Source organism: Chlorocebus sabaeus, chromosome 10, assembly GCF_047675955.1.
Source record: "Chlorocebus sabaeus isolate Y175 chromosome 10, mChlSab1.0.hap1, whole genome shotgun sequence".
In the NCBI taxonomy this organism is placed as follows: domain Eukaryota; kingdom Metazoa; phylum Chordata; class Mammalia; order Primates; family Cercopithecidae; genus Chlorocebus; species Chlorocebus sabaeus.
Window position 1 is genome coordinate 12,031,148 of NC_132913.1, and position 143,007 is coordinate 12,174,154.

Below are 143,007 nucleotides of genomic sequence, written 5' to 3' on the forward strand. Positions count from 1 at the left end.
TCTGATTTTGTTTTTATTGATACATAATATTTGTACATATTTATGGAGTATGGGTGACATTTTGTGACATACTTAGACCACGTAATGATCAAGTCAGGGTCTTTGGGGTGTCCATTACCTTGAGTATTTACCATTTCTGTGTGTTGGGAACATTTCAGTTTCTCTTTTATGGCTATTTTGGAATATACATGATTTTGAGACTCAGAAAACAATAGCCCAAAATGAAGGCCTCAGAAGCAAAAGTTTTTCTCTGACCTTCTCTTGCCCACCTATCTCTCAGTCCTGTTCTCTCCAAAGGCCAGCCACTGAAACTGGTCCTTTTCCCTAGCACAGATCATAGAAACCAGAACCCCTTTTCCCCAAAGCCAACCACAAAACCAAAAGATATTACTCTAACTTTTCCTCTGCCTTTCTGTATAAAAACTGGCCATAAAGAAATCATCTGACTTTGGCTGGGTGCGGTGGCTCACCTCTGTAATCCCAGCACTTTGGGAGGCCGAGGCGGATGGTTCACGAGGTCAGGAGATTGAGACCATCCTGGCCAACATGGTGAAACCCCGTCTCTACTAAAATACAGGAAAAATAAAATAAAAATAAAAAACTAGCTGGGCGTGATGGCAGGTGCCTGTAATCCCAGGTACGGGAGGCTGAGGCTGGGGAATTGCTTCAACCCGGGAGGTGGAGGTTGCAGTGAGCCGAGATCGTGCCGTTGCACTCCAGCCTGGTGACAGAGCAAGACTCCATCTAAAAAAAAAAAAAAGAAAAAAAAAAAAAGAAACCATCTGACCTCGTTTGACTGTAGGTCATAGGACCTCCATTCTGGAGAGGACTCTCTGCCCTGTACCCAGGAGGAAGGAATGCTGCTCCGAGAGGCCAAGAAGAATCTATGTAGATAGGCCTTGCTGGGCATTTCCACTCAGTCTGTTAACTTGAGTTCAGACCCTTTTTGTCCAATCATATTTCTACACAGCTGTCTATACTGAACCTGAGATAAAAGTGGACAATTTCCCTGGCAGCTTGGGTCTTCATTCTAAAGGTTCCTATGTATACTCATTAAATAAATTTGTATGCCTTTTCTCCAATTAATCTACTTTTTTGTGAGTTGATTTTTCAGTGATCCTTCTGAGGGTAAAGGGGAATTTTTCCCTTGGCCCCAACAGTCTGGCTCTGTGAGGAGAATCATCAAAGTTGCTTTGCTCTTCGGGAAGCCATAGTGAAGGGAATCCAGAACCTGATCAGCAGGTGTAAGGATCAGAATTTCTTACCCGTCTGGCTCCCAGCTTCTCTCTCTGTGCAATTAGGTCAAGCAGACAGTAAAAATCGTTGTTTCCTCTGCAAAATGTTTATTGAAGAGAGAAAAGTCTTTGTGTGACTAGTCTTGGTCTAGTGTACTTTTTGGTACTTTGTGGTATGAATATTCATATCATTTGATCCCTTTTCCCCACAAAGAGTCTTTGTTTTTGTCCTTCTGTGTTGTCATAAAGAGGACTACCAGATAAAGTCCCCTCTTATCTTGTTTATATCCTTGAAAGCTTGACTTGTGGCCACGTGGGAGCACTCTCTCCTGGTCTCTGCCATCCGGGGGGGCATGATTTTTGGGTCCTCTCAGGGGGCCAGCCTGAAAATGGCTGAGAACCTGAGACCTTTTTTTTTTTTTTTTTTTTTGAGGCGGAGTTGCCCAGGCTGGAGTGCAGTGGAGTGATCTCTGCTCACTGCAACCTCTGCCTCCCAGGTTCAAGCGATACTCCATCCTCAGCCTCCTGAATAGCTGGGATTACAGGTGTCCGCCACCATGCCTGGCTAACTTTTTTGTATTTTTAGTAGAGACGGAGTTTTGCCATATTGGCCAGGCTGGTCTCAAACTCCTGACCTCAGGTGATCTGCTTGCCTTGGCCTCCCAGAGTGCTGGGATTACAGGTGTGAGCCACCATGCCCAGCCGGACCTGAGACTTTTTGCTGTGAGTATGTCAAGCTCTTGGGAGAATTTGTCTTAAGTCCCACCCATAAGTGGCTTTTGTTGTCTCAACTAACCCTTACTGTGGGGAAAGTTCAGTCCCAGGAGGACCTACACAGTGTCACAGAGTCTTTGACTGGTGAACCCTCCACAAATTTGTGGGTTACTGGAGGCAAACACCATTCTTAACCATCTGTGGCAACAAGAGTTTTTTGCTATCTCAGCCTATTCATGGGAGTGAATTTTTTGGGGAGCAGGAGGATTGCTTCCTCTCTGAAAAGCATATTGGATTGACTTGCTCTTCGAATAAATACACCATTGAAAATTAATCAGTGCCCAAAAGATGGATCTTTTAAATTAGAAAGACTCTTAAGTTTAAAAAGAAATTTTAGAGATCTTTTATTCTAAACAATTGATAAGACCAAATCAAGGGAAAGACACAAAATGGGGTCATGGCTAGCCTTAAAAATTCTCTTTACTAAATGAGACAGCAAAAATCTGACCAAAAACAAAGTTAAAAATTCTTTGTATCCTCAAACTTCCTGCTTTGGATTCCCTATGTATCAACATTAAATGCCATTCCAGCTTGTGATCTAGTGACTAGGGATCTGCACTTTCACTGCTGCAGCCTGGGCTTAATTCCCAGCCAGAGCACCAGTCCCTGCAAATTTAAGTTCTTTAGCCCAGGAGAAGAAACATTTATAAAATTTGGTTTGGTATTTGTGTGATTCTTGGCTTTTGGGGTACTCATTCGTTATTGATCCTTTCCCTTTCCTTGGACAGCTTTTGATCTCCTGTCTTCTGTCTGTAGAGGAATACAGGGATTTGGGGCCTTGGTCTGTAGACACTCAGCTGAGACCCTAAAAAATATGGCCAGACAGAAATATGGGTTGTACTAACAAAATTTTCCTTTTTTTTTTTTTTTGAGCTGTCTTTAGGGTGGTTCTGGATCTTGTAAGGACTGCTTTGCACCTCTTTAGATACCCCTTGTGTATCATTGGTTAAGTCATAACCTTCATTAAGGTTTACTGGCTTTGGGAAGTCACTTAGGTAACTTTGTTTTTAAAAAAGTTCAAAAGCTATAAACATCAGCTGTGTGTCCCAGCTAAAATCTCATAATAAAATATTGAAAAGGATTTTTTAAAAGAGCTCAATAATAAAAAGTTTATGTAATTAAAACTGGTATTTAGGCTGCATATGTATACATACATATTGTTTAAAGGCTTCTGTTCTCTCTCTGTAGAAACTTCTTAGTTGACTGAATTCTTTTCTTCTTAAATCCCTGTTAACTCTAAGTACTGCCCATGTCTGTTTTTCTATTTACTTCTGTCTGTCCCTCCCTCTTGCCACCTTTGATGCCACATGACGGGACACAAAACAGTTTCTAATAGCTTGAGATTCCTGAAGGAAAACAGAAAAGGTGACACAGACTCCTCTTTTTGGAAGAAATCTCTGTTTTATCTCATGAAACTTCATATGTTATAAATGGGCAAATTTCTCTCAAGCCTAAAGCACTACTCTCTTTTACATTAAACTCCTTTATCACTTTGGTTTTAAAATACATACATGTGTGCATGTGTATGTTACATGTTGTGTCTACATACATGTATATGTCTATACATATGTTTGTTTATTATCTACACATGATACCAAATTAACTTAAAGATGAGTGAGCACTCATAAATTAAATAACTAGCACAAATACTTTTCAAGTTCATGTGACTTTAGTAACCTGTGGTAAATAGAGTTTTCAAATTTTTGGTAAAATAAAATTAAAATATCTTTACAATTTAATTTAGACATTCTTTGCCTGGGTTTATTGGTCAGACAGGTTTAGACTAGAAATGTGGAGGTCTCTGAGACTAGAGACCTTCAAATAGGAGATCATAAAACTGCTGCTTCTGTGATAATTTTGATACTTGCTTAATTTCTCGGTGAGCTTATTAAAGCATGAAAGTGTGGTTTTTGTTGAAGGGAAAGTAATTTTATCTATTTAGAGCACTTTAAAAGTTGTTTTCAATTGAAGGAAAAATGATAGATAAAACTATAGACTATAGTTTGTTCTAACCATTAACCTTTGTTTTTCTTTTGTTTCCATAGAAATTCCTGTGAGGTTTCATCCACATAACATGACCACTTTGCTAGTCAAGCCTCCTCTTCTCTCCCTCTTACATCCTGTCTTGCCACTATCATCTGATTTACCACCAAAACCTGGTTTTGGCCATGTTCTGAGTCCCCACTCTTTCTGTAACCTCAAGATGGTATATAAGCCTCTGTACTCTCTTGGGGAGTAGGCAATCACTCTGTGGTTCTCTGTAAATATGTTAATAAATTTTGCATGCCTTTCTGCAATTAACTTGTGCTTTGTGAGTTGATTGTTCAGTGAACTTTTAGAGGGCTCCTCAGGCCTTGGATTCCCTTAACTGTGGCTTCCAGAAGAGCAGAGCTTTGATCCTACCAGCTGTGCCTAACTGTAGGGGTCAAGGGAAATTTTCCCTTTTGCCCTTTGAAGGTAAACTTTTAAGTAAACTTTTGACTACTGGGCTGTTTTAAAAAATTCCTTTTAAATATTTTATTATCAGATTTTAGCTGGGATAGACAGCTGATATTTATGACTTTTGGACTTTTTTTTTTTTAAACAAAAGTTACCTTTTAAATGACTTACCAAAGCCAGTAAGCTGTAATGAAGGTTATGACTTAACCAAGGACACACAAGGTGAGACAGCTCAAAAAAAAAAAAGGAAAGTTTTGTTAGTACAACCCACATTTTTGTCTGGCCTTATTTTCTAGGGTCTCAGCTGAGTGTCTACAGACAAAGGTCCCAAATCCGTGTGTCCCCTTATAGACAGAAGACAGAAGATCAAAAGCAGCTCCTGGTAAACCCAGGGGATTGAAAAAAACATCTAGCAGAGATATGATAAACCTTCAGGAAAGTTTATAATAGAAACCCAGGCAAACATGTCTAAATTAATATCTGAAGGCATTTCTATTTTATTTTACCAACAGTATTGAAACTCTTTATTTGCTGAAGATTATTAAAGTCATGTGGACTTGAAAAGAATTTGAACTTATTTACTTAACTTATGAGTACTCATTTATTTATAAGTCAATTTGATACTCATGTAGACAGTCTATAGACAAACATATACACATACATGTAAAGATACAGATAGACACAAAATCTTTATAGTATTGATTTTATAATTTTGGCCACAAGACAAGTAAAATTCACCGGTTTAAAAGGATGGCTGGATTCAAACTATGCCTTTGTAAATGGAACAAGTTAAAGGTTATTTGTCCCACATGGTCCAAGCACTCACTGAATTTTAGAGAAAGCAAGGTAGCAATTTACATTCCAAACACACACACACACACACAAACACACACAGAGAGAATTTAAGCTTTTCAAGGAGTTTGGGTGTGTTAGAGGAAGGTTGAAAATGGATGTCAAAGTAATACAAAATCATAGGAATTTACCATAGAATTTTATAAAGAGATCAAGTTTATTTAGATAGGTAGTTTTTAACTTAGTATCTGTTTTCCAACTGGACCACTGGGATCAGGGTGGAGCCCATTAAGAAAGAGGACCAATGAAGCTTTACAGTTTTTAGTGCCTAATGATTTAAATATGTGCAAAGCAGGCACAACCGAAGGCAGAACATTTAGACCCTTAAAGATCGAGGATCTCACTTTTATATTGATTTCCCGGTCCCCAAAAAGAGGGAAGCACATGCAACACTTTCAGAGTGCACTTTGCTACAAAACATTATAAGTGTTTAAACCACGCATTTCTTATCTAAACACAGAGAAATGAGTAGCTTCCTGTAGTAATAACCATTTACTATAAACGAGTGCTCTCGGCTACCTCCAGAACTGCAGCTGTTGCCAGTCATCACACACACCAAGGTCAAGTTCTCTCTCACACTACAAAGCAATCTCTGGTATCCCCAAAAGGCAAAGAGATCAGGTAACACAATACAAAAGAGAGTAGAGTTTTGGACATGAGAAAAATCTGCTTACAACTCTTTAGACTCTACAGGAAGACAGAAGACCACCAAAAGGGGGCAGTGGTACTTTTCCTGTGTTCCTTAAAGAGTTAGATGTCAACCCTAAATTCTTTGGGACATCATTAGATGTCAACCCTAGATTCTTTCTGTGGTACTGAAGGCAGCAAAGAGAAAGAAATAATAGGGAGGAGTAGAAGCAAATAAAAGAACAATCCTTAAGAAGGGAAGTAAACACAAGGACCAAGCACGTAATTTCGGTCCACTGGAAAAAAAAATCCAAAAAACAAGATCCAAAGAGAAAAAGCAAATTTTTTTCTGCTGTGTGTGTGTGTGTGTGTGTGTGTGTGTGTTTAACAGTTTGGCCATAGAGCTCCTTTTATAAAAATTCCTTTCAAATCTCTTATGATTAGATTTTAACCAGGACCAAAGGCTGATATTTCTGACTTTTGAATCTTTTTTTCCCAAAGACACCCTCCCAAGTGGCAAAGCAATATCGCTAAAAGTCAAAAGTCGTGCAAACATCAAACCAAAAGGAACTGGTTCCCTGACCAGGAATTGAACATCGGCCATAGCAGGGAGAGCTCCAGATTCCAGATCCTTGCTCCTAGACCACAGGATGGAGTGCTTTTATTTACTTCGTTTCCTTTTTCTTTTGGCAAATCTTCCAGGTGATACAAAGCAGGTAGTTTGAGCATTTAAAGGATTGTTTTAATTTTTAATTTAATTAATTTATTTTTAGACTCTTTTTTTTTTTTTAGATGGAGTTTCACTCTTGTTGTCCACGCTGGACTGCAATGGCACGATCTCGGCTCACTGCAACCTCTGCCTCCTGGGTTCAAGCAATTCTCCTGCCTCAGCTTCCCAAGTAGCTGGGATTACGGGCATGTGCCACCCACCTGGCTAATTTTGTATTTTTAGTAGAGATGGAGTTTCTCCATGTTTTGGCCAGGCTAGTCTTGAACTCCTGACCTCAGGTGATCCACCCGCCTGGACCTCCCAAAGTGCTGGGATTACAGGCGTGAGCCACCGTGCCTGGCCGCATTTAAAGGATTTTTAACTTGTTTCAGATCTGATCTTGCATAGCACATTCCCTGGATATTAGCATTTCAACATCAGTGTCAGTGATTACTTCTGGTGCAGGAAAGCTTCATTGGAACCTCATTTTTATAAGCTCGACACTTTTATTTTCATCCATTTCTCCCTTTAAAAGACTATTAATCTTTTAATTACCTATTTTATTACCCTAAGCAATTGTCAGCTAGGCAACAAAGTTGTGTTTTGGAGACTCATCTTGTTCATTGAGTGGTCTTTTTAATTGGGTGCAGAATGGTTCAGAACCAGATGCAGTTCATAGTGACTCTGGAACTGCCACAGTAGGACTTTCAGGGAAGAGCTCAAAGACCTGGGGAACTTCTTCAGGTGTTGATGATGGACATCTTTGGTTTGCCTCCTGAATGAAAGGCAATTTTTCTCAGAATTTGTTTTAGAAGGCTTTTGGGTGCCACTGGGGGCAAGTCCCCCATTTAAGTTGTCTGGTTCTACAGACAGTTTTTTCTGATTGTGTATGTAAATAAATTACTTTAGGTATTTCAAGAGATTCCCCCTCCACTTTTTCTTGAGGTCACAGTTGCTTATAACCATCCTGGATTAGGCGGGTCCCCTCTCCTAGACATCCATAAGACAGTGCCCCATGAGTGTCATACACAAAGCCAGCTGCTGGTTAACTCAAAGGAGTTGGTCACAAATGCAAAATCAAACCTGAATTTCAAAAACAGGAAAGCAGCTGCAATGTTTAAAGTATGCTATGGAAAGCAAGACCGTGGGTGCCTAATGCCAATCCTTTGACCCAAACCTCTGCTGTGAGACAGAGGCAGAAAAACTTTGACCCCAGTCCTGAGACAGAGGCAGAAAAAAAGCCATTCTCTGCAGTGCTCTTCACCTAAACCTCCTGTCCAAAGACGGTCTGAAGCCCTCACTCTTAAAGGAAAGAGAGGGTGTGAAAAACAGCCCCCAAGAAGTCTAATCACCAACCAAAGAGTAGGAGGTCCGAATGTAGGAGAACATCTGAAACACCCAGTGGGGCTTCTGAAGAGGGAATATTTGTGCTGGTACCAAGTACTGCTTTCGAAGAGAGACACCAGCTGGTCTGGAGGAGTCACGCTGAATCCTGCCGACATATGCCAGATATGTCGACCTAAAAGGAAGAAGCTGAGGCAAAGTTAATATAAGTAGAGCATTTATTTGGGCCAAGCTTGAGGACTGCAATCCGGGAGCACAGAATCAAGTTGCTCTGAATTAGCATTACAAGTGAATTTTTAAAGGCAGAAAAGAGGGACAGGGAATGGGCTGATGCAAAGTTGTTTGTTCGGAATTCTCATTGGTTTACAGGAATAACATTGATTAGTGTTTGGTTATATGTGGTAAACTATAGTGTATGGGTTATAGTGTCCAGTGTGGCATTATTAGGTTAATTTGTAGCTATTTGTGGCAATAGCAAGTGATTACAAGAGATTAATACATAGGCCAGGCGTGGTGGCGCACACCTGTAATCCCAGCACTTTGGGAGGCCAAGGTGGGAGGATTACTCGAGGCCAGGAATTCGAGAGCATCCTGGTCAACATGGTGAAACCCCAACACTATTAAAAATACAAAAATTAGCTGGGTGTGGCGGCACACACCTGTAATCCCTGCTACTTAGGAGACTGAGGCAAGATAATTGCTTGAACCTGGGAGAAGGAGGTTGCAGTGAGCTGAGATGGCACCACTGCACTTTAGCCTGGGCGACAGAGACAGACTTTATCTCAAAAAACAAAAAACAAAAAAAAGAAAGGAAAAGAAAAAAAGATAAAGATAAATACATAGGTCAAAGTGGGGAGGAAGATGTGAATACGGTCTCATTTTAATGTCTTTCTGGGCCTGATAATTAAAAGGATTTGCATTCCTCAAATAACAGTTTTCTCAATACCATCTTGAGGTTACAGAAAGAATAGGGGGCTTAGATTGCGGCAATGCAGGTTATGGAGTGGGGTAGAAGGGTCATTCTGTTGAGGGGCAACATGACTTCTAAGAAGAAGGAATGGATGGGAAACAGAGATTAACTGGTAAATAGCTTCCTTTGGAATTGAATGAGTCTGAGACACAAACATCTGTAAAAGGGTCTCTTCAGGTATGGTTACATTCTTGGTCTTCTTTTCTGCAATAGATGATGAGATACCAGGGAGGAGAAGAAAAACAATTGTTCTTGGTGGGCCCTGACTTTAGGCAGATGAAGGAACTTCAGGGAAAAACTTCATCCTATGCTTTGGGAGAGACAGGGGTTAGCAGGGCGGGGGCGGGGGTGTAGAGGGGAAGGTCAGAGAGACCTGAAGCCTTCTTCAGTTCAGCATGTCAAAACGCCATATTTTGGGGTAACAGTTTCTGAGCCCCAACAGCTCCTACAGGTGACCCCTCTCCTGAGAACAACTCTTGCCAGCTTTTAGAAGCACTTGTTTCGCTCTTTGCCCCTTGTTAACCAAAAAGTTATTCCGACACTTGCTAAAATGGTAAGGATGATTTCCTTCAAGACTATAGCAACATGGGCTTTGCAATGGGGAGGAGCAATCGCTCTACTCCAAATACAACCAGGATAAGTGAGGATTTACAGCCAAGGAGCACGGTAAGGGTCAGTGGATGGAAAATTACTAAGAGGAGATATCAAGGCTGGCAGGATTCTTGTAAACCTTCTAAATAGGATTCTTGCTAAAGGCAGACCAAGGGCTTAAATATCAAAGGTGGAGAATGAGGAACCGAAGCAGATATCAAAAGTGATGAGATATCAAGAGTGGAGTAGGAGTTCTTCCTAAACTCACTTCACAGGATCCTTACCGAGACTGGGCTAGGGAAACGAAACAGGACGGAGAGCCAAGGTCGAGGCTTAGTTGGGAAGAGGGCTAGAGGAGCCTGACTAGACTTTAGGCAAGGAGAGTCTTCATCACCTTTCAGACCTCCTGTTGCCGATGCCTCCACCTCACCATCCCTTGCTGGTTCCTGCCTACGCCCTGCACATAGTCCTTTCATTAAACTCCCTTTGATTAAACCATTTGAGCAACAGTTTCTCCTTCTCCTGCCAGGCCCCTGCCTGCTGGCCGCTACCTACCTCACAGAGCCCTTTTAATTAATAAGAAGATGTACACAAAAGAGCTTGTCAAGCCCTAAGTGTAAGGAGACCATCTCCATGTTGGAGAGGAATCCTAGTACTGTGTAAAGAGCTATAGGCACCAAGGAAAAACTTCTCCTTTGCCCTCTGAAGTTCCACTGAAAATCAACTGAAAAAAAGGGCAGATTCATAGGAAAAAAGGCATGCAAATTTCAAAATGTGCACAGGAGTCTTTCAAAATACAAGAACTCATCCTCAATAAAATACTGGCAAACCGGATTCAGCAACACATCAAAAAGCTTATCCACCATGATCAAGTGGGCTTCATCCCTGGGATGCAAGGCTGGTTCAACATTCGCAAATCAATAAACATAATCCAGCATATAAACAGAACCAAAGACAAGAACCACGTCATTATCTCAATAGATGCAGAAAAGGCTTTTGACAAAATTCAACAGCCCTTCATGCTAAAAACGCTCAATAAATTCGGTATTGATGGAATGTATCTCAAAATAATAAGAGCTATTTATGACAAACCCACAGCCAATATCATACTGAATGGGCAAAACCTGGAAAAATTCCCTTTGAAAACTGGCACAAGACAGGGATGCCCTCTCTCACCACTCCTATTCAACATAGTGTTGGAAGTTCTGGCTAGGGCAATCAGGCAAGAGAAAGAAATCAAGGGGATTCAGTTAGGAAAAGAAGAAGTCAAATTGTCCCTGTTTGCAGATGACATGATTGTATATTTAGAAAACCCCATTGTCTCAGGCCAAAATCTCCTTAAGCTGATAAGCAACTTCAGCAAAGTCTCAGGATGCAAAATTAATGTGCAAAAATCACAAGCATTCTTATACACCAGTAACAGACAAACAGAGAGCCAAATCAGGAATGAACTTCCATTCACAATTGCTTCAAAGAGAATAAAATACCTAGGAATCCAACTTACAAGGGATGTAAAGGACCTCTTCAAGGAGAACTACAAACCACTGCTCAGTGAAATAAAAGAGGACACAAACAAATGGAAGAACATACCATGCTCATGGATAGGAAGAATCAATATCGTGAAAATGGCCATACTGCCCAAGGTAATTTGTAGATTCAATGCCATCCCCATCAAGCTACCAATGAGCTTCTTCACAGAATTGGAAAAAACTGCTTTAAAGTTCATATGGAACCAAAAAAGAGCCCGCATCTCCAAGACAATCCTAAGTCAAAAGAACAAAGCTGGAGGCATCACGCTACCTGACTTCAAACTATACTACAAGGCTACAGTAACCAAAACAGCATGGTACTGGTACCAAAACAGAGATATAGACCAATGGAACAGAACAGAGTCCTCAGAAATAATACCACACATCTACAGCCATCTGATCTTTGACAAACCTGAGAGAAACAAGAAATGGGGAAAGGATTCCCTATTTAATAAATGGTGCTGGGAAAATTGGCTAGCCATAAGTAGAAAGCTGAAACTGGATCCTTTCCTTACTCCTTATACAAAAATTAATTCAAGATGGATTAGAGACTTAAATGTTAGACCTAATACCATAAAAATCCTAGAGGAAAACCTAGGTAGTACCATTCAGGACATAGGCATGGGCAAAGACTTCATGTCTAAAACACCAAAAGCAACGGCAGCAAAAGCCAAAATTGACAAATGGGATCTCATTAAACTAAAGAGCTTCTGCACAGCAAAAGAAACTACCATCAGAGTGAACAGGCAACCTACAGAATGGGAGAAAATTTTTGCAATCTACTCATCTGACAAAGGGCTAATATCTAGAACCTACAAACAACTCAAACAAATTTACAAGAAAAAAACAAACAACCCCATCAAAAAGTGGGCAAAGGATATGAACAGACATTTCTCAAAAGAAGACATTCATACAGCCAACAGACACATGAAAAAATGCTCATCATCACTGGCCATCAGAGAAATGCAAATCAAAACCACAATGAGATACCATCTCACACCAGTTAGAATGGCGATCATTCAAAAGTCAGGAAACAACAGGTGCTGGAGAGGATGTGGAGAAATAGGAACACTTTTACACTGTTGGTGGGATTGTAAACTAGTTCAACCATTATGGAAAACAGTATGGCGATTCCTCAAGGATCTAGAACTAGATGTCCATATGACCCAGCCATCCCATTACTGGGTATATACCCAAAGGATTATAAATTATGCTGCTATAAAGACACATGCACACGTATGTTTATCGCAGCACTATTCACAATAGCAAAGACTTGGAATCAACCCAAATGTCCATCAGTGACAGATTGGATTAAGAAAATGTGGCACATATACACCATGGAATACTATGCAGCCATAAAAAAGGATGAGTTTGTGTCCTTTGTAGGGACATGGATGCAGGTGGAAACCATCATTCTTAGCAAACTATCACAAGAACAGAAAACCAAACACCTCATGTTCTCACTGATATGTGGGAACTGAACAATGAGATCACTTGGACTCGGGAAGGGGAACATCACACACCGGGGCCTATCATGGGGAGGGGGGAGGGGGGAGGGATTGCACTGGGAGTTATACCTGATGTAAATGACGAGTTGAGGGGTGCAGCACACTAACATGGCACAAGTATACATATGTAACAAACCTGCACGTTATGCACATGTACCCTACAACTTAAAGTATAATAATAATAAATAAATTAAAAAAAAAAAATACAAGAACTCAAAGAAATGGCCAGGGGGCGGACACTTTTATATACCATCTTGAAGTTACAGGAAGAATGGGGGCTTATGGTGTGTGGCAAAATAGGTTGGGGGGTGGTGGAGAAGAGGAGGCCTGGCTGGTAAAGCTGGGCTTGTTATGCAGAGGAAACCTCACAGGTGGCAGGCCTGAGAGAGGACAAATGCTGTGTGTGTGTGTCTTTCAGACCGTTAAGGTGTCTAACTCTCAGTTAACCTTTCTTAGATCTGGACACGGGGAGGTTCCACAGAGACAGCCTGGCTGCATCAGTGCAGAGTTCTGTCTCCAGATGAAATCTCTCCAATAAAAGACAGCCTTGCAGGGCTGCTTCTGTTTGGAGGCCCTCTGAACAGTCATCTCAAAATACGTCAAATAAGTATATTTTGGGGCGAAATATTTGGTTTCCTTCACGACACAGGCTTGGGCTCAGTCCTGGATTCAAACCCTGACTCCTCCCCTTATTAGCTGTGCTAATGGAGGCAAGCATTTATCTTTCCTAAGCCTCAAGTTCCCATCTTTTATATGGTCTTGGAGGACTGGATATGATAACACACCCGAGCTTCCTAACAGACTCCCCAGCATACGATAGGTGGTAAATATATGGTTAGTTTCCCTACCTCTTCCTCTCTACCCCTATTGTGAAACTGTTGTCTCAGGCAGGTTTTAAGGACCTTTCAAGGGGCACTTCAATCCCTTTTCTCAACTCTCCGAGAGGCAGAGCTCCCCATTTAAGCAAGAATGGCTTGCTACAGGCCAGAAATTTATTGAATTGCCCAGAACTAATGTTGTTTTGCTTTTTCGTCAGATTATCATGAGGCTCTGGTATAAAGCACGGATTGCATTTTTGTGTTGTTTTCTTTTTATTTATTTCAACCCCAAACAGCCATACACAGCATTGTTACAGAAAACATTCATTCAAACAACACAGAAGTCTGTAGAGTAAAAAGTGTAAGTTCTTACCTCACACACTTTGTGATGGACATTTAGGGTGCTGAGGTTCAAGGAGCCTAGGAAATAACGTTTTTCTTCCCAGCCTGAATCTTCAACCAATTGAGAAATAAGATCAAGACAGATGGGGCCAAATACCACTTTATAAAGTCAGTATTGCGGAATGTGGTTTGTACTTGTGGGCAAGCAGTTTCCTAACTAAACCCTAGAATTAGAGAGACCACTACCCTGTCACTGGTGGTACTGGACCAGTTCCAGTAGAGCCTCGACCACCAATCACAGCCTGGCCCAGGGAAATCCAGTTACAGGTTCTCTGTAGCGGGGCACACTGTCAAAGGAAGGAGAGAGGAGGGGACCGAACTCATGCCAGTTCCTTATTCTGAATGCATCAGTCATGTAAGCTGGTCTCACCTGTGTATACACGCATGCACACATGCATGTGTGTGGGTGTGCGTGACAGAGAGGGAGACAGACAGAGGGTGAAGGGGTAGAAACAAGTCGGGAGCATTATAGTAATGACTGCTGCCCATGAGAAAGAAAGAAATAAGGGTGGTTCCCTCTCCCCATATATCATCTCGTTTCCTGCCACTGTCACAGTGCTTCCGCAAACATCCTTGCACATTTCATTAGGCCCTTGGGTGAGTATTTATGTAGAAAGAGTTTCTAGAAGGAAGTTGGTGATTATGTATACTTTAGGTTTGATGTGTACTGAGCATTGATTTTGGACCTAGAAGCTGAATGGATTTTCCTCTCTTTTATTTCTTCTGGGATTTACCAGCCTCAATTTATTAACAGTCTCTTCTGGTAGGGAAGGCTGCTAAGGACAAGAGCACATTGTTACTTTACCAGCTGCATGGCCCTCTGAGTAGAGGCCAGTTACAGAGAGTCAGGTCAGCCATGGAAGGGTAGATCCAGGCTTTCCTGTCTGAGCCTCTGAGTTGCAGTACCCAGACATGTAATGAAACCTCCTCCACCTTCAATGCCCTCCTCTGTCAAATGGGCATCATATCACCTAGGGGTTTGGGGGAGAATTAAATGAGCTGATGTACTTCAAGTGCCTGGGAGAAAGATAAAGAAAGGGGGAGAGAGAAGAGGGAAGGGAGTAGGCACCAGTGCAGACAAAGAAAACTTGAGTTTACAAGACCCATCTAGCGCTGGGCTCAGTGGCTCATGCCTATAATCCCAGCACTTTGGGAGGCCGAGGTAAGAGGATCTCTTGAGCCCAAGAGTTCAAGACCAGCCTGGGCAACATGGTGAAACCCTCTTTTTTATGTGACAGTAAAAAAAGGCCATCTGGGGCGCCTTGTACTCCAGGATAGGGAGCACCCTTGGAGTGGGTTACTGGGACTATCTGCCTGAGGCTTAAATAGCTTCCCAGGCGGTTCATCCTCAGGACAGTCCCCAGATGCCTGAGTGTACCACAGACCTTCCTTGGTCATCATCAAAGGAGGAGCTCATTGGAGTGAAACTTCATGGAATGAGAGCTAATGACTTCAATAATTAAGAAAAAAATACAGAAAATCGGAAATAAAGTGCAAGTAGCTGTCCAGGGAGAATAGATGCAATGGGCCTTGACTGTGTCACAACTTTCAGTCTGAGGGTGGGTATTATTAGATGTGTTGTTAGGGGTGAGAAAGCCGAGGCTTACAAAGGTGACCTAAGTTGCCCACCGAACCCCCAGCGAGCTTGCGCCTTCGGTCCGTGGACTCCAGAAACAGTGCTCTTTCTGGACCCGGGGTAGTGCGGGATTGCCGCGTGGAAGACTAAGCCAGCGTGCCCTCTCCTGGCCTCCTCCAGCTTGGGCCCAGCCTGCGGGAGCCTACTCCGGCCCCCGCGCCCTCCCTCTGCCTCCTCCCCTGCTGGCCTCCGCGCCGGCCCCCAGCCAGTCCCCCGCCGGGTGGAGGAAGCGCGCCGGAGGCGCCGCGTCCTAATCAATGGGCCGGGCGGCTTAGCGCGCGCGGCCACCTGGTCCGAGGAGGAGCAGTCCCCGGGCCCGCCGCAGGTCGGGTGGCTCAGCCATGGCTCCTCTGGGCGCAGAGGCCGGCCGGAGCCCGGGATCCTGCGCGGGGCGCTGAGCTCCCGAGTGGGCAAAGGGCACGGGCGAGTGGACGTCGGGGCGTCCTCGGGGAACGTGCGGGCACGATGCGTCCCCACCTGTCGCCGCCGCAGCAGCAGCTACTACTGTGGGTGCTGCTCGCCTGCGCCGCGCACTCGGTGAGTACTGCCCCCTTCTGAAGGCTAGGGGCCCCAGGGAGCGACAGTCTCGCCGCTTCTCCGGCCTCGGCAGGATGCGGGTGGGGGGGACTAGCAGATCTTCCGCTGAGGAATGGGGACTCTTCCCTGTCAATCCTCCCAACATTAATCTCTCCCAGCTCTTCTCCGGAGGGACCCCTTCCCAAAGAAAAACCTCGTGCGCGCCAGGCGAAGGCAGCTCCAAGATGAATCCCCGTGCCCCCCACCCACCCCTTCCTCTAGCCTGGCTTCTGAGACCCTCCTAGACGGAAATTCTGGAGCCGCCCCGGGCAGTGCCTATTGTGTCCTGGGCGCTTTGCCTCCAATCTTTCCTTGAAACCCCTCAATCACCTTTCGAGGCTGCTATTATCATCCTCACTTCATAGACAAGGAAAGGAAATGAGAGAGGGAATAACAATTCTTGCTCCAAGTCAGAAGAAGAGGATTGGAACCCACATCAGTATCAGTCTGCCCCCAAACCTTGACATTTTCACACTCACGGGCTGCAGATGGGAAAACCTGAAGGGAGCTCTGGCAAGAGCTTCCGGGTCTGCGATGGGACCGTCTGCCACTCTCCCCACACCCTCTCGTGTGGGACGCGGCTCCCTAATGTCTGCGTGTCTGGTGGCTGCTGGGTGCTGCTGTTCCCCAAAGCCAGGTCCTGGCAAGGGGCTGGAGGAGGAAAATACTACCACTAATAATAATAGCGGCAGGATGGGTGGTTTGTTTTTCTTTCCTACAGAAATTCCTGGGAGTCCCGGGCCTCTCTGAGCTCTGGGATCTGTGATAAAGAGAGTGGCCCCACCCAGACCAGCAGAAAGGAAGGAATGGGGAGGGAGTGGGGGTTAGAGGTGGGGGCCAGATTCCAGAATCATCCCTTCCCACTAGCATTCCAAACTGGTCCCCAAGGCGTCTGTTCCAAGAAGCTCCTAGGGAAAGTGCTTGGGGACCCAGTTGAGTCTCTGATCTCTGTCCTGGGCAAGTCTCCTGGTGTCCAACCTCCTTGTCTTCCCGTAGTCCCCTCCGGTTGGATTATAAGGAAAACCAATGCTCCCAGAGCCCACCAGAGTGTTGACACTCAGGAGATGCTCATTTTTCTGGTAGCCCCAAGACTTTCAGCAGCAGTAGTTGGGATGAGTGCAATTTGGAGCTTGCTTGGAACTCCCTTTCCACAGCAGAGCCTCCTCTCTTCAGTGGCAGTGCTGGCCTTGGAAGATGCTAGAGCAACAGCAAGCACTCATGAGTTTCCACTCCCAATTTGGAGAAATGCCAACTGGGATACTGGGGACAGTGTCAAGCCAGGTAGAGCCTGGAGGTGTGTTATTCTGTGGCTAGGGGTAGAAGAGGCAATAGCTCCTTCCTTGGGACCCTCCCAGCCTCCTTCTTAAGTATTTGCAGTGACTCTCAGACTGTCATAACTGGTACCTAGAGTGCAGGACTGAGGTTCAGTCTGCATTCTTGTCTCAAGAAAATTCCTGGATTATCACAGGAATAAGTGGAAGGGGAAAATGAGAGGCTTCCCTTGGTTTAAGTCTTCAGTGTACCTTGGAAGGATGCTTCATTATGCTCTGGCCCCAATCCCTTATTTTAAAAATGAGCACACTGAGACCCTCAGAGAGAAGGGAGCTGCCCCACATCAGCAAGTTAGTAGCAGAGCCAGGACTAGCAGCTCTGCTAGCCCCACACACCCCACTTAACCCACTAAGGTTGGCACCCACGTCTCTTGATTCCCAACCATCCAGGGCTCTGTCTGTTATGCCCCTTCTTTTTCCTTCCTTCCTTCCTTCCTTCCTTCCTTCCTTCCTTCCTTCCTTCCTTCCTTCCTTCCTTCCTTTCTTTCTTTCTTTCTTTCTTTCTTTCTTTCTTTCTTTCTTTCTTTCTTTCTTTCTTTCTTCTTTCTTTCTCTCTCTCTCTCTCTCTCTCTCTCTCTCTCTCTCTCTCTCTCTCTCTCTCTTCTCTTTCTTTCTTTCTTTCTTTCTTTCTTTCTTTCTTTCTTTCTTTCTTTCTTTCTTTCTTTCTTTCTTTCTTTCTTTTTTGAGACGGAATTTCACTCTTGTTGCCCAGGCTGGACTGCGATGGCGCGATCTCAGCTCACTGCAACCTCCGCATCCCAGGTTCAAGCGAGTCTCCTGCCTCAGTCTCCTGAGTAGCTGGGATTACAGGCATACACCACCATGCCTAGCTAGTTTTTTGTATTTTTAGTAGAGATGGGGTTTCTCCATGTTGGTCAGGCTGGTCTCAAACTCCTGGTCTCAGGTGATCCGCCTGCCTCTGCCTCCCAAAGTGCTGGGATCAGAGGCGTGAGCCACTGTGCACTACTGTCTTACATAATCATAAGATGGTTTTCTGTGTAGAAGTCGTGGTCCTCGGATTACTTTATGGCTTCTGTAGACCTTATATCTCACACTTCTTGGCTGAGAACTCCAGTAAGAAATAGGAGTGAAACTGACCTACTTTGGTTGGACTGTTTCCCAGCCTCTGGAGCTCTGCTTCGTTCTGTTTGACTCTGGGTGGTCAGACATTTGATTCTGAAATCTAAGTGTGCTCAAATAATTTTTTATTCATTTGAAGCTCCCCCTCGAGGGAGATTATAGGCATCTTCCTAATGGAGGGGGCTCACTGAGGGCAAATTGCTTATTACCACTCTCCCTCTACTCCATATAGGGAGGCATCAGAAGTGACCCTTGTAAGTGGAACCCAAAAAGTGGTGATGGCTAAATGGGGCAGTTTTCTGAGGCCTCCCATAAGAAATACTGAGCACACCCCTGCTCTGCGACCCCACCCCCATGCATCTCATGAGAACGTTTTACCTGAAACATCACTGTAATTATTTACTAACATGTCTGTCCCCCAAAGCCCAATACACACACTTTAAACTTGAGCACGGAACCTCATCTTGTTCATCTTCTATCCCGAGAGTCTGTCACCACTGTAAGAGGGAGCTCAGTGAGTGTGTGTTGAATGAATGCGTGGATGACTGAATGAAATGATGATGATCCAGCAACAAATAATGAAGAATCATTTCTTGAAAGGACTCTTTACTTGCTAAATTGTACAGAAATGTGTCAGGCCATAGAAAAAGAGTCACTCAAGGTAGCGCTTTTTAATCCATGGCATTTGGCAAACCGCCCATTTGTTGATCTTAGTGAGTTAACTGAGGTGTGTGGGGCTGGTTTTTCCCTTCAGGCGGAGTTTCTTAACACTGTTGACATTTGGAGCCAGATAATTCTCTATTGTGAGAACTGTCCTTGCATTGTACAATGTCTAGCAGCATCATGGACCGCTACCCTCTAGCAGCTCATGATCTCTCTAAAACCGTAACAACAGAAAATGTATCTGCAGACACGGCCGAATTTTTTCTGGGGATAGGGAGGGCAAAATTGCCCCTGCTTGAGAACCACTGCCTTAAAGGTTGTCATGTTTCAGGACAGATACACAGATAGGACTCACAATAGGTATTCATTTCACAGTGGGTTTGGGGCAGTGGGGTTGGTGATAGGGCATCGGAGTCAGAGGATGGAAACAGGTGTGCCTGATGAAAATCAGTCTCCGAACTGGACAAAGGACTTCTGCAGAGAATGAGTTCCTTGATCTATTCCACCCTCCCTTCCCTTCTTTCCCCCTCCTGTCTCCATCCCTCCTCAGTTGATGGCTAAGAAATATAACAATTCCAAGTACGGGATCTGGCACCTGGACGCCTTCGGTACATGGTGGTGGCTGCCCTGTCCTGTCATGCGTCTGGACCCAGAGGCTGACAAGCCCTGTGGCTGCACAGTGAGCAGAACCTTAGAAAGGCCTGCAAGCATTGCCTGCAGAGCTGGTAATTGCCCTGTTACCCGGGCTGCAGTGCAATGGTGCAATTATGGCTCACTGCAGCCTTTAACTTCCTGACTCAAGTGATCTTCCCACCTCAGCCTCCCAAGTAGCTGGAACTACAGACACCTGCCACCATCCCTGTCTAATTATTTTTTTTTTTTGAGAGATGGGTCTCACCATGTCTCCCAGGTTGGTCCTGAACTCCCGGGCTCAAGTGATCCTCCAGCCTTAGACTCCCAAACGGTTGGTATTATAGGTATGAGCCACCACGCCCAGCCTGGGAGCTGATTATTAATGACTTTTCAGAGGAGGGTCAATGGGGATTTTTTTTGTGTACCTGGAAAAACACTTTCTAGTTTTCTGAAGAAGTACTTGCGGATTTCTTTTTAAATGTTTATTATCCCTGAAGTTAATAAGTGAAGGATGATGATGATGAAGGCTCTTTTAATTGACTCTTATTTTCCGCCGGACAGTCTGCTGAGTCCCTCCTAACACTAACACTCCCATCAACAGTTAATCCCACGGTGCAAATGAGGAAGCGGATGCTTGGAGAGACGTGAGGCCATTTGCTTAACACCACCTAGCTGGACATGGTGACATGAGACCTTAAACCTAAACCTGAAAGAAGAAACCAAAACCTTTGTTTTCTTTTCTTTTTTCTTTTTCTTTTCTTTCTTTCTTTCTTTTTTTTTTTTTGAGACAGAGTCTCACTTTGTCACCCAGGCTGGAGTGCAGTGGCGAGATCTTGGCTCACTGCAACCTCCATCTCCCAGGTTGAAGCGATTCTCCTGCCTCAGCCTCCTGAGTAGCTGGGACTACAGGCGTGCACCACAATATCTGGCTAATTTTTGTATTTTTTAGTAGAGATAAGGTTTCACTATATTGGCCAGGCTGGTCTTGAACTCCTGACCTCTTGATCCACCCGCCTTGGCCTCCCAAAATGCTGGGATTATAGGTGTGAGCTGCCGCAGAGCTTCTTAACCAGCACATGCATCTGCTCCAAAAGAGAGGCCTGCTCCGGGTTTCTGGTGCCCAAGGGGCTGTCATAAAATTCCCAAACTTCAAAATAGCATTAATTTTTCATTTAAACTAATCAATTTGTGAAACATAAAAAAAAAAAACTGAGTTACACACAGCATTTATTGAGGGGCGCAGAAATGATCATGGGGTCATAAAATCCAACAGGAGGAGACATCATTTCCCAAACTCTTTAGGGGAGTCCACCTAGGTGGGGCACGGTGGCCCACGCCTGTAATCTCAGCACATTGACAGGCCGAGGCAGGTGGAACACCTGAGGTCGGGAGTTTGAGACCAGCCTGACCAACATGGAGAAACCCCGTCTCTACTAAAAATACAAAAAAATTAGCCGGATATGGTGGCGCATGCCTGTAATCCCAGCTACTCAGGAGGCTGAGGCAAGAGAATCGCTTGAACCCAGGAGGCAGAGGTTGCAGAGAGCCGAGATTGTGCCACTGTACTCCAGCATGGGCAGCAAGAGCAAAACTCCGTCTCAAAAAAAAAAAAAAAAAGAAAAGAAAAAAAAGGCAACAAAAAAAGGGGAGTCAACCTTCTTTGGCATCATCACCCTTTGGAGTTCCCGCAGAACTTCCCACCCTCACCCCGTCCTCATGATCCCCACCCAGGTTGGGAGGGCCCCAGATTTCCTACCATGCCAAGGGAGGACATAGCTCCTCTTCCTGGTACCCCCTTGTTGAAAGCCTAGATTTAATATCTGGGATTCGAGCTCCACCACCAGAACAGCCTCTTGCAGTGAGCCCCAGTTTTGTCCTTGCATCCCTGCTCTTAGCAAGCTGTGGGTTCTTACCACTGACCTTCACTCAGGCTTCAGGACAACCTCCTGCTCAAGGTAAAACCACAATACTCAGATGCTATCTACTTGCTTACATTACAAACAGAAGGCTTCTCAGCATTCCTGTGGACTCCTGGGGCCCACCCAGCCTCTACATGGTGTGTCTGTCCCAAGGACGGCATTTGGAGAGGGCCATCCCTGGTTCATCACGTCCCAGAGTCTTAGCCCACTGTGCTGCAGGCTCCTGAGGTTCCCAGAGTCATCTCCAGATCCCACCATGTTCCACCCTACTTCCCTCACCAGAGGCTCTCAGGCGTGCTCCTGATGGCCACGTGTCTTTCAAATTTCTCACCTCCCGCCTCCCTCTCCTGTTCAACAGATGTACTTGCCTTCCATTTCCCAAGAGTTGAGACTACCTGGATGAACTTCTAACCAACATCTTGCCCTTACAGATGTGTCGAAATTGTACCCTCTGTTCCCTTCCTTCCCGTCTGTCCTAGTCAGCTGTGTTATCGTAACAAAATACCATAGACTTGGGGGCTTAAACTAAAGAAATTGATCTCGCGGTTCTGGAGTTTGGAAGTGTGAGATCAAGATCCCGCAGGGTTTGGTCTCTGGTGGGGGCCCTCTTCCTGGCTTGCACACGGTCACTTTGTCCTCATGTGGCACTGCCCATGAGTGTGTGGATGCAGGGGACGGGAAGGCCCTTTCTGGTGTTTCTTCTCGTAAGGACACCAATCCTATAGGATCAGGGCCTATTACTACAATGCCATTTAACCTTAATTATCTCCTTATAGGCCCTACCTCCAAATACAGCCACCCTGGGGGTAGGGCTTCAACATATGAATTTAGTGGGGACACATTTAGTCCATAACAGCATCCAAGTGGAAGACAGGCTGTGCCCCAGACGACGGCCTGTCCATACTCCTATCCCTACCGACTTCCTTCCCAAGAGGACACAATGACAGCCATCTCACCCAACCTTCACCCTCTTCCTCTCCACTGACTTTTCTTATCAGCTGGTTAACTTTCCCGTCTATCCAGCCCAGGCAGTCAACAGCTCTCTGCTCTCTGCCCCCTGGTGGCCAGCTTCCTGTAAGACGCATCCACCTTCATCGCCTCCACTTCCACTCGTTCTCACACTGCAACCTGGCTCCCACGCTCCACCCACAGAAACCAGCCTCACCAGGGGCCTTCGATTTGCCACATTCACTGGATTCATTTTTATAATCTTTTTTAAAAAATAAAAATTGTAGACTAAGCACGGTGGCTCACTCCTGTAATCCTAGCACTTTGGGAGGCTGAGGCAGGTGGATGGCTTCAGCCCAGGAGTTCAAGACCAGCCTGGGCAACATAGGAGACCTTGTCTCTACAGAAAATTTTAACAATTAGCTGGGTGTGGTAGTGTGTGCCTGTGGTCCCAGCTGCTCAGGAGGTTGAGGCGGGAGGAACGCTTGAGCCCAGGAAGTAGAGGCTGCAATGAGCCATGATTGTGCCACTGCACTCCAGCCTGGGTGAAAGAGTGAGACCCTGTCTCAAAAAAAAAAAACAAAAAACAAAAAACAAAACAAAAAAAACCACAGTATTTAAAGTGTATGACATATTTTGAAATACACAATGAAATGATTACTATAGTCAAGCAAATTAACATATGTTTCTTCTACTCTTTTGGTAAAATTCCAGTGTATGATACAGTATTATTATTATTATTGTTATTAGTTTTGAGACAGAATTTCGCTCTTTTTGCCCAGCCCAGAGTGCAATGGTGCGATCTCTGCTCACTGCAACCTCTGCCTCCAGGGTTCAAGAGGTTCAAGTGATCCTCCCGCCTCAGCCTCCCAAGTAGGTGGGATTAGAGGCATGCACCACCATGCCTGGCTAATTGTGTATTTTTAGTGGGGATGGGGTTTCCCATCCCATTGGCCAGGTGGGTCTTGAACTCCTGACCTCAGGTGATCCGCCCGCCTCAGCCTCCCAAAGTGCTGGGATTATAGGCGTGAGCTACCACACCAAACCCGATACAGTATTATTAACTATAGTCCTCATGCTGTACATTAGATCTCTAGACTTATTCATCCTGGTGTAACTGCAGCTTCATACCCTTTGACCTGTATCTCTCCATTCCCACGCCCTCCCAGACCCTGGCAACCATCATTCGACTCCCTGCTGCTTTGTATTCAACTTTGTGATATTCCACATATAAGTGACATCATGCAGTATTTTCCTTTCTGTGACCGGCTTATTTCACTTAGCACCATGTCTTTCAAGTTTATTCATGTTGTCGCTAATGATAGGATCTCCTTTTTTAAAGCTGACTGGCATTCCGTTGTATATATGCAGCATGTTTCTTTATCCATTCATCTGTTGATAGACACGTAAGTTGCTCCCACATCTTGGCCATGGTGAATAGTGCTGCAGTGAGCATGGGGGTGCAGGTACCCCTACGAGGTGTTGATTTCATTTCCTTTGGGTTTATGACCAGAAGTCTGATTCCTGAATCATATGTTAGTTCTATTTTGAATTTGCTGAGGAACCTCCATACTGTCTTCCATATGGCTAAGCCAGTTTACATTTCTTCTAATAGTATGTAAGAGTCCCCTTTTCTCCACATCAGTTAGCACTTTTCTCACTCCTCGTTAGCCACCCTAACAGGTGTGAGATGATGGCTCATTGTGGCTTTGATTTGCATTTCCTTCATGATTGGTGATGCTGAGCAGCTTTTAATTTACCTGTTGGCCATTTGTATGCACTAGATACTTTCCAGTCCTGATGCTACCAAGGGTGATCTATGCAATTTTTGAGAGAGAAGGGATACTATAAATAGTTACACTGAGACACTAGGAAATACCCAATGCATCTTAGAGGCATGCAGTACTGGGCACCTCGTTCCCTTCCATCTTGCCAGCAACGTGGCTCAGTCCTACGTGGTTCTGAGTCTGACGGCCTCAGAACCAGGGAAGCTGATGGTGGAACTCAGTAAGAAGCCAGAGTCCTGGGAACCATGGGGGGGCCACTGGTGCAAGTTCTGAAATCCAAGGCTGGAGAACCTGAGGTTCGGATGTTCAAGGACAGAAGAAGGGTGTCCCAGTTCCAGGAGAGAGAGAGAGAGAGAGAATTTACCTTTCTCTGCCTTTTTTGTTGTATTCAGGGCCCAGCTGATTGGATGGTGCCTGCCCACATTGCAGGCAGATCTTCCCCACTCAGTCTACCAACTCCTGAGCCAATCTCCTCCAGAAACACCCAGAGATAGTGTTTTACCAAGTATGCAGTTAGCCCTTAATCTAGTCAAGTTGACACTGAAAATTAACCATTTCAAAGACAATCCTCACTTCTTGCTTAAACGGTAGAGCCATCTCATAGGGGTTCTTTACTACTACTCTGACCTCATCCTCCTTCCTTCTCAAAATGGCAGACTTGGCAATGCGACTCCCATTTATAATTCCTCACAGCACTCACCACAGAGACCATCCTGGCCAACATGGTGAAATCCCGTCTCTACTAAAAATACAAAATTTAGCTGGGCGTGGGTTATCTGGCCATTGACTTCTTTGGCCCTTGTTGGAGACCACGAGCTTCAAGGACAGAATCTATGTCCCATTCACCTTCATGTCACCAGTGATGGGCAGACTGCTGAGCATATAGTAGGTGCCCAATAAATGTTTGCTAAAATTTTGAGTTTTGAACAGGTTATACAATGATGACTTTCCTGTTCTTATTTCTCATTGTATAAACTAGACTACTACTTCCCTTTCCACTCTTGAAGCGATTTCTTTCCAGTCTCTGGTTGTTAGGCAAGTAAAGTATGAGAAGAGAAATGATGTTGAGTCTCTTTACCTTATTCAGATTTTTTTTTTTCTTTTTTGAGACAGAGTCTAGCTCTGTTGCCTGGCTGGAGTGCAGTGGCATGATCTCGGCTTACTGCAACCTCCACCTCCCAGGTTCAAGCGATTCTCCTGCCTCAGCCTCCTAAGTAGCTGGGATTACAGGCACGTGCTGCCACACCCAGCTGATTTTTGGATTTTTAGTAGAGACGGGGTCTCACCATGTTGACCAGGATGGTCTCTGTCTCCTGACTTCATGATCCACCCACCTCGGCCTCCCAAAGTGTTGGGATTACAGGAGTGAGCCACCATGCCCAGCCCTTATTCAGAATTTAAAAGATTTCTATTATATATCCTGCCATATTTTACCATCTCAGATTTAAGAGCTCAAAATTAAACTCCAAAATAGCTAACAGAACCCCCTTGACATCTTTTCTCTCTTATTGGTTCGGCTTTGTTATTCTTTCTCTCTGCAGACAGGATTCTTCTGTTGCTTTCTACGGGATAGAATATGGCTGCTCCATGGCCTCCAAGTTTGCATGCTTTGGGAATGGGAGAGGTTGGCTTTCTCCCCATGCCAACACCAAATACCCAAGGAAGGCAGATTGTCCCACGCCTAGTTAGGTTTTCTCCTTTGGTCTAATCAGTGGGATAGGACCACACAGCATAAACCACTCAGCCTAGGCATGAAAGGGTTCTTCCCAGGAAGAAGTTGTTGGTTCAGAGGCTTTGCAGACACCTCAAAACATGTCTACCATCTGGAAAAATACCCCAGAGAAAGAGATGGTGGAAGTTCATCACAGAATCATCAAGCAAGAGGTGAACTTTTACACCACAGTGGGACCAACATGACTATGTGTTGAGTGAAACAAAGGGTGATACTCCCTGCAGAGACGCTATTAGATGTGCAGAGACTCATACAGTTTACAACTTAAGCACCTCTTCTTTAAAAAATTACCATAGTTATATGTAGCAAAACCAAAACTCAATGTAAAATATGGGATACTAAAAAGTGGAATTTACCCAGGAAAGCAATGGATGGGCACCAGTTCCACCGTTCTGCAAAGGACCCTAGAAAAGATTCAGTTCAGCAAATCAAAGAGCTCCTTGAAGAACACCCCAGAGAAGATAATAGGCAACGTCACACAAATCTGCTCTCTTCAGAACCCTGAAGTGCAACTCTGACGTGTAATTAACGAGGTGAAGGCCCGTGAATTTTGTGATGAACAAGAAAAAAGAAAGTGGATTTATAATTCTAGGAAGAGACAAAGGTTATACAAAGCATTTGTGGTCTAAATATTTTAAAAGCCAAACTTTGACGTGATTTTAGCAATATTTCCAAAACTCCATGTAATGATGGCTGAGACTCAGGCTCTGAAACCAAAGAGGAAAGAATATGTAATGTAGGTTTTTGTTTAGTTAATAAAAATAATAAAATAATATAGAAAAGTACCATTTAGTGATTTTTCTCTGACAGTCTCTTATTAAATTTATGAGGATTTTTTTTTAATATGCTTAGGGCTTTCAGTATAAGATGACAGATTGACCACATGTGTTTATCTGCTCTGCCTCTGGAAACACTTTTAAAATGACAGTAAAGGAATAGAAAAGGGATAAATCCATACAAAGAGAACAAGAGACAGAGATGAAGCAGAAATTTCCAGAAATCTTTGGAAAATGAAAAGTGGATGAAGTGATAGCTGTATGGAAAAAATAACCTTAATGCCTGTAGCGGGCAGAAGAGAAATTATCAAGTCACCCTGTGGCACCCTGGAAAGGCCCCAGACACTGAGGAGAGTCCACCCATAGACCCCAGCAGTGGGCTCCCTCGTGGCCTGGTTATGTTACAGTGAAGGCCACCAGGCAAGAAGCTGTTTAGGTCCACAGTGGTTCCAGGGACCGTGTTACTGTCTCAAGCTTAGATCAGACATTGAGGAGGGCCTCCAATATGGAAGCAAACAACCATGAGAAAGGTGCCTTGAGGAAACAGATCATGCAGACAAGAGGAGACAAGACATACAACTAATATTTGGAAATCCTTTGTGAAAAGGATGCCTGAGCCACAAAACCAGAAAAGGATGCTATGGAAAAGGAATCATCTGAGAATAAGAAACGATTCTTGGAAGTTAAATGTATGAAACAAAACACTCATAAAAAACTCTACAGATAATGTCAAGGAAATCTTCTATAAAGAAAATCACAAAGGCTGGGCATGGTGGCTCACACCTGTAATCCCAGCACTTTGGGAGGCGGAGGAGGGTTGATCACCTGATGTCAGGAGTTGGAGACCAGCCTGATCAACATGGTGAAACCCCGTCTCTACTGAAAATACAAAAATTAGCTGGGTTTGGTGGCACGAACCTGTAATCCCAGCTACTCGGGAAGCTGAGGCAGGAGAATCAGTTGAGCCTGGGAGGCAGAGGATGCAGTGAGCTGAGATTGCGCCACGGCACTCCAGCCTGGGAAACAGAGCGGGACTCCATCTCAAAAAAAAAAAAAAAAAAGATCACAAAGACAAAATGGTAGAATAGTAGAGAAGGATGAAAAGATTGGAGGATCAGTGCACCTCGTCCGTTCCTCTGCTAATAGAAATTCCAGAAAGACAGCATACATATGAAGGGAGGAAATAATAAATTAAAAACATAATATTTTTTAAATTCCCAGAAATGAACACAAGTCTTCAGATTGAAATGCCCACTGAGCATCCAATCAATAAATTTAAAAAGAACCATTTCCTCAAGGAATTTCAAAATACCTAAAACCAAGAAAAATCTTACATATTTCTAGGGTCAAAACAAAAAAGTTGCATTCAAAAGATTTAGAATCAGAATTGGATTTCTTATTAACAATACAGGAAGAGGAGAAATGTCTTGAAAATTGTGAAGGAAAATTATTTCACCCTAGTATTTTCTACCCAAATTGTTAGTTTAATAATTAATTAAATTAATTAAACCATTTTCACTTCTGCAAAGATTCAAAAAGTTACCCCCATGTACTTTTTCTTAGGAGGTTACTAGAGAATTCTGTGCTTTTTCAAAATGAGAGCAAACCAAGGAAAAAGCCTTGATACCTCGGAAATGGGTCTCCAGCCAGGAGACAGGGAGAGGGCACCCCAAACCACAGCCAGGTAGCAGGCCTATGTGGAGTAAGAGGAAAGGGAACTCTGAGACAGAAATCTCCAGAGGAAAAACCAATAGGACTGTGGAGAGATGTGTAACAGAGCTGTGGGAGCACTTGGAAAAATTAGCCATATGTACATGGAAAACTAATCCAATGAAAAAACAGTAATGATCGACCTCAGGAAAAACAAAATGTACAAGAAAGACACATAATCATTTTACATAATTTGACTCAGCAGCGGACAATATTTCATAGTCAAAATAAGTCATTATAAATATAGACCATTCTTCACTAAAAATGAAATGAAGATTAGTATATGTAATATATGGGGAGAGAAGTATATGTAGGAAGACTTTAAAACATCTCTTCTGTATCTTCCCTAATAGGAAGTTTTGACTGTCTCGGATTTAAAAAACAAGAAATAACAACAATATAAGAACATAATTTTTTTTTTTTTTTTTTTTTTTTTTAGACGGGGTCTGGCTCCTTCACCCAGGCTGGAGTGCAGTGGCCCGATCTCGGCTCACTGCAAGCTCTGCCTCCCAGGTTCCCGCCATTCTCCTGCCTCAGCCTCCCGAGTAGCTGGGACTACAGGCGCCGCCACCATCGCCTGGCTAATTTTTTGTATTTTTAGTAGAGACAGGGTTCCACCGTGTTAGCCAGGATGGTCTCGATCTCCTGACCTCGTGATCCGCCTGCCTCAGCCTCCCAAAGTGCTGGGATTACAGGCGTGAGCCACTGCGCCTGGCCAAGAATATAATTTTGAAACAAGCAGACAAAAATGAAAACAAACAACTAAAAAGAGTTGAAAACGGTTGCCTGGAGAGCAGGTAAAGGTTATGGAAGGGAACTACTATTTGTCATTATACTCTTAGGTACTAGTACAAAAAAAAAGCTCAATGTGGTTATACAAACTCAATTACAAAAATTTAAAGGGATTTTAAAAAAATGAATAGCTCTTGTTTTGAGGAAAATTTTACATAAAGTTCAGCAGTTCTTTCATCTTCGTTTGTCCCTCCTGTGAATTACAAGTAAAATTGTATTTAATACTTTTAAATTTAATGAGTATATACAATATGTGTACATATATACATGCATATAGCTACTAACTATCAGCCTCTCCCCATCTTCTCTAGGTTGATGGAGATAGTAAGAGGGCTTGTTTCTCATGTCCCACATCTGGGACATGAGAAATTAAAAACATAATTAATGTTTATGTTTTAACATTAACATAATGTTAATGTTAATAACATAATGTTAATAATGTTATAATTAATAATGTTAATTAACAACATTATGTTAATTAATATGTTATTAACATATGTTAATAACATTATGTTAATTAACCATGGAGTGGTTGCTCCATGGAGCCACATGCTGTTCCCAGCCGCTCCCAGTAACCCTGGGGACTCCAGTTCCTCCTTGCTGGTCACCACCTGGAAACATGGACTCAGTCCTCTCAGCAGAATGACATTCCTATCTCACAGATGCTGGTGGACACCCCGCATTTCTTTAGTTGGATACCGCCCCCCCCACCACCACATTGTCTTGGCTTGTTACCTTTTAGAGGAAGGATCAAGGGCAAAAGAAATGTGGGATGCTCCACCTCACACCCACAAGGATAGCCATCATAAAACAACAATAGCAATAGAAAAAGAACAAGTGTTGGTGGGGACGTGGAGAAATTGGCACCCTTGTACCTGGCTAGTGGGGTAGCCCCTGTAGAAAACAGTTGTGCAGTTCCTGAAAAAGTTAAAAATATAATTATCGTATGATCCAGCAATTCCACCTCTGGGTATATACCCCAAAGAACTGAAAGCAGGGACTCAACAGATATTTGTACGCCCATGTTCATAGCAGCATTATTCACAATAGCCAAAAGATGGAAGCAAACCAGGCGTCTATCAACAGATAAGCAGATAAACAGAATGTGGTCTATCTATACAATGAAATATTATTCAGCCTTAAAAAGAAGGAAATTCTGGTTTTCTGTCTTCATAAGTGGGAGTTGAACAACGAGAACACATGGACACAGGGTGGGGAACATAACACACAGGGGCCTGTCGGGTTGCGGGGAGCTGGGGGAGGGATAGCATGGGGAGAAATACCTCATGTAGACGATGGGTTGATGGGTGCAGCACACCGACATGGCACATGTATACCTGTGTAACAAACCTGCATATTGTGCACATGTACCCTAGAACTTACAGCATAATAAAAAAAGAAGGAAATTATGATACATGTTGCAACATAGATAAACCCTGAAAATGTGCCGAGATGCTAAAAAACCAATATTGTGTGATTCATTTATATGAGGTACCTAGAACAGGCAAATTCTTAGAGTCGGAAGTAGAATAGAGGTTACCAGGGGCTGGGGGAATGAGGGGGATGTGGGGTTATTGCTAAATGATGAGTTCAGAGCTTCTGTTTGGGGTAATGCAAATGGATACTGGGGATGGTTGCACAGCATTGTGAGGGTACCTTACACCACTGCATTGCACACATTAAATGGTTAAAATGGTAAATTTTATGTTATGTATATTTTACCACAGTTTTAAAAAAAGAAATGTTGGATGAGAAGAAAAAGTTAAACTATCCTCCATTATTACTGTTTCTATAGTTCAAAGGAAAATCACCAGGGAAGTTGAACTTTTCTTGCACGGGGCTTCCCATTATAGATATGTTATCCCATTTCTAACCTTGCTCTGTTGCTCTCGAGAGAGTCCTCTTCGCCAGAGGACCCCTTTCTTTAAACTCTCACAGTGGAAATTGCCACCTACTTTTGGGAAACCTCATTCATTCACTAGCCACACACATTGATGCTGCCCTAGAGTTTATTTCCCACCCTGTATCAGTCAGCTAGGCTGCATAACAATTGCACACATCTCGGTGCCTTGCAGCAATAAGTGTTCATTTCCCTCTTGGCATTTACAGTTGAGCTAGGGTGTGATTAATCCGGGCTGGGTTCTCCTGGCTTCGTTCCATCCCCTGGGTTAGGTTCAGTCTGCTACACCTATCATTCCTTCTAAGATGAGCAGGCTACCCCAGGTTCCAAAATGCAGGTGAGCAAGGACAAGCGTGCAAATGAATTTCAAACCTCTACTCACATCAAATCACTAATGTCCCATTGGCCATGGTCAGATGACCAAGGCCAAGCAAAGAAGTACACCTCGCCCACCATGATAGGAGTCATATGTATAAACCCCACAGGGAGTTGAGACCAGTACTTCCAACTACAGCATACTTCTTTCCTGTCCCTGGAAGTACATTTCCTAAGTCTGAGTTACTTCCTGTATATTAACATCAAGAGGATGCAATGGATGTACAACATGATGACTAAAGTTAATAACAATGTATTGTTTTTGAAAATTGCTTAGAGAGTAGTTTTTAAGTGTCCTCACCACACACACAAAAGTGAAATAATGCTATGTTAATTAGCTCAATTAAAGCCTCTCTACAATGTATACATATTCCAAAACAACATGTGCATAATAAATCTATACACTTTTTGTTTATCAATGAAAAAAATTAATTTAGGTCAGGCATGGTGGCTCACACCAATAATCCTAGCAGTTTAGGAGGCTGAGGCAGGAGGGTCACTCGAGCCTCAGAAGTTCGAAACCAACCTGAGCAACATGGCAAAACCTTGTCTCTACCAAAAAAATACCAAAACTAGCCGAGTGTGGTGGTGTGCGCCTATTGTCCCAGCTACTCAAGAGGCTGAGGTGGGAGGATGGCTTGAGCCTGGGAGTTTGGGAGGTTGAGGCTGCAATGAGCTATGATTGTACCACTACACTCCAGCCTGGGCAACAGAGCGAGATTGTCTCAAAGAAAAAAAAAGAAAAGGAAAAGAAAAAGTAAGAGAAAGAGAAAGAAAGGGAAAGGAAGGAAGGAAGGAAGGAGAGAAAGAAAGAAAGAAAGAAAGAAAGAAAGAAAGAAAGAAAGAAAGAAAGAAAGAAAGAAAGAAAGAAAGAAAGAAAGGAAGGAAGGAAGGAAGGAAGGAAGGAAGGAAGGAAGGAAGGAAGGAAGGAAGGAAGGAAGGAAGGAAGGAAGGAAGGAAGGAAGGAAGGAAAGAAAGAAAGAAGGAAAGAAAGAAGTTAAAAAGAGAATGTGATGGAATGCGGAGGTTCAGAAGCAAAGTCCAGGATGGATTTAGTCCTCTGAGTCCAGCAGAACAATCAGCCTTAGGGCTGTTGCTCTCATCCCCATGGTTGAATATGGTTCACCGTGATATCCACATATGGAAGAGGGAGGCACGTCCCTTTCCTTCAGGGGCATGAGACAGAATTTGCACATGGTTTTTCACTCCAATCCATTGCTAGAATGTAATCTCATGGGCACACCTTAGTTGCAAGGAAATTGGTAACTGTGGTGGGTAAACAATTGCCCAGTTCAGTTTTGATTATACTAGAGAAAGGGAAGAATGTTTATTGGGGAAGCAGTCTCCACCAAAAGAGGTTATCACTGGTGGTAACAACGAGAACGAGCCAGCACTTTGGGAGGCCAAAGATCACGAGGTCAAGAGATCGAGACCATCTGGCCAACATGGTGAAACCCTGTCTCTACTAAAAATACAAAAATTAGCAGGGTGTGGTGGCACATGCCTGTAGTCCCAGCTACTCAGGAGGCTGAGGCAGGAGAGTCACTTGAACCCCGGAGGTGAAGGTTGCAGTGAGCCAAGATCTCGCCACTGCACTCCAGCCTGGGCGACAGAGCGAGACTCCATCTCAAAAATAAAAAAAAAGAACGAGAACGAGGAGGTGGAATGCGAACTTGCATTTCATACATGATACCCATAGCAAATTTGGCTCTCAGTTCAGAAACCTTGATTTAAAGAAATAATTTCTTTCTTTAAACTGATAAAGTAACCGCTGCTGAGCCCCCAGCCTGCCTTACTAGCGACAGCCACAGGACACGTTCTTCTCCTGTTCCCCTGACAAACGGCAGCTCTGTTGACATGCTCACGTAGTGATAGCAGGGCTGTGCTCACATTGGTTGTCTGCCTTCCTCTGCATATTTAAACATTATTTTAAAAGGTTTAAAAAATAATTCTTATAATATTTTCATGCATTTTCTTCCCGATTTTTCTCTCAAACATTGGTACATTTAACATAATTACAATCATACTGTACATATAATTTTGTGTCTTGATTTTTCTGTTTAACATCATAGTATTACCGTTAATAGTCTGTACTGCTAAATACTTTCTTTAAATAATCATGTGTAATGCCTGAACATACCCTGTTAAATGGACTCACCATAATTTACCCAGCTAGATGTTCTCTTATACTCAGATAATTAAGTTGTCTTTTTTTTGGTAATTCAACTTTTTATTTTGAAATAGTTGTAAATTAACATGCAGTTGTAAGAAATACTACAGAGAGATCTCTTGTAACTTTTGCCCAGTTTCTCCCAATGGTAACATCTTGCAAAACTATGTGTGTGTGTGTGTGTATATATATAGTTTTATACACATATATATAGTATAAGATTACAACCATGATATTGACATTGCTACCGTCAAGATATAGAATTTTTCTGGCACCACAAGGGCCCTCCATGGTGCCCTGCTATAGTTATTTCTACTTCCCTCCCATGCCCACCCCTTCCTTAACTCCTGACAACATGAATCTCTTCTCCATTCATATAATTTTGTCATTTCAAGAGCATTATATAGGCCAGACATGGTGGCTCATGTCTGTAATCCCAAGACTTTGAGAGGCTGAGGCAGGAGGATTGCTTGAGGCCAGGAGTTCAAGATCAGCCTAGCAACAGAGACCTTATTTCTACAAAACATATGTTTAAAAAATTAGCCTGGCTGTGGCAGCACATGTGTAGCCCTACCTGTGCAGGAAGCTAAGGCAGGAGGATTCTTGAGCCCGGTGGTTCAACGCTGTAGTGAACTATGATTGCACCACTGCACTCCAGCACCTGGGTGACTAAGAGAGACTCTGTCTCTAACAAAAAAAAAAAAAAAAAAAAGTTATAAAATAAAATAAGGAATGCTATACAAATGGAAAAATGGAATCATATAGTATGTAATTTCTTCACCTTAGCTTCTTTTCATTCAGCATATTTCTCTGGCATTTCATCTAGGTTGGTGCATAAATCAATAATAAGTTTGCTCTTTTTTGCCACTGAGTAGAGTTCCATAGTATGAATGTACCACAGTTTACTTAACTTCTTACCCATTGGAAAATATCTGGATTGTTGAAGTTTGGGGGCCATTATGAAGAAAGCTGCTATAAATATTTATGGACAGGTTTTTCTGTGAATGTAGGTTTTCATTCCTTTGGGATAAATGCCCAGGACTGTCGTAGTTGAATGTTTAGTTGCCTGGTTGGTTTTTAAGACACTGCCAACTTGTTTTCTATAGTGAGTGTACCATTTGACATTCCCACCAGCAATGTCTGAGTGATCCAATTTCCCTATGACCTTGCCAGCATTGGGTGGTGATACTTGAGTATTTTAGCCATTCCGATAAATATGGAGTGATACCATATAAAGGTTTTAATTTTGATTTACCTAATAGCTAACAACGTTGAATACATGTTCATGTGCTTGTTTGCCATCTGTATATCTTCTGTAAACTATCTCTTCGTGTCTTTTGCTTATGTTCTAATTAGATTTTTTGCTTGTTTACTGTTGAGTTTTGAGCATTCTTTGTATATTCTAGATATTATTCCTTTCTTGAATATGTAGTTTGTAAATATTTTCTCTGATTCTGTAGCTTGTCTTTTCATCTTCTTGACATGGTTTTTCATGGAGCAAAGGTTTTAATTTTTATTGTGTCTAATTTGTCAGTTTTTCCTTATACGGCTGCTGCTTTTGGTGCCAAACATAAGAACTCTGTGTAACTTTAGATTTGAAGATTTTCTCCGATGCTTTTATTTACTTATTTATTTATTTTTAGTTTTTATTTTTTGAGACAGAGTCTCACTCTGTTGCCCAGCCTGGAGCGTTGTGGCACAATCTTGGCTCACGGCAACCTCCTTTTCCCGGGTTCAAGCGATTCTCCTGCCTCAGCCTCCCTAGTAGCTGGGATTATAGGCATGCGCCACCACGCCCAGCTAATTTTTGTATTTTTAGTAGAGACGGGGTTTCACCATGTTGGCCACGCTGATCTCGAATTCCCGATCCCACGTGATCCGCCTGCCTCAGCCTCCAAAAGTGCTGAGATTACAGGCATGTGCCACTGCACCCAAGCTCCTATGCTTTAAAATAAAAGTGTTATAGTTTGAAGTTAAGCCCATGATCCATTTTGAGTTACTTTTTGTGTTAAGTGTGAGACTTAGCTCAAGGTTCATTTTGTTGTCTACAGGTGTATGGTTACTTCAACACCATTTGTTGAAAAGACGATCCTTTCATTGAATCCCTTTGTACCTTTGTCAGTAATTGGTTGCGCATGTTTATGTAGGTCTATTCCTAGGTTTTCTATTGTTTCCGTTGATCTACTTTTCTATTCTTCCATTGATACGCTGTTTTGATTATTGTACCTATAGAATACATCTGAAAATCGGGTAAACCGATTCTTTCCACTTTTCCTAAAATTAACAGAATTAATTTTGTTGAAGAGAATTAGGTATACAGGAAAATTGAGTGGAAAGTACAAAGAGTTCCCATATACCCTTTCAATCCCTCCTCTCCAGTTTTCCCCATTACTAGCATCTTGCATCAATGTGGTTTATTTATTACAATTGCTGAGCTTATGTTGATATAATATTACTAACTAAAGTTCATAGTTTACTATAAACTTTGTGTTGTATATTCTATGAGTTTTGACAAATGTATAATGACATGTATCCATGATTACAGTATCATGCAGAATTGATTCACTGTCCTAAAAGTCCCACGTTCCACCTATTCTTCCTTCCTGACTTAGCCCACTCTCCCTTCCTATTGTCCCCTGGCAACCACTGATTTTTTTTTTACTGTCACCAAAGTTTTTGCCTTTTCCATACAGTTGAGGTTGTATAGTATGTAATTTATTTATTTATTTATTTATTTATTTATTTATTTATTTATTTCTCATTCTCCCCCCCCAGACTGGAGTGCAGTAGTGCTATCATGGCTCACTGCAGCCACCACCTCCCAGGCTCAAGCAATCCTATGCATGCCACCATGCCAGGCTAATTTTTAAAACAACTTTTTTAAGCAATGGAATCTCACTGTGTTGCCAGGCTGGTCTTGAACTCCTGGACTCAAGCAAGCCTCTTGCCTCGGCCTCCTAAAGTGCTGAGATTACAAGTGTAAGCCACCACTGCCAGCCTGTAACCTTTTTAGATTGACTTCTTTCACTTAGCAATCTGTATTTAAGATTACTCTGTGTCTCTTTGGGACTTAATGGCTCATTTCCTTTTTTCTTTCTCTCTCTTTTTTTTTTTTGAAGAAGTCTCACTCTGTCGCCCAGGTTGGTCTTGAACTCCTGGACTCAAGCAATCCTCTGGCCTCAGTCTTTCAAAGCACTGGGATTACAAGTGTGAACCACAGTGCCCAGCAGCTCAGTCCTTTTTTTAATCACTGGATAATCATCAATTATATGTCTGTATTATGATCTGTTTATCCACTGACCTATTGAAGGGAGTCCTAGTTGGTTCCTGGTTTTAGCACTTATAAATAAATTGTTTCATTTGTTTAAAAAAAAGCACCTATTTTAGGTATTCTCATTCTTTTGCTTTTCTACATAAATTTTAGAATAATCTTCTTTATATCTCCAAAACACTTGCTGAGATTTTGATAGGAATTGTGCTAAACATGGTTTGGAAGGAACTGATATCTTTACTATGTTAAGTCTTCTAATCCATGAACATGGTATGTCTCTTCATTTACTTAGACCTTTGATTTCTTTTACCAGCATTATGTCGTTCTCAGCATATAAATTATGTACATGTTTTGCTGGATTTATGCCTAAGCATCTCTTTTTTTAATTGATTCTGAGTGACACTGTATTTTCTTTTTTTCTTTTTTTTTTTTTTTTGAGACAGGGTCTCACTCTGTCACTGAGTCTGGAGAGCAGTGGTGCAATCTCTGCTCACTGCAGCCTCAACCTCATGAGTTTAAACCTCCTGCCTCAGCCTCACAAGTATCTCGAACTACAGGCTCATGCCACCACACCCAACTAATTCGTGTATTTTTTGTAGAAATGGGTTTTTGACATCTTGCCCAGAGTGGTCTTGAACTCCTGGACTCAAGAAATCCACCTACCTCGGCCTCCCAAAGTGCTGTGATTATAGGCATGAGCCACTATGCCTGGCCACTGGTTTTTTTTTTTTTTTTTTTTAATTCACTGTGCATGTGCTTACTGCAAGTATATGGAAATACAATTCATTTTTCTGTGTTTAGTGTTCATCCTGAGACCTTGCTGAACATACTTACTAGTTCTAGGAATTTTTTGGCAGATTCCTTGGGATTTTCTATGTAGACAGTCATGTTATCTGCAAATAGGTTTCTTTTCTTCTTCTTTGTATTTTTGATTGGTGTATCATAGTTTTACGTATTTTGGAGGTAATTGTGATATTTTGATGCATGTATACAATATGTTATGATCAAGTCAGGGTAATTGGGATAGCCATCTCCTCAAACGTTTATCTTTGTGTTGGAAAATTACAATTCTTCTAGCTATTTTGAAATGTATAATAAATTATTGCTAACTATCATCTCCCTACTATACTATCAAAGCCTAGAACTTATTCCTTTTACCTAACTGTATTTTTGTACCCATTAACCAACATCTCTCATCCCTTCCTCCCTGCAACCCTTCCCAGCAGGTGGTAAACACCATTCTATTTTCTACCTCCGTGAGATCCACTTTTTAGGCTCCTACATGCTAGTGAGAACATGCAATATTTGTCTTTTCGTGGCCTGGCTTATTTCTTTTCTTTTTCAACCTTTTATTATAAATTTAAATTTTTTTAATTGGCACATATAATATACATATTTTTGGGGTTCATACGATAATCGTACACATTCATATAATTTGTAAAGATCAAATCAATGTAATTGGCATAGCCATCACCTTAAATATTTGTCTTTTCTTTATGCTAGAAACATTGAAATTATTGTCTTCTAGCTATTGTGAAACATACAATAGATTATTTTAAGCTATAGTCACCCTACTGATCTATCAAACACTGAGTCATATTTCTTCTATCAAAACTATATTTGTACTCATTATTCAACCTCTCTTCAACCCCTTCTCTCCCCTACCCTTCCCAGCCTCTGGTAACCACCCATCTAGTTTCTATCTTCATGGGATCCACCTTTTTAGCTCCCGCATATGAGTGAGAACGTGTGTGTGTGTTTTTTTTTTTTGTCCCTTTGTGCTTGGATAATTCACTTAGCATAATGACCTCCATTTCCAACTGTGTTGCCGCAAATGACAGGATTTCATTGATTTTATGGCTGAATAATATTCCACTGTGTATATATACCACATTTTCTTTATCTACTCATCTGCTGATGGGTACTTAGATTGATTCCATATCTTGACTATTGTGAGTAGTGCTGCAATAAACATGGGACTGCATATATCTCTTTGACATACTGATTTCCTTTCTTTTGGATATATATCTAGAAGTGGAATTCCTGGACCATATGATAGTTCTATTTTTAGTTTTTTGAGAAACTTCCATACCGTTTTCCATAATAGCTATACTACAATACATCCCATCAGCATTATACAAGCATTCCCTTCTTCTCATCCTTGCCAGCATTTATCATTTTTTGTCTTAGGGTGAAATAATTTTCATTATGGTTTTGATTTTCATTTTTCTGATGATTAGTGATGTTGAGCATTTTTTCATATACCTTCTGCCATTTGTATGTCTTCTTTTGAGAAATGTCTATTTAGTCCTTTTGCCCATTTTAAAATTGAATTATATATTTATTTTTGCTATTGAGTTGTCTGAGTGTCTCATATATATATATGTATGTTCCTCCTTCTTATCTGTATGCCTTTATTTCTTTTTCTTGTCTTATTGCATTGGCTAGGACTTCCAATATTGTGTTAAATAAGAATTGTGAGAGTAGACATCTTGCCATCCTTAAGGCAAGAAATGTCAGCATTAAGTATGATTTTAGCTGTAGGTTTTTTGTAGATGCTCTTTATCAAGTCGGAGAAGTTCCCCTCTGTTCCTATTTTTCTGAGAGTTTTTATCATTAATGGGTATTGAATTTTTTCAAATAATTTTTCTGCCTCTATTGATATGATCATGTGATTTTTCTTCAGCTGTTAATATGATGAATTACATTGATTGATTTTCAATATTAAACTCATGGATTGTTTAGAAGTGTGTTGCTTCATTTCCAAGTGTTTGGAGAGTTTCCACTTTTCTTTCTGTTATTTATTTTTAATTTGTTTTGGTTGTGGTCAGAGAACACATTGTATATGATTTCAGTTATTTTAAATTTGTTGTGTTTTGTTTTATGGCCCACAATATGATTTCCTTGATGTATGTTCCACGAATACTTGATTAAAATGTGTATTCTGCTGTTGTTGGGTGAAATGTTCTATAAATGTTAATTCGATTGTCTTGATAATGGTGTTTTCCTACATCTTTGCTGATTTTCTGTTTAGTTATTCTATCCATTGTTAAGAGAAGGATGTGTAGAATCCAACTAAAATTGTAGATTTGCCTATTTCTCCTTTCAGTTCTATCAGTTTTTGTTTCACATATTTTACAGCATAATTGTTTGGTGCATACACATTTAGGATTGCTATATATTTTTGATAGCTTGCCTTTTTTATCATTATGTAATGCGTCTTTCTGTTTCTGGTTATTGTTTTTGCTCTACAATCTATCTTACATTAATATAGTCACTCCTGCTTTATTTGATTAATATTTACATAATATATATTGTTCCATCCTTTCAACCTGCCTAGATTATATTTAAAGTGAGTTTCTTATAGACAGTGTATAATCATGTTTTAAAATCCAATATGCCAATCTCTTTTTAAATTGGTGTGTTTAGACCATTTGCGTTTAATGTCACTATTGATATGTGAGGGCTTCAGTCTGCCTTTTTATTTTTTGTTTTATATTTGTTCTCTAAGTTTTTTTATTTCTTAGTTTACTTTTCTGTGCCTTCTTGTGGGTTAGTTGAACAACTTTTAAAATTCTATTTTGATTCATCTACAGTGCTTTTGAGTGTATCTCTTTAAGCAGTTTTTTAAGTTGCTCGTAGATATTCCATTATATATACATAACTTATAATAGTCTACTGGTGTTCTCATACTCCCAGTTCAAGGATACTGTAGAATCTTACCTCTATTTTTGTCTCTTTATCATTCCACATTTGTAATATACTTGTCTTAAATATGTAGTTGATAAACATTTAGAACAAAATCAGACAGTGTTGTAATTTTTGCTTCAATAATTAACATAATTTAGAAAACTGAAGAGAAGGAAAACCTATCACATTTACCCACATTTTTGCTTACTGTGTTCTTCCTTGCTCATGTTCCAATTTTCCTTCTTTAACTTTTTCTTCGTATTTAGAGAAGTTATTTTAGCCATTCTTTTAGGGTGAGTCTACTGCCAACAAATTCTTTTACTTTTTCTTGAGAATATCTTGATTTCCCCTTCATTCCTGGAGGGTATTTTTACTGGGTATAGGATTCATGGTTGACAATACTTTTCTTTCAGCACTTTAAAAATATTTAAAAATATTGTGCCATCTTCCTCTAACTTCTGATGGAAAATCAGTTGTCATCTTAACTGTTTTCCCCCTCTAGATAAAGTGTAGTTTTTCTCTGACTGCTTTCTAGATTTTTTCTTTAGTTTTCAAAAATAATGTGCCTTGGTGTGGACTTTTAAGGTTTTATCTTCTTCAAGGCTGGTTTGTGTTCTTCAGTCTACAAGTGTATGTCTCTTGCCAAATTTGGGAAGTTTTCAGCCATTATTTTTTGGAGTACTTTTTTCAGCTCCACCCTCTTTCTCCTCTCCTTCTGAAACTCCTAAGAAATGAATGCTAGATATTTTGTTATAGTCCCCATCAGGTTCCTCAAGGTTTCTTAATTTTTATTTTCAGTTTATTTTATCTCTGTTGTTCAGGTTGTATAATTTCTATTGTTCTGTCTTCTGGGTCACTGCTTCTTTTATACGATTCCTTAAAAGATAATACCTTGTCTCACTACCTCCAGCACTTTCTCTCCTGTTGAGAGTCATGTTAATTTCTAAGTGGCTCTAAACGGAGTGTGTGCCGACCAATGAACTAACAGGCAGTGCCTGGCCATCTCTAGGTGGATTTTTCCATCCAAGCTCTTCCACTTCCTCCACTGAGAAGCCAGAGGGTGTCAGAGACTATGGGCTTCAGCAAGCACCAGGTGAGACCCTACAAGGAAGAAGACAAGAGCAGGAGTGCGTGAACTGTGTGCCAACGCCAGCTCTCTTGACAATTGCTATATTATTAGGGAAACTACTTGTTTTGATCAAGAGTCTAAATGGCAAACAACGTGATTAACACATTTGCTGTATTGTGTTGGGAGTAAAATGGAAACTTAGGGCTGAGAGTTGGGGAAAGAATGAGCGTTCTATGATCCTAGAGCTGGCTGGGCCCAGGTGTTTCTGCAGCAGCCGGCCATGACTGATCACAAGCTCTGGGCCAGGGGAGGTGATGTGTGTTTTTCATGGGGAACATAAACCCTGGTCAGTTGGTGTCAGGGAGTTGGGGAAAGGAGCAGTTGTTGACAGCTGGTAGATCCTTTCCGACAGCACTAGTGAAGGGTGGTAACATGAAAGATCCAGAATAGGAACTAAACAGAGGATGACTTCTGTTTGCCTCGGAGCCATTTGACCATAGTGCTACCTTAGCTGTCCTTCTCTGGTCCAGAGCTTTTGTTTACTTGGGCCAATTTGGAGTGTGGCTTTGTCTCCAAGGACTTCTCTCCCTGCTCCATTATGTTGGAATTTCCATCTGCAAATCGCTAGTAGAGGATTGACAAGGGGGTGTAAGACCTGGCCCTCAACCTCTTGGAAGGCTGGGTGGATGACCCTGGTCATTCCCCTAACACCATGGGTCTCAGTTTCCTTCCATTTCTTTTTTTATTGCATTATTTTGAGACCTGATTAAGTTAATGTCTGTAAAAGGACTCTAATATTAAAATGCCACATCTGTACTTTGTAAGGAAAGTAGGAGTGCAGTGTATTCATCTGTTCAGTTGTGCATTCATATATTCATTTATTATACTTACCAAGTCTCAGGCACCAAATAATGGAGCCATGATAGGAAGCCTACTCTGGAAAGAGTAGTGAATGACTTCTGTTTGCCTCTGAGCCTTTTGACCATAGTGCTACCTTAGCTGCCCTTCTCTGGCCCAGAGCTTTTGTTTACTTGGGCCAATTTGGAGTGTGGCTTTGTCTCCAAGGACTTCTCTCCCTGCTCCATTATGTTGGAATTTCCAGAGACCATGGGCTTCAGCAAGAACCAGGTGAGACCCCACAAGGAAGAGGACAAGAGCAGTAGTGTGTGAGCTGTGTACCACTGGAAAGAGTGAGGAAGTCACAGCTGAGTGCCAGTCCCTCCTCCATCCTCCTGTCCAACTCTTCCCTGCAGTTGCTGTTCTCGGTGGGATGTATGTTCTCTTCTGTGGGACGAGAAGATGGTTAAGTGTACGTTTCAAAGAACTTGTCTGAATCATAAGTAGGTTTTCAGGCTGGACACAGTGGCTCATGCCTATAATCCCAGGAGTTTGATACCAGTCTGGGCAACATAGTGAGACCCCCTTCTCTATTATGTGTGTGTGTGTGTGTACATATGTGTGTGTGTGCATTTGTGTGTGTGTGTAAATCTATATCCAGGCATGGTGGCCCATACCTGGCCTGTAGTTCTAGCTACTGGGGGCACTGAGGTGGGAGGATTGCTTGAGCTCAGGAGATCAAGGCTGCAGTGAGCTATGATCACACCACGACACTCCAGCCTGAGTGACAGAGAAAGACCCTGTCTCTAGAAAAACAGAAAACAAGACCAAAGAAAACAAAAAACACTAAGCTTTCAAAAAAGAAAAGACTTACACAGTTGGAGTAGCATAAAGTAAGTCCCACAGACAAAGAGTAAGGTGCTGCAAAAGCAAACAGCTTGTTGGTCTCAGAAGCCTCGAAAAACTTAAGAGCAAAATTTGCAGTGGACAAGTCACAGATGATTTACACATCCCAGCTTTCCCAGCTGTGTTCTGAATTCTCCCCAGGAGTGGCTGCCTCCACCTTTCCTGCGGACCAGGAGATCCTTGCAGGCAAGGGCTTTGCTTTACTTGAATCCCCGTTGAATCCCCATTGTCTTGCCCCATTCTCCCCCACGGAAAGTCCTTGCGTGGCAGGACTGAGTTAGTGGCAATGATGAACATCCCTGGTTTTGGACTTGCAGACTGGAGCCCTTCCCCGACTATGTGACGTGCTGCAAGTACTGTGGGAAGAGCAAGACCAGTGCCTGCAGGAACTCTCCAGAGAGCAGACAGGAGACCTGGGCACGGAGCAGCCAGTGCCAGGTATGAGGCTTGCCACAGCCCATGTCCTCTCTTGGGGGTGGAGCATATCCAGTCCCGCTGGGCAGGAGGAGCTTGTCCTGGGCCAGGATTGGATGTGGGAGGCTGGTCCAGCTTTATTTACTCAGACAATCAGCTGGGGGGGTGGCCAGGGCTGGAGTGGTTCTGGTGAGCAGATCACATGGACCCCAAAGCCAGATCCTTACCACTCTTCTTTTCCTGGGCAAGTGAACATAGCCAGTGTTTTCCTACCATCAGCTTCTGCGTGCTGACTTGGCCAACTTAAGAGCTTGGTGGGAATTTCTTTGCAAGGCAGTTTTTCTCTCATTCATTCTCCCACCTCCCTGCCAGCTCCATGAGTGAGGTAGTAGGAAAGGCAGCCTGGGTCCACAATAGTGTGGGCTGCCTACTGGGTGACACTCACTGGCTGTGTGAACACAGGCAAATTATTTAGCCCCTGGAGTCTCCATTTTCTGATTTGTAGAATGGAGGTGGCCAGGCATGGTGGCTCACGCCTGTAATCCCAGCATTTTGGGAGGCCGAGGTGAGTGGATCACCTGAGGTCAGGAGTTCGAGACCAACTTGACCAATATGGTGAAACCCCACCTCTACTAAAAATACAAAATTAACCAGGTTTGGTGGCTCATGCCTGTAATTCCAGCTACTAGGGAGGCTGAGGCAGGAGAATTGCTTGAACCCGGGATGCAGAGGTTGCAGTGAGTCGAGATGGCGCCATTGCACTCCAGCCTGGGCAACAAGAGCAAAACTCTGTCTCAAAAAAAAAAAAAAAGAATGGAGGTGATAACTTCTTCAGGATTATAATGATAAATGAGATAAAGTGTGTTAAATACAGATGCCTGGTAAATATTGCTAATTTAAACATTAATTGTTATTATTAATCAACACTTTAAGAGTTAATTTTATATTTAAATGTTAACTTTATTTTTATTCCCTTCCTAAATGTCTTGTCTTTGTTGTCTGTCATCTAAAGATAAGGAGGGGTGTAGCATTAAGAACACACTGCAGGGTTCATATGAACATCTGTACACGGATGTTCGTAACGGCCCCCTCCACAAGGATGAAGAGGTGGAAACAGCCCAAATGCCCATGAACTGATGAATGGATAAACAAAATGTGGTGTATCCATCCAGTGGGTATTATTCAGCTTTTAAAAAGAATGAAGTGGTGATCCGTTCTACAGCATGGACAAACCTTGAAACATAATGCTAAGTGAAACAAGCCAGATACAAAAGGACACACATTGTGGCTGGGCGTGGTGGCTCATGTCTGTAATCCCAGCACTTTGGGAAGCCGAGGTGGGCAGATCATTTGAGGTCAGGAGTTCAAGACCAGCCTGGTCAACATAGTGAAACCCCCCATCTCTACTAAAAATACAAAAATTAGCCAACATGGTGGCGGGCACTTGTAAGTCCAGCTACTCAGGAGGCTGAGGCAGGAGAATCGCTTGAGCACGGGAGGTGGACGTTGCAGAGATCATGTCATTGCACTGCAGCCTGGGTGACAGAGTGAGACTCTGTCTCAAAATAAATAGATATTAAAAAAAAAAAAGGAACACACTGTATGATTTCACTAATATAAAATGTGCAGATGAGCCAAACCTATAGAGACAGATTAGTGCTTACCAGGGCTGAAGGAAGGGACAACGGGAAGTGATTGCTTGAGGGGTACAGGTTTCCTTTTGGAATTGGTAAAAATGTGTTAGAACTAGATAGAGGTGATGTTTCCACAATATTTTATTGTGAAGGTACTAAATCCACTAAATCGTACACTTTAAATCGTTCATGGTTAATGTTATGTTATATGATTTTTCTTCAGTTTAAAAAGAGAGAAGGAAAGAAAAAGAGAGCCCAGGCTTTTCAATTAGACAGACTGATCTTGAACAAGGCCTCAGTTTTCACATCTATTTTATGGAGTTGGTGTGAAATGAAAAGCATTCATTCAAAGAATGCTTATTTAGCACTTAGTGGTGTCAGGTGAGTGGTGAGAAAGGAGCGTTGTCGGCTGTGCTCTCATCACTTAGGAATGTGTTTTGCGGTGCGTGGCAGAAGCTCGATACACTGGCTTCACCAGATAGCAATTTGTTTGTTGCATATTACAAAAAGAGCTGGAGCAAAGTTCCAAGATGTCGCCATATTCCGGATTCCTCTCTTTTGCCTGAATGTGTGGCGTCTGTTCTCATGGTCATATAATGGCTGCTGTACCTCCAGGGAGGAGAGGAGAATACCTGCATTTCTGGCAGGAAGAAGAAGAAAGTCACTAGCAGGAGGGATGAGATACACTGTAAGCCAGACTTTCTTGACACTCTCCTGGTGACTTCTGCATCTACTGCATCAGCCGGAATAGGACTGCATGGCCACCCCAGCTGCAATGGATACTGCAGGTTGAGTTTATAGCTGTGCATGTGACCACCTGGAGCAAAACCAGGTCCTCTTCATAAGAAAGAAGAGAAGGATGGCAGTGGGCAGGCTTTGCCATTGTCACCACGACTCAGCCTGGTGAGGGAGACATGGATCAAGTGATTAGAAATTCATGGCCAGGCGCGGTGGCTCATGCCTGTAATCCCAGCACTTTGGGAGGCTCTGGGTGGATCACCTGAGGTCAGGAGTTCGAGACCAGCCTGGCCAACAAGGTGAAACCCCGTCTCTATTAAAAATACAAAATTAGCCGTGTGTGGTGGTGGGCGCCTGTAATCCCAGTTACTCGGGAGACTGAGGCAGGAAGATCACTTGAACCCAGGAGGCTGAGGTTGCAGTGAGCCAAGATCGTGCCATTGCACTCCAGCCTGGGCAACAAGAGTGAAACTGTGTCAAAAAAAGAAAGAAAGAAAGAAAGAAAGAAAGAAAGAAAGAAAGAAAGAAAGAAAGAAAGAAAGAAAGAAAGAAAGAGAAAGGAAGGAAGGAAGGAAGGAAGGAAGGAAGGAAGGAAGGAAGGAAGGAAGGAAGGAAAGGAAAGGAAGAAAGAAAGGAAAGAAAGGAAAGAAAGGAAAGAAAGGAAAGAAAGTAAAGGAAAGAAAGGAAAGAAGGAAGGAAGGAAGGAAGGAAGGAAGGAAGGAAAGAAACTCATATAAAATGATGAGATAAGAGCAGTATGTGGGTCTGCCTGAGTGTCTAATCAGGAGGCTTGACCTGGCCTGGGCCTCCATGAGGGCTTTCTTGAGGAAATGATGTTTGAGCCAAGGCCTGAGCCTGACTGGTGGTTACTGAGCATGGACATGAAGGATCCTGCTGCAGGATGAGCACACAGGGGCTCATCGGCCCTTCGGAGACTTTCATCCTATCCTAAGAGCGGCCAAAAGCCCAGGAGAGTCTTAGGAGGCCAGGGGTGTGACTGTCTGCATTATGAAAGATCGCCTCTGCCACAGTGTGGGAGGTGAACTGGAAAAGGACACGAGTAGTTCAGAGAGACCCGCTGGGAGCCCGGTGGTCTAGGCAAGAGATACGATCATTGGGACTGGATAGGATGTCATTGTCTGGATTCCCCAGAGGCAGGTGATTCCAGGCCAGATCAGTAGGACTGGGAACCAAGACAGGGAAGGGAAGAAAGCTGGTAAATGCTGCATCATCACTGTGGGCACTTGTGGAACACACGCCTCCAAGTCGCACAGGAGCTGGAGGATGCATCCACCAGTGTCCCATCAGTCAGAGGTGGGGCTGCTTCAGGGCACACAGCTTTCATTCCCTTGCACTGCCAGCCTGCTGTGCTTAGGGACAGAATTGCCTCCAGTAGCTAGAGAAAGACCCCAGACAAAGGGATACTGGGCCAGTGGGTGAAAGTGAGATTGGTTATGCCCAGAAAAGGTTAAGGCTAAGGAGTTACAAGCAGGTTCCGCTGCGAGGGCTGGAGAGGCGTACACCCATAGCAGAGCTGTGTGGGTGGGAGACACTGACCACACATTGGTGATGAGCTGGATTGGGAATGAGGTGAGAGACGGAGAATCCAGGATGGCCCCCAGGGGTCTGACTTGAGCAATTGGAGGAAGAAGTAAAGGAAGATCAGTATTTTGGAGGAGAGGAGATTAAAAATCACAAATGTAGTTTTAGACGTGTAGAGGTGAGACTTCAGAGTGAGGATGAGGGCTGGGGATAAACCTCCGCATAGGCGCAGGTGAGGCTGAGGTTGCACCAGGAGAGTACAGGAGCGGGAAGGGAAGAGGACCCAGGAGCCAGCCTGGAGCTCTCCCGGCCCCCATTTGTCAGGAGCAGCTGGAAGCAGAGGAACATGAGGGCGTGTGAGCAGCAGAGGCAGCAGCGTGGATGCTGCAAACGTGCTTTAGCCCATGCACTCGGCCACTGCACGAGGAACAGGGACAGAACAGACATCTCTCCCGTAGTGTGAGCCTTTGCTTTCCCTCTACCTGACTGCACTTTCCCTCTGGCTCTGACTGCACTTCGGGAGCCAGACCATGGTCTTACGGCATTCATGGGGGCACCAAAGAGAGCCTTCTGATTTCCTGCTACCCCCAGCAACTGTGTCTGGGACAGGAAGAAGCAAGGCACCAACAAGGCCAGCCTGGGGTGCAGCCAAGTCGTGGGTGCCCCCCACCTCGTCTCCCCAAGGACAATGCCTGAAATTCCGATGACAGCAGCCCTATGAGATGAGGCCTAGAATGCGGAGCCTCTCGGGGGGGCTGATGGTGAACTTCATTTACACTGAGAAGTAAGGGATGGTTATTTTAACACGAGATGTGTTTAAAATGTCCCACTGTTCTCCAGTGGTTCCAGGATGAGGCCCAGCTCCTGACGTGGCCCCTGTCCACATCTCCACCCCAAACGCTGCCAATCAGCTCAACTCTCAACCAAATTGCTTGCAATTTCCTGCCTGTCCATTTCTTTCCTGCCTCCAGCTTTTGCACATGCAGATCCCTCTGCTACAACACCATTCTCCATCTTCTTCCCTCTGCAACCACCCGCCTTTTCAGACTCCTCTAGGAATGATGTCTGAGTGTCCATAGCTCCTCTGGCCAAGTGGGTCACCCCGACTCCTGCAGGAGACTGTTTCTCCTCGCACCTCTGCACTGCACTGTAAACGTGTGTTTCCTGGACTGTCCCTGCCCCAGCCTGAGGCAGCAACAGTGTCGCCTTCCTTCTTCCCCAGTGTTTTTGACACAGGGCTTGCCAGACCGAGTATTCAGTGTGTGTTTGTTGACTGGCTGACTGAGTGAATGAGGGCAGATACATGACCGAGAGCAGGGAGAAAAGAGGAAGCAAAAGACCGCCAGCCCCAAGGAGAGAGTGGGAGATGAGATGGAGCCTTGGAGGCAGGCGAGGCCCCCGCAGAGGACACAAATGCCCCCAGCTGCCCAACTTGTCACAAATTAGCTGAGGCGAGCAATGTGGTCCTGGTCACCAGTGCAGGGATGCTCTCCAGGGTCTGGCTTTGGGGGAGGAGGCGAGTCCCTGTTTTCTCTGGCCCTCCGCTGTGGAGTGGTGAGCCGGCTCTGCCCGCCTCACTCAGGCCCTGACTAGTGACCATGCTGGCTGGGGTTCCTGCTCCCCTCTGGGCACCCAGAATTCCTGTTGGGCTGTCACAGTTCGAGGGAGAGACTCTCCCCACCGTGGTGGGACAGGGTCTTCTGTGAGACCGCTCACGGCTGGCTCTGGTGAGATGAGCAGGGCTGACTGCCAGGCAGGAAGCAGACAGAGTCAGCCGGAGTCGGTGCCACTCTTCCTTTCTGGGGCTCTTGGGTAGAGGACTCTCCCCACTCCTCAATGTGCCCATTTTAAAGTGGGGAAAAGAATCGGATCAACTTCACGACGCTGTTGTGGGGAATAAGTGAATTACTACCTGAAGAAGGCAGCAGCTCCTCTCACGGCCTCTGTCCCAGCCCTTTGGTGCAGCCAGGCTGACCTCTGCCATGAATGGCTGGGGTCCAATTAGGCGCTCAACCCTGCCTGTGGGTGCTGCCTCTTCTGCGAACCTCTTGCCCAGTCACCTTACCAATGCCAAGTGCACATTCATATTACTCCAGGAAGTTGCACCCACGTCCATGTCTCAATTCTGGGTTGACTGATCTGAGCAGAATCGGTCATCTTTCTTCCCTAAGGCACCCCATGCAGTGTGCAACAGCCCTTTCTGCCAGGTCCTGACTGTGCATCCAGGGCCGAGAAAGCTCACTGGGAATTCCTGCCTGACTTCTGCCTCACACTCACTGGGGGGACCTGGGCAAGCCCTGACTATACCCCTCTCTTCCTGACCTTACTGTCCCTGAGAAAAGGGCTCCCCTGGCTTTGCAAGAGCTGCGGTGTCTGGCCAGGCCCTGGTGGCAGAACCAAGGAGGGCCAGCATGCAGGTGGGTGAAAGGGTGGCTCAGCTGACCCTTGCATCACAAACAGCTGTCACTGGGATCTGTTTTGCATATTGGCCTTCTGCAGTGTGCATTTAGGAAAGGGGATCTGTTACTTTGAAAACATGGTTTTAAAGCGCTAAAGATGTCCAAGGACTCTGCCTGCTGGAAAAGTCTTCAGGTCTGCTGCACTGAGGGGGTCAGAAGCCGGGGCCAAGGGCTCCATCTGGGGCTGTGGAGCGGGTGTGATGTCTGAGGAAAAATCCCCTAAAAGACTAAGAGAAGAAATGGCCAAGGCCTAGATCTGGTGCCCAGGGGGCCTCTCTCAGCACCGAGGCTCTATCCTGGCACCTGTCTGGGGGACGGGACTGCTGGGGCTCTCCGTTGAGGGTGCAGGGTTAATGGTTAAGCTCCCTGGGGTAGAGGTTAATATTTGAACACCAGACGAGTTACAGGAAACACCACTCAAGGAGCTGTCACCGAGCCCGCCACACTTATCACAAATAAAAAATTAACTCTTCAGCTATTCCAGGTTAGGTGGCCAAGGTCTTACTGGCATTTTGTGGGAACATTTCACGGTCACCCTAATAACTGCATGGCCTGCCCCACAGGGCTATTTATTACTTTGTTTACAGAAGTCAATACCCCCTCAGAGCTGGCTGGTGGAAGGGCCATGGCTCTCCCCAGGGAAAGAATGTTCCAGAAGGACAGTGTGGTGACACGAAAGGTATGGGTTCGACAGTCAGACAGACCTGGGCATGTGTCCTGCTCTGTCACACAGGTGCTCTGTGACCTTGAGCAAGACACTGGTCCCCTCTGAGCCTTAGTGTCCTTGCCTTCAAGTGGGGTCATGCCATCCACTTTTCCTTCTTGTCTCTGCCTGCTGGTTGCCCACTCCCCAGAGCATGGGTCCAGGAAAACAGGTTTTTAATTTTGTACCTTTTTTATTGAGGTGAAATTCACATAGCATGAAATTCACCATTTTAAAGTGAATAATTCAATGGCAGTTAGCACATTCATAATGCTGTATGCGGCCACCAGCTCTATCTCATTCCAAAATCTCTTCATCACCCCAAAATAAAATCCCTGTACCCATTAAGTCATCATTCCCCTCCATCCCTCTCCCCAGCTGCTGGCTATTACTAATCTGCTTTCTGTCCCTGTGGATTTGCCAATGCTGGATATTTCATATCAACGGAAGCATTTGCTATGTGATTTTTTGTGTCTGTCTGCTTTTGCCGAGAATAATGTTCTTGAGGTTCATCCACGGTGTAGCATGAATCAGTTCTTCACGCGTGCTGGCTGTCAGTGCAGTTTTCTCTAACATTCCTAGCTCCTAGCTCCTTTCTGGAGTCTCCTGGCCCCCGTTCCCCTCTGGCAGCCACACCCTGGACCATCCTCCACGGCTGCCCACAGCTCACTTCTGCCCATTCTTCCCTTGGCACCACTGATCTTGGCTCATTTTTCCAAAATATGTTAGCTTATGTTCGTATAACATTCTAGACAATTTAAATTTTTAGTTCTTAAAACAGCTGGGCAATAAGCACTATAATTACTCCCATTTCATAGATGAGAAAACAGTCTCCAAGCAGCCCAGGATCACACAGAGCTGAAACAGGACTCAGCTTTGCCATCCAGTCTAATCAAACACAGCACAACTGAGCTGTGAATGACTGATAACCTTACCCTCCCGAGAGAAGGGTTTTCCATTAGAGAAAACAAACAAAAAAAGATGAGATTGCTGCTGGCAATTAATCCTTAATTTGCTTAATTTGAAAGGTGGTGTGAAATGAAGAGCTTTAGGTCAGGTGAGGAAGAGTTCTTCAGTGGATGAGGAGGGTTCCGTGAGGGTGGCACACACTTTGTACAGTCTCTGGAAAGGGAAGGACTTAGCTCCCCGTGCTCAGAAGCTGGCCTGGGGCTGGCCTTCTGGACATAGATGGGCCAGCCTGCTCCAGAGAAGTGGCTGCTCGGTCTCAGGGCTGGAAGGGTTCTTCATCTCATCTAGTGCAGACTTCATTCAGTGTCTGATGCTCTTCCCAGTCTCCTAATTCCATGACTCTCTGCTTGACTACTTTCAGTGATGGGCACCTCATCACTCTCAAGAGAGTTCATCCCATCAAACAGCTTATGATTCCTGGTTCCAAGACTCTTTAGCTATTTCTCCTGTGATGTGCTTTTAAATACCTTTGTTGCCCTGGGATTTCAGCTCCTCTAGCCCCATCCTGACCACAGCTCCTGTGTGTTCAGCCATCACAAATGACAGCGACACCTTCTCGACTTAAGACTGTAGGTCAAGCCATTAGCAAAGTTGAGGAAAACTCACCAGGCTGCCCCTTGGATGGCTTGGGGATGGGGCCAGGGCTGAGCCAAGAGAGGCAAAGGGAGACACGATGCAACTGGGAAACAGGCCGCTGTGCAGGAGCTCGTCCTAAGCCACTGTGGGTTCTGGGGAGGAGAAAGGGATGAGTAGGGGTGAGCAGGGGTGGAGGTGCCCGAGAGATGGATGCGGCAGTCCGTAGGCAGAGGAAAGAGCAAACACCAGCAGAACCAGAAGGTAGGAGAGGACAGACACATGGGCAAGACAAAGAGCAGCTGTGGCTTCCCTGGTGACCCCATCAGCTGACGAAGTGAGCACCAGGGACATGGAGGGGTGTGAGTGGCCCAGTTCATCATGGCCCAGCCTGGCCCCATGCCACTGCAGCCTGACACATTGCTCCAGAAATAGTCCCAGATTTTTATCAGGCCATCTGAGCTTATTTATAAATAGAGGACTGTAGGATGGAGGCTCCACGCCGGGTAGACACAGGGCAAACTCCCAGGCACTGTCCTGCCCTTTCAGATGGCCCTTTCCCCTCTCTCAGCCCTCCCCCCACCCACCCAGACCTGCCTCTGGGGCCACCTCTCTATCCCTGTGGGCAGGCCAGAGGAAGCTGACATTGCTGGGTCTGCTGCAGACCAGGGGCTCCACAAACATAAAGACCACGAATCTTTAACTATAAACCCCTTTGGGTGAAACTAGAACTTTCTCCATTTTCTGACTTTAATTCTGATTACATTCTCCTGGGATGGCAGACATTTCTGAATCTTTCCCTGCAGTTTTCCCAGGGGGCTAGAGATTCACGTAGCACCACCGTGTTCAGGGGAATTTTGCCTGTGGCTGATGATGCTGTCAGTCACAGGTGGGGACTGGCAGAGCCGTCTATCCTGGGCCACTGGCCCCTCCTGTGCTTTGCCGGGAGACATGGGCTCGGCAAGGCTGTGTGTGGTCTGCCCATCTAGACCGGCCCTCACAGCCATTTCTCCTCTGGGCCATCCCACCTCCTCAGGGCTGGCTGGGCAGCAGGGTATTTGCACCCCTTCTGGAACCTTCTATGTCCCAACTCATCACTTCCCCTCCATCTCTGCCCAGCCTGTGGGAATTCTTGCTCTTTTTCTGTTTTTCCCAAGTGCTTTGACTATTCCAGAATATCTCTTCATCCCCCAGAGGCCTTTGGAAACCCAAGCCAGGAAGTTTTCCTGCCTTTCTCTGTGACTTCACTCTGAGGAGGAAGGAGAGAGGAAAGGCAAAAAAACAAAAACCAAAAAAACAAAAACAAACAAAAACAACAACAACAACAACAAAAAAACAGGAGAAGAAAAAAGAAGAGATGGATGGATCAGAAAGTATTCCACTGCACCCACGTATCATTTAATTCTCTCAAAAATCCTGGGAAATATTACTGTGCCCATTTTACAGATGAGGAAACTGAGGCTCACGGAGGTTAAGTGTCATACCCAAGGTAAGCTTGGGTCCAAAGCCCATTCTATCTCCACCACACCACCTCCTTCAACCTGGTATCCCATGCCGTCCTCCTGGGCCACGGGCGCTGGGGCAGGCAGCCCCACCTCCCCAGGCAGTGTTTGTGGGCTGGCATTGTCTTCTCTTGGTTCCCCACTTAAACTTCCCAGCCTTCCATCCCACCCCCTCCAGCCAGACAGTTGGTGGCGGAGGTGGCCATCAGAGACAACAAGGGGTGGGGAGGTCTGCTCTTCACATGCTTTGGATGTGCCTGCCCACACAGCTAATGTATATTTCTTCTAGCCCTGGCTCTCCTGGGGCGGTGACCCCTCCCTCGTGGCTCAGTAAGTGTGGCACTATTGACAAAGCTCCCCCATCCCCTATCTCAATGAATGCCGCTCACCCCCGAGTCAGGCAGTGAACTGTGCTGCTCTGGAACTAAAACTGCCCAGGGAGACCCCAGTCCTGGGTTGCGTCCCTTCCCTGCCATGGCTGCCTGGGAAGGCCAGAGCCAGGACAGGTATCCGAAGCTAAGCCAGGAGCACTCTCCCCTGCCTCCCATTCATGCTTGGCTTGGGGGACTGGGGAGTCCAAGAGTGGGGTCTGAGATGCTGCATTCAAAGCCTGGAGACAGTGCAAGGCAGTCTCCACAAGCACCGAGGAGGCCACACGGACTGCCCGGCTCCCCCAAGCCACATTCCCTGCAGCCCGGCTACAGCCACACGCCTCCTGTACTGTGGTTTCCTTCATATGTTTTCCTTTCAATCAATGGACTTTTAAAAAACTTAGCCTCATCCTAAACAATAGTAGCTATAAAATCACAGCTGTGATATGCTAGTTTTATAATGTTTCTAATACACATTAAATTTTCTTTTAAAAAGTGCAACTATGAAAAAATGTTCAACTATATACCAGCCAAAAGCACAGGCCGCCAGTGAGTGGTGAGCTCACCTCACGCTGGGAAACCCCGGGTCTGTTCTGTGCCTTCTGTGCCTTCTGTGCCCAGATGGTGGAGCCAGGGCTGGAAGAGAGCAAGGCAGTGTCACTGGTTCTCAGGAAACGAGCAACGCTGTGTGGGGCTGGCAGTCAGGTCTTTTGCCACCGAGGCCAGCCTGGAGGAGGCAGCCTGTCCCAGGCTGGCGAGATGGGAAGGCTGAGTGGGATCCCAGTTCTATTATCACCAGCTCTGTCACCCACACTTGTCACTTCCCCCTCTTGGAGCCTCAGCTCCCTCATCTCTGCTGTGGGGCAGTGACCCTACTGACCCTTGGGCTGCGGTCAGCCTCAGCTCCGGGACGTGTGATGTGCATCCAGCACAGGCCTGGCATGGCCTGTCCCCAGGCGTCCCTGGGGGCCCTGCCTGATATGACCCAAGTTAGGAAGCCTCTCAGACGTGCTGGCACCGTCCACATCTGTCTGGCCAACCAGCCAGACAGCTAGCTTGCGGCTGGTGCCCTGGCTGACCTGGCCAGTCCAGCCAGCACTGCATCTGTTTTTCCCCAAGTGAGGCAAAGGCTCCTCCCTTTTTCCATGCTCTGGAAATGCCCCAGCTGCTTCCAACGCAAGAGAGGCTGACCCAAGCCGGCAGGGGAGCTGCAACTCGAAACGAGGCGTCCTGCTGCCACCCTGAGAGGGCCGCAAAGGGAAAGAGGGCCCCGGGTCAGCCTCCGCCTCCCGAAACTCCAGGTGCCAGGTTAGGTCAGCATGGAGACAAACAGTAGGCTGTCCATAAAGGGTCCTCAGGACCAAGTCCCCATCCCACAGGCATCTGGGTAGGCCCAGGGTTACCCGGCAGGCCTGCCGAGTTCCCGAGACCCTGCTCAGGCCCAGCCAGCAGCGTCCACAGCTGGAACGTGAACAGGCAGCCTCGGGATAGTGGCGGAGCCCTCCCTGGGGAGTGCGCAGCAGAGAGAAGCTCCCGCTCCTCCTCTTGCAGGTGAAGCTTCTGGAATATCCAAGGGGTTCCTCATCTCCCATATGCCTCCAAGGACACAGACCCCTGCTCCTTGGCCTCATAGATGCTTCCACTGTCCTATGAAAGCCCCACCCACACACGGCCTTCTGTATCCCTCTCCAACTCTACCACGCCCTTGCTCATGGCCACAGCCTGTCCTTGTGGTTCTGGGACTGCCCCACCTCCAAAGCCCCCACAGGCATCCTGATTTCAGGACTGGGTTCCTTTCTGGGTCCTCCCACTTCTCCTCTCCCACTAGGGGGCTGGGCCTCTCTTCAGGGAGAAACAGGCCACACCTGCTGTAGCTTCCCCGCTCTAGGCCAGCATCCTCCCCGACCCAGGCCCTGGCCCTGCCCACCCTACCCTTCCCACCCCCCGACCTTCCTCCAGTTCCCAGAGCCTGGCTTGAACAAGGAGGGCACTAGGCAGCTGGGGCCAGTGTCATCTGGAGACAGGTCAGGTGGGTGGAGGGTTGGGTGAAGACAGCTCTCATCCCCTCCATTCCCTGGCTGTGTGGCCTGGGAAGCCACTCCTGGCTCTGCTTGATTGCCACGTTTATAAAGTGGGGGTAGAGCCAGGCACCTCGGGAACTGGGGGGCACTACCATGGGATTACATGAGCTCAAGTGTGGGACGCACAGGGCTCTTCCCCATCAGCACCCCACCAGAGCTGGCAGGCCCTGAATGCAGAATGTAGAAGTCAACTGGGTGTCAAGGTGAAAGCCCGTTTACGAGGGATGCCTGGCGGGGACTGGTGCGGGAGGCAGCGGTTCCAGCTGGCGTCCTTTCATTTGTTCATCTGCTGTTTGCTGAGCACCTGTGCTATGCCTGGCCCATCATAGCCCCAGGAGCCTGCTCTCCCAGGCTCTCTGCCTGGTGGTGGGGGAGGCATCTGTACCCAGGCACCAGGGTGAAGACACAGCTGGCAGTGACCCCCACTGGTGGGTCTGTGACTGCCTGTCTCACTTTCTGTGAATTACTCCTGGGAGCCAGGGGTAGCGCTGAGCCTAGAAATGAGGAACACTCAGCGGTGAGGACCAGGGAGGCTCAGAGTGGAAATTCTCAAAGCAAGTCCTGGGACCACTGCAGCAGCGTCTTTGGGGAATTCTTAAAATGCAGATTCCTGGGTCTGGCCTCACAAGGAGGATCTGGGGCCTAGAGATCTGCATATCTCTGACAGGCACCCAGCTCATTCCGATGTGGACTGGAGGCTCATGCTTCTGCAATGGGACAGGTCGCCAGGGAGATTTCACTTAGAGGGGATGACGGGGTCAAGGACACTATGGAAGCTCTGGGTCTGGTCAGATTCATGCCTGAAAATAGATTCTTGCTCCTTAAAAAGCTGAGCATTTGCCATCTGGGACTCTCGCGACGTCTGCACACCACATCCATCGCCTAGTCCCCAGAGCTAAGAATTGCCACCATTCAGGAGAGCCAGCCTAGTCCAACCTCCTGAGTCCAGATGAGAAAGGAACAGGCCTGGGGAGGCCAGTGGGAAAGGGGTTGCCAGTCCCAGTGCCTGCTCCAGGCAGGCTTTTGAGGTGGGCTTTGAGCTCTTCCTCTGGATAGCCTCAGGAGGGAGGGGCTGGTCCTCCCGGAAGAGACGAGCAAGTGAGCAGGGCAGCTGGCAAAGTGGGGCGGGCCTGGAGCCCAGGTCAGCCGACTCGAGTCCTGGCTCTTTCTTTTTGGGCTCTGCCCTCTGCCACGTTCCCCAAACTGGAGGACCACTGACTGCGGCTCGCCTCATGGCTGTCCCTCAGCTCATTTCCAGCCCCTTCCAAGCCTGGCCCCAGCGATGACCTCTCAGAGGGCACAGGTTCCAGAAATCTGTCGCAGGAAGCAGTTTCCCTACGTGGTTGCCCTCGGATGAACTTTGGGAGAATTGGTGGGTGGTTACGTGAAATGGTGTCTTAAAAGACAGTACAGTCACAGCTCACACACAAATATCAAATGAATACCTGCCGAACAGCTTGTTTCATTTGTGAGGGAGTCAGTAAGATCTTATCACTGGTTCATAGAATTCAAAGTACCTGATATGGTTTGGCTGTGTCCCCACTCAAATCTCATCTTGAATTGTAACTCCCAGAATTCCTGTGTGTCATGGGAGGGACCTGGTGGAAGGTGATCGAATCTTGGGGGCAGGTTTTTCCCATGCTGTTCTTGTGATAGTGAATACATCTCATGAGATCTGGTGGTTTCATAAAGGGGAGTTTCCCTGCACGTGTCCTCCTGCCCACTGCCATGTAAGAAGTCCCTTCGCTCTTTCTTCGTCTTCTGCCGTGATTGTGAGGCCTCTCAGCTATGTGGAACTGTGAGTCCATTAAACCTCTTTCCTTTATAATTACCCAGTTTCAGGTATGCCTTTATTAGCAGCATGAAAACAGACTAATACAGTACCATACCTATAAGATAGAATGGTAATAAGAATTTACAAATAGATGCAAAGCTGGCTGAATACACAGGGAGGGAAGTGAAATTAACTGTATTTCAACTGGACAATAATTATTGTGCCTATGGACGAGAATCATTTGCATTGCTGCCAATCATCTAGAAGTTACAGAGTTGCAGAAAAGCTTGAAGACAACAAAAGGCCTGGCACCCCATTGAATCAGATAATACAGAAAGCTGTACTTAGACAACGCCCAGTATTGCACTGAAAACGCCTAGTGATTTTTTTTTAATGCATCTTAAAGTCTTTCAGTTTTCAGAAGTGGGCCACACATCTAGCTCTGAGCTTCCTAGCAGCCAAATCAAAGAAGAAACCAGCTTCAAATGCAGTGTCTATGTATACTAGCTGTTCACAATAAGTTCAGCTTCTCACTGCATTGAGACCAGATTCTCCTTCTGAGAGGGGCCTCATCAAGGGAACTCAAGTGATATAGAAAGCAACATCCTCAATAATATTCTTGCCGCAAATAAGTGGTGACCCTTGTGGAGCTGTGTCCATAGGCCAGGGCAGTGGCTCTGAGTGTGGTCCCAGGACGAACGGCATCAGCATCACTTGGGAACTTGTTAGAAATGCAGATACTCAGGCCCCACCCCCGACCTACTGAGCAATCTGTGTTTTAATAATCCCTCTGGGTGATTTTAATGCAAGCTGAAATTTGAGAACCGTGGGACAAGAGTTCTCAACCCTGCAGTCAAACGTTAGAATTACCCAGAAGGCTTTTAAAGGACATGATGCCTGGGCCCACCCAAACCAATTTGTGCAGGATCCCTGTGTGCCACACCAGCTATGTCTATTTCTAAAGCTCCCCAGGTAGTCGTACCATGCAGCTAGGAGGGACGCCCACTGCTGGTTAGTCGTTTAATGCAAACTGATTGGCCAACAGATGTGCCATCTGCTCCAGAGAAATCCAGACCTGCACTTGCAAAGCTTATAGGAGAGGGTGCCTTCCTTCTTTCCTTCTTCCCTTCCTCCGTCCCTTTCTCACTTTCTTCTATCTTCAACACTAAGCACTACCATGTAGATGGCAGAGTCCAAGGACCCGAAGAGGAAAAGGTGCATTAAATACTATTGGTTCCTGGTCCCGAGGAGTCAGCACCTACTGGGAACTTTGGAAGTAGTCTAATGGGAATTCCAAGCAGGCGAGGGTGTTGGCGATGTGGACAGCATGGTAGGGCAGCCCTCGGTCCATCCTCTATCCTTGTCTGATGCTGCTTTTCTTGGCAGGTTGTGAGGGGATGTGGGACAACATAAGCTGCTGGCCCTCTTCTGTGCCGGGCCGGATGGTGGAGGTGGAGTGCCCGAGATTCCTCCGGATGCTCACCAGCAGAAATGGTAACCACTCAGCCCATGGGGCCTGGCGGAGAGGCTGGGGGGTGGCCCTCTGGGTGGAGCCTCAGCTTGGAGGCAGGAGGCCAAGGAACCTTCTCTGAGGACAAGTATGGGTACAATGATGGGGGGGAGATCACTGCAAAGAATTGGAAGCCTTGCTTGGGAATGTGGGGTAGACTCAATTCTCAGGGTCTCAAGCAAGGGGGCGGGAGGCAGTGCACTGGGGAAGGCAGTAAGGGAGCCAGCCTGGGCCTGCTTCTGTCTTCCCCAGGCCCTTCAGTTAGGAGCTCTCTTCCTTCCTTCCATGTTTCTGCCCCCTTAGCAACTCGGGGCCTTGTTCCAGTCCCCATGTCTGGATCCCCTCCTGGCAGTGGCAGGCTCCCTAATGGCCTGGCCTTCCAGAATTCTTCCTTCCTCTGTCAGGCCCTGCTGAGAAACTGGCTCCTGGCAGCCCCTGGCCTCCTGGGGCAGGGGGTTCTCTTACCAGAGGACAACTGCAGTTTTAAGAATTTTCCTAGTTGACTCACATTGATTAGAAGTCGACCATGCACTGGGCATTTTTATATTAACACATGGGCTCATTTAGTCACCATAAACCGCCCTGCAGATCACGGGCCTTTTCCCTCGATCCGGTAAAGAGTAATAATAACAGGAACTGAGAAAAGCTGTGCAGCTGCCCCTCTTTCCTGGTCCATGCAGGACAGGAAAGCTGCCTGATGAAGCCTGAATAAGAACAGGTGATTTAACACTAAAACCCACCAGCCTTTCAAAGTCAGGCAAGGCAAAGATGACCATGGGTCAGACTGTGGGAAGGCAGTGGAGATTCTTCTCACCATAATTCTGCTGTACATATGCACATGTGTGCACACTCACACACATATTTGGGGAACATGCTGCTCCCTCGAAGCCTCACTCAACACCCTACGGCTATGGGAATTGGGGGGATTGAGGTAGACAGGCTTGAACCCCGCTCCTCCACTTCCTGGCTTGGTAAGGCTAGCTGCTGTAACAGACAGTGCCCCACATCTCAAAGCCTTCGTGCAAATTTGTCCACAGAAAGTCCAAAACAGGCCAGGCGCAGTGGCTCACACCTGTAATCCCAGCACTTTGGGAGGCCGAAGTGAGTGGATCTCCTGAGGTCATGAGTTCGAGACTAGCCTGGCCAACATGGTGAAATCCCATCTCTTCTAAAAATACAAAAATTAGCTAGGCATGATGGTGCACACCTGTAATCCCAGCTACTCAGGAGGCTGAGGCAAGAGAATCACTTGAACCTGGGAGGCTGAGGTTGCAGTTAGCGGAGATCGTGCCACTGCACTCCGGCCTGGGCGACAGAGTGAGACTCTGTCTCAAAAACACAAAACAAAACAAGAAACAAAAAAAAAAACTCCAAAATGGGAAACAGGTGATCCTGATTAGCATGCAGCTCTCCTCCACACGGTGACTCCAGCACCCCACACCTCACCACTGTGGCGTCACGCAGTTTCCAGGCTGACTGGCAGAGGGGAAAGGACCCTGAGGACCACAGGGCAGAGGTTCCTAAGGGGCCGGCCTGGGAAGGACCCCACTCTGCCCACATTCCTTCGGCTAGAACTCAGTCACATGGCAACATCTAACTGCAAGGGGAAATGTCTTTTAGCTGGGTGCCAGTCAGCCCCAGGATCCAAGTTGCTCACTGTTGCTGAGCCTCAGTTTTCTTGACTATAAAATGGGGAAAATAAGTAGACCTGCCCTGTAAGGCTGTGCTTGGAAATAAATTTTGTCCCTTCTCCCCTACTCCTCTCCCTTCCTTTCCTTTTTCTCCTTCCCACCTTCCTTCCCTCACCCCTGCCACACACACCCCTGCAAGCTTACCAACTTTACCTGCCAGTGCGGCCCCTCCATGCCTGCCTCTGGGGTCCTGGGAGCTCAGGACACAGGAGATGAGTCCAGATGTGGGGGACCTGGAGCCCCAGGCTGGTCAGGTGCAAGGTCAGGCCCAGACTCGGCTTTCTGACTCTGGTGCAGTGCTCCTCCACAGCTGACGGGGTTTTGCCTGATGGAAAGGACTGGAAGCTCTTCTCCTTTACAGCCCTCCCCTTTCAGCCTTCCCAGAGCCACAGTGCCTCCGCCTCCCCCAGCACCGTCCCTTCTGCCCTTCTGCAGAGAGGACAGGCAGAGCTGGTGCTCACGTCCCCAAAGGGACCAGGTGCCAGTCCTGTCACATTTTTTCTCAATTAATTGCTTGAACCCCTCCCTGCCTCATTATGTAAAGGCTCAGTGTCTCCCTCTTGAGGCTCCCCGACCCTTGGATTGCTCATGGTCCACCGCAGGAAGCTCAGGGGGTCCCGGTATGTCCGCATAACGTGAGGATGGAAGCTGGGGTCCTGTGCAGACTCTGCTGCAGTTTCTTCTCGCCGCCACATGGTGTCGCTGTGGGGCTGCAGGGCCACTCCAAAGGCCTGACTACTGGGCTCTGGGCTCGCTCCAGGGTGGTGGGGGCCCCGTTGTTCATACCCAACCTCGGGGTGGGTGGCCCAGAGCACAGGTCAACACCTGTCTGGCCTCAATTTGTCACCAAGAACTCCCACCCACCCCACCTTCCTCCCCATAGATCTACTTCTGGGTCTGATTAGACCCCTGCCCCTTCATCTCCCGGCAGGAAGGCAGGCTTCCCCAGGTGGTGCCCCCAACCCTAACCCCAGGGGGAGCGCCCAGTGAGGACAAGGTGCTCTGGAAAATGAATTAATTTTCCTTCGGGGCACCTACTACGTGGGTCCTGACGGGGGGGTGGGGTCCATGTGACTGGAGAAACCACAGGCCGATTCTGCCCCCAGATGTTTCCGTTCATGCCAGGCCTAGAACGCTCCTTCAAGGGTGTATTCCTTTGATTCTGAAAAGGACGCTGGTCTTCCAGAGTTCCTTATTAAAAAACATTTCCCCGGCGGTGTCCCCTTGGCCCTCTTTCTCTTCCTACTTAGTGAAGATCTGGCCTTAAAGCCGTCATGTTTTCCAACCTAATTAGGGTCCCGGAGCCTTTTGAAAATCAGATAAAAGCTTTGGACTGGCCTTTCCCCAAACTGCATATATATATGCACAAACATCCTTTCGGGGGGTCCCCTGCGGTGCACACTGGCCTGTGTCCGGTTAAGGGGTTAAGGTTCCCTTACCTATTAGGAATTCAGCTCTGGGGAAGTGGGGAGGCAGCTCCTCTGCAGCTCTGCAGAGTGGAAGGCGGGGGGCCCTGCCTTGTTAGCAGCTCTGGGCACCTGGCCTGGGTCACATGCAGCATCTGTCTTGGGAGTCCTGCTGGGTCAGTGAGGAGAGGGCCCCAAACAGGCAGGCCTGCTGCCCTGGGCGAGCCCACAGGGAGCCCAGCCTCTAGGCGTGCACTGTCTGATAACCTTCGATTCTGGCCTTGGGGGAGTTTGTGTTCCCTTAAATCGCCTTCCCGTCCACCCAGCCTAAATTTGACCACCGTTGTTTCCCATCTGACAACCTAACTCCCTTGATTTAATTCCAGAAACCTCCCCACCCCTCCCCTAAATTCCAAGATTCCAAGCCCCACCCACTCCTGCCTATTTTAGAAAGGCCAAAAAGAGAGGGGAATGATGCCTCGGTGCCCGCTCTGTGCCTGGCACCAGCCTGGGCATTTTCCGTGTGCTCTCATGTTCCCTGCTTATTCTTGCAGTGTGGGTGATTATTTTGTGGCACAGAGAAATGACGCACCGAAGGTCACACAGCGACCAAGAAGCTGCACTGGGTTTCAAACTCAGATCTGGCTGCTTCTAAACCCAGGCTCCAGGCCTCCTGAGGCTTCACAAGGCAGGCATGCCCAGATCTCAGAGGACACGGTTTCCTGGTACTAACGCTGCCCCTGAGACTTCAGGAAGAGGGCCCGGTGGGAGGGCAGAACAGTGATGGCATACACTGTGGCTGGGCACCATAGCCCAATTCTGGGCCCTGATGTTCTGGCCTGTAAAATGGGCAGCAGCACCTCCCTCAGTGGGGCACTGTGAGGATTAGACCCTAAACCCTGTGAGCCAGGGACCCAGTCCCTGGGGTCTGTGTAAAGGAGCATGCCACGCTCAGCTGGGTCTGTTAAGGCTCCAGTGAGAGCAAAGGGGTGGCAGGGTTCCCACCCACAGGACTGGGGCATCAGCACCCCGCACGCTGCAACGCCTACACCGAACCGAGCTGGGGAACCAGATCCCAGCCCTCCTTGGCAGCTTAGAGTACAGAATGCAGCCGGGCCATTCCGCCCGAGGAGGGAAACTCCTCACGGTGGCCTTCCAAGACTTCCTTCCTGGCTGGTGGCTCCCTTCCGCAGGCTGGGCTCCTGCTGCAAAAGCTCCAGTGGGGAAGCGCTCTCCTCTTCCCTAGGAGAAGAATTCAGGGCAGCCTCTTCATCCCCGTTCAATTTGCCTTTCCGTCCAGCCAGCCAGCCCGCGTTTGATAAGCAGAGGCTCTGGGCCAGGCACTGGGGAGGCGGGGAAGCCACAGCCCACGTGGTGAGAGGGCCCAGCATGTGGCCTCATGCCAGGGGTGGGGGGCAGTGAGCAGCTGAACTGGAGGACTGTGGTGGTCTCACGATCTATTATGCAGAGAAATGCAGAGGGGTGGCCTACAGATCGTGGCTGAAGGACCCTCCACCCTTCCGTGAGGGGCACTGCCTGGAGGGGTTCATCTCAATGGCACTCTGGTGGGTTTCAAATGGCTGCATGAGCAGGGCGTGAAGTTCCATTTAAAACAGAACTTCCGTGGAGCAAGATGAATAAAAATAAGAGCCTAAGAAAAAATCACGATGGGAGTGGCCAGGTGCTGGGCAGCCACCACAGATTCTCCGGGGGACCCACCTGTTAACCAGTGGCAGGGTCTAGGGTCAGGAGCAGCACCTGGCTGGGGTGAGAAGGGGGATTGGCAAGTGGTGTGTGCTTAAGAGCGTGGGCTCTGGAGCCCGAGCCCCTTCCCCCTATTCACTAGGGTGTGGTTTTGGGGCAAGTTCCGGAACTGCTGTGTGCCTCGGTTTCCACACTATAAAGTGGTTGTAGCAGCTCCATGTTACAATAGATGTTACTGTGAAAATCACAGCGCCTGGGCCCACGGCTCACCTACAGGACTCTTGGCATCCGCAGGTTCCTTGTTCCGAAACTGCACACAGGATGGCTGGTCAGAAACCTTCCCCAGGCCTAATCTGGCCTGTGGTGTTAACGTGAACGACTCTTCCAACGAGAAGCGGGTAAGCCTGTCAACCTCCACCCCCCAAACCCGGGGACAGGAACCTGTGGGGTGAGGAGGCCCTGGGAGAGGACAGGGTGGCACAGGCCTGGGACAGTGGTCAGGATGTAAGGGCTGCCCCCTGTCCCCCCACTTCCTACTCACACAGGTGTCAGTGGGTCTGCCTCAATTCCCTGGTCTATCGACCCGGAGATGAGGGTTAGGAGGACCCCAGGCACAGGTAGGAACTGTCACATACCACCGCAAGACTGGAGGTGCTGTATTCATTCAACTGAAAGAGACACTAACATGGTGGCTAAATGCTCAGAGCCAGGCCAGTGCGTCTGAATTCCGACCTTGACCTTAGTGGGGCTGAGGAAGATTGAATCACAATGTGCCTCAGTTTCTTCATCTGGGAAATGGTGTTGATAATGCTGACAACGTAGGCTTGCAAAGAGAACTAAGTGAATTAATATAGGTGCATGCTGAGATGGGTGCCTGGTCACAGCAAGTGCGTGGCAAATGTTTGCTTTTGGCTGGGTGTGGTGGCTTACACCTGTAGTCCCAGCACTTTGGGAGGATGAGGTGGGAGGATTGCCTGAGGCCAGGACAACATAGTGGGGTGACATAGTGAGATCCTGTATCTACAAAAAATGTTTAAGAATTAACTGAGCGTGGTGGTGCGTGCCTATAGTCCCAGCTACTCAGGAGGCTGAGGCAGGAGGGTCGCCTGAGCTGGGGAGTTCGAGGATGCAGTGAGCAGTGATTGTGTCGCTGCACTCTAACCTGGGCAGTGGGGGACAGAGTGAGACCCTGTCTCTTTTAAAAAAAAAATGTTTACAGCATTCGAAGGAGTCTCCTGGCTGCAGAGCTACCCGAGCTGAGAGGATGCTGCCTTCAGCAATCGGCTGGCCTTTTCTGGGGACCTCCAGAGGCTTCCTCTGGGGGTGGCCATCAGGGCCCTCTCTGGGCTCAGCTCACTCTGCATCACTGTCCTTTCCCAGGATGGCTCTGTCTCTCGAATCTCATACACACCGTGCCATCGTGCCTGCCACCTGAGCCTTTGTCCCTGTTAGGGCCCCTTGCCTGGAGAGCACTTTCCTCCTCTCTTTTCCTTCCTGATTCTTATACATCCTTCGAGACTCCACTCGAGCCCATCAACGCCAGCCCTTTCTTCCCCTCCCCACGGGAAGGGCTCCCTTAGAGCTCGGCGGTGGCCTCCAACTATTACCTACCATGTTACATTAAAATGATCAGCGTGTCCCACGTGCCTCCATCTCCCTCCCTACAATACATGCTCCTCAGAGGCATTCATTCACTCCGCTCACTGAGGACCTGCTATGAGCCAGGGCTGGGTCTGGGCAAAATCATGGTGACAAATCAGAGTCTTGTTCGTTTCCAGGTCCCAGTGCCCAGCAGAATGCTTGGCACCTCTGGGGGCCCAGTAAATATTTGCTGTGCACTTAAACATCTACTGAGTGCCTTCCTGGCTGGTGGCTAGTATGAAATCCTCAAAATAACCCTGTACATTCATTGTTTTTCTCAGTTTGCAGAAGAGGAAACTGAGGCTCAGGGATTAAGGAACATGCTTATAAAGTAGTGGAGGTAGGATTTAAACCAAGTCTAGCTCCAAAAGCGCCAGTGCTCCATCCTCTGTCTTCTGATGCCTCCCCATAAGGTGTGTGTCCCCCCAAGGAGTACACTTTCAGTAGGTCCCATTAGCTAAACTTCCTAGAGGGAATATGGGCAAGCTTTGCTTGTCCCTGGGAGGGTAGGGTGAGGTTATGGGAGAAGGCACGGGTGGAGAGTGGCAGAATTCAAGGAGAAAGGAGGAAGTTGGGTGGCAGAGCACACCCTCTTCTGCATTTTGCAAAGACCCCTCTCTCTGTAACGCATCAGCCTTGCTCTACGTGAAGAAGGACCAGCTCCAAGAGAGAGGATGCAGTTCCTCCCTTCCCAGGGCTTGTCATCCCATTGGGAACATACATGAGGTCTTCAGATCTGGTCAGAGTGGGATGATTTAATAAGGAGATTTGACAAGGAGTGGGCACTTGTGGTCCTGGAGGGATGGTGAGTGGGCTCTGTCTTTTGCAGAGGAACAGTTCTATCATCGATTTATATGAAGAGAGGGGACTTATTTGTATCAAATTTGTAAAATCCATAAAACTAAAAAAGAATGGTATCTTGATGGGTGGAGGGATGAAGGTTCGTAAGAAGGCTTTGTACTGCAAATAACACGCATTTCTAACTGGTTTAATAAGCACATGTGGCTTACATAACTGGAAATGCAGAGAATGGGCTTCAGGAGCAATCAGGTTGAGGGAGGTTGAAGCTGCCGTGAGCCATGATTGTGCTACTGTACTTCAGCCTGGGTGACAGAGTGAGACCGTGTCTCAAAAACAAACAAACAAACAAAAAACTAAGGACCAAAGGTCACATGAAACCTCCAGGGAGCAAGGCTGTTTCTGGATGGCTGAGGCCTTATGGTTCCTGCCTTACAAGGCAGGAACGGGTCTACATGAGAGGCGGGCTGGTCACCTGGCAGGCAATGGCCACAGCTGCAGGTCAGTGCAGAATCTTCTGCCTGACCCTACCCTTGTCACCCTGTGCCTTTTCAGGCTCTTGCAGGCTGGTCTGGGCATCCCCAGGAGTGAGGCTGATGCCCTCCGCGATGCGGCTCATCTGTAGATGGTGAGATTATAGGTTAACACAGTGGTCCTCAATTTTTTGACATTTTACAGGTCTTTGGTGTCCCAAAGCCCAGGAACCACTAATTCAAGGCAACCCACTGCCCTTCAAGGGTCTTCCTCTCATCCTTGAGAGGTGACTCCTGGCTCTCAGGAGAGCAGTTACATCAGTGAGGAACTCAATGTCACATGGTAGCCTTCCCATCAAAGGCCACCTCCCGCTGTCAGAAAATTTTCAGTCATCCCGAGTCAAAAATCTACCTGCTTTCTGGAAACTTCCCCCAACTGGAGCTCACACATGAGGTCCTGCCCTTCTTCTACATGTCATTCAGTCTAACACTTTCCTCCTCTAAGTGTGTGTCTTTCCCTCCCCTCCAGGTGTCATGGACCCAGTTTTTTCATGTACTCTTCAGATGACACAATCACCCTCCTCCAGAAATACTTCAGTTTATTAATGTGACTCTTAAAATAACATGCCCAGCCTCTCCAAACCTTCCCATGTGGCCAGCTGCCCACAGCACTCCATCAGTGTAACTGAGAATAGAGCTAATTTTTGAGCTATTTCATGCCTCAGAATTCATACCATCTCAAACTGCTGACTCATTTTGAAGGAGGATGGTGGGGTGGGGACAAATTAAAATGACCATACACTGAGTGTTTCCTACATGCCAAGGCACTGTCTACGTACTCTGTCTGACACCGTATTTGTTCTTCCAACAAGTCTGCAAGGTAGATACTATTATTCCCATTTTGCAGATGAGGAATATGAAGCTCAAAGGAGTTAAATAATTTTCTCAAGGTCACACAGCTGGTGAGTCACAGTCCAGGTTTGGAACCCTTGTCTCCTGCTCTGAAGCCTGTGTTCTTTCTCTACAGTACACTGCTTGACACCATGGAGCTTGGGTCTTTCTAACCTTCAGGTTATCTTCCCATGAAGACTGTGAGCCAGGTTTCCCCTATTCTATTCTTGTGTCTTCTTAAAACATTAATTACCCTTTTCTTTTGGTTATCAATAGCCCTTATCTCCTGTAGAAAAAGTAGAAGTATAGAAAAATCATAAAAGAAAATAACAAGTCTATTTGCAAGCCTATAATACAAAGTTAACCACTGTTAATATCGACCATATCTCTTTACAATCTTGTTTCTCTGTACGTATGAGATTGAGCCACATGGAATGGCTGATATTCAATTTTTTTATTTTCTTTATTTTTTGTGTTGATATTCAATCATTTTTGATCTACAAAAAAGGTAATTTCATATAATTCTTTTCAAAATTTTTTTTTTTTTTTTTTTTTTTTTTTGAGATGGAGACTCGCTCTGTCGCCCAGGCTGGAGTACAGTGGCTGGATCTCAGCTCACTGTAAGCTCCGCCTCCCAGGTTTACGCCATTCTCCTGCCTCAGCCTCCCGAGTAGCTGGGACTACAGGCGCCCTCCACCTCGCCCAGCTAGCTTTTTGTATTTTTTAGTAGAGACAGGGTTTCACTGTGTTAGCCAAGATGGTCTCTATCTCCTGACCTCGTGATCCGCCTGTCTCGGACTCCGAAAGTGCTGGGATTACAGGCTTGAGCCACTGCGCCTGGCCTAAAATGTTTTTTTTTTTAAATTGTCAGCAGAATCCATTTTCATATAATTCAACCTAATATGTTTTTATACATAGCTGGAATCACATTGCACGTGTAAAGTTTGAATTCTGCCTTTTCATGTAATAATATATCAACATGTCCTGACTTATTTTAAACTCTTGGTAAACAACATTTTATTAGTGGTATAGCGTGAAAGTCATTTGTATTTAAAATGATAGATATAACTATTCTACTGTTGGACATTTGGGTTTTTTAAATCACTTATACTTTTGTGATAAACGTCTTCATGTATAAATACGCTTTTAAATTTCTGATTATTTCTTAGAATCAATTCCTGGAGGAAGAAGGGAGGTCAAAGGGTCATATTTCAAAGGTTCTTGATACGTATTTCTATATTATCTTCCAGAAAGATCGAACCAGTTTTTAGTCCCACTATACCTTCACCTGCAGAGAAAATTATTACTTTTAAATATTTGTTAGTTTGGTTGGTAAACATTGTTCTTCTAATTTTTATTCCCTTGATTCTTTTTGATACCACTTTATTTTTTGAACCTAAATGCAGATCTTTTAATTTTTTTTTTTTTTTTGCAACAGAGTCTCACTTTGTCTGTTGCCCAGGCTGTAGCACAGCGGTGCAATGTCAGCTCACGGCAACCTCCGCCTCCTGGGTTCAAGCAAGCCTCCTGCCTCAGCCTCCCAAGTAGCTGGGATTACAGGTGCACGCCACCATGCCTGGATAATTTTTGTATTTTTGGTAGAGACAGAGTTTCTCGATGTTGTCCAGGCTGTTCTCGAACTCTAATCTCAAGTGATCCACCCACTTTGGCCTCCTAAAGTGCTGGGATTACAGGTGTGAGCCACCACGCCTGGTCAGATCTTTTAATTTTCTGACCAATATTCCACTTAGACCATTTTGACTCAAAGATGAGCCAATAGTGTGAAGTGGCTGCTGGATAAGTGAATGCCTGCTTGGCTGCATAGGCACGCAATGTATAGATCGGGGAGATGGGAGGTGATGGAGCCCTTCTACCTCTTCCTGGTCAGAGAATGCTTCTGGAGCTTTTCAGCTATGTGGTTCTGGGGGTCTTATTGAAGAAGAACGTTAACAAACTGGAGCATATTAATTTAACTAATGGTTGAAGGATTGTGGAAAGAGGTTGAAGACACAGGGAATATTTTTGTATGTATGTATGTATGTATTTATTTATTTACTTGAGATAGAGTCTTACTCTGTCACCCAGGCTGGAGTGCAGTGGCTGGATCACAGCTCACTGCAGCCTTGACCTCCCGGGCTGGAGTGATCCTCCTACCTCAGCCTCTGAGTGGCTGTGACCACATGTGTGCACTACTATGCCTGGCTATGTAAATTTTTTTGTAGAGACAGCATTTCACAATGTGGCCCAGGCTGGTCTTGAACTCCTGAGCTCAAGCAATCCTTCGTCCTTAGACTCCCAAAGTGCTGGGATTACAGGCATGAGCCACCGCACCTGACCTGACACAGGGAATATTTGACATAGAGAAAATGAACGAGAAACAGATAGGCAGAACAGCTGTGTTAAAAAATGGCAGGCCTCCCTGTATGACCTTTGTAACTTTTCTCTATAAAACTGGCCTTATATAAAAGACAAATCCAGTTTAAGTGGCTCCAGAAGACACAAAATGGACCAATAGGTGGTGCAAGTAATTTATTTTAACTTCACATCAACAAAATCTAATATTGTGTGCTGTTTTACACCAAATAACTTTCTCAAAGGGCAGTGAGCACTTTGTCTCTAGTGGTATTCAAGTAAAGGCTTAAATTCAGAGAGTTGGTAAGGGGCTCTATACATAAGGTGGAAGTTTGAATTGGCATCAGATGATCCCTAAGGGCTTTTCCAGTGCCAAGATGTTACGGTGTTATGTGTCTGTGTATTGGCGTCCTTGGGGTATGGACGGAATAGCAGCGTTGGTGGGGTTCCAGCTGCCTGAAGCGGGTGCAGTGAGGCACAGAAGGGCAGAGCTAGCCAGGAGGGCCGGCGGGGCTGACACGTGCCTCTCTCTGCAGCACTCCTACCTGCTGAAGCTGAAAGTCATGTACACCGTGGGCTACAGCTCCTCCCTGGTCATGCTCCTGGTCGCCCTTAGCATCCTCTGTGCTTTCCGGTGAGAACACATTGCCAACTCTCCATACCCTAGCCCTCCCCAGGCACAGACTTTGGGTCTCAGCCACCCAGGACAGAAAGAGGAAGGTCTGAGTAAACCACCTTGTCATCTCTTGATCTAAAGCTAACCTATGGCAAAACATCGATGTTCCTGTCACCTCATTCATCCCTTTATTTGTTCAACATTTACTAAGCACTACTGAGAACTTATGGCCGGTCGCTTTATATGTATTATTCTAATTTTCACACAATGCTATGGGATAGGTAACAGGAACCCCATTTTACAAGAGTACTAGCGAGATTCTGTTGCAAGAGACAGAAATCCACCTCGAAACAGCGTAAGAAAAACAAAGGCGACCTGACCCACATAAGTGGCAAGTTCAGAGGCATCTGCTGTAGGCATGGCTGGATCTAGGTGTTCAGCGGCATCAGCAGCACTAGGTCTGTCTCCTTCCATTCCTCTGCTCTGGGTTGGCCTCATCCTCTGGCAGGCTTTCTGCAGAAGTGGCAGAGACAACCACCAGTAGTTACTAGCATTCATCCCGCTAGCTCAGCAACACCAGGGCCAACGAGAGCTTCTTCCCTCCTGGTTCCGGTAAAAGTCCTCCGAGTTCTCATAGGCCAGGCTTAGGTCACATGCTCAATTCTGAGCCAATCACTATGGACAGCGATGGAGCGCTCTGATTGGTCAAGTCTGTCATGCGGGTGAGAGAGGTGGAGCCCTTCCAATCCAGAGCTGGAATGGGTTTCCCAGAAGAAAGCCTGTTTCCGGTCCCAGAAGAAGCAGAACAAGTAATTGACTCCTGTCCCCTGCATCAGAGGACGCTGAGACTCTGGGAAATGGAAAGGCTTGCTGAAGGTCACATAGCTGCTAAGTGGCAGAGCCAAGGTCTCTGCTTTCTTCCCGCAGCCTGTGTTCTTTCTGTGCCCCCAGCCCTCTCCCGTTCTGGTTGCCATCCTCACCCCTCCCGCAAAAACAATTCTGGGAGCTGGAGATGGTGGTAGTTCAGGGCAGAATACAATGTTGCCCCTAGAGCCCCAGCTTTGTATTTATTCATTTAGAGACAAGGTCTTGCTCTGCTGCCGGGGCTGGAGTGCAGTGGCAATGATAGCTCACTGCAGCCTTGAACTCCTGGGCTCAAGCCATCCTCCTACCTCAGCCTCTTGTACAAGGAATACAGGCAGGCACCACAATGTCCAGCTAATTAAAAAAAAAAAAAATTTTTTTTTGTAGATACAGAGGTCTCAATATGTTGAACTCATGGCCTCAAGTGATCTTCCTGCCTTGGCCTCCCTAAGTACTGGGATTACAGGTGTGAGCCACACTGTGGCTGGCCTTTTTTTTTTTTTTTTTTTTTTCACTACAGCATGTAGCAAATTAGACTGGCCATCTGGGGACCCACATCCTCATTCAGGTTATGCTCACAGAATGTGTTACCCAGAAAGAGCTGAAGTCTAGGGCCTCAGTTTCCCCAGTGCACTGGGGGCAGGTGGGCCTGGCTGAGTCCCAGCCCCTCAGCAGGCTCTGGCCTCTATGGCCCTACATTCTCTCCCTGCAGGAGGCTCCACTGCACCCGCAACTACATCCACATGCACCTGTTCGTGTCCTTCATCCTTCGCGCCCTGTCCAACTTCATCAAGGACGCTGTGCTCTTCTCCTCAGATGATGTCGCCTACTGCGATGCCCACAGGGTAATATGCCTGGGTGCCCCGGGGTGTCGCCAGGCCTGCCTACCTTCCCCAGCCTAGCTTTGGAGAGAGGAAGTTATCCTTCCTCCAAGCCCCTGCTGAGGCTGCACTTAATACCAAGGATAAAGTGGCCAGTGCTGACGCTGGGCCAGGAGGTTCAGGGAGATTCCACAGCCACATGTGCACAATCTGGGTCACGTAGGAGAGAAGCTTGTGGGGGTTGCCGTAAACTCCCAGTGTCCAGGAGTGAACTAGCCACTCTAAGAATTACATATATAGGGAGACTCCTCTTTTCCCTACTTCTGCCAGTTCCTAGCTGAAGAAAGATGACCCAGTCTGGAGAGGGTGGGGGTTGGTCATAAAAAGAAAAGAGTGAGCACGGGCCAGCATGTCTGTATAAACGCATCTGTGATAAAACAGTTGTGTTTTCTTAAATCTAACCCCCTTTCTCCTTCCAAATGCCCAGATGACTCAATTCATTGCAATCACCCTGTGTGTCAATTGGGATTCCCTTTGCTGCAAATAACAGAAAACTATATATTGGAGTCTTAAACAAATGGGAACTGTTTCCTACAGAAGCAGTCCACAGATGAGGTGGCGCAATGGCTGCGTGATGCCATGAGGGACACAGTCTTTTTCCCTGTTTCTGCACTGCCATCCTTAGAGTAGGCCTTTGATGTCATGCTTTACATGTTAAAAGGTTAAACATTTTTTTTCTTTTGGGCAGCTTTGCCTTTCTAGTGAGAAAAGGTACCCTCCCCAGAAACTCCTACCTACATCTCATTGGCTAGAGTTGAGTCATGTAACCACACTTAATTGCAAAGGAAGCAGGGTGATTGAGTTTTTTACTGTCACAGTCTCTATAGTAGAGGCGAGCAAGGGAGAAGAGAGATTGGAAATTGAGATTAGTTCAGCCAACCTGCCTGCCATTTCCTACCACTCACCTGTTTGTATTGTTCATAGTTGTGTGTGTGTGTGTGTGTGTGTGTGTATTTTCTGACTCAGACTGAGAGGTTCTTCAAGTAGGATCCATATCTCTTAAGGAGGTCTCCAGGATGAAACAAGAGTACCTGCTGGGAGTCAGGAGCCTTAAATCCTAGCCACGCTTCATTACTGACCAGCAGTGGACAAGGCCAGCAACGCCCCAGCAGGGAACCTTCTCAAGTTTTACTAAACATTAGACTCACAAGTCAACAATGGGCCTTACCTGGAGTCAGAGCCTCTGGGAAGGCCATAAGGCAGGAGCCACCACTGTCTCACAAGCAGCACTGGGTGCTCCTCCTTCTCGGGCTTGTCTTTGCAGCAGCCCTAGGGCTATCCCAGGAGCTGTCCCATCCTCAGGGGACAGCCCAATGCAAAGAAAAGGACAAAGGCCCTACCATGGCAGAGGTACAGGAGCTGTGCTGGTGTAGAAGCCTGGTGCCCCACAGTTCTATCAGCATAACTTCCAGGGATCCCTGCAGGGGACATGCCTGTTAAAAGAGTCAGTCACTGCATCAGGGAAGTCCAACTGTATGACATTCCCATCAGATATGTGGAGAGTGCAATGTACCAGCCAGGGCCATTTTTGCCATAATCAGTGGTGCCTCCTAACAGAGTTGGCACATCCCTTCATTATGTGTTTGCAAGGGAACTGAGCTTAGAAAAGATTTTTTTAACCCTTTGCTCAGAAATCTCTTCCCTTCCTAGGCCTTGGTTTCCTCATCTGAAAAAATGAGGGGATTGGGCAGTATCCGGCACAGTTTTGTAGTTGAAGGACTGTCTCCTCATCTAGCCTGGCAGCCAGTGCTAGCATTTGAACCTAGTTCCTGCTCCTGTGATGGCTCATTGGCCAGCTTGACTGAACCCACTAGGCCTGTGGACTCCCACTCTCTAGAGAATGCTACGGGCCTGATGGAGGAAGGCCACAGAATATGGCCTTGAACCCCAGAGGCCTGCTCTTGTGGCCTGGCTCCTGCCGCTACAGCACCCTCTTGCTCTCTTTGGGGCCACTCACCAAAGGGAACCCCACTGCCACCCGGCCTGGGCTCAGCTGCCTCTCTCTGTCCAGGCGGGCTGCAAGCTGGTCATGGTGCTGTTCCAGTACTGCATCATGGCCAACTACTCCTGGCTGCTGGTGGAAGGCCTCTACCTTCACACGCTCCTCGCCATCTCCTTCTTCTCCGAAAGAAAGTACCTGCAGGGATTTGTGGCACTCGGATGGGGTATGTTTCTCCCTGGGTCTGGTACTTGCATGGTATGTGGGAAGGGGCGCTGAGTTGAGAGTCAGAGGGTTTGGCTACTAGTTCCAGCTTCACAATTAACTGACTTGTGTAATCATTTTTTTTGTTTTTTGGTTTTTTTTTTTTTGGAGTTGGAGTTTCGCTCTTATTGCCCATGCTGAAGTGCAATGGTGTGATCTTGGCTCACTGCAATCCTCATGTCCCAGATTCAAGTGATTCTCCTACCTCAGCTTCCCAAGTAGCTGGGATTACAGGCGTGTGCCACCACATCCAGCTAATTTTGTATTTTTAGTTGAGCCAGGGTTTCACAATGTTGGTCGGCTAGTCTTGAACTCCTGACCTCAGGTGATCCACCTGCCTCGGCCTCCCAAAGTGCTGGGATTACAGGAGTGAGCCACCGCGTCCAGCTAACTTGTGTAATCTTAGAGAAGCTCCTTGATGTTTAACCCTCTGGTCTCAGTTTACTTATCTGTCAAGTGGGAAATCATAGCTCAAATTTAGCCCCAGTTTCTGGCATCTAGATCTTTTTATAGTTCGTTCCTACCCAATACTCGTTGCCTCATCTGCCTTTAGACGGTCCATTCCTACATCCTCTTTCTTGCTTCCTTTCTGTATTAGGATGATTTGACTGCTGGCATCAGAAAATCTGTCAAGCTTTAAACATAAACGAAATCAATTGGCTCATATAACTGAAAAGTCCAGGGATCACCAGCTTCAGGAGAGGCCGAATCCAGCAGCTTAACACTGTTTCTTTCTGTCTCTACTTTGCCTTCTGTAACATTGGCTTTATAGTCAGGCTGCTGTTTCTAGTGGAATGGCCAACAGCTTCTGGGCTAGAGACTTCCTTGAACCAAACTCCAGTGAGAGAAAGAAGAGACTCTGTCCAGCATTCACAGCCAATATTCTAAGGTGCACTCTGGTTGGACTGCTTAAATCTCATAGACACCCTTGAACTAGTCACAGAGGCCTGAGAGAATGAAATATGTTGATTGGCCTAAGCTACTGAAACCACGTGACTTCCCGAAGGAAACTCAGGATTCATTGTCTAGGAAAGAAGGGAAATGAGAGCAAGACAGCCGAGTGCAGGCCCCCATTCCATCTCTCTCCCTTTTCCTTTCCGGTCAATGAAGACGATAAACAACATCCATTTTGAGGGCACTTGCTGTGTGCCAGGCCTTGGATTCAGCACTTTACATGTATCATTTAATCATCGCAGTAATCTCCAGGGGCCTCTCAGAGACCTCAGCTCAGAGACACAACATAACATACTCAACTCACACAGTAAACAAAGACAGACCTCAGGATTCAAGCCAACACTTGTCTGTTTCCAAAGCCCTGTAAATTTACCCTGCCATTAACATCCATCTATCCATCCATCCATCCATCCATCCATCCATCCATCCATCCACCCATCCACCCATGCACACATCCACCCACCCTTCCATCCATTCCTGTATCCATTCATCCATTAGTTGTTCATTTGGTAAACGTGAAAGTTACCCTAAGGAGTTCTAGATGGAGAGCCAGGTTCCTGTGAGTGACTCAAAGGCTTACAGAGGTAGTCATGTACACCTGGCATTAGCTTCTTTTGGTTTCTTCCTGGTGCCTTTAAGAAGTGTCCCTGCCAGGAGTGCCCTCTGCTGCCTTTGCTGCTGGTCTAAATCCTTATTTGCAAGGGCCCTGTCTCCCCATCAGGGAAGCTGCCTGAGCTGGCAGAGCTGGCTGAGCCCTCCTGCTTCTGAACTTTGGCAGCCCAGTTAGCACCTGACCCTCGGCCAGCGGGAGGTTGCAGGGTTATGCCAGTGTCTCCAGAGGCCAGCAATCCCAGAGAGCCTGGGGACCAGGGACTTGCCTTATGCAGCTGGCTCTGCCAAAAAAAAGCACCCAACTCGCTGAGCCCAACTCACTAAGCTTTAAGTCCCAGATATGCCAGGATTCTGCTGTATGAACATGGACAGTTTCCCCAGCTCTAATATCAGGATCGTAATTTATTCAACATTCTTTGAGCACTTCCTGTGTTCAGAGATTACAAAGCTGCATTGTGATAGCATCTCTGTCACAGGATTTTAAGATGTTTGAATGAAATAACAAGAACCTTCCTTTCTTCTTCAAACCTTTATGGAGCATCTACTATACGCCAGCCCTGTGCTGGGTGCTGAGAGTTGAGTAACATAAAACAGCAATGGTTCTCTTCCTCCTGTCCTGTTTGCCTGCCAGACACCAAAGGGGTCCCTGGAAGGCCTGAAGCCCCTCTATCTATGAGAAGCTTTTTTCATGCGAAGGTAATGACCCCTGCTTGAAATTACACTGACTTCCCCAAAGATAGGTTGCTTAAATGGGTACACACCTACTGTAAAACCTTGCAAAAAAAATTTTTTTAAGTAGAATAAAAAATTACCCTATTCCCACAGATCGAACTTTTTTTGAGATTTCCTCCCAACCTTTTTTTCTACTTGCAGTTTTTCCTCACATAGCTGTAGTCATTCTCTATGAAGAATTTTGAATTTCACTTCTTCCCATTAACACATAAGCATGTACTGTATTATTTCAACTCTTTCATAAACATTTTAAACTACCATATAGATGGATAGATGTAATATAGATGCATTTAACCACATACCTACTGTTTGGACATTTAGGTTGTCTCACTATTATAAGTAGCACAGTGATGAATACCTTTATGGGCAAAGCGCATTCTGTATGTAAGAATCCCAGGATATGGATTCCTGAGTGGAAAGGAGTGAGCACGTTTAAAGTTTTTAATACTTATGCAAAGCTTTGACTTTTTCAGAGCGGCTGAGGTCTGAATCTGTGCCCAGAAAAGAGTGATAGTGCAGGCTTTATAGATGAGCCAGGGCCGGGCGCGGTGGCTCACGCCTGTAATCCCAGCACTTTGGGAGGCCGAGACGGGTGGATCACGAGGTCAGGAGATCGAGACCATCCTGGCTAACACGGTGAAACCCCGTCTCTACTAAAAAAAATACAAAAAAAAAAAAAAAACTAGCTGGGCGAGGTGGCGGGCGCCTCTAGTCCCAGCTACTCCGGAGGCTGAGGCAGGAGAATGGCGTGAACCCGGGAGGCGGAGCTTGCAGTGAGGCGAAATCCGGCCACTGCACTCCAGCCTGGGCAACAGAGCGAGACTCTGTCTCAAAAAAAAAAAAAAATAGATGAGCCAGGCTGCCACTCAGTGACTGAGAGCATGGGTGAGGGTCTGCCAAACCCAGCTTGCTGTACTCGCTGCCCAGAGACTCTGAAGCAGTGGGTCTGGGGTGGCTGGAGACTGCATTTCTGACATTTTCCCAGGTGATGCTCATGCTGCTGGTCCAGTGGCCACACTGAGCCACCAACTTAAACCATTACAAATTTTTCAAACTTTCCTGCCAACTTGGCACTAAGGATGGAAGATAATGAAGAAGTGCCTCTCAAAACCCATGTTCTTTGCCCAAAGCACCAAGAATTGAGGCAAGATTTTTTTTTTTTTTTTTTTGTAAGATAGGGTCTCTCTTTGTCACCCAGGCTGGAGTGTAACTGTTCAATCATGGCTCACTGCAGCCTCAACCTCCTGGGCTCAAGTGATCCTTCTGCCTCAGCCTTCTGAGTAGCTGTGACTACAGGTATGCACCACCGTACCTAGCTAATTTTTATTTACTTATTTTTATTTTTTGTAGAGACTGTGTCTCACTATGTTGCCCAGGCTGGTCTTGAACACCTGGCCTCAAGTGATCCTCCCGCCTCAACCTCCCACAGTGCTGGGATTACAGGCATGAGCTACCACACCCAGCCCAAGGCATTTGTTTAATTGTTATTTTTATGAAAGTCATTCATGTAATTGGTTTAAATAACAAACAAAAGACTACAAGGATTATAATAAACAAAAGCTGTCTCCTGCCTTCACTTTTTATTCCTGAGCTCAGCCTCCAGAGTTAATGCCCTTTCACTCTTTTAACTTGTTCCTCCTAAGATTGACTCTCGTGTTTCTAAACAATACACTACTATTTCTTGATTTGTCTGTTTGAAGCATTAGTTATTGACTCCTTATGGTGGAAGATAAGAATATAAAATTATTTTTTCTTTTCTGAGAGAATCTCACTCTCTTGCCCAAGCTGGAGTGCAGTGGTGCAATCATAGCCCACTACGACCTCAAGCTCCTGGGCTCAAGCGATCCTCCTGGCTCAACCTCCCAAGTAGCTAGGACTACAGGTGCATGCCACCACATCTGGCTGATTTTTTACATTTATTATAGAGACAGGGTCTTGCCATGTCTCCCAGATTGGTCTTGAACTCCTGGGCTCAAACGATCCTCCTGCATCAGCTTCCCAAAGTGCTGGGATTGTAGTTGTGAGCCATTGCACCCAACCAAGAATATAAAATTCTTAATCCTCTACCTTCATTCTTCCATTACAGTTTCTTATAATTTTTGGTTAAATCAGATTCAGTGTATACATTATCATATCTATGTAAATAGTGTTTACTACTGAGACAAGTGGTGTACAATAATTTTACTTTCAATCTTATTTAACTTTTTATTTTCCTGGAATCATTTTTCATTTGCTTTTTTTTTTTTTAAATATATATTGCTAGCATCAATTCTCTAAAATTCTCTGGACAACCTTCCAAAGCTATTTATTTTCCAAATCATCAGATGCAATAGGAAATCTATCAGTTCCTATTTGTTTGTTTCCGCTATATTAGTTCCTAAGGCTATCTTAACAAATTGCCACAAACTTGGTGGCTTAAAACAACAGAAATTTACTCTCTCACAGTTCTGGAGGCCAGAAGTCTGAAATCAAAGGGTTGGCAGGGTTGGTTTCTTCTGGAGGCCCTGATAGAGAATCCGTCCCATATCTCTTTCCTACCTTCTGGTGGTGGCTGGCAATGCTTGGCATTCCTTGGCTTGTAGTTGCATCAGCCTCATTCCTGCTTATGTCTTTACGTGGACTTCTTCCTCTGTGTCTTCTCTGTCTGTGTGTCTCTCATGGCCTTCTTATAAGGGTGCCAGTCATATTGGAGTAGGGGCCCACCGTACTCCAGTATGACTTTATCTTAACCAATTACATCTGAAAATATCCTATTTCCAAGTAAGGTTATCGTCTGAGGTGCTGGCTTGACCTGAATTTTGGGGAGACACTATTCAACCTGATATACTTGCCAGTGTTTTTTCTAGAGCTTTCTGCCTTCTTGCTTGACTTGGGCTGGCTGTTCTCCAGATTCACTCAGCTCCCTTAGCTTTCGCCTTCTTCCACAAATCCTGTTTCCTTTCTTTCTCGTCCCCCTGTCTTTGGTTTACTCTCTAGTTGTGTTGGAGCACATCCTCCCGTATCTGTCTAACCAAGAGCACCTGGAAGGAATCTTTTTTAAATTGCACGTCTGAAGATATCTTTGTTCAACCTTCACACCTAATTCATCATTTTGCTGGACATAAAACAAGTTGAAGGCCAGGCACGGTGGCTCACACATGTAATCCCAGCAATTTGGGAAGCCGAGGTGGGCAGATCACTTGAGGTCAGAAGTTCGAGACCAGCATGGCCAACCTGGTGAAACCCTGTCTCTACTAAAAATACAAAAATTAGACAGGCGTGATGGTGGATGCCTGTAATCTCAGCTATTCAAGAGGCTGAGACAGGAGAATAGCTTGAACCCTGGTGGTGGAGGTTGCAGAGAGCTGAGACCACTGCAATCCAGCCTGGGCAACAGAGTGAGACTTCATCTCAAAAAAAAAAAAAAAAAAAGTTGAAAAATCATTTTCCCCAGAATTTTGAGGGTCTTTTGTTTTGGCATCAGCATTATTGGGAGTGCCATGCCATTTTGCTTCCTGAACTTTTTACTCCTTTCTACATAAACTGCAGGATCTTCTCTCGGTGTTCTGAAATATCACAGGGATGTGCTGTGATGCAAGTCTTTTTTCATCTCTTTTCCTGGCATATGGTGTCCCTTTCATATGAAAATTCGTGTCTTTCATTTCTTGAAAATGTTCTTACATTATCTATTTAATTGTTTCTTTCCTTCTGTTTTTTATCCTCTGTTTTCTGAAACTCCCTTTAGTCTAATGTTGTACATCCTGGAATAACCTCTAATGTTCGAATTTCTTTTTCCTGCTTTTCATTCCGCTGTTGTTTATTCTGCTGAGAGATTCCTAGTCTTTATCTTCCAACCCATCTATTGCATGTTGAGTTGTGGTTATCATATGTTCCATTCCTAAGCCCCCTTTCTTGTTTTCCGAGCACTCCCTGTTGACAGCATCCTGTTTGTGTCTTGTAGATGCGACCTTTTATCTCTCCTACGGAGTTCCTTAGAATTGTTTTGTTCAAGTTCCTTCTGCTTCCTGTATGGTCTGTTTCCTCTGAGTTCCTTTTCTCTGATTGTTTTGGTCTTTGTCTTTTATGTCATAAGATGTTGGTGACCTTGGCTGTCTGTTCCTGTTTAAGGATGAATCACTTCAGAGCTGGCTAATGGCTGTCGGGGGTGTGGGGCTTGTCTCTCAAGGGACACTGGGCTGGAAGTGTTGGAGGGTCCCCCCATGGCTATCTATAGGCCTTTTGTCTGGGGCTGTTCAGTTCTTCTAGAGAATCCTTTCATCTCCAGCCTGCAGTGGCAGGGAGGCAGGCAGAGGGTAGAGGGTTGGGGTAGGGGTAGAAGCCTGTTCAGTAGAGGCCTGAAAACTGAGCGGCCCCAGGCCTGGGGCTTTTACCATTCATCTTGAGCATGTCCATTAGAAATAGAATCTGATTTAAGTATTTCTGCTTTAAAAAAAAAAAAGAATCTGAGCCGTCCATCTAGCTTAAAATTTTCTGGTAGCCACAATCAACACAGTAAAATGAAACAGGCGGTATTTGTTTCAATAGTCTATTCTGCTTAACCCAACACAACCAAAATAGTATCATGTCAATGTATAATCAATATAAAAATTGGTAATGACATATTTTACATTCTTTTTTTTTTTTTTTTTTTTTTTAATTGAGATGGAGTTTCTCTTTCGTCACCCAGGCTGGAGTGCAGTGATGCAATCTCGACTCACTGCAGTCTCCGCCTCCTGGATTCAAGCGATTCTCCCACCTCAGCCTCCCGAGTAGCTGGGATTACAGGCATGAGCCACCACGCCTGGCTAATTTTTGTCTTTTATTTTAATAGAGACGGGGTTTCACCCTGTTGGCCAGGCTGCTCTCGAACTCCTGACCTCAGGTGATCTGCCCCTCCTCGGCCTCCCAAAGTGCTGAGATTACAGGCATGAACCACTGCGTCTGGCCATATTTTACATTATTTTATTTGTACTAAGTCTTCAAAATCTGGTATCTATCTTGCACTTAGTGCACAACTCAGTAGGGACCAGCCACATGGCAGGTGCTCAAGCGCCACCTTGAGTGCTGGTGTAGACCATCACTCCATTCCTGCTCGGCTGAGCACCCGCTCCAGCCCTCTGCTGGGCTGCAGCCCTGTTCTCCTTGGCTCAGTTTTTGCAGAGAATAAACTCTATCGGAAGTTAACTATTCGGTCTCGTGAGGGTAGTGCTGGTCGCCTTGGGTGCTTATCTGTTTCTTATCCAGACTTCAAACCATCCTATTGCCCCAGCCCCACCCTGCCACCTGCCTCCTGGGTACCGAGTGCCCTGGCCCTAGAGCATCCTTGGGTATTTCCCCAGCAGCATTGCCCCAGACAACACTTCTGTTTCAGCTTCCTCTGCTCGGGACATCAGCTGCCACCCCTCTGCCAACCTTCTGTGTGCCTAAGCCTGTTGCCGTCTCTCCTCTACTCTGCCCTTCCTTCTCAGTCTTTGTCCTTATAGGCTTTTACGGTTTCTATTTCTTTATTATCATTTTAGAGGGGTTTCAGGGCAAGTAGGGATAAATGTATAAGTTCAGTTTGCCATGTTTAACTAGAAATCAGGAAATGTTGTTGTATTTTCTCTTCTAAATTCTTGTGGACTTGATCTCATCTCTAGTCCAAAATATATTTTTGTTTAAACATGACAGTGATGGCTTACCTTAGCCGTTAAATGGACAAGCTTTTTACAAGCCAATATTTGAATAAAATCAACATTTCTTTCATGAGCTGTGTCCACCCCTTCTCTGCTTCCTCCTCCCCGCTGCACATGGCCAGGCAGATCACAGTATGAGAAGGGGGATCCACCAGCTGCCTCCATGGGTCCACGAACCTGCCCAGGAGTCCTAGCCCCTCTATACTTTGCAGTGGTCCTCTGGAGTCCGGCCTGGGTTACCAGGAGACCCCTAACACCAAGTGACCTTTGGGATCCTTTTGATTCTGCCATAGTCCCCAGGGCATGCCCGGCACCCTTGAGGCACACAGCACCACATTTATACAAGATGGCACAAGATGGCAGAGGGGTTTCTGTGGAAACCAAATCTTGGCACCTGCTCAGTAGCTGGGGTGGGGTAACCGATTGTCCTGTTCTCATATGTGTGTTGAAACTTGAGTCCTGTCTCCTCTGCCCCTCCCTTTATTTTTAATCCTCAGGTTCTCCAGCCATTTTTGTTGCTTTGTGGGCTATTGCCAGACACTTTCTGGAAGACGTTGGGTAAGCTAATGGAAGGAGGATAACAAGAATGTCTCCGACATCGTCCAGCTTTTCAAACAGCGTAGTTACTTCTTTGGAGCGATCTAGAAAAGGCCTTTTTCTCAAAATAGAAGCCACAGATGAGTTCCCTGGACTAATGCCCACTGCTTCCCAGGTGGGCTGAGCAGCCTTGGCCATGCCTGCACCATCCTGGCCGTCCTGTCTTCTTGCTGCCCATCCGCTCTGTGTGTGGGTCAGATGCCAGACAAGAGCTATGGGGCTCCAGGCAGGTGTTGCTCCGCGGAGGAAGCTCAAGGAAGGGCCAGCCCAGCTTTTTCTTCCTCCTGGGATCTCCCTCCTGGATGCCTCTCTACCCCTGGGTGTTTAGGAGCCCTGCAGAGCCAGGCTCTAAAGAAGTCAGGCAGTGAGGGTGGCAGTGAGCCCAGGGGATGCACCTGGGAGTAGGTACATGGGAAGCAAGCTTGAAAGAAGCTGGGGAAGAGGAGAGGCAGCAGGGCAGCGGCGAGGCAGCGGGGCAGCATGGGAGTTGATTTCTCAGGAGCATAATGACACAACCAGGCCAATAAGTGGATGAGGTCAAATGAGACATCCAAGTGTCTATAGTCCAAATTCAGCCCGAAATCATTGCTTCAAAGTAATTTTTGTATTGGGTGAACTCACTTTTTTTAAAGGTCTAGATTTTAAGTTTGTCTAGAAAAAAAATGGAGAGGTCCTTTAACATGTTCCATTTTTCCTCGTGGAAAAATGAGCTGGGCCGTCTTGGACAGGGCACATACTCCCCAGTTTGCTAAGTACTCTCCAGGCCTGATGTCCCCGCATCCTGAGGTCGCATGTCAGCCATCCATCACTTCCCTTACTGATGTCATCTTCCTGGCCTCTGTCAGTAGCTGAGTTTGCCACCGTGCTCGCTGGGCAATTCTGACAGTGAGCTAACTTTTGGATCTGGGAGTCTCCCGGCTCTCAGGTTCTCCAGGGAGACGGGTGGTCATTCCCTCAGCCCCTGTAGTGCTCCTGGGTGGCAGGAGGGGCGGGGTTCTAATGGTACTGGGCACACCACTGCAGGGGCTCAGTGCCACAAACATGGGTCCTTCATACCAAGGGCCACCTCAGGGAACATGTCCTTGCTAGTCAGCCCAGCTCCCACTCGTAACCATGCCCAGCTGTCCCTCCCTTAGGTGCTGGGACATCAATGCCAACGCATCCATCTGGTGGATCATTCGTGGGCCTGTGATCCTCTCCATCCTGGTGAGTGGCCCTCCTCTCCCAAACTGGGGATCAGTGGGAGAGACGGAAATGGTGACCAGCCCTCAGGGGCAGAGGGCGGAGGGACAGGGCTCCCTGCAGGTGCCAGGAGGGATAAACCACAGTGTGTGTGATGTTGGTAAGCAGCGTGGGGTGTGGAAGCTCTGCCCCCTACAGAATGTCGGGGAGTGGGATGAGGGGTAGGCTGGAGGCAAGAGCCTGCGAACCTGGTTCTTTCCCGCGAGCAGCAGCTCAAGTGTGGTGAGCAGAGCTCCTTGTTCTAAACGGGCTGGCTCTCATTGGCCTGAAATTCCACCTTCACTGGTTCAGACCTGTGGGCCTTGAGCATTTTTCTAGGGATTTGCTTGTTAACCTGGGATGAGTCACTAAACTGAGATCTGAAGAGGGTGGGAGCGCAGATTGGGGAAGCTCAGTGGGGCCATGGTCTTGGGACTTTGCAATGCTGCGAGTGGGTTCAGGCCTGGAGGGGCGGCCCCAGGGAAGAGATGCTGGGTGACCATCTTGGACAGGAGTTTGCGGGTGTCAATCCTGGTGGCCCTTTCGAATCACCTGGGAGTTTTTTAAAAATACTGATAGCTAGTGATTCCATTTCTTTGTCTGGCAAGAGACCTGGGTACTGGTCCCCAGGCGATTCTGCTGTGTACCAGGGTCGAGTCCTGTAGCCCAGCCCATGGGTATGGTTCAGCACAGGGGGACGGATGAGGGAAGCTACATGGGGACACATGGGAATCATCTCGTGGATGGAAGCAGTCCCTCGGCTGGAAATAACGACCACACGGACAGCTCAGGGATGCCCAAGGCTGCAGAACCAGTTGAAAGCAAATGCCCTGCGCAGGCTCGCTGGCGTGGGGTAGGGGGAGAGGGCACAGGACAGGGCCCCTTCTCTTCCAGTAGCTGCCTGGGTAGCATCTTGGGATTGGTTGAGAGGAGGGGGCCATTCCATGACAACCTTCTTTTATAATTATATAATCTGAGCAAAAAATGCAAAATACAAAATGTTTGTTTTTGTTTTACTTTTTGAGACAAGGTCTCTGTTACCCGGCTAGAGTGCAGTGGCGCAATCATGACTCGCTGCAACCTCCACCTCCTTGGCTCAGGTGACCCTCCCACATCAGCCTCCAGAGTACCTGGGACTACAGGCTCCCACCACCACACCCAACTAATTTTTTGTAGAGATGAGCTTTCACTGTGTTGCCTAGGCTGGTCTTGAACTCCTGGACTCCAGTGATCTGCCTGCCTTAGCCTCCCAAAGTGCTGAGATTGCAGGCATGAACCACTGTGCCTAGCACAAAATGTATTTTTTAAAAATGAAAAAAAAAAAAATCATTCATCATTCTCCCAGCTACATATGTGTTATGACCATGTGTTTTCCTTCCTATCTTTTTCTTTGAGCAGACATACTTTTCTTTTTCAAAAGCCTTAATTAGGTTTTTGTTTGTTTGTTTGTTTTTCACTTAGCAATAGATGTGAGCTTTCCTGTTTCATGTGGAATTCCTTGAGAAACTGATTTGCCATGGCTTCATAATATTCATGCCGGAGGCTGTTTCCTCATTTAGTTAAGCCAGCCCTGCTGTTATTCTGGGACTTGGACAGCCCAGCCCAGGACAACCCTGGATGAAGGACAGCCAGCTCCAGTGTCCGGGGTTGGTTTCAGAGGACTGTAGTTTATTCAGCAATTGAGGATGTTGGATGAGCACTCTTGATGCAGAATATCTCCCTATCAACCTAGGATGGGGCCTGGAATTCCACTATTTGAAAATAGACTCATTCTTGGGACCTTAAAGATTTCTTTTCTTTTCTCTTTTCTTTCTTTCTTTCCTTCCTTCCTTCCTTCCTTCCTTCCTTCCTTCCTTCCTTCCTTCCTTCCTCCCTCCCTCCCTCCCTTCTCTTTCTTCCTTTCTTCCTTTCTTTCTTTTTTGCCTTCTAGTGCTCCCTATTAAATTAAATACAACTCTAAGGCAAACAAAATTAAACTAAATAGCCTCAGTGAGCTGACAGCATGCATAGCCAGCTTACAACAAGTTGCAGAGAAGTAGGGTTCCCCGAAAAGCAGTACTGGGCCAGGAGTCCTAGACGGCCACTAATCCTGTGTCTTTTGGCAAGTGTTCCCAGGCCCCAGGCTGCTTGTGTGAACAATGCGGGTGTAAGGCTGGGTGATTCCACTGATCCCTGTTTCTATAAAATCGAGCAGGTGGGTGAGGGAGGGAGAGATGCTACCACGTGGGCAATTTCCTAATGTTGTTGGCACTGGGCACTGGGGTTGGGGGAGGGGACACCAAAATGAATAAAAAGACTGTGTTCCTGACCTTCAGGAACTGGCAGTTGAATTGGCAGATAAGTAGGCACATACATGTTTGACAGACACATGCATTTGAGCTTTTAAGATATTTTTATCTCCCAATCATAGTTGGTAAGGAAAAAAAAAAAGATATTTTAAGTGCTCTTAAACAGTAATGTTATCCCTAAATATAGTGAATCAGGAAAGGGAAGTAATCAAAGGTGGCTTCTTGAAGCTGGCAACTGAGCTGCAAACTGGTCCTCACACCAGCAGCTTCAGCATCACCTGGGAGCTTATTAAAAACAATAATTCTTGGACCCCACGCCAGACTTACTGAACCATAGCCTATGGGGTTAGAGCCCAGCAATGGGTACCCTAAACTTTGAGAAACACTGCTATAAAGTCAGTCAGCTTTGGCATTGTATTACCTGGGAGCTTGTTAGTATGCAGAATCTCAGGTCCACCCCAGACCTGCATTTTAACAGTGTCCCCAGGGGCATCCAATGCTCTGTGAGGGTGAGTGATCTGCCCTGCAACTGAGCAGACCTTAGAGCTCCTGCAGCCCAGGGTAGGAGGGAGTGCTGCCTCCAGCCATGGACTCTAGACAGTGTTTCACCAGGACTGGGGGTGGGGAGGGGATGGGAAGGGCAGGCAGCAGTGGTGAGCCATCCTGGCTGTGATGTCTGCAATGTCTTCTCTGCCCTCAGGTCCAGGGGACAGGGCCAGGAGAGGTGGCTGGAAAAGCAAGATACCTTCAGCTCCACCTCTGCCTTGTGTTTTGCAGATTAATTTCATCCTTTTTATAAACATTCTAAGAATCCTGATGAGAAAACTTAGAACCCAAGAAACAAGAGGAAATGAAGTCAGCCATTATAAGTAAGTGAAGGGCGAAGACTGAGGCATGGTCAGTCAGCAAGCATTTACTGAGCACCTACTGTTTACTCAACTGGTGCTAGCTATTGGAGATGGAGGAAAAGTTGCAGACCTAGTCCTAAGAAGTTTACCAGGTACATGGGGGCGGTTGGGGGGAATGGTCTGACTGTAGAGCTTCAGACACTGTATGGGGGTGGAAACACTAAGAAATCTCAGGCAGGAAGCCCGAAGGCAGAGAGATCTTATCCTTGGGGCAAGGCTAGGGAGTCTCCACATGTGCATTAAAGACTGAAATTCACACAAATGTGTGTAGGAACAGTATGTGTATTTTTCAAAGGAGGATGACCTTCAGTTTCATCAGATTTTAGGGAAGTGTGTGATCCAAAAATACTTAAGACCTTTCAAATGTTAGAGAGAAATATGTTTGTTTTCTAGGGCTTCTGTAACAAAATATCGCAGACTAGGTGGCTTAAACAGCAGACACGTATTTTCTCAGAGTTCTGGAGGCTGAAAGTCCAAGATCAAGGTGGCGACAGGTTTGGTTTCTTTTGAAGCCTCTCTCTTTGGCCTTTCTGGCTGTGTCCTCACAGGGCCTTTGCTCTGTGTGTGGGCATTCCTGATGTCCCTTTGTGTGTCCATATTTCCTCTTCTAAGGACACCAGTTGATTGATTAGGCCCCACTCCACCCTCGTTTTAACTTAGCCTCCTCTTTTAAGACCTTTCTCCAAATGCAGTCACATTCTGAGGTACTGGGGGCTAAGGCTTCAGTGTAAAAATTTGGCAGTGGGTGTGGACATAATTCAGCCCATAAATTATATTAAAGACAAATTAGTGGCCAGGCGCAGTGGCTCACACCTGTAATCTCAGCACTTTGGGAGGCCAAGGTGGGCAGATTACCTGAGGTCAGGAGTTTGAGACCAGCCTGGTCAAGATGGTGAAACCTCGTCTGTACTAAAAATGGAAAAATTAGACGGGCATGGTGGAGGGTGCCTGTAATCTCAGCTACTCAGGAGGCTGAGATAGGAGAATCGCTTGAATCCGGGAGGCAGAAGTTGCAGTGAGCCGAGATTGCGCCACTGCACTCCAGCCTGCGCAACACAGCAAGACTCTTGTCTCAAAAAGAAGAAAAAAACAAAACAAAAACAGGACAAATTAGTGTCCCCCAGAGACCTTCTCTATGGTGTTTTGTGTTTGAGAATCTGGCAGTGGCTTGGATTACCTGGTGTCAGATTCCTGGGGGCCTGGGATGAAGTTGCCAGGTAAAATACAGGATGCCCAGTTACATTTGAATTATGGATAAACAACAAATCGTTTTTCAGTATTTATACCCCCACACGGTGTCCACTGTTTATCTGAAATGCAAGTTTAACTGAGGATTCTGTATTTTTATTTGCTAAGTTTGGCAACTCTAACCTGGGAAGCAAATACAAGAATTTATCCTTATAGATATTTATTATCTAGCAAATGAGAAGCTGGCTTTGCTTATATGATGTTAGACATAGAGTAGCAGTGATATAGGCACGTAATTTATAAAGTTAATGGTGTAGGTACTGATTTTTTTTTCTTTTTACGGATGGAGTTGCATGATCAGAAAGTTTGGGGCTTTTCCATGAGTCAAAAATTGTTGTATCTGAGTGATAGATACGTGGGAGTTAGAAATGTTCTAAATAAAAAATGAAAACAAAAAAGTGTGGGGCACTGCTAGCCAGCCTCAGCAGTCCGTCCCGAGCTGGGGAGTGGCACAGCTGTGTGCCCGCAGGAGAAGGGCACCGGGAGGCAGAGTGGAGGCTGCAGTCTCTGTGTGTCCCCAGGCGCCTGGCCAGGTCCACTCTCCTGCTGATCCCCCTCTTTGGCATCCACTACATCGTCTTCGCCTTCTCCCCAGAGGACGCCATGGAGATCCAGCTGTTTTTTGAACTGGCCCTTGGCTCATTCCAGGTAAGTTTCCGGGACTGGGGCTGCCTGCCGAAAAGAGGAGTTCTGTCTGTGCTTAGGGAGAAGTGGAGGGCGTAGAGACAGCAAGCCAGATGCCTTATCTGGCGGAGACCCAGGGGAAGAAGGGGTCGGACCTGACAGTGCTACAGGTCCCTGAGAGGGACCCCTGGTCTCCACCAGTCAAATGGAAATGGGAGATAAAACTAAGAGAGACAGAGAAACTGACTTCAGGGAAAATAAAAAGGAAAAGTAGCCCCAGTACACTATATTGTACAACTCTCAATAGCATATGCATGGTCAAAATAACGTAACCGCGGATGGCTGAGTCATCAAACACTAAGGCAGGAAGATGAGCCTTGCAAGAGTGTGGGGCGGGTGTCTGGAAGAGAACACTGTCGTCATCTTCACACTGGGAAGTCCATAGAAAATGCCTTAGACTGAAAACTCCTCAAGTAGCGACATCAGCATAACTTCTAGGAGCAGTTAAGAGAGTTCCAAGGAGTAGTCGCACCTGAGGAACAGGAAGTGAGGGCAGGGTGTCAGGTGGCTGCTGGTTCTGTAACAGGAATCCTTTGATTCTTTGAAACCACGTGCATATGCAAATTATTAAAACTAAAAACTGACTTTAAAAAATAAAGTGAGGTGGAAAATCACTTACCTACTAATTCAACAAGATGTTGTGAAGTTAAAAAACAACAACAACAGTATACGTGTTTGGACAGAGGGAGCCTGAACATGAATCCCAAACTTCACAATGCCATTTATTTATTTACTCATAGCTATTTCCTTCCAAAAATAATGCACTGTCGCTTTTGGGAAAAACATACAAAGGACAAAAATTAAGCAGATGAAGGATCAGTGAGAAAAAGAATATACAACTGCCTGGGTTGTTACACAGAAACAAATATGATAAAGTTCTATGCAAGAGGGAGAGATGGGTCGTAAGTGTGGTAGGGAGCTTCCCAGTAGCCAAAGCAAAGACGAAACAATTGTCTCAGGATTTCTCATATCCATAAGAAAAAATCAAACTAATGGCCAGGAGAAGCCAGTGATTATAGGCTCTAGGGCCTGAGACAAAATTCTCCCAGTTGGTGTTTTTAAATAACTTGGTCCTTAATAACATTTCCACAGTAGGGCGAGACTGTCCAGCCAAGCCTTCAATGGGGTGGCCTCGGCCTGTGAGTAGGGGCTCAAACCCTCCCCTCATCCCCACAGCTCTGTTCAGGTTAGGGTCTTCCTGTTACTTAAAGGTTCTAGGGAGGATGCATCACTGGGGACCCACCGAGTGGAGTCAGGTCTTGCCCTACCCACACCTTCAGACCACACCCTCCGCTAAGCTGGCTCTCTGCCCAGTGGCCCCTGTCAGTGCCCCAGACCTCCAGAGAACTCAGCCTCTGGCTTAATTCAGGATTCTTTTCCTCTTGGCCTGGGGGCTAGGGAGCTAGCTTTCCCCACCACTGCTCTTGTAATGTCCAGGGAGGCTGGGCAGATGATGGCCTATCTAGCAGGTAGAGGATCTGAGGACCAGTCGGGTGGAAGGACTTGACCTGGCTCAGAAAACGGACCATGCCGAGAGCTTGCACCTGGGTCTGCCTGGCCGTGGATGGAGACTTCCTGTCCCTCAGAGTTGGGGCTAATGGTTGGGACTGTGGACTACCTCTCTGGGAAAATGTCTTGTCAAGAGAAAACCAAAAGCACTTTTCTGATGTTCTCATAGGATTGTTGTTGAAGGAAAAGTTTTATAAACATATATGTGTGTGTAAATATATTCTTATATATACACACAAAATGTCTTTCATATACGAAAGTGAAGACAGTAGGACAATGAACCCCATTACCTATCCCCAGCCTCAGCAGTATCCACTCATGGCCTGTCTTGTTTCATCTCTGTCCCTACCTACTACCCCCATCTTTTTAAGTAAATTCAAAACATCATGTTATTTCATCTGCGAATATTTTAGTATGCATTTCTAAAAGGCGGGGCTTAAGAAGAACACATACAGCTGTAATAACACCATCACTGTCACATACTCTTTAAAAGTATATTTACGGCCGGGCACGGTGGCTCATGCCTGTAATCCTAGCACTTTGGGAGGCTGAGGCGGGCGAATTGTCTGAGCCCAGGAGTTTGAGACCAGCCTAGTCAAGATGGTGAAACCCTGTTTATACTAAAATACAAAAATTTAGCCAGGCATGGCAGTGCCTGTAGTCCCAGCTACTCGGGAGGCTGAAGCAGGAGAATTGCTTGAACCTGGGAGGTGGAGGTTGCAGTGAGCTGAGATCGTGCCACGGCACTCCAGCCTGGGTGACAGAGTGAGACTCCATCTCCAAAAAAAAAAAAAGTATTTACTCTTTCTGATTGTACAAATAATGTTTGCTTATTGTGAATAATTTGGGAAATAAGGAAAATGTTTTAAAAAAAGAAAAATAATAAGAAAAAAATCTAGAATCTCATAACCCAGAAATACCTCTGTTAAAATGTTGGTGTGTTTACTTCCGTCTCTTTTCTGTTCACAAAGACACACACACACATAACTGGGATCATGATGTGTATGGTTTTGTATCTTGCTTGTTTTGTTTAATTCTCTATCATGCCCATCACAAACATTTCTTCATGTCATTAAAATTCTTCAAAGTCTTCATTCTTAATGATTGCAGAATCATGGTGGAAATTAGTAAACTTGCTGGCTTGTGTGCGGTCTGCCCTATATACCCTGGAGCACAGCTAACTCCTTCCTCTGAACAGTGAAAATGTGTCCTTGGACCCCAGGGCAGCGGAGGCCAGGCAACCTTAGCCCATGCAATGGGCAGCACCCTCGGCCTGCTCGTGGCTCTGGTCCAAGCACACAGAGCTCCAGGCATGCCTAAATCCCTCCGTGCCTCAGTTCCCTCACGTGTAAGGTGAAGATCCTCCCACCTGCCTCCAAGGGCTTTGGCGAGATTAAATGAAGCATCTGGGACCTACAATGACTCAGGCCTAGCTGTGCTCCGATCCAGGTCTGTTTTATTTCACAGCCTGCCTTGAAATGCTTTTTACTCCCTCTCTGACAGTAGTTCCCAGACCATGATGCCTGTTTGTTGGAACTGTCTGGGGATCTTTAAAAGCTGCTGATGCCCCCAGCTACTGGGATCTGGGGAGTGCAACATGGACAAACGGTCCCAGGTGATTCTAATGTGCAGCAAAACTTGGAAACCAATGCCCTGAGTGTTTCTGCCCCTCAAATAGTCCCCAGTCTATGTGGCAGTCATTGATACCTGAAATTCTAAAGCAAACCCTTCCAGCTTCGCCTCTCTTTTTAAAATGCCAATATCCCCGAGAAGTTGTACATATTAAGCTCACCATCGATGAGCTGATTCAGCACCCTGTGAGGTCCTTTCCAATCTTGTAAGTAGCTACAGGCAGGCCTGGGTGGGACTAGGGAGGAGTTGGGCCATCTGAGGTCAGGCCTCTGTGTGGGGAGGGCAGGCCCGTAAGGGAGAGAAGGGTGGCCTGAGGTGGGTCCCTGAGAAAGGAGAGGAGCAGGGCGAATACACCACAGAGACACCGCTTCCTGCTCACCTGTAGGCCTCTTAGGCTCCAAGCAGGCACCCCAGCCTGCTTGGAGTCCCTCCCCTGACAGAGCTCCACACCAGGATCCTGGGGGCACCATCAGGAAATCGTGAGCTCCATATACCAGGGAGGGAGGGTCTTACAGGCACAGACCTCACCACACCAGGGAACATAAAACTCTGAGCATGGAGGTGCAGCCACCTGTCCATTAAGCAGGGAGGTCCAACCCTGCTCACCGCTGGCTGGCTGGGACCTGTACATAGTGTGTTCTGCCTACACATTTGTTTTTCAGTTTGAATTAGCTTTCTACATTTAAACATATTCAGATGTCCAGCTTATCTTGAAACAAGACCATGCACGGCCCAGGGTGAGACCCTGGGCCGCCTACACCCCTCCCGGCAGAGTGGGCACACTTCAGGTGCCACCCATCCCTGTGGCTCCCAGGTGAGTTTCCTGAGCCCGGCTGACTGGGTTAGCAGCCCCTATTGACCTGTCCCTGACACCACATGTGTTCGAAAGAGAGCCTACCCTTGGCTGCAAGGAGTTCACAGTTTACGCTGGATGAGCCAGCACAGCCAGGGGCACCGTGGGCAGCCCACAAGAGGTAGCCTAATTCCCAGTGAGGCAAGAGAGGTGGGGAAATGAGCCTGTAGCTGGTGATTAAGAGACCTGGGGAGGGTGCAGCTGGTCAGCTGGTTCAGGTCACATGCTGAGCACCTGAGTTAACCCCGCTGCCTCTGTTCGTCTGGCAGGGACTGGTGGTGGCCGTCCTCTACTGCTTCCTCAACGGGGAGGTGAGTAGTCTCGGGTCACCCAGGTACCCAGGAGAGCTCCTAGCCATTGGATTCCGGGTCAGAAGGAGCTACCTGGGAGGGGTGGTAGGAAGCGGGATGGAAAGAGTCAGAGGGAGTCCTGGGTATGGTGGCAGGGGGCTTGGCCAGTTCTTTTGTAAGTCTTAATGGGAGCAACAGAATCACCTGGAGGGCTTGTTAAAACCATGACTGGACCCTGTTCCTCATTTCTCATTCCACAGAAATAAATTCTGTAGGTCTGGGCTGGAGTCTGAGAAAATGTTTTTTAACAAGCACTCCTGGTGCCGATGTTGATCTGTTCAGCAAATGCAGTAGGAAAGTTCGGCAGAACCCAGGTTCCTGACTGCCCTGCTGCTTGCTCAATGGGCAATCTCAGTCACCGCCCTGCTCTGGGCCTCAGTCTGCCCATATGTAAAATGCAGCTCAATCCTTAGGGACCTCCAGATGAGCACTGACTCCTTGGGAGACTGCATACTCACTTTGAGGACTCGAGCCTCACACAGAGGATTTGGGTCAGGACGCCAGGCTCTGGGCATACAGAGCTATGTAGTCAACATGAGCTAAGCCTTTCTGTGACTACTGACCACCTATCTGGTTTGTTGCACTTGAATGGGAATGACCTTTCATGTTTCCCAAAAATCAAACATCAAGCCTAGCTTCAAACGTTCAGCTGCTGCAGCTGGCACTTGTGAAGGAAATTTAGAGTAACTCCCTGGGTCCCAGATAAGTTCTGAGCTTGGGTGGCTTCATGGGAATAAGTATCCACTTGTTCCAAGGTGCACAAGTCCTTTCTTCAGGACACGATGTAATGAGATTGTAGGTGCATGTGCCCAGGAGAGAGGTGACCCTCAGTAACTACTGGACATTGGGGCTGGAAACAGTCAATCTGTGTGACCTGCAGGCTAGGGGACAGGACAGCTGGGCAGGAGCGGCTGTCCTGCCACTGCGTGGAGTCCCCGGTGGTGTGAGCAGGGCTCCAGGCACAGAACTGTCCTCTCCTCCTGGGCTGATGGCTGGTCTCCCGGGCAGGTGCAGCTGGAGGTTCAGAAGAAGTGGCAGCAGTGGCACCTCCGTGAGCTCCCACTGCACCCCGTGGCCCTCAGCTCCTCCTTCAGCAACAGCAGCAAGGCCAGCCACTTGGAGCAGAGCCAGGGCACCTGCAGGACCAGCATCATCTGAGAGGCTGGAGCAGGGCCACCCACGGACAGAGACCAAGACAGGTCCTGAGACGGCTGGGCACTGCTGCGGGACAGCGCGTCTTCCCAGCAGACACCCTGTAATATACCCTGCTTCAGCTGTAGAAGCCCCTTCCCAGGCCTTGGACTCTTCTGAAGGGATGTGGGGCACTGTGGGGCAGGACAAGGGCCTGGGATTTGGTTTGTTTGCTCTTCTGGGAAGAGAAGTTCAGGGGTCCCAGAAAGGGACAAGGAAATAAAGGGTGCCTGGGATGAGATTTGATCTGTATTTGTCCATCCTTTTGCCTTGACACAAGGTGAGGGTGTATGCTCTGGCCTGCTCCCAACCCCTTCCTGCAGGAGGAGGGCTCCTCGCTGGTCCCCCAGCTCAGTTACTCAGGAACAAGATTAGAAGGCCCAGCCAACATGAAATGTTTGCCCTCGGCAGATTCTGTCTGTCTCCTACTGTAACTCACCTGGTTAGCAGCTCTCACCCAAACCTTCAGGACAATAGCTAAAATAATAGGATAAAGTCACCATGGAGGCCACGGAAGCCCCAGGGCCCCCAGTCCCTTTTACTATCCCCAACACAGTGTGAGGGGCACACCCCTGTTTTTCCTGCTCTTTCACACAGATGTCCTCAGCCTGAGGCAGACACAGCAGGAAATGGGGCATGATCGCATTTCATAGAAGACAGGTCCACTAAAGCCCTATGACTTGCCCAAGCTACTAAGCAAAGAGGTGGCGGAAGTTCAGTCCAGGGCCTTTGACTTCAAATGCCCATGCTCCAAGGCTGTGTCTGTGCTCTCCCTGCTGCCCCTCTAAGCTCCTGGGGACTTCAGTCTCACCCTCCACTCTCGCTTTCGGTTCCTTTGAATATCTGCGCTCCCTGCCCTCGTGAGGATGAAAAAGGACTCAATTTTTGAATGCTTCTACAAAACCAAACCTACTAGTGCTCAGGGGTTAGCGTTCTGGAGAGAAGTAGAAACTCCCCTCAGTGTCAAGGAAAAGGCATCCTGCTGGTGGGTGGGTCAGCTCTACTCCTGGCTTTGGGTGACCCTGGACAAGTGCATCCCTCTCTGGGCCCTGACTCCCCACTGCCATAGATCCCCTCCCCGTGAAGAGACAAGGGGGTTACTTGTGGATTGCTCCAGGTTCCCATTTCCCAGGCTAAGATGCTACCTGTGTGGTTGGTGAGCTCCGTACTCCATAAAACCAATCAATTCATGGAAACCTTTCTGGGATGATCTCCGTGGACTCTGGGCATCTTGGTAGTTCAACCTTAAAGTCCATGGTCTTACATCCTACAAAGCAGACTGCCTCATGACTCCATGCATCCTGGGATAAGAATTTTAAAACATCACTATAGAGGTAGGTACAGGTGCTCAGCCCAGACCAGGAAAGGAACCTGGAGCAGTGACAAGAGCGGGACAGAGACCAAAAACCCATGCAATTGCTGGGAGCCAGAATTCACCAGGTGAGGGAGGGGGAAGGAGTCTGTGTAGAAAGAAATGGGCTGAGGGCAATAACCTCACCTACTTCAATAACCTCACCTACTTCCGGGCAGAAAAAGGACTAGAAAGGGAGCACTTTCATGAACAGAAGTAAAGATGTGCTGGCAAGGATGGAAATCTCCACTGGTTCCTGGCCCCCTTCACCTCCATGCATCCCCAGCATGGGTGTTAATCATTACCCAGGCTCTCACTGCTCCCCCTCACCTCCTGTGGAGTCCAGCAGATCTAGATACCTGCTCTGTGAAATGTGTTCTGGGATTTAAAATGGTGCCCTAAGGCTGTCTGACCCTCACAGGAAGACAGACACGTGCACACACGGGCCTTGAGGAGCGCTGTGTATTAGCAGTCAGGTGGGTCCTCCTGGGAGGGCTTGCTCAAGAACTCTTCTCAGAAAGAAACCCACCTTAAGGTAGGGTTCTGATAGGCAGAGCTCCCAGAGGGGACAGCCAGCTGCTAGAAGCTGGGGTTATCCAGGGTTTGTAAGGTTCAAACAAAGGGCAGGGAGGCAAACCGAGTCAAGTGGTTTGAAAACCTACAGTGTGCAGGGCATTTTGAGGGAATCCTGAACTCTGCCTCTTTGGCATGACCAAAGCTAAAGCCAGGGACACACATACAAAGGCCCTTTGAGCTGGTGGAAGAAAGTCCTAGGCACTGATTGGACCCTTCGCTGGAAGAACGGTCCATTCTTAATGACCCTGGGAGCCCCAGGGATTCTGTAGCCCCTATCCCAGCACGTGTCAATGAAACAGGCATGAACTGTCCTTGGCTGTGCAGCTAGCTCAGGCACCAGTTACGCCGCTGCTTCCAACTCTGTTCCAGTCCAGGGAATAAAATTTAAGAAGGAGTTTTTAAATGTTTTTTTCTTTTTCTAAAATCAGCATCTGGCTAGGTCTGTGCAGCTGGTGGCCCTGAGGCACCCTCCTGGCCTCTGGCCCTGCACATCAGCTGCAGAGGTCCCCCGGCCATTTCTGGCTGGCCACCCACAAGTCACTGGCAAAGAGGCAGCCATTTCAAGGTCCTTGTCCCACCTCAGCCCCACCAGAGGCCACATGTTGGAAAAGTCCCATCTTGACCACACTTTCTTGTAGAATCTGATGTCCCTGGAGGGGGCTAAAATTTCCATGGATGTTCCCAGGGATGGGTGATGCTGTTGATGTGAAGGCCGCTGATGGCGTTCAGGAAGAAGAGGAAGGAGGCAGTGAATTCACACCAAAACATCAGGGTGAAGCCGATGAGTGTGACTTGGTTCCTGAGGAGGATCACAAAACCCAGGAGCCCCCCGGAGGAGAGGACGAAAGAGACCAGGAGGAGGATGGAACCCAGGACCCACTTGCGCCGTGAGTGTTTGTCCTCGCACACCTGGGACACCATAAGGAGCTCCAGGCCAAAAATGGCGGCCACCACGGCCAAGGCACCCACGCTGCGTACCAGGCCCATGCCCACGGCCAACCCGGGCACGTGGGCCTGGCCCAGGTCTCTGAAGCAGATCGGTGCACTCAGGTTGGTGGTGATGCAGAAGTGCCAGAGCCCGAAGAGGCGGTCCTCAGCCAGGAGCCAGTGCCCGTCACAAATGGAGACTGAGGACAGGACCACAGTCAGGGCCACACACGTGATGATGAGGGTCCGGATGAAGGATTCAAAGAAGGACCGGCGGGGCTGCCTTTGGCCCAAAGGCCTCCGGGCCTGGAAAACACCATAGGAAGCACCCTGTCAGCCACAGCCCTGCCATGCCCCCAGGAACCTCTGCAGGGAACACCCCTGAGCCCTCCTTCCCGCTCCACACAGTCCTACTCTCTGCTCCGGTCTCCTGTGAAGCCCGGAACAGACCAGACCCACCATTTTTGGGGAACCCTCCCACCCTTCTAGACCTGTGAGCATTTGCCATCCAGTATTCACCAGGCACTAAGAGTTCCCTGAGCTTGCTTTCTTTCGTGATCTTCAGAGTGGGTGAGAAGTCCAAACCGACTGACAAATCTGAGTCAGTTCTGAGTTCAGAAAACCTGTCGTGCCTGCCTCCCATGACCTTGAGCATGCAGCCTGCCTCAGTTTCTTTGTACAAAAAACAAGAATACGGCCTGGCAGAGCTGCCAGGGTTGTGCCAAGCACTGAGACATTAGCACATCAATACACGGTTCTGTTTCCCTCCATCTGCCCAGGACACACGATTTTGTCCTAACCTCCACCCACCTGATCATTCTGAGCTGTCCACGTGCAGCCCTGGACTCTAGGCTATCGCCTTGTTTTTCTTGGTACTGAAAGTGATGCTTGCACCTTGCCCTCAGCCTTGTGCGGCCCTATCCAGAGCTTGCCAACCCCATTGTCTGCTCCTGCGGCGTCTGGGCATGGGAAGGCCATTGCAGCTCTCCTCCGCTTCTGGTTCAGCCCTGGAAGGAGGTGCCCCCACCCCGGTCTCCTGGCAAGCCAGGCTAGGTGTCCAGCGAGGTGTCTCATCTCACAGTTCAAGGTTACCACCCAGGCACTGCACCCAAGCCCTGACCCAGAAAGCAAATGAAAGACTTCAGGAACGCTTTACACTGCCCGCAAACCCCTCACAATCCGCTCCGCCTCCCCACCCAACCTCAACTCCCAGCACACTCCCCTCTCCCCATGTCTAGAACTTTCTTTCCTCAGATGACTGGCTCTTCAGCCTGTAGAGGCTCTTCTGCGGCTCCTGCCACCCCGCCAGGACAACACCTCTTCTCCATTCTGCATGTCTCAGCTTAAAGTCTACTCCACCGGGAGCGCTTTCCTGCCCCCTCAACCCAGAGTCAGGCCCCTCCTGGTATTTCTGTGTCAGGCACCTGTTCAAATTCTTCACCATTCTGAGGACAGTTTGTAGTTACATATTATTTCTGTCTCATTCCAACACTGTGTGCTCTGGGAAGGCAGCCCCCGACCAGCACAACACCACATTCTGTGTTTATGCACTGCTGTGTCCCCAATACCTGGGCATTCAGTGGGTGCTCAAGGGAGAGCTGTGAGATAAGTCAAAGGTCATTTGCAACCACTGTCACTTCCGTCTGTAGCTCCCTTTAAACCGAGTCTCCTGCACAGTCATGCATTAAATGACCTGCTTTGAAGTGTGTTTAGAAGCTGCCAGGTTGGCCAGGCGCGGTGGCTCACGCCTGTAATCCCAGCACTTTGGGAGGCCGAGGCGGGCGGATCACGAGGTCAGGAGATGGAGACCATCCTGGCTAACATGGTGAAACCTTGTCTCTACTAAAAATACAAAAATTTAGCTGGGCGTGGTGGCGGGCGCCTGTAGTCCCAGCAACTCGGGAGGCTGAGGCAGGAGAATGGCATGAACCCGGGAGGCGGAGCTTGCAGTGAGCTGAGATCGCGCCACTACACTCCAGCCTGGGTGACAGAGCGAGACTCCGTCTCAAAAAAAAAAAAAAAAAAAGAAGAAGCTGCCAGTTACACCTCGATTTGGGAGGTAGGCAAAACAGGCACGCATGACGGTCACTGCTAGGACCCAGGAGAATGGAGCAATGAGGAACACAGGGTGTGTCCTATGCCAAGGGCAAATGGAGGCTTCCTGAGGCAGGTCTGGGCCACTCCTGTCTGTGTGAGACATAAAATAAAGCCCTGCTTCTGGGAGACTCCTGGTCAAAGAGCCTGGCAAGGGTATCTGCTCACATGCCCCAGACACAGGAGCTACCACTAATTTCAACCTCAGGGGTACAGGAATAAGGATGCAGTTTGCTTTCAGCACCTCTGCCTTAAGTGGGATCCTATTTTATTCTCAAACCTATGAGGTTGATAAAGTAGGAGGCTCCATGGTGGGTGTACGGAGGAGGAAACTATGCAGAGGGAAGGTGACTTGCCCAAGATCACTCACCTAAATCGCGATGAAGCTTGTTACGGCTGCCCAGACAATTGTATGATATACAGGAGGTGGAATCCATTCAGTGAATAAATACTGACTAGGGCCTTCTAAGGACAGGGCCTTTGTGCTAGGGGCTCAGTACTGAGCCCTTACAGCCCTCCCCACATGGGCTGTAAGCTCCTGGAGGGGAGGGACTGCACTTGGTCTGTCGGAGCACGCTGCCTGGCGGGGATTCCAGACTGCCCCAGAACAAAGGGGAGGAATTCCCTGCGCCCCATGCCCGGCTTGGTGAGGAAAAGGTGCGTGCAGAGGGATGCCTCAAGGGCCATGCCAGAGCTAGGACCAGGTGCTGAGACGAAGGCAGCCTGGGTGCAGTCAAAAACACAGAGCTATGCGTATGGGCTGTGTTTCTCAAACTGTGTCCCCTTTCGCCTGGTGGGGCTTCCAGTGCTGAAGCCAGGTGGGCAGGGAAGCTGAGCAGGGAAGCTGAGCAGGCTGGTGCTGCATCCCCTTCCTCACTTCAACTGAGCCCTGTACCTGCTCGGGACACTGGGGGTCCAGGGGTCTGTATTGCATTTTATTACACACACAAAACAAATCTACCGGTAAGAAAGAAACCAAAGGAAATTTTGAAAACCTATGTCTACTCCACAAACCATTAGAGGTGTTTGTCCTTGGGCAGTTTCTTCACTTACTGAGCCCTTGTTTTCTCATCTAGAAAATGAAGTTAATGACACTTGCAGGAAAGTCATAGTAACCATGAAGGCACCTGACAAGGTTACAAGGTCCCTACAGAATGATAAGTGGTCCTAAAAAGGAGGAGCATCACGTGCAGAGAACGAGTCAAAGGACCCAGAAACCTTTTAACCCTAGACAGCATGCTGGCTGGAAAACAGGCACGTCCCCAGTCCGTTCCCCAGCCCCACCTGTCCTAGGCAGACTGGACTTTAATCTCCAGGCCCTTAGATGTCACGTCAGAATCAGAAAGTGAAGACAGCTGACCTCATCTCATTCCTCCCCCTCCTGCCCCAAAGTAGAGCTTCATTTAAATTCTCCGGCCACCACTGAAACTCTCAAGAACCAAATGAGATCCTGTATATAAAGATGCATGGTACACGGACTGCTCCCAACTCATGGTAGCTATTAATATTAGTAACAATAACACATATTGAAGTATTCATTCCTAACCACCCGGCACCTCCGCCAGCTTTCAGTGATGCAGGGCCTGAAACGGCTCCTGGAGGGCAGCTGGACAGGTATTCAGTGGAAAAGAAGGGATGGGGAGGTCAAGTCCTGCCCCTGACCTAAAGGACCCCTGCAGGGTACCTTTAGGCAATCACTTAAATCTCTCTGAGCCTTAACTTCTCTGCTAAAAATGTAAGCATTTTCCTTTTTCATCTGTAACCCTGAATGATTTCTTGTGACCTATAGAATAGGGTCACCTGACACTACTGGGGTACTGAGTCCAGTGTCATGGTCTTCCTCCTATAACTCAGGGCCTCATGTGTTCCCCTTAACCAAAGCACCCCCAGGTAGACAACCTAAGCTCCTCCCAACTCATTCGCCACATCCCCAACATGTCTCCCCCATTTGCTCCCCCTCATCACCCACTTTCCCCCCGCCGCCCAGGTGAGGCCATCACCATCATCAACATCCTGGAAGTTCACAGCCTCTGATGAGCGGGCCTGCCTCTGCTCCTCTCAGCCCCAGCCGGGCCCACCCCTGCCTGCATGACCCAGAACTTGCTTCCTACCTGTGTTTGTCCCCTGGCAAGTCATGGTTGCAGGGACGAAGAGTTATTACCCCAGAAGTGGCCGGAGCACCCACCCTTCACCTGGAGCCTGTGGCCTCCCCAGCTGAGCTCTCACCTTGCTACCAGGCTTCCTCCTCTCTTAATTGAGCAGTCGCTCCCTCCATGCCCTGTTTCCAAGTCTCTCTCCCGACATGGGCTGTAAGCTCCTGGAGGGGAGGGGCCGCACCTGGTCTGTCCCAGCACGCTGCCTGGCCAGGATTCCAGACATGCTCCGGAAAAAAGGGGAGGAATTCCCTGCGCCCCGTGCCCAGCTTCGCCCAGGTGCCTAGGTCCCGGCTAAAGAAGAGGTTTTGGGGGTGGCCTGTGGATACGGTTTCTCCCGTTAGGTAAAGGCAGGAGGAGCCAGTAGGATTTGGAGCCAGAGAGCCCTGGGTTTGAATCTTGATTCTGTTCCTTGGCCAGCCACTGAGGGCACGTTACTTCCGAGTCTCGGTTACCTCATCTATAAACTGGGCGGAACAGTATCTACTAGGTCAGTGTTGTGGCTGAGCGTTTCTACACGAAGTCAACGGGCCTCTGTAATCCCGGGGACAGTCTAGCGTCTAGACTCTGCAGCGGGCGAGCTGCGCGGAAAGGAAGCTCGCCCGCTGGGGAGCGGTACCGCCACCCACTGACTTCCCTTCGGGGAGCAGCAGACCCGAGGGAGCGGGTAGGAATGTATAGGTTCTTAGCCAACATAAACATCTTGCACTCCGCTAAGGAGAAGCCAAGCCTTCGGAGACACGGGCTTCTTCCCTCCCCAGAGCCTTTCCCAGAGGACTGGCGCCTCAGCGAGTCCATCGCCAGCCCAGGACCCCAAACGCAGCTTTGGGGAGGGAGACGGTCTTCCTAACCGCCACCCCCAGGAAAGTCTGGCTTCCCGAGAGACGCATCCTGTTACATAAGCCTCACTTTGCAAGTCGATTCTGTTCCTCCACCCCAGATGCGCCTCATTTCTCACAAAGGGGAATCCTTACGGTAAACCGACCAGCCAGTCACAGGTGACCCCAAAGAGAAGAAATATTTCTCAATGAAGTTTGGGAGCCTCGGGTGCTTGCAAGGCCGCGAACAGAGGCAGCCAGAGTCCGCGCCCCGGGAGCAGCTATGCGAGGCAGGCTCCTCGAGGTTGCTCCCCGCCCAGCCTCCTCCGGACCCAGGTTTGCAACAGGGGGCGGGCACTGGGGGCGCTCACACCCCCGGGCCGACGCTGGAGTTCGCGGTGGGTACGCCCCTCCCCCCATCCCCCCACCTCCCACCTCCCACGGCGGGGCCGCACCCCGGGTCAGCGCCTCGCCGGGCGCCGGCTACCTGCACGCCTATGGCAGTCATGCTGCGCCCGGCGGCCGCGCTGCAGCCTCGCTCCCTCCGGCTGCTCTGTGTGGCCGCTGGCGCCTGCCTGGGACCTCTCCGCGGGGGCGGGGCGGCTGCTGGAGGCGGGCGGGGCGGGAGGGGGCGTTCAAAGCTCGGCAATTAACCCCGGGCGGGCTCCGCGGCTCAGATTACGCTGAGTCAGCGAGGGCGGCCGGAGGAGCCCCTGGGGAGCCGCGGGGAGGACCCGCACTCGGGGGGAGGGATCCCTCGGGTCCCCGAGTAAAGGATCGAGAAGTCACTCCGACGCTCCCCAACCTCCGAGGACCGCTTCGCCTGGGGCGCAGATTCCTCGAGGACCGGGAAGGCGACAGAGGGCCCGAGGGTTCGGTTCCTGTTCCAGCTTGATGAGTCGAGCCTCTGGGAACGCGGCAGGGTCCGAAGGGAGGAGGCACGCGCCGGGGCTCTACTGCCCTCACCCTGCGGGGTGACCTTGGGCTACTTGTTTAGCGTCTCGGAGCCTCGGTTAGTAAGGGAAATAATGAATGTGAAAGGTGGGGCTCTTGCCGGGCCCTCGCTAAGTGTAAACAGAGTGGAACCTTTTGGGCAATCCTACTTGCGTCCCTTAAAGGGGATGTAAAACCCTGCTTTCCTCCTGAACTCTTCAGGGACTATTAAAAGTGCAAATAAGCCAAACAGATGTGGTTATTTTTTCTCCACTTCGATAGGAACTGAGGGATTTTTTTTTTGTGTTTTGTTTATATATATAAAGTTGTCTTGCTCTTGTCGCCCAGGCTGGAGTGCAATGACGCGATCTCGGCTCACTGCAACCTTCGCCTCCCGGGTTCAAACCCCAAACCCGTTCAAGCGATTCTCCTGCCTCAGCCTCCTGAGTAGCTGGGATTACAAGCGCGCCCTATCACACCCTGCTAATTTTTGTATTTTTAGTAGAGACGGGGTTTCACCATGTTGGTCAGGCTGGTCCGTACCTCCTGACCTCAGGTGATCCGCCCACCTGGGCCTCCCAAAGTGCTGTGATTACAGGGGTGAGCCACGGCCTCCGGCCAGATCTGAGTTCTTAAAGAGGCAGCACCTGCCGGGCGCGGTGGCTTAAGCCTGTAATAACAGCACTTTAGGAGGCCGAGACGGGCGGATCACGAGGTCAGGAAATCGAGACCATCCTGGCTAACAGGGTGAAACTCCGTCTCTACTAAAAAATACAAAAAACTAGCCGGGCGAAGTGGCGGGTGCCTGTAGTCCCAGCTACTCGGGAGGCTGAGGCAGGAGAATGGCGTGAACCCAAGAGGAGGAGCTTGCAGTGAGCCGAGATCCGGCCACTGCACTCCAGCCTGGGTGACACACCAAGACTCCGTCTCAAAAAAAAAAAAAAAAAAAAAAAAAGAGGCAGCACCTAAAAGCTTTTACCGCCCAAAAAGGGTGGAGGTGGGAGAAGCGTCCAAGGGTCACAAATTCCAACAGAGAGGCTTCCCTGCCGCCCCTCCTCAAATGTGGTGGTAAACAAGACCCTTCACTAAATGGCATAAATTTAATTGTCTGGTTCAGTCAGGCAGGCAGCTCCTGGTGACTTTACCCAAAGACAAAGCAACTGCACTCATCTGTTTTCCCCTGTAGAGCCATGTGAGAAAGAGGAGTAGTTACAATTGTCTATGTATCTTCCACTTAGATATTCATCTGATTCCATCCCTGCCCAAGAGATCTTGTCAAATCCTTTACCCTAGTCCTAGGGCTTGACAAACGGAGAAATGGCCCAGGCACAGGAGGGCTTGGCCCAGGCCACCCACACTTGAGTGTGCCGGAGAGCCGGGACTCCACTTACCCGGCAGGCCTAGTCCGGGTTTAAGTTCTTGCCACCATTCTGCACCAGAGTCACCTGGAGGGTTTGTTGAAACAGATTGGGAGGCTCCACTGCAGTTTCTGGCTGAGTAGGCCTCGAGTGATGTTGCTGCTGCTGGCCTGGGGGCCAGGCTTTGATAACCACTGAGTTAAGGCAAAGGGCAGCTGGCCAGGCTCAGCCAGCCTGGTGCCTCTCTGCTCTGGGGCCTTCCCTCCGTGGCCCCCACCTGCTTTCTCCCCAGTCAAGGGTCCCAGAAGCCAGACCCTCCGCAGCTCTGGGTTCTGGATAAAGAGCCCACATGGGAAAGGAAGACCTGTCCTGTTGGGGGTGGGGGTCCTTTCACTGAGCCCTAAGAATGCCCTGTGGGAGAGACCTTCTGGATCATAGCATCTCACCTGGCCAAGAGGGAAGTGCCTGGAATTAAAATCAGAAGGAACAGTTAGGTCGGGTCATCTGCACCCACTGCATGCCTTTTCCAATTCTGTGTGTGGTCAGGCATGTTTCTCGCAGCCTGTTATGCTTTGTTGGTAAGAATAGAAAAGTCTTGAATCAGTAGAATTTAGAGCAACATGTCTTTGTCAGCAAGATAGTTGGAGAAGCAGAAATGACTTAAGAATAATAAAGAGGAAGTGACTATCCAGTTCTGATCATCTTATGCTCACATGAGGACTGGGAATATGGCCAGAATCTGGGTGGAATCTGAGCTAAGACTTTAAGACCTGGAGTCTCCTAGGTACCTCTGTGTCTTAGGGAGTTGGGGTGCTGCGGGGAGTGACAGCATCCACAGCCCTCTCAAATCCTGGTGAGATAGGAGAGGTATTGGGGTCAGAAGTCCCAAAGCATGGCGCTTTGACTTACCCAACTGTTCGAAGTCTGAAGGTCTCTTTGACCTTCCCTCCCTTCACCATCTTTCCCAAAACACAGGATGAAATTGAAGTTCCTTTATCTGCCTAACATCCAGACCCACCAAAAGGAACAATTGTTCTTCTCCTCCTCCCTGTAGGACCAAGAATGTGACCACACCCGGCAAGTTAATCTCTATTCCCTGATCCATTCAGCCCTCTACAGAATTCCTCTTCTCCCCTCTCCCATCACCTCTTCTGCCAGGATAGTATAGAAGCTTCTGCGCACTGCTGAGGGGTGGGCATCACTCTCTCATTCTCCCCGGGGAAAACACTCTGAATTAATGGATATACCTTTTTCTCCATTTAATGTGCCTTTTGTGAGTTTATTTTTCATTGAAACTTCAGAGGGTGAAGAAACTTTCCCTTAAACCCTACAGAGACAAATAACGCACCAGGAGAATGACCAGAGAAGTAAGGAGTTTTAGTGTGAGGGGAGTCATGGCAGGGGCAGAGGTGGGGGTTGGATGACCGGGTGGACCCCCAGGTGTTAAAAGTAGAAACAGCGTGGGCATGAGTGCTGGGCTGTGGGACAGCACAGAGCCTGCCTATTCTTTGACTTTCTCTGCCCTTTCTCCAGATTGTGACAGACTTAGCACCTGACGCTCCCTGACCCCTGCTTCTAGGCCTGGCCAGGGCCGGGGAAAGAGGAATTGCGTACAGAAAGGCAGGAAGTGGCTCCCTCCCACCCCTCTGACCACTCTTTTCTGATGAGGATGACCCAGGCATGTTCCTTAGAGAGTTTCAGGTGTATTGGTAGGGACACAATTCCTGATCATTCAGTCAACAAGCACTAGATCTGTTGTTCGGTCAACAAACACTCGTCATCTCGGGGCCTTTGTACCTGCTGCTGCTTCTGCCTGAAATGTTCTTCCCCGAGATTCTCCCATTTAAGACTCACCAGCTCACTTCTTTAAAGTCTGGGATCAGATGTCACCTTATCACGACCCCCACATCTAAAACAGCCCCTCCATTCTCTTTTCCCTTCTGCCCACATTCACATATTTACTTGTCCTGTCTCCCCCTTTTAATGTAAGCTCCAAGAGGCCAAGGACATTGTCCTGTTCACCAGTGTATCCCCGGTGCCTATGACAGAGCCAGGCATGTAGTAGGTTCCCAATAAATATTCATTGACTAAATGAATGAAGTGATTGAATACCTACTGTGTAGTCACCACTGTCCTGACCAATGAGGGACAAAGAAGAAAAAGACAAAGTCCCTGTCAATGGAACAGTGCTTCAGTTTTAGAGTCAAAACCTACCTCTCCATTTCTCCTCTCCTGGGCCTCCCTAGTTCAGGCTCCACATCCTCCTGCTCTCTTTGCCCTCACACCCTCCGTATACTCCATCCTCTCCTCTCTGCCCCTCCAGAGCCTGCTTGACTTCAGCCCACCTCAGATCCCCTCCTCTCTAGCCTGGATGCCTGTGGAACAGCCTTCACTCTCACTTCCTCTGTCCCTTCAAGCATCTTCCCATCCCTCTTTTCCAAGGCTCATGAAGCTTTGGTTCCTGGCCCCGCATACCCCCACCTTCCTGCCAAGACCTTCCTCTGGGTGTCTGCAGGGCCTTAGGGCCTTTTCAGGGGCATCTCTTGACTTTCCCAGCCAGATAACACCCGCCCCCGCCACTTGCCACCCTTTTACCTTTGTAAATTCTTGATCACTAGCTGAACGTGGCTATTTGTCTATTTCCTGGATTGTCTCTTTCCCGCTCTAAAATATCATGAGCTCCATGAGAGCTGGGACTTTTTCCCTCTTTCACCACTCCATGCCCAGTCCCTAAATAGGGGTTGGTCAGTAAGATTTGCTTACAGAGGAACCAGGCTCCGAATGCATTCTGAGCAGATACTTCCCCTCTATGCTTCTCGGTTTTCTGTCAATTGGGAAGCATCTCCCTCCTGGTGGTGTGAGGATCCCATGATGCAATGTGCATAAGGTGTCAGGTGCACTGTCCTGGCCGGCATATGCGTAAGTCCGAATAACTCATGATCTTGACCATCCAGTTTCCAGGGGCTCTAAGTTTGGGTGGTCCCTGCTCCCAGAAAAACAGATCTGAGAGGTGACTCCTCTGTGTGGAGATTTAGTCTTGGAGGTTGTTCCCAGTGCTGGAGGTTTCCCTTTTGAGGAGTTGGAAGGTGGGAGGGACGAGGTGGGGCAGACACACTTCGAACACCCAGAGGTAATAGCAGGGAGTCGGCAAGGAGCAGTGTCTTGAAGCTCACTGGGCAAGCTGCGTGGTGCCAGGATGACCCGCCCTCCCTGCTGCCCGTGCCTTGTACTTCTGACCTCCCCAGGTCTTGCCTTGTCTGTGGCCCATGGCCTCTTCCCTTTCCTCTCCTCCTGCTGCCCCGCCTTTACCCACCAGGTCTTCCTCTTCTCCCAGCCCCCACCCCATGGTTTCCCTGATTCCAGACCTTTCCAGGCTGGTTCCTTTCCCTCCAGCCAGGCCTCCCCGTGCCCTTTGCCTCCTCTGCCTTGAGCCCCAGCCCAGCACTCAACCTCCTTGACCTCCTCTCAGGCGCCTGATTGCGACACAGACCTTGTTTACCGCATTTTAATGTGAGCTGGCTGGGGGCCAAAGAGTTTCCCCACCCTGCCCTGAGTCTTTCCTTCTTGCCTTTCCCCTGGGTGAGGAAGGATCACAGGTATGATGTTCACCCTGCAACTGAAGAAAGGACCTGTCACTCAGCAGCTTCATCGGGGACACCCAACATCTAAGGGGGAATGCAGGGGTGGGCTGGCTATGCTTGAAGCGATGAATGAAACAAGGAACTAGAATCTTTCCTAAATGTGTCTATATTTGAGAAACTTTCTCCTAAAAGTGTCTATATATGGGAAACTTCCCCCACGTGAGTTTTTTGAAGGTGCTTCTGTATTTAGAGGTGGTACCAGAGAGGTGGGGAGAGGGAGAATGATGTGGATGGGACCTTTGAGGGTGGCCTTTCTGTAGGGCCTCCCTTTCCAAAGTCAAGTCCTCCCTCAAGACAGATGGAGGCATCAGGACCCCACAGATTTCCAGGCACATGCCAAACCCCCACGGGAGAGACTTCTATCAACTTTTTCTTCGCAGACTTGGACATTGTACTCATCAGCATATGTCTGGGACATATGCTGGGACACTCAGTCTCTTGGAGACAGTAAACAAATGCACCCAGAGTTATTGTACAGCACAGACTGCCAGATCATCTCTTTCCCAGAGTGGATTTGTGTTCTTTCCTCTTCGGGGTACTCCTGCTGGGATCAAAATGCCCAAGAAGCAAAGTTAGGCACCAGGAGTTGGTTGGTGAGCACGGAATGACCAGTGAGGGGCAAAGAAGAAACAGCGTGGGCATGAGTACTGGGCATAACTGAGCTGATGACTATGGAAGTTAAATGGTTTACACAGGGCTTTGCCTAAGCTCTGGGGAAACCCAGGAAACACCCCACCATTTAGGTTGTTAGATTAGATGTTTATAAGGAAAGCAGTCTGGGTCAAAGGGTCTGGGAGGAGCAATACGGGAAACTGGGATCTCTCGGGGAATTTACTCAGGGCAGGGTGGCCTCCCCATGAGAATAGGGTAAGGGAATGGACTTCGGACCTTCAGCCAGCACTTGCCCGTCATCCTCAGCCTGTAGTCCTGTATTGGTTTTTCCACAAAGTGTTGGGTGTGGCTTTTTTTTTTTTTTTTTTTTTGAGACAGGGTCTCACCTTGTTGGCCGGGCTGTGGTGCAGTGGCATCATCATGGCTCACTGCAGCCTCAACACCCTGGGCTCAAGCAATTCTCCCACCTCAGCCTACCAAGGTGTTGGGATTACAGGCATGAGTCACCACGCCCAGCCTCAAAGTGTTTTCAGTTAAAAAAAAAAAAAAAAATTCCTCCTCTCTACTAAAAATACAAAAAATTAGCCAGGTGTGGTTGCGGGTGCCTGTAGTCCCAGCTACTCGGGAGGCTGAGGCAGGAGAATGGCATGAACCCGGGAGGCGGAGCTTGCAGTGAGCCGAGATCACGACACTGCACTCCAGCCTGGGCGACAGAGTGAGACTCCGTCTCAAAAAAAAAAAAAAAAAAAAAAAAAAGAAAGAAAGAAAAGAAAAAGAAAAAGTTGGGGATTTTATGCTAAATTCTGGATTTCTGGTGTCGGGGTCAGTCAAGGAAAAACTTCCCTTACCCTCTGAGGATTTGCTGAAAAGTCAACTTGCAAAAGGAGGTTGTGGCACCAAAATGTACTAGCACGCAAGGGGGTGAATCACAGCGTGGTCGCCCCACCGTACGATGGGGTACAGATGGCTCTGTACTCTTCTTTCTAGGGGAGAGGGAGATGGAGAAGTGTGAATGATTTCAGAGGGGTGCTAAGTGATCTTTAGGGGAATTCAATGGTCTTGAAGAACATACAATGGCCTGGGACAGAGACTGTTGAGCCTGCAGAGCAGACAATAGTTTGTGACAAAAGCCTGCCCAGGTATGTTGACAGACTTCGGTCTTCCTGCCATATGAGTTGGTTAATGAAAACTTAGGGAAAGGACCAGGAGTCATTGTTTTCTTCTTCAGTGGGTTCAGACTTTAGGCAGATTAGGAAACTTCAGAGAATAACTTCGTTCTTTTCTTTGGGAGAGTAAGGATGGAGCCGGGGAAGACCAGAGAGACGGTCAGAGGCTTTTTCTTCAGTTCAGCAAGTCAAAGCATCACATTTTGGGGCATCATTTTCTGAGCCTCAACCCTGACTTCTCTTGAAAATGAGACAATCTGGAACCCTGAGGATCCCTTGGCCAGATGGGAACAATGGCCACAGCCCTGCAGGGCTGCCCTATGGACAGGCTATGCTCTATGGGCCCTACCAGTCTTACCCCTGGCTCTGTCTGTCCTCCATGTCACCTGCTGACTCTTCTAAGAGTTGAACTTGTAAGACCAGCCCTGTTGCTGTGCTGGTGAGACAACCCAGCCATACCTGCAACATCCGCATCTCGCTATCCCACCTCCATCTGCTTTCCCCACCTCACCACCCACTGCAGCCTCCTGCCCGGACTCCAGCTCATGGCAGCTCTACAGCAGCCCTCACCCCTCATGGCAAATGACCTCTCCACTTCCGGGCTCAGATTCCTCAGGGAGAATCTCTGTAGCCCAGTAGAGCTAGGCTGCTCAGTTTAATGATAAGCCGGCAGTCTGAGAGCCAGTTCCTCCAGAGCTAGGGGCCCAACGCTGTCCCCTAAAGCTGTGGCCAAGGACTGGGTGCAGGGTCATGTGGCATGAAGCATGGCCTCCTGGGCCACAGGGACTATGGACAAGAAGAGGCCAGCACTGAGGCAGGGCTGTCCACCCAACAGAGAGCTCTTACTTGGGGGCAGCTGGTCCTGGTCCCAGGCCCTCTCCCCTGAAGCACGTGGCGGTTACACTGGCCAGCCTTGTTCTGTGACTGCAAACTTCTAAGCCGACACTTCCTTTCAGCTGGTCTCACCTACGCTGATGGCCAGGGGACCCTTCTGTCTTCCAACCTTGCACCAGAAGATATTGTATCCTTATGAACTGATTTTAATGATACATTTAAAGAATTCTAAACACAACATTCTCCAGCTCCTAAGTACTTTGTGAATATTTACGTGATTCTCAAACTTCTTTTCCAGCAGGAGACCCACCTCCATCCCATCTTTTTGTTTAGCTGGTTCAGAGCTCATTAACCATTCTTCTCAGATCATGGCATATTGACAGAATCCTCACATTCAAGGTCCTTCTAGGATTGATTTTTCATGTTCTTCCTCAGACTCTATTTTCATTCCCTATAGAGGCATGCCCTCTAATGTGTTTGATATATATTTGTAACCAAGTGTGTATCCTTGTGTGTGTGTGTGGATTTTGTTTCCTGAGTTGCATTGTGCTATAAATCTTGTTCTGTTTCCTACTCTTCTTACCCAACAGCATGATTTAAGACCATCTCTGTTGATGTACATTGAAGTCAATGCTTTGCAAATGAAAGTATAGGCCCCACTAGTGATTAGTGAAACGAATTTGGTAGGAGCATCACTAGCATTTATCAAAAATGAATAGAAAATGTCAGAGTGCCTCAGACATAATTAAATGTATTTTTACGAATTTTTTTCAAAGACGGATGGATGGATGGATAGATAGATAGATAGATACAGATAGATAGATAGATCCCACGTTACAATGTAAAAGGTATTTCTATGTCGTGACTCATGATAAAAGAAGTTTGCAAGCTCATAATCTAGTTCATTGCCTCTCACTGCTGTGATTACCCTGCTATTCATCCACCGCATTTTATTTGTTCATTTTAGTGGTGAACAACTAGGTCGCTTCAGAGTCCCCCCCAGCCAACCACACTGATGAATATCTTTGTCCAAGTTCTGTCATGTAGAGAATTATCTTTTTGCTATGGAAGCCTCTAAGCACAGCACCAGACAGGCCGAGACAGAGATCACAAAATAGAAAGGCTCATAGGGCAAATTAGGATGCCTGAGTCACATGGAGTGTTAGATCAATTGAAAACACGCAGCAGGAAGGCAGGGGAAGACATAGGGAGTGTGTTAACATGCTTAGGATAGGGTACAAGTGGGCTGGAAGGTGTGCATGACTTGTGTCCCAGGTGCATAATGCTCAAATGTCTTCTCTGTCCTCCCCTGTGGCATCAGCCTTCCCCACTGAAGATGAATGAGGAGGCTAGAGTTGAGGTTTGAGCAAGGGGTGCCCAGCAGACAGATGGTGCCCCAGGGTAAACACACACATTTGCTCTATTTGACAGTCAAAGGAGAGTAGGCCTGGCCACAGCTGTTTCAGAGTGAAGGGGCCCAGAACACACCACTATGACATACATGTTATTTTGAATTGAAGGCATATGACAATGGTTTTGTTTTTGTTTGTCCTACACCTTTTATCAGCCTAAAAACAGAGCTTTCCAAGAAGAACTTCTAGAGGAGGAAAAACTGTTTTCCTTCTACCCATCTTAGGTTCATTGTCTGGGCCCCCAAAGTTAAACTGACAAAAGAAAGATTAACAAGAGAAAAGCAAACAAAAGTTTATTAACATGTGTATTACGCTTGAGTGGGCAAACTCAAAAGGGCGGATACAACTTGGGTTTGTACAGCATCAGCTATGATTTGGACAGGGATTATTTGGCTCCTCCAAGTCTCATGTTGAAATATGATCCCCAGTGTTGAAGGTGGGCCTAGTGGGAGGTGTTTGGATCCTGGGGACGGATCCCTCATGAATGGTTTGGTGCCATTCTCATGGGAGTGAGTGAGTTCTCATTCTTAGTTCCTGCAAGAACTGGTTGTTGAAAAGAACCTGGCAGCTCCTCCCCTCTCTTTCATCCTCTCTCACAGTGTGACACCAGGTCCCCTTCACCTTCCACCATGAGTAGAAGCCTCCTGAGGTCTCACCAGAAGCAGATGCTGATGCCATGCTTCTTGCACAGCCTGCAGAACCATGAGCCAAATAAACCTCTTTTCTTTATAAACTACCCAGCCTCAGGTATTCCTTTATAGCAACACAAACAGACTAAGAAAATTGATTCTGAGAGTGGGCATTGCTATAAAGATACCTGAAAATATGGAAGTGGCTTTGGAACTGGATAAGGGGCAGAGGTTGGAAGAGTCTGCAGGGCTCAGCAGAAGACAGGAAGATGACAGAAAGTCTAGAACTTAAAATGTTAGAGGCTAATCAAGTGGTTGTGACCAAAATGCTGATAGAAATATGGACAGCAAAATCTAGGCTGAGGAGGTGTCAGATGGAAGTGAGGAACTTATTGGAACTGGAGCAAAGGTCACCCTTGTTATGCCTTAACAAAGAACTTGGCCACATTGTGTTCATGCCCTAGGACTTTGTGGAAGGCTAAATATAACAGTGATGACCTAGGTTTTATGGCAGAAGAAATATCTAAGCAGCATAGTATTTGATTAGTGACAAGTTGATTTTAACAACTTAAATCAACTTGAGAGCAAAGGAATGACTTAAAGTTGGAATTTACAATCAAAGGGGAAGCAGAGCATAAAAACTGGGAACATCCATAGCCTGCAGTGGCGCAGAAAAAAAGAGCATTTTCAGGTGAGGAATCTGGCTGAGCAATCACTTGCTATAGAGATTAGCATGGATAAAAGAAAGCCAGGTGCTAATAGTCAAAGCAATAGGAAAAAGTCCCCCAAAACATTTCAGAAATCTTCGAGGCTACCTCTTCCATCACAGGGCCAGAGGCATAGGAGGACAGAATGGTTTCAGGGGCCATGCCCAGGATGCCACTTCCCTGCACCATCTCAAGATGGTGCTCTCTGCATCCCTGCTGCTCCACCTCCAGCCATGGTGCAAAAGGTCCCAGGAACTGCTTGGGCCACTGCTTGAAAGAGCACAAGCTATAACCTTGACAGATTCCACATGGTGTTAAGTCTGCAGGTATGAAGAATGCAAGAGTGGTAGAGGCTTGGCTGGTTCCATCTTGATTTAAGATGATGTATGAGAGAGTCTAGGTACCCAGGAAGAAGCCTCCTGCAGGAACACAGCCCCTACAGAAACCCTCTATTAGGTCAGTGCCAAGGGAAATGTGGGGTTGGAGTCCCCACAGAGCCCCCATTGGAGTTGTGGGACACTCCAATGTCCCACAAGCTGTGGACTGCCTAGTGGAGTTGTGGGACAGCAGCTTGCAACCTCAGCCTGGAAAAGCCACAGGTATTAAACCTCAATCTGTAAGAACAGCCATGTGGGCTTTACCTAGCAAAGCCATGGACACAGGGCTGCCCAAAGTCTTGGAAGCCCACCCCTTGCCCCAGTGTGCCCAGGATGCAGGACATAGAGTTGAGAAAAGCAAAATAGCTTAGAGCAGTCTGAGCTATGTGAGGTATGCAAAATGTATCAGGCACAGAGAGACATGAACATGGGACTTTCATCCCATCATACTTCTCACCTCCCTTTCATTCCCCAGCACCCATCCCTGGGGACTGTCATGCACATCGGTGTGAAGAGACCACCAAACAGGCTTTGTGTGATCAACATGGCTGTTTATTTCACCTGGGTGCAGGCGGGCTGAGTCCGAAAAGAGAGTCAGCAAAGGGAGATAAAGGTGGGGCCGTTTTATAGGATTTGGGTAGGTAAAGGAAAATTACAGTCAAAGGGGGGTTATTCTCTGGTGGGCAGGAGTGGGGGTTACAAGGTGCTCAGTGGGGGAGCTTTTTGAGCCAGGATGAGCCAGGAAAAGGAATTTCACAAGATAATATCATCACTTAAGTCAAGGACCGGCCATTTTCACTTCTTTTATGGTGGAATATCATTGGTTAAGCCGAGGCAGAGCATTTGCACTTCTTTTATGATTCTTCAGTTACTTCAGGCCATCTGGGTGTACACGTGCAAGTCACCGGGGATGTGATGGCTTGGCTTAGGCTCAGAGGCCTGACATTCCTGCCTTCTTATATTAATAAGAAAAATAAGGCCGGGCGCGGTGGCTCAAGCCTGTAATCCCAGCACTTTGGGAGGCCGAGACGGGCGGATCACGAGGTCAGGAGATCGAGACCATCCTGGCTAACACGGTGAAACCCCGTCTCTACTAAAAATACAAAAAACTAGCCGGGCGAGGTGGCGGGCGCCTGTAGTCCCAGCTACTCCGGAGGCTGAGGCAGGAGAATGGCGTAAACCCGGGAGGCGGAGCTTGCAGTGAGCTGAGATCCGGCCACTGCACTCCAGCCTGGGCGACAGAGCGAGACTCCGTCTCAAAAAAAAAAAAAAAAAAAAAAAAAAAAAAGAAAAGAAAAAGAAAACAAAAGTGTTCAAGTGTTGGGGCGGTAAAAATTTTTGGGGGTGGTATGGAGAGAGAATGGGTGATGTTTCTCAGGGCTGCTTCAAGCGGGATTAGGGGCGGCGTGGGAACCCAGAGTGGGAGAGATGAAGCTGAAGGAAGGTTTTGTGGTCGGGGGTGACATTGTGGCGTCGTTAGAAGACACATTTGTCGTATAGAATGACTGGTGATGGCCCGGATGCGGTTTTGTATGAACTGGAAAACTAAACGGAAGACACAAGGTAAGAGAAAGAGAAAAAACAGGTATTGAAGGACTAAGAATTGGGAGGACCTAGGACATCTAATTAGAGAGTGCTTAAGGAGGCTCAGCATAGCCTTGCCAGCAAAGATTGTTTATTTACTTTAAGAGGGCATTTAGAGTGGCGGTTTGGGATAGCACTAGGAGATATCAGCTGTGCTGGCTTGGAGAAACAGTGTAAACCGGCAGTGTAAACACGAGCCGGGCATTTATGAGTAGTGGAGAACGGTGAATAGGAGTATGACTGGACAGAAGACAGTAGGGATGAAAGTGTTTTGGGGTGCAGTCTAAGTTGGTCTGGTGTCTGGAATGAGACTGGGACCTAATAAAAGGGAATGTCTACACAGGAGCTCAAATGGGCTGGAACCTGTAGCATTCCGAGGACAGGCCTGAATTCTGACAAGGGAAAGTGGTAAAAGTATTGTCTAGTCCTTTTTAAGCCGGTGACTGAGCTTGGTGTGTTTTTAAAAGACTATTAGTCTGTTCTACTTTTCCTGAAGATTGAGGACGGTAAAGGATATAAAGGTTTCACTGAATACCAAGAGCCTGAGAAACTGCTTGGGTGATTTGACTAGTAAAGGCTGGTCCGTCATCAGACTGTATAGAGATAGGAAGGCCAAACCGAGGAATTATGTCTGAAATGACCGCGGTGGCCTTCTCAGACCCTGTGGGAAAGGCCTCTATCCAGTGAAAGTGTCTACCTAGACCAAGAGGTATTTTAGTTTTCTGACTTGGGGCATGTGAGTAAAGTCAATTTGCCAGTCCTGGGCAGGTGCAAATCCCCGAGCTTGATGTGTAGGAAAGGAAGGGGGCCTGAATAATCCCTGAGGGATAGTAGAATAGCAGATGGAACACTGAGAAGTGATCTCCTTGAGGACAGATTTCCCTGATGGAAAGGAAATGAGAGGTTCTAAGAGATACGCTAGCAGTTTGTAACCTAGATGGAAGAGGTTATGAAATGACGACAGAATAGAATGGGCCTGTGAGGCTGGAAGGAGATTATTTTCCTTGGTCAAAGAACCATTTGCCTTGTGTGGGGAGAGATTGATAGGTGGAAGTTTCAGCAGGGGAGTAGGTGGGAGTGGCCAATGTGAAGGAAGAAAACTGCCGTAAGGGATAAAATTTGGAACGCTAGCTGCTTTTTTATCTAACTTATCAGCATAAGCATTGTCCTGAGCGATGGTTGGGGGAAGAAAATAGATTTTGGAAGTTATGAGAACTGTAGAGAGTTGAGCATAGTTTGTGATTTTTAGGGCCTCCAACAGTATTAAAGCAGTGGCAGCCGCTGCACACAGACATGAGGGCTAGGCTAAAACAGTAAGGCCAAGTTGTTTGGACAGAAAGGCTACAGTACGCAATCCTGGCTACAGTACGCGGTCCCAGCTCTTGTGTAAGAATTCTGTCCACACTAACCATGCCTAGGAAGGAAAGGAGCTGAGTTGTGTTGTAGAAGGGATTGGGGTTTGGGAGATTAGCCAGACACGATCAGTAGGGAGAGTAAGTGTGTATTTATGAGAATTATGCCAAGATAGGTAACTGATGAGGAAGAAATTTGGGCTTGACTGAAGTAATGGGAGCTGTCCGTGAGGCCTTGCAGCAGTACAGCCCAGGTAATTAGCTGAGCCTGATGGGTGTCAGGGTCAGTCCAAGTGAAAGCGAAGAGAGGCTGGGATGAAGGGTGTAAAGGAATAGTAAAGAAATATGTTTGAGATCCAGAACAGAATAATGGGTTGTGGAGGGAGGTATTGAGGATAGGAGAGGATATGGGTTTGGCACCATGGGGTGGACAGGCAAAACGATTTGGTTGATAAGGTGCAGAGATCTTGAACTAACCTGTAAGGCTTGTCTGGTTTTAGGACAGGTAAAATGGGGGAATTGTAAGGCGAGTTTACAGGCTTTAAAAGGCGATGCTGTAGCAGGCAGGTGATAACAGGCTTTAATCCTTTTAAAGCATGCTGCGGGATGGGATATTGGTATTGAGTGGGGTTAGGGTGATTGGGTTTAATGAGATGGTAAGGGCTGACTGATCAGTCACCAAGGAGGCAGTAGAGGTATCCTATACTTGTGGGTTAAGGTTGGGGGATACAAGGGGAAGACGCAAAGGAGGCTTTGAACTGGGGAAAAGGCGGCAATGAGGTGTGTCTGTAGTCTAGGAATAGTCAGGGAAGTAGATAATTCAGTTAAAATGTCTTGACCTAACAAGGGAGCTAGGCAGGTGGGGATAACTAAAAAGGATTGCATAAAAGAATGTTGCCCAAGTTGGCACCAGAGTTGGGGAATTTTAAGAGGTTTAGAAGCCTGGCCGTCAATACCCACAACAGTTATGGAGGCAAGGGAAACAGGCCCTTGAAAAGAAGGTAATGTGGGGTGAGTAGCCTCCGCTCCGTATTGATTAAGAAGGGGACGGACTTACTCTCCACTGTAAGAGTTACCCAAAGTGTCTGTGATGGTCCAGGAGGCTTCCGAGGAGATGCGGCAGCATCGATCAGTCGCTAAGCCGAGAAGGTCTGTAAAGGAGTCAGTCAGAGAGCCTTGGGCCAGAGCTCCAGGGGCTGTGGGAGTGGCTGCCGGGCGAGTTGGACAGTCCGATTTCCAGTGGGGGCCCGTACAGATGGGACACAGCTTAGGAGGAGTCCCAGGCTGCGGGCATTCCTTGGCCCAGTGGCCAGATTTCCTGCACTTGTAGCAAGCTCCTGGGGGAGGAGGTTCTGGAGGAACCCCTGGCAGCTGCGGTTCAGGCGTTTGGAGTTGTGTGCTGGAGATGTGGCTGGGGTTTGTCTCACAGTGGAGGCAAGGAATTGCAACTCAGAAATAAGTTGCTACTTGGCTGCCTCTACTCTATTATTGTACACCTTGAAAGCGAGGTTCATTAAGTCCTGTTGTGGGGTTTGAGGGCCGGAATTTAATTTTTGGAGCTTTATTTAATGTCAGGAGTAGACTGGGTAATAAAATGTATATTGAGAATAAGATGGCCTTTTGACCTTTTAGGGTCTAGGGCTGAAAAGCCTCTCAGGGTTGCTGCTAATCATGAACTGAGCTAAGTTTTTTCTTTTTTTTATATTTGATGAAAAAGAGCCTAAACGCTAACTGATTTAGGAGGGGTCAGATAAAGGAAAAGGAGCATTAACCTTGACTATGCCTTTAGCTCTATCCACTTTTTTAACAGGAAATTTTTCTGGGCAGGTTGGGGAGGGCTAGTGGAGGAACAAAACTGTAAGCCAGACAGGGGGTGAGGAGGCGAGGTAATAAAGGATTACAGGGTGGGGGAGCGGAGGCTGAGGAAAAATTGGGACCTAGCTCAGCCTGGCGAGGAGGGGAGAGGTCAGATGGGTCTGTAGAAAAGGAAGATTAGAAAGACTCAGCGACACTTGGGGTTGGGACTGAGGGGACAGGCAGGAGGGAAAGAAAGATGATTTGGAACGAGTTGCTTGGGAACAGAGAGTAGGGAGGGACCGATGTGTAAAAGAATGCCTGGACGTCAGGCACCTCAGACTGTTTGCCCATTTTACGACAAGAATTATTTAGATCTTGGAGGATGGAAAAATCTAAAGTGCCGTTTTCTGGCTATTTGGAACTACTGTCAAGTTTGTACTGGGGTCAAGCGGCATTGTAGAAGAAAAGAAGGCATTTAGGTTTTAGGTCTGGTGTGAGTTGAAGAGGTTTTAAGTTCTTGAGAACACAGGCTAAGGGAGAAGAAGGAGAATGGAGGGTGGAAGGTTACCCGTAGTGAAGGAGGCAAGCCCAGAGAAAAGAGAGAGTAGAGACACAGAGAGAAGGAGTTCAGGGGTTCTTGCCCTCCAGAAAAGCAGGAAAGAGGTTGGGGAGCAGAAATAAGGTATTAGGGTGCAAAAATAAGAGATTGGGGCACAAAAATAAGAGAGGGCGCAAAAAATAAGAGGTCGGGGTTCTTGCCCCTTCCCCAGAAAAGCAGAGAAGGGGTAGAGACAGGGAGAGTAGGGGTCGGGGTACTTGTCCCTCCCCCAGAAAAGCAGAGAAGGGGTAGAGACAGGGAGAGTAGGGGTTGGGGTGCTTGCCCCTCCCCCAGAAAAGCGAGACTTACCGCTTAGGGTGAAGGACCAAGGCAGGCGTCCCTGCAGCGTGGTCAGACACCCCTGAAACGTGGGGGAGTAATCAGAGAGGCGTCCCTGCAATGATTAAACACCAAGGGAAGGCTGCCTTCCCCACTCCGTGACCGGTGCCGGTGTTTTGGGTCCACGGATAAAACGTGTCTCCTTTGTCTCTACCAGGAAATGAAAGGAATTGAAATTAAGAGAAGGGAGAGATTGAAAGGTGGTGCCAAGATTAAAAGGAGAAAGAGGTTAAGAGATAGTGAGAGAGGTTGGAGAAGAGAGTAAAAAGAGGGCCACTTACCCAATTTAAAATTGATGAGATGTTCCTTGGGCTGGTTGGCCTGAGGACCAGATGTCATAGGTGGAGCTTTCTTACGGAGCAAAGAGCAGGAGGACAGGGGATTGATTTCCCAAGGGAGGTCCCCTGATCCGAGTCACGGTACAAAAATGTCATGCGCGTCCGTGTGAAGAGACCACCAAACAGGCTTTGTGTGAGCAACGTGGCTGTTTATTTCACCTGGGTGCAGGCGGGCTGAGTCCGAAAAGAGAGTCAGTGAAGGGAGATAAGGGTGGGGCCGTTTTATAGGATTTGGGTAGGTAAAGGAAAATTACAGTCAAAGGGGGGTTGTTCTCCGGCGGGCAGGAGTGGGGGTCACAAGGTGCTCAGTGGGGGAGTTTTTGAGCCAGGATGAGCCAGGAAAAGGAATTTCACAAGATAATATCATCGCTTAAGGCAAAGACTGGCAATTTTCACTTCTTTTATGGTGGAATGTCATTGGTTAAGGCGAGGCAGGGCATTTGCACTTCTTTTGTGATTCTGCAGTTACTTCAGGCCATCTGGGCCTATATGTGCAAGTCACCGGGGATGCGATGGCTTGGCTTGGGCTCAGAGGCCTGACAGGGACAATTGTTGAAAGACATCTTGTTCCTCACTAGCTGTCTCACTCATTACCTTCATGTTCCTGGAATTCATGATACAAAAGACAATGTACAGCCAATCAATATCTTACCTTATTTTAATGCAAATGCTTGGTAAACAATTTAGGAATTGCCTTTCTTTTTCTTTAAAAATCCACTTGTAACTGCTGCTTCTCAGAGTGTATATTCAGGGCAAATCTATGCTCCTGGGTTGCAATCCTCAAACTTGGCTCAAATAAACTCCCTATTTCTATTAAGTTTCCCTCAGTTTTTTCCTTTAGGGTGACAGAGTCAAAGGAGATTATTCTGAAGCTTTAAGATTTAATGTCTGCCCTGCTGGGTTTGGACTTGCGTGGGGACTGTTACTCCTTTCTTTTGGCTGATTTCTCGCTTTTGGAGTAGGAATGTTTACTCAATGTCTGTTTCACCATTGTATCTTGGAAGTAAACAACTTGTTTTTGATTTTACAGTCTCATAGCTGGAAGGAACTTGCCTTGTGTCTCAGATGGGACTTTGGACTTTTGAGTCAGTGCTGGAACGAGTTAAGACTTTTGGGGACTATTGGAAGGAATACTTGTATTCTGCAATGTGAGAAGGACATGAGATATGGGGGGGCAGGGGCAGAATGCTACGGTTTGGATATGATTTGTTTGGCTCCACCAACTCTCCTGTTGAAATTTGATCCCCAGTGTTGAAGGTGGGGCTGGTGGGAGGTATTTGGACTGATGGGGGAAGATTCCTTATGAATGCCTTGGTGCCATTCTCACCAGAGCGAGTGCGTTCCCACTCTTAGTTCCTGTAAGATCTGGTTATTGAGAAAAGCTCGACAGCTCCTCTCCTCTCACTCTTCTTTCCTCCCTCACCATGTGATCTCAGCACACACTGGCTCCCCTCCACCTTCCACCATAGGTAAACTTCTTAAGGCACTCACCAGAAGCAGATGCTGGCACCATGCTTCTTGTACAGTCTGCAGACCTGTAAGCCAAATAAACTTTTCTTTGCAAATTACCCAGTTTCAGATATTCTTTTTTTTTTTTTTTTTGAGACAGAGTCTCGCTCTGTTGCCCAGGCTGGAGTGCAGTGGCTCCATCTCGGCTCACTGCAAGCTCTGCCTCTCGGGTTCATGCCATTCTCCTGCCTCAGTCTCTTGAGTAGCTGGAACTGCAGGCGCCCGCCACCATGCCTAATGTTTTGTATTTTTAGTAGAGACGGGGTTCTACCATGTTAGCCAGGATAGTCTCGATATCCTGACCCTGTGACCCACCCACCTCGGCCTCCCAAAGTGCTGGGATTACAGGCGTGAGACACTGTGCCCGGCCTAGATACTCTTTATAGCAACACAAATGGACTAAAATGGCATCTTAATGAAAGAGCAATAAGTTCTTAGAGAAGTGACAAGACAAAGGAAAAAGACTTTTGAGTTTCTAGAGTAGCGATTTGTGGGAAGGGAAATATATAGGGAGATTAATGGTACATAAGGGCTAGTTAGTAAGGTTTGCTATGTAGGTTCCTTTGGGGAGTCTCCAGGATGATAAGAATCTAGGGTCATCTCCAGCTCTCTGGTGACTAACTTCTGTCTTTCCTGATAGAAAGGGGAGGGAGGACATCTTTACAAATTTCTGTCCTGCTTTTAGGCAAATAGGGGGAGGGCAGAAAGCTTTTCTTGGATTTGCTTATTCTCAATTGCCTTCAGGTCAAAATAATTCTATGCCAAACTGGCACATTTTGGAGTGGTATGTTCTACTACTATTCAAATTCAATTGTCATAAATTACTCCCCCAGGAACAACAGGGATGGTTGATTCTTTTTGTTTGTTTGTTTGTTAAGACACAGGGTCTCACTCTGTCACCCACGCTGGAGTACAGTGCTGTAATTATGGCTCATTGTAGCCCCAAACTCCTGGGCTCAAGTAATTCTCCTACCTTAGCCTCCTGAGTAGCTAGGACCACAGACTTGCACCACTACATCTGGCTAATATTTTATTTTATTTTTTGTAGTGACAGAGCCTCATTATGTTGCCCAGGCTGGTCTTGAACTCCTGGCTTCAAGCTATCCTCCAACCTGAGCCTCCTAAAATGCTGAGATTATAGGCATGAGCCACTACACTCAGGTAAAGATTGATTCTTACAATCACTGATTAGAAGTCAGCACTACCTATAAACAAATGTTGCCACAAGACTCATATCTCCCATCTATTCTCCTAAAGGCCCACTTATTTTTCCAATGGTATATAAACTCCAAATTCTAACCGTCTCCTTGAGGCACATTTTTTCTTGTGAACTCTGTATGTATATTATGAAAATCTACATTTTCTCTTTCTAATCTGTATTTTGTCAGTTTAATTTGCAGACCCACAATCAGCAAAGCTAAGAGAGCAGAGGAAAAAATTTTCCTCCTCAAAGTAGTGGCAAAGGTAATTTCCCTTCAAACTGACAATGGACAGATTAAAAGGAGAAAAAACATACAAATGTATTGATATGTGTAAGAATGGGAGCCATACATAACATGAGACTCAAAGAAGGGCCAGATGGCTGAAGCTTAAATAGTGCCCTCTTCATTGGAGAATGCAGGAAATTGTGAGAGGTTAGTAAATGATTTTCAGGGGGAATAAATGGGCCTGGAAGATAGATAATGGTCTGGGACAAAGTTCCTCTGGGTACCGGGCCACATGGTGGGAAGGTGAGGGGCAGAATCTCACTGTGAACAAAGGTTGTCTTACTATGCAGATAAAGTCTCCCAGGTAATCTCTTGGAGCTACCCGCAGAAAAATAGATAAAATGTCCATGCCAGGCATGGTGGCTCACACCTGTAATCCCAGCACTTTGGGAGACTGAGGCAGGTGGATCACCTAAGGTCAAGAGTTTGAGACAGTCTGACATGAAGAAACTCCGTCTCTACTAAAAATACAAAATTAGCCAGGAGTGGAGGTGCATGCCTGTAATCCCAGCTACTTGGGAGGTTGAGGCAGGAGAATCACTTGAACCGGGAGGTAGAGGTTGTGGTGAGCTGAGATTGCGCCATTGCATGCCAGCCTGGGCAACAAGAGTGAAACTCCATCTCAAAACACACACACACACACACACACACACACACACACACCCCACAACACAAAAAACATTCCCCTGGGCATGGTGACTACTTTTAGTCTTTTCTCTTCTCCAGTAATTAGTATTTCCTGCATATTTGATGACATTCTAAGGAAAGGGTCTTAAGAAATTGCATTTCTCTTGGAAGAAGGTTTCCTTAGTCACATAAGGGAACTCCAGAGGGAGCTCCTGCCTATGCTTCATAGTGGGGGTTTGGTGGGTGAGAAAAAAGAGAAGGTTAGAAAATCCTTGGTTCTGAGAGCTTCTGAGGCCTTCTAGTGTCCTTTCATTCAAAAGTGCTCAGCATGCCAAAGCACTGTGTTTTGGGGGTATTGTGCTCTCAGCCTCAACACTGACAACAGGTGATATCTTTCTTCTACTTTCCTTTACTAATGTTCTGCTTCCTCATACTTTCACCCACTAGATTGGTGGTCCCCATCCTTGGCTGCTCAGTGGAATCCCATGGGGAGCTTTTAAAACTATGGAAGCTGTCCAGGGCTTGCTTTGAGAGTCTGCGGTGGGAGAATCACTTGAGGACAGGAGTTCAAGGCTAACTTTGGCAACATAGCGAGACTCTCTCTAGAGCTACATGTGTATATGTGTGTGTGTGTGTGTGTATATGTATGTATATATTTCAGACATGGTGACACATGCCTCTAGTTCTAGTTACTTGGAAGACTGAGTTGGGAGGATTGCTTAAGCTAAGGAATTCAGGGTCACAGTGAGCTATGATCATGTCATTGCACTCCAGCCTGGGCAAAAGAGCAAAACTCTGTCTCTCTTAAAAAAAAAAAGGTGGGGAGGAGGGTGAGGGTGATGCTTGGACCCTTGGGCCCTGCTGCAGAGGATCAGATTTAATAGTTTGGGCTGGCTGATTAAAAACCACTGTCCTAGACTCTTCAGCTGTGGCTGTGGCACAATCAACCCAGGTGCCCTTTACCACATTTGCCAACTTTTCTTCTTTCATTGACCTAGAAGTCATTTAGTGAGAAACTAATGAACACTTAGTTGTAAATGGATGGTTTACTCCCCTCCAAGAAGTGGAGGGAAGTACTTTTAATGTGAAGATATTGGTGAACAATAACAGGTCTCTAATTTTCAGCCAACTGTATAGAAATGTAAAGTGAACCTCTAGGGAATTTACTCTGAGAGTAAAGTGAAAGTTTTGAGGCCAGACTCTAAGCTAGGGTTGCCAACTCTAACCAAACATTAGAATCACCTGGGAGCTTTTTTATTTTTATTTTTATGTTTTTTTTTCAGAGACAGAGTCTCACTCTGTTATCTAGGCTGGAGTGCAGTGGCATGATTTCATTGCTCACTGTAGCCTTGAACTTTTGGGCTCAAGGTGTCCATCCTCCTTCCTCAGCCCCCCAAGTAGCTGGGATTACAGGTGTGTACCACCACACCTGGCTAACTTTTAAAACTTTTTTTTTGTAGACATGGGGGAGGAGGTCTCGTTGTATTGCCCAGGCTAGTTTTGAATTCCTGGCCTCAAATGATCCTCCCACCTCAAGCCTCCCAAAGGGCTGGGATTACAGGCATGACCCACCATGGCTGGCCCACTTGGGAGCTTTAGAAAATACCAACAAACCCCTATCCCAGACCAAAGAACTCAGAATTTTGGTGTGGTTGGACAAGGGCATTTTTTAAAGTTCTATAGGTGATTTTAACTTGTAGTTGAGGTTGCAAACCTCTGCTCTCAAGGCTTTGTGCTTTCCTTAGTTTCTTGCTCTACTCTTTTCATCTGTTCTGGGTTCTAAGGAGATGTTTTGATCTTAGAGTTTCATTTGTTGGTTTATAATTGCCCCAGAGCAACATGAGCTCAGAAGTGGAGGGTTGGGGTTTGATCTTCCTGTAGGTAAATGGGGTAAGTAAGAGACTGTGTGTGTGTGTGTGTGTGTGTGTGTGTGTGTGTGTGTGTGTGTGCTGGAGATCTATGTAGCTGCATCAGTCTACACACGTACCTTGAGAGAGAAGCTATTCTGCTTATCCACATGCTACTTACTTGGTAATTTCACATGTGTCCATCACAAATGAGAATCAAGGAACAAACACCCCAAAGGTTCCTCTATCATCAAATAGGGTCCCTGAAATCATTACAGGTTGAGCAACCCTGATTTGGAAGTTCAAAACCTGAAATGCTCCAAAACCCAAAACTTCTACATTTTATTTTATTCAATTTAATTTTCTTAGAGACAGGGTCTCATTCTGTTGCTCAGGCTGGAGTGCAGTGAGTGGTGCAATTACAGCTCACTGCAGCCTTGATCTCCTATGCTCAAGTATCCTCCCACCTCAGCCTCCTGAGTAGCTGGGACTATAGGCATGCACCACCACACTTTGCTCAAAATCCAAAACTTTTGAGTGTTGACTTGATACCACAAGTGGAAAATTTTATACCTCATGTGATAGGTCACAGTTAAAATGCAGGTATACAACACACTGTTTATTTGGAGTCCCGGAGGGAAAAAACACAGTCCCAGTTCCCTTCAGCTGCAATGTATCTTTTCTGCCCATGCCCAGATTTCTTCACACAAGCACACCCACGAAGGGTAACAAAATGATATGTGTGCAGTTTGGATGTGCCAGTGGCAGGTTTCCCACAATGCAGTACATGGGGACAAGGCCTGACAGTGTGTGCATTATTCATTGTTTTTTCTTTTTATAAATTCTCTTCTCTGTAGTGAAGAGATGTTCTTGAAAATGTCAAAAAGGCCTGCAGATACCTTTATGCGTAAGAGCAAAAGTAAAAGAGGAAATATTTATATGTATAGTACAGAAAGTCAAGCTGTTGAAAAAGCTGGACAGCAGTGCAAATGCACAACATCTTACAGAAGAGTATAGTGTTCGAATGGCCATTGTATATGACCTGAAGAAACAGAGGGATAAACTGTCGAGGCTCTACACTGAGAGTGATGAATGGAAGAAGTTAATGAAACATAGAAAAACCCTACATAAAGCTAAAAGTGAAGATCCCAATTGTGTATTGAAAGAGTGGATCTATCAGTACTGCCATGAACACATGCCCCTTAATGGTATGCTGATCATGAAACAAGCAAAAATGTGTCACAATGAACTAAAAATTAAAGGGAACTGTAAATATTCAACAGATTGTTTGCAGAAATGTAAGAAAAGACCTAACATTACATTTTTTAAGATTTCTGGTGATTAAACATCTGCTGATCACAAAGCAGTGGAGGAATTCACTGATGAGTTTGCCAAGGTCATTGCTGATGAAAGTCTGATGCCAGAATGAGTCTCTAATGCTGATGAAGCATCATTGTTTTAGTATTATTGCCCCCAAAAGACACTGACTACAGCTAATGAGACAGACCTTGTGGGAATTAAGGATGCCACAGACAGAATAAGTGCTGGGGTGTGCTGATGCGGCAGGCATGCTAAGTGTACACTTGCTGTGATAGGAAAAAGCTTGCATCCTTGCTGTTTTCAAGGAAAGAATTTTGTGGCCGGGCATAGTGGCTCACGCCTGTAATCCCAGCACTTTGGGAGGCCAAGGCAGGCAGATCACAAGGTCTGGAGATCGAGACCATCCTGGCTAACAAAGTGAAAACCTGGTCTCTACTAAAAAATACAAAAAATTAGATGGGCGTGGTGGTGGGTGCCTGTAGTCCCAGCTACTTGGGAGGCTGAGGCAGGAGAATGGTATGAACCTGGGAGGCGGAGCTTGCACTGAGCCGAGATCACGCCACTACACTCCAGCCTGGGCAACAAAGCGAGACTCCATCTCAAAAAAAATAAATAAGTAAAATAAAAAATAATTTCTTATCAGTTTATTATTATGCTAACAGAAAGGCATGAATCACTAGGGACATCTTTTCTGATTGTCTTCACAAACATTTTGTACCAGTGGCTTGGGCTCACTGCCAGGAAGCTGAACTAGATGTTGACTGCAAGATTTTGTTATTTCTTCACAACTGTTCTGCTCATCCTCTGGCTGAAATTCTCATAAAAAAATAATGTCTATGCCATGTACTTTCCCCAAACATGGCTTTATTAATTCAGTCATGTGACCAGGGTATCCTTAAATCAATAAAGAGTAAATATAAAAACTGCTGTTAGCATGCAAGGAGAAGTGTGGGTGTGAAAGGTTTTCAAAAGAAGTTTAGCAAGAAGGATGCTATATATGCTGTTGTAAATGCTTGGAACACAGTGACTAAAGACATTTGTGCATGCCTGGAATAATGTCTGGCCTGCAACTATGTTCAGTGATGACAATGAACAAGGTGGTGATTTTGAAGGATTCCGTATGTGAAGTGAGAAAAAAACAATGTCTGACCCCCTTACATATAGAAAAAACAAAACAAAACAAAAAAACAAAACAAAAACAACAACAACAACAAAAACCCTCCAGAATCTGTCTGTACGCTGGGAGAAGTGAATATTGAAGAAGTTTTCAACATCAATAAGGAGACTCTAGTTGTTCATTCATTTACTGATGGAGAAAAAGCCAAAATGGTTCTGAATCAAGTTGATTATAATAACAGAGATATGAAGATGTTGTTAATGTAAGACTGCAGAAAAACTGCCTATAGACCATGTGGTGAAAACGTGTGATGGGCTTACTGAAGGGCTGGAGCAGTTTAACAAACCAAGAAATCATGCCAGTTTATAAAATCCAAAAGAGATTTTAAGACAAAAACAGTTGTAAATAAGGCAGAGGACTCTGGAGGAAATATTCTAGAAAGCATCCAGCAGAATACCTCCTCATCTCTACAAGACCCACTTCCTGGACCCTCAACTGCTTCTGATGTTTCTTCTCACCTACGAAATAAAGTACAGCACACAGTAACTTTGTATTCAAAACACAACATTAGCTGGACCCTGGTGACTCATGCCTTTAATCCCAGAGTTTTGGAGGTTGAGGTGGGAGGATGGCAAACCCAGGAGCTGGAGACCAGCTTGGACAACACAGCAAAAACCATCTCTACAAAAAATTTTTAAAAATTAGCTGGGCATGGCGGCATGTGCCTGTAGTCCCAGCTACATGGGAGGCAGAGGCAGGAGGATCACCTGAGCCTGGGGAGGTTGAGGCTGCAGTGAGCCATGATCGTGCCACTGCACACCAGCCTGAGTGACACAGTGAGACCCTGTCTCAGAAACAAACAAACAACAAACAAAACACAAAACACAAAAAACAAACCCCACTAAAAATGACAACAAAAGCCTGCCATTGTTTGTTGCTGTTTTGCAGCTGATCCAGGTGTTCTGGTGATGCTACTGTGCTGCTTAATTACCATGAGCACATTATTTTTTCACTGTATTAATGATACGTAAGATTTTTTACTCTTAAATACTTACATGTGAATAATGGTAAGAAAATGATTGCCTATTGGTGGCATATAAATTCCGAGTCAGGACTGATGACGGTGCCAAACAACCACAGATTGTCCACATGGGTGGCTGCGATTGTGACCCCTTTGCTTTCTGATGGTTCACTGTACACAAACTTTGTTCCATGCACAGAATTACTAAAAAGAATTGTGTAAAATTACCTGTAGATTATGTGTATGAGATGTATATAACACATAAATAAGTTTAATGTTTAGACTTGGGCCCCATATCCAAGACATCTCATTATATATAAGCAAATATTCCAAAATCTTTTTAACAATCTGAAATCTGAAACACTTCTTGTCCCAAGTATTTTAGATAAAGGATACTCGACCTGTATTGAATTAACATAGCATATTTGGCTTCACTGCTGAATTCCACCAAATAGTTAAGCACTAGTACCAATGCTACTCAAACTACTCTGAAAAACAGAAGAGGAGGTGATACTTCCAGACTCATTCTACAAGGCCAGCGTTACCCTGATCCCAAAACCAGACAAAGACACATCAGAAAATGAAAACTATAGGCCAGTATAGCTGATGAACATTGATGCCAAAATCAACAAAATACTGTCAAATTGAATTCAACAATATGTTAAAAAAATCATTTATCATGACCAAGTGGGATTTATCCCAAGGATGCAAGGGTGGTTCAACATACGCAAATCAATCAATGTGATACATCGTATTTACAGAGTGGGGGACCAAAAAAATGATAATTTTAATTAATGCTAAAGAAGCATTTGGTAAAATTCAATATCCCTTCATGATAAAAACCCTCAACAAACTGGGTGTAGAAGGAACATATCTTAACACAGTAAAAGGTATATATGACAGACCCACAGTTAGTATTATACTGAATGGGGAAAAACTGAAAGCCTTTCCTCTAAGATTTGGAACACAAGAAGGATGCCCACTGTCACCACTGTTATTCAATGTAGTACTGGAAATTCTAGCTAGACCAGTCAGATGAGACAGACATGAAGGGCATCCAAATTGGAAAGGAAGAAGTCAAATTTATCCTTGTTTGCAAATGATACAATTTTATATTTGGTAAAACCTAAAGACCCAACCAAAAAAACTATTAGAACTGATAAACAAATTCAGTAAAGTTGCAGGATACAAAGTCAACATACAAAATCAAAAAATTTGTAATGTCAACATTGAACAATCTGACAGGAAATCAAGAAAGCAATCCCATTTACAATAGATACAAATACAATACTTAGGAATTAACCAAGAAGTGAAAGATCTCTGCAATGAAAATTACAAAACATTGATGCAAGAAATTGAGGAGGACACAAAAAATGGATATTCCATGTTCATGGATTGGAAGAATTGATATCATTAAAATATCTATACTACCCAAAGCAATCTATAGATTCAATGCAATCCCTGTCAAAATACCAATGAAATTCTTCACAGAAATAGAAAAAAATCTAAAATTAATATGGAACCACAAAAAACCCAAGAATAGCCAAAGCTATCCTAAGCAAAAAGAGCAAAACTGGAGGAATCACATTACGTGACTTTAATTATACTACAGAGTTATAGTAACCAAAATGGCATGGCACTGGCCTGAAAACAGACACATAGACCAGTGAAACAGAATAGAGAACTCAGAAATAAATTCATACATCTACAGTAAACTCATTTTTTACAAAGTTTCCAAGAACATACATTGGGGAAAAGACCATTTCTTCAATAAAAGGTGCTGGGGGAAAACTGAATATCCGTATGCAGAAGAATGAAACTAGACCCCATCTCTCTCCATATACAAAAATCAAATCACAATGGATTAAAGGCTCAAATCTAAGGTCCCAAACTATGAAACTACTAAAAGCAACACTGGCGAAACTCTCCAGGACACTGGAGTGGGAAACGACTTTTCTTTTTGCTTTCAGGGACAGCAACCAAAGCAAAAATGGACAAATGGGATCACATCAAGTTAAAAAGCTTCTGCACAGCAAAGGAAACAACAAAGTGAAGAAACAACCCATGGAATGGAGAAAATCTTTGCAAACTATCTATCTGAAAAGGGATTAGTAACCAGAACATATAAGGAGCTCCAACAACTCTATAGAAAAAAAATATATAATAGATTTAAAATGGGCAAAAGATCTGAATAGACATTTCTCAAAAGAAGACATATAAATGGCAAACAGGTATATGAAAAGGTGCTCTGCTTCAATGATCATCAGAGAAATGCAAATCGAAACTACAATGAAGTATCACCTCACCCCAGTTAAGATGGGTTTTATACAAAAGATAGGCAATAATAAATGCTGGCAAGGGTGTGGAGAAAAGGGAATTCTCATTCACTGTTGGTAGGAATGTAAATTAGTACAATCACTATGGAGAACAGTTTGGAGGTTTCTCAAAAAACTAAAAATAGAGCTATCATACGATCCAGCAATCCCACTCCTAGGTGTATACCCAAAAGAAAGGAAATCTGTATATTGAAGAAGTATCTGCACTCTCATGTTTATTGCAGCACTGTTCACAATAGTCAAGATTTGGAAGCAACCTGAGTGTCCATTAACATGAAGAAATAAAAAAATGTGGTATGTATACACAATGGAGTACTATTCAACTATTTAAAAAAGAATGAAATCCTATCATTTGCAACAACACGGATTGAGCTGGAGGTCATTATGTGAAGTGAAATAAGCTGGGCACAGAAAGACAAACATCACATGTTCTCACTTATCTGTGGGAGGTAAACATTAAAACAATTGAACTTATGGAGATGAAGAGTAGAAAGGGTTACCAGAGGCTGAGAAGGGTACCTGGGCAGGGTGAGGATGGAGGTGAAAGAGGGATGATTAAAGGGTACAAAAAAAAACTAGTTAGAAAGAATAAATATGCTGGGCGCGGTATCTCATGCCTGTAATCCTAGCACTTTGGGAGGCTGAGGAAGGCAGGTCACAAGGTCAGGAGATCGAGACCATCCTGGCTAACAGGGTGAAACTCCATCTCTACTGAAAATACACAAAATTAACTGGGCGTGGTGGCGGGCGCCTGTAGTCCCAGCTACTCCGGAGGCTGAGGGAGGAGAATGCTGTGAATCCGGGAGGCAGAGCTTGCAGCGAGCCCAGATCGTGCCACTGCACCCGAGACTGGGCGACAGAGCGAGACTCCGTCTCAAAAAATAAATAAATAAATAAATAAATAAATAAGACCTACTATTTGCTAGCACAAGATGATGACAGTAAAAAAAAAAAATTATACATTAAAAATAAGTAAAAGAGTATAATTGGATTGTTTGAAACACAAAAGATAGATGCTTAAGGTGATGGATACCCTATGTATCCTGATGTGATTATTACACTTTGCATGCTGCATCAAAACATCCAATGTAACCCATAGATATATACAACAACTATATACCCACAAAAATTAAAATAAAACAAAAATACATAATATACTGATTGATGTTCTGCTACCTCAAGTTAACTGGCAAAGTTGGGTCAGGTGTCCTTAAGAAGGCAGGGAGCCCACAGGCATTTAAAATGCTTTCTATCCATTGTGATGGGCTGTTCCTGCCTGAAGGGGCCAGCTGCAAATATTTGAGACAGATTTACGTGCAACCAGTTAAGTAGGTTATTTCTATGTGTGTCTGTGTTAGGGATTATAATATTATTATAATATTTGTTGCACGCTTGTGTACTAGATACTGTGCTAGGCACGCTAGAATGTATTTTAGTTTATTTTTTTTTTGAGACAGAGTCTCACTCTGTCGCCTGGCTGGAGTGCAGTGGCACGATCTTGTCTCGCTGCAACCTCTGCCTCCCTGGTTCAAGCAATTTTCCTGCCTCAGCCTCCCGAGTAGCTAGGACTACAGGCGCCTGCCACCACGCCTGGCTAATTTCTTTTTGTATTTTTAGTAGAGACGGGGGTTTCACCATGTTGGCCAGGATGGTCTCGATCTCTTGACCTAGTGATCCGCCCTCCTCGGCCTCCCAAAGTGCTGGGATTACAGGCGTGAGCCACCACGCCCGGCTCACATCAACCTTTATAGGCAGGTAGTACTATATCTCCATATTAGGGAGAGGAAACAGAAGCACAAGGAAGTCAGGCAGCTGACCCAGGCTCGTTTGCAGCTGGGGTTTCAAATCCAGGGCTTTCCGCAGGATCAGCACTCTCAGCGCAACACTCGCACTCTGGACTCACCACTTGCAACCTGGGTGCTCCGTGAAGGCCTGGATTTGATTAAAGAGTCTCAGAAAGCGCCCAACGGCATTTCCTGGAGACCTTTCAGAATGGCCAGCTGCCTAGATGGTGAGTAAAGCACCAGGAAATGCCTCCCTCTGGGGAAAATCGAAGTGGGGAACGGAGTTGGCAGGCGACTGTGGATGCAGGGCTCCACGCCCCTGGCAGGCTGGCTAGGCTGGGCAGTGCTGTTAATTCAATGCAGATTGAGTGTCCTTTACCCAAAATGCTTGGGACCAGAAGTGTTTCAGATTTTGGATTTTTTTTTTTCTTTAGATTTTGGACTATCTGTATATACAGAAAGATCTCTTGGAGATGGGGCCCAAGTCTAAACATGAAATTCATTGTTTTAATATACATCTTATACATGTAGTCTGAAGGTAATTTTATACAGTGTTTTAAATAGTTTTGTACATAAGACAAAGTTAGTGTACATTGAAACACCCGGGTCACCACCAACAGAAATGTCTCAGCCGAGAATAAACTTGGCTTCCCAAGTCCTGTCTGTGGGTAGAGGGCCCTCAAATCCCAATACGTTCCGACATCTCCCTCTGCTGGCCTCTGCCTGACATTACAGACAAAGAATCGATTTATTCCCCCACCCAAGTCTGGCGCCCCACTGCCTCTAGCATATACACGTCTTGCAGACATAAGAGATTTTAGTGCCTCTGTGTCTCTTTCCCCCTTCTTTTGGTAGCACTGCCCAGTTCTCTGGGGGGAGACTGGCCCTCTCCCCTTGCTCACGTTACCTGTTCCCAACGGAACTACAATCTCAGAATCCTGTCATTCCTGGCTGTGGCAAGGGACACATGGCCTGGGGGTGGTGACAGTAATGGATGGATCTGAGGGGTGGCTGCCTAGCCAACCCAAATGGGACAGTTCTGGGGCATGATGTATACACCTGAAAGTCCCTTCTTCCTCTGGTGTCTCCGTAGGTGGGGCAGTCAGCGGCCACTGCCCTCCTCTCTGCCTAAGAAAGTCCCTCCCCAGCAGGACAGAGCAAGGCCACTGCACAGAGACATCCAAGGGAGGCAAGGCTGGAGGAACACTCAGATCCACACCCTGGATCTACGTTCCTAGATCCAGGCCCAGTGGGCCAACCAGCTTGCTGTGGGACTTGAAACTGAAGTGGAGAAAAAAAGCCCCACACGTTGAAGCTGGGGGCTTGCTGGGGAGTTGACCACCATCGAAACTGGGCATGTGGACTTGGCTGCACACACTGGTCACTGTACCTGGGAATATACTCAGTCAGTCTGTACAGTATTCATTAGCATTCATTTTATTTGTTTTTCAGCCATTTCTTAAGTACATCTTTTTGTGTATTTCCACCCCCCAACCCCCATCCCAACTGCTAAACTCTCACTGTCTCCTGAACAGGGGCCGGTGCTTTCATTTTAGCCAGTGGTGCAGGTCCCGATCTTGTGATTTTAAATTAGAAAGACCAAGCCTTTTAAATTAGAAAGGCCAAGCCTCAGTTTACCCAGTGATGGGGGAGCCCTAAGGCAGGAGCACACCTGGTCTCTCCCCATCTCCCACATAGCCTCTGGCTGCAGTGACACTGGAACCCATGCAGGCAGGATGTTCCCAAATGTCCCTTAGTGGAATAACAAATGGCAATGGCTTGGCAATCATATTGCCTAGAGCTGGGAGTCCCAAATGCAGTAACAACAATTAAGAGTGTAAATGTTAACGCTAATGTCGCTAATGTCGCTTCTGCATTCTAGGGATGATGGTAAAATTCTCATTTCTCACACAGGGAATAGGAGGAATTCCTCCCTCCATGGTAGTTAGCCGGGCGTCTGGTCCTGCTCTGCCCTGGAGGTCCAGCATCCAGGGACTGCTATGTTCCTGGATCCCCTTCCCAGGCCAAGGTCCAGCTCTCCACCCCTGCTGCTGCTTGTGTGGTGGTGATCCAGCTCCCTTAGTCAAGGGTCATTTCTTGACCCCTCCCACTTCCAGCTCATATTCTGCACTTTGAGGGACTGGAAGGGCTATGGTTTGAATGTTCATGTCTACTTCAAAATTCATGTTGAACCTTAATCCCCGGAGCAACAATATTAAGAGATGGGCCTTTAGGAGGTGATTAAGCCACAAGGGCTCTGTCCTCATGGGTGAGATTATTGTCCTTAAAAAAGGGCCGAAGGGAGAGACTTTACTCCCTTTCATTCCTTTTGCCACATGTGGACACCTGGACAGTGCCACCTATGAGGAATAGGCCCTCACTAGACACCGAACCTGCTGGTGCCTTGATCTTGGACTTCCCAGCCTCAAGAACTATGAGAAAATAAATTTGTTTTTAATAAATTACCTGGTCTCAGGCATTTTGTTATAGAAGCGCAATTAGACTAAGAAAGACGACTGCAGTTCAAAAACAGCTGACTTGGAGCCAGAGAGGTGCATGGCTCAAGCTTCAAGACCTCTTTCTCGAATGGGTCTCTTCTAAATAAATATTAGCTTTCAAACCTAATATGAGATAAATAATTTTACACCTCTGTTTTAAGGAGACTCCACCAGATGGTATAAGCCCACAGAATTTGCATCCATCTCGCTAGTAGGGGAGCCCTAGGGAGGGCCTAGCCTGACTTCAGGAACTGTGAGGTCTAACATCTAGTCTTGCTTTGTTCTTTGGTGTTTCCAGCTGGGGGATGCTCAGGTGGGTGCAGTCAGGTGATCGGTCATCTTCATGGAGTCTATCCATGTGGGGGCGCTTGGGCCTCCTCTCAGCATGGCAGCTTCTGCAAAGTCAGCCCTGGGAGGTGAAGGTGTCAAGAGTGAGCATTCCAGCGAGCAATGCAGATGCAAGATAGTTTTTCTAACATCCGTTTTAAGCTTGCCCTTTCCTACATTATACATTTCTTCAGATCATAAGTTTTGTTGCCCACTCAAGACCAGTGCCAGTTTGGAGAAAACAGAGGTCACACTTGGGGCCAAGCAGAAGGCACCACAGAGACCCAAATCAGTATAAAGAGGGCTTCTAAGGATCAGAAAAGATGAAATCTCTCCCACGAGTGTCAGTTTCACCAGGTGTGACAATGGTGACAGCAGAGCTTAAAGTAAGTCCTTCTGAAACAGGGACCTGTGTGTGGATCATACACTCACGAAGCTGGCCCTGGTTGGATAGAATCTGGCAGAATTTGGTGGCCCTAAAGCAAAGCCAGGTGCCATCCATTACATGTTCTCAGGGTAGGCGCTCCTGTACCTCATGTTCTAAGGAGTGCCTAGAAGACAGGAAGCTCTGCCGGTAGGGGCCTGTGACTGACACCAAGAGCAGCCAAGCCAGGAGCCATCCTTCCCTCCACACCTGCTAGCAGGTGCCCGGGTACAGACTCACACCTGGTATATGCCAATCATAACACTCCCATCCCAACTCTCCTTGAGCGAGAGGGGCCATGCCTTCTGCTGGGATTTGTGGGTCTGTGGTGCCTTCTGCTTGGCCCCATGTGTGGGTCTGGGTGGCCTCTCCCTTCTCCAAACTGCCACAGGTGTTGAGTGGGTGACAAAACTTATGATCTGAAGGAATGTATAATGTAGGAAAGGGCATTTTGACATTCTGAATAGTTTTGGGGCCAGGGGCCCTGCATTTTCATTGCGGATCCTGCCTGGGAGTGTAGGAGATACAGGTTCCAGGGCAGATGGGACCAGAGGCCAGTTGTGTGGAGCCGGAGAGGACAGAGACCCGGGCCTTCCTACCTTGTTAGTCTACAGATGAGGAAAAGGAGGTCTCCAGGGAGAAGAGACCTAAGGGGTCCACATAGCTGGTTAGAGGCGAGACCAAGGCTTTGTATTTCTAGACCAAACTCCTTGAACTAAAGCAGCCCCTAGGAATACCATGGAGGCATGATAGGTCCAGTGACCACCCTCTGCAGAGGCAGCACGGAGCTATGGGGACAGCCCGGGGTGTCATCAGATGGATTGGAACCTGATTCCCAGCTGTGGGATCTTGGAGAAGACTCTCAGCTTTCCTGTGTCCTCATTGGAAAACTGGGGATAACACTCAGGGCTGTTGTGAGGACTCCCCGGGGTGGAAAGAACCAGCCGTGCCGTGTAAGTAAGTGTTTAATAAGTGTTAGTCCCCTTGCTTGGTCCCTGCCCCTGGGGATGAACCACAGCATCCACAGGCAGAGCCGCTGGACCCAGAGCCCTGGCGGGACTTTTGGGCTCTCCGTCTGGGTGGTGGCCCCCTCCATGGGCTCACCCATCCCCGTGCTGCGAGGTCCACTTCCCTGTCCATGTTCCCCACCTCACATCCAACAATTGGTACAACAGTTGCAGAGCCCTGGAGGCTCCTTCCTGAAGTGGCCTTACCCCTTCGTGGCTGGAGGTTGGGGACTGCTCAGGAATGGGGCTGGAGGAGTGGTGCCATGGAGGAACGGGGGAAGCTTCCTCTTACTGACGTGCGCTAAAAGCAGTCCCGTTCCATGGCTCATCTGCATCCTCAGCACTGGACGCAGTGAGTAGCACATGGCAGTGCTCAGCAAACGTTTGATGAGTGAGTGAATGAACGAAAGGAGAATGGAAACGCCAGGTACAGTGGCTCACATCTGCAATCCCAGCACTTTGGGAGGTCCAGGCAGATGGATCACCTGATGTCAGGAGTTCAAGACCAGCCTGACCAACATGGTGAAACCCTGTCTCTACTAAAAATACAAAAATTAGCCAGCGGTGGTGGCACATGCCTGTAATTCCAGCTCCTTAGGAGGCTGAGGCAGGAGAATTGCTTGAACCTGGGAGGTGGAGTTGAGATTGTGCCACTGCACTCCAGCCTGGGTGACGGAGGGAGACTTTGTCTCATCTATCTCAAAAAAAGAAAAAAAAAAAAAAAAAAAGGAGATTAGGAACAATGCCTGGAAGGAGGGAGAAGAACTTACCAAAAATGTAAGCAGACAGGGAGGGTCTCCAGGGGACTACAGGAATGTAATCCACTCAAGCAATCAGGGTGTTTTTTTTTTTTTTTTTTTTTTTGAGACGGAGTCTCGCTCTGTTGCCCAGGCTGGAGTGCAGTGGCGGGATCTCAGCTCACTGCAAGCTCCGCCTCCCAGGTTCACGCCATTCTCCTGCCTCAGCCTCCCGAGTAGCTGGGACTACAGGCGCCTGCCACCTCGCCCGGCTAGTGTTTTTTTTTTTTTTTTTTTTTTGCATTTTTTAGTAGAGACGGGGTTTCACTGTGTTAGCCAGGATGGTGTCGATCTCCTGACCTCGTGATCCGCCCGTCTCGGCCTCCCAAAGTGCTGGGATTACAGGCATGAGCCACCGCGCCCGGCCGCAATCAGGGTATTTTACAGCCTCCTGCCCTGCAGCCCGGTTTTCCCAAACCCTTTGGGGAATGTGGTCACCTAGTTAGCTGGAACCAGCTCCTGACAGACCCCAGCAACTTATAGATGAGTCTCAGTGAACTTTCCTCATGACCATGCTGAAGTATCCGCCCTGGGCAGAGTTGTAGCTTTATAACCATAACACACAACCCACGTGCTGGCGTGATGACTTGCTGTGCCTGCGCCGCTAGGACCCCCCCTCTCCATGCAGCAATGCACCCTCTGCTCTCTGCATCACCCCCATAAATCCCTCCTGCCACTTCCCTCGGGGAGACACTCTTTGGAGAATACACCCAGTGCGCTGCTTACTTGTGCCAAGAAATAAAACTCCTATTGATCAAAACCTGTGTTCTTGTGGGGAGTCATTTGTTACTCCCCAGGCAAATGAACCCTGGTGTTTTTGGGTAACACCTTCAGGCTCTGTTTCTTTTAGGGTCTGATTTTTAAATGCTGAGCAGGAATTTCCTTGAGACCTGTGTAGAGAGTGCAGTGTAGCTGAAGGATCATAAACCAGAAATCTTTGGTCCTGCACCGTGGCTGCTTTCTAAACTTCCGGGATGTTGCAACCGCCTCTGGTGCTTAGAAAAGCTCCACCTTATCACTCCTGCCCTCTTTGCCTTTGCAACTGGGGTGTTTCGGTTCCAAGCTCACATGGCTTCTTTCCACTGGGTGGTTGCTGCAGGATGGGGCCAAAAGCAGGCAGTAGAGATAGAACAGTTGTTCTCAAAGTTCAGTGTGAATCAATTACCAGGAGGGCTGCTGAAACCCAGACGGCTGGGCCCTACCCCCAGAGCCTCTGATGTTGTGGGTCAGGGGTGGGACCCAAGAATGTTTCTTCTATCGAGTTCCCAGGTGATGCTGAGGCTACTGGTCCAAGGACCACACTTTGAGAACCACTGGTACAGACCATCGCACCAAGAACATGGAGACTGGCGTTCTGCTGTAAAGTCCTGATGACTTGGGTAACCCACCTATCGTCTTTTTGCTGTTTTCTCATCTCTGAAATGTTGATAATAACCATCCCTAACTCAGAGTCATTGGGAGAATTAGATGCGATGATATGTGTTAAGCATATGCCACAGTCTCTGGCATACAGTTAGTGCTTGTGATACAGTATTGTGACTCATAATAAGATATAATATGTGTTTTTGTTTTGTTTTGAGACAGAGTCTTGCTCTGTTGCCTAGGCTGGAGTGCAGTGGTGTGATTGCAGTTCATTGCAGCCTCGATCTTTTGGGCTCAAGTAATCCTCCTGCCTCAGCCTCTTGAGTCGCTGGAACTACAGACATGAGCCAGCTACTTTTTAAAAATTTTTATTTTTAGTAGAGATGAGGTCTGGATATATTGCTCAGGCTGGTCTCAAACTCCTGAACTCAAGTGATGATTCCACCTTGGCCTCCCAAAGTGTTGGGATTATAAGTGTGAGCCACCATGCTTGGCCAAGACATAATATATATGTTTGGTTTTCATCCCTGTTTCCTGGCACGCGACTCCTAAAACCCTTGGAATCTCTAAAGCGATGTGTCTTGTTGAGTGCTGATGGATTAACTGTTGGCTGGCCAAGAGGATTGGGACTTTCACTCCCACTCCTAGCCTTCAGAGAGGGCAGAGGGGCTAAAGGTTAAGTTGGTCACCAATGGCCAATGATTTCATCAATTATGCATATGCAATGAATCCTCCATAAAAACCCAAAAGGACTGGGTTCAGTTGTTTCTGGACATGGAACACATGGAAGTTCCTAGGGGGTGGTGTGTCCAGAGAGAGCATGGAAGCTCTGAGACTCTTTTCCCATGCCTCGCCCTGCACATCTCTTCCATAGGATGTTCATCTGCGTCCTATGTGTCAACCTAAAAGGAAGAGGCTGAAGTGCACAATGTGATTTAAAGAGTTTACTTGAGCTGGATGTGATGGTTTATACCTGGAATCCCAGCACTTTGGGAGGCCAAAGCGGGAGGATCACTTGAGCCTAGGAGTTTGAGACCAGCCTGGGCAACATAGTGAGATCTGATCTCAACAAAAAATACAAAATTAGCCAGGCTTAGTGGTACACACCTGTAGCCCCAGCTACTTGGGAGGCTGAAATGGGAGGTTCACTTGAGCCTAGGAGGTTGAGGCCGCAGTGAGCTGTGATTGCGCCACTGCACTGCAGCTCGGGTGACAGTGAGACCCTGTCTCAAAAATAAAAAATAAAAGAAAATAGTTTACATGAGCAAAAATAAGGACAGCTGCGCAAAAGACTCAGACCCAAGTAATCCTGGATATGAGCTTCGAGTGGCCTTTACTGCAGGCAGGTTTTTAAAGGAAACAAAAGTGAAACGGGGAATGGCTGATATAAAGTTCTGTCAGAAATTCTCTCTGGTTTACAGAAATGACATGGATTAGCGATTGGTTATACACTGTTACGCTATAGGATGTGGGTTATATGCTGGGTGGGGCATTATTAGGTTAATCCACAGCTACTCGTGGCAACGGCAAGCAGTTTCAAGAGATGCAGCATAGCTCAAAGTGGGAAAGAGGATGTGATCGCAGTCTCATTTCAATGCCTCCTCTCTGGGCCTAATAATTTGAAAGGGCTCCCATTCCTCAGATAAGAGTTATATTATGGGTGGGCGTGGCGGCTCACGCCTGTACTTCCAGCACTTTGGGAGGCTGAGGCAGGTGGATCACTTGAGGTCAGGAGTTTGAAACCAGTCTGGCCAACATGGTGAAACTCCGTCTCTACTAAAAATACAAAAAATTAGCTGAGCTTGGTGGCGGGTGCCTGTAATCCCAGCTACTTGGGAGTCTGAGGCAGGAGAATCACTTGAACCCGGAGGCGGAGGTTGCCACGAGCCAAGATCGCGCCATTGCACTCCAGCCTGGGCAACAAGAGCAAAACTTCGTCTCAAAAAAAAAAAAGGTGAGTTATTTTCTTTCCTCATTGTAATATCCTTTATAATAAACTGGTAAACGTGTGTTTCTGTGAGTTCTGTGAGCCGTCCCAGCAAAGTAATTGACTCCGAGGAGAGAGTCGTGGGAACCCTGAGAGCAGCCCATCGGTTAGAAACACAAGACATCACCTGTGCCTGCGA

The 143,007-nt window shown here is 46.9% G+C and overlaps 2 protein-coding genes across 7 annotated transcripts; one reads left to right on the forward strand and one right to left on the reverse strand.

Annotated features, from left to right (window-relative positions):
- The first annotated feature begins 15,614 nt into the window (after positions 1-15,614).
- On the forward strand, positions 15,615-96,068 carry SCTR (secretin receptor). 4 transcript variants are annotated; one of them, XM_073019615.1, is made up of 13 exons: positions 15,618-15,971; positions 43,917-44,037; positions 59,746-59,853; positions 64,965-65,068; positions 71,362-71,459; positions 73,018-73,150; positions 75,198-75,351; positions 83,839-83,899; positions 85,060-85,144; positions 88,225-88,316; positions 90,125-90,251; positions 94,551-94,592; positions 95,640-95,828. In XM_073019615.1, the coding sequence occupies exons 1-13, from the start codon at positions 15,900-15,902 to the stop codon at positions 95,787-95,789; spliced, it is 1,347 nt and encodes a 448-aa protein (XP_072875716.1). In that variant the 5' UTR covers positions 15,618-15,899; the 3' UTR covers positions 95,790-95,828. The 4 variants fall into 4 exon arrangements, with proteins under 4 accessions (XP_072875717.1, XP_072875716.1, XP_007962913.3 ...); XM_007964722.3 differs by having other exon boundaries at positions 15,622-15,971; positions 85,075-85,144; positions 95,640-96,068; XM_073019616.1 differs by lacking the exons at positions 94,551-94,592; positions 95,640-95,828 and adding an exon at positions 91,725-92,621 and having other exon boundaries at positions 15,615-15,971.
- Positions 96,069-97,619: 1,551 nt separating this feature from the next.
- TMEM37 (transmembrane protein 37) lies at positions 97,620-104,636 on the reverse strand. Of its 3 annotated transcripts, none has more exons than XM_007964725.3 (2): positions 104,547-104,636; positions 97,620-98,982 (listed from the first exon to the last, which is right to left on the reverse strand). In XM_007964725.3, exon 2 carries the CDS (start codon positions 98,734-98,736, stop codon positions 98,410-98,412), a length of 327 nt encoding a protein of 108 aa, XP_007962916.1. In that variant the 5' UTR covers positions 98,737-98,982; positions 104,547-104,636; the 3' UTR covers positions 97,620-98,409. The 3 variants fall into 3 exon arrangements, with proteins under 3 accessions (XP_007962916.1, XP_007962915.1, XP_007962914.1); XM_007964724.3 differs by lacking the exon at positions 104,547-104,636 and adding an exon at positions 104,229-104,491; XM_007964723.3 differs by lacking the exon at positions 104,547-104,636 and adding an exon at positions 103,833-104,107.
- Between the last annotated feature and the right edge of the window lie 38,371 nt (positions 104,637-143,007).

Excerpts from the sequence above, each read along its gene's own strand:
- SCTR (XM_073019615.1), top strand. The coding sequence starts at position 15,900 with ATGCGTCCCCACCTGTCGCCGCCGCAGCAGCAGCTACTACTGTGGGTG. Across the intron at positions 88,317-90,124 it reads AATGAAGTCAGCCATTATAA|GCGCCTGGCCAGGTCCACTC; the intron begins GTAAGTGAAGGG and ends GTGTGTCCCCAG. Across the intron at positions 94,593-95,639 it reads ACTGCTTCCTCAACGGGGAG|GTGCAGCTGGAGGTTCAGAA; the intron begins GTGAGTAGTCTC and ends TCTCCCGGGCAG.
- TMEM37 (XM_007964723.3), bottom strand. The coding sequence starts at position 103,874 with ATGAGGCGCATCTGGGGTGGAGGAACAGAATCGACTTGCAAA. Across the intron at positions 98,983-103,832 it reads GAACAGAATCGACTTGCAAA|GCCCGGAGGCCTTTGGGCCA; the intron begins GTGAGGCTTATG and ends GGTGTTTTCCAG.